Raw genomic sequence first — 122,626 nt, 5'->3', positions numbered from 1 at the left:
GCAGAATAGCGACACAGATGTAGAGAACAAACATATGGACGCCAAGGGGGGAAAGTTGGGGGGTGGGGGTGGGATGAACTGGGAGATTGGGGTTGACATATATACACTAATACGTATAAAATAGATAACTAGTAAGAACCTGCTGTATAAAAAAAAAAAACAAACGAACAAAAGGTATGTGTATAGGAACTTACCTGGTGGCGCAGTGGTTAAGAATCCGCCTGCCAACCAGGCCGCAGCACAGCCGGGGCTGCTGCTCGCAGTAATCACTATTGATTGAAAGCTTTATTTAGCCTTCATCTGCACCCTCCTAGTGGATAAGGTTTTGCCACATTTTACTAGTGAGGTTGAGAGATGTATCATTTGTTTGTTGTTCTGTCCCCTCCCCCAGTATTAAACTGTGAAATTTGTGATTTGTTTAAACTCTGGGTGAATCATAGCTTAGTTTGCATGTCCAGCTAATTTGTTTCTATACATTTGTTTGATTCTCTTTCTCCTTCTCTCAGGGCTTTTACAAATATATATATATATGGATCTTCTGAAAAGTTTTTGAGGTGCACGTTTCTCTCTTTTGTTTTTCTCTTTGATTTATGGACACGATGCTGAGATTCAATCACTACATGAAACTCCCGGCTGTGAAAACAAAAGAAAAAACCCAAAGGGCTGTTTTTTCCACCAGCCCTGGGGAAGCTATGTGACGGTCGGATGCCAGTTTCAGAAAGTTTCACCATTCTTTCCACCCTATGTTCCTCTCTTTCCTCCAGAAGGAAGTTGATCCTAGTGATTTCAGCCCATGCATTAAACAGGAAACAATAATAAATGTGTAGAATTCATATTTTTCTAAAGGGAACTTAAAAACTGCTGCTACTTTATGTACAAAACTGGTTTATACCACATGAACACAGAATCACAAGTTCGGTTTTGGTACTTTTCGTTCTGCTTTGTGTTCAGCTGTATAGTACTTCCAAGTTCAAAATGAGAAGAAAAGCTGTTCTGTATCAAACCATCTAAGCAATAAATGTTATATTCTAAAGATGGAAGAAAAAAAAAATCCGCCTGCCAATGCAGGGGACGCAGGTTCGAGCCCTGGTCTGGGAAGATTCCACATGCCGCAGAGCAGCTAAGCCCACGTGCCACAACTACTGAGCCTGCACCCTAGAGCCCACGAACCACAACTACTGAGCCCATGTGCCACAGCTACTGAAGCCCGTGCGCCTAGAACCCATGCTCTGCAACAAGAGAAGCCACTGCAATGAGAAGCCCACGCACTGCAACGAAGAGTAGCCCCGCTCACCACAACTAGAAAAAGCCCATGTGCAGCAACGAAGACCCAATGCAGCCAAAAATAAAATAAAATAAATAAATTTTAAAAAATAAGTAGATTCATATGTAAGGTAAGCAATATAAGTATATGATAGTACAGGTGACACAGGATAAAGCAAAAATGATGGTACTTGGGAATTAGGGAAATGCTGATCCAATTCCACACCCCCTCACTTTACAGCTGAGGAGGCTTCTACACAAAGAGGCAAAACTAAATCACAGATTGGGCATTTTCCCTGACTCCCAGCACCAAACTCCCCGTGTGACCCTGGGTGGAAGGAGAGTCAAAGCAAGCACAGAAATAGCTCTTGCAAAGGCAGCCTGGGACAGGTTCTCCATGGAGTCTACTGAAGAGGGAGAGCCGCCTGTGATTGGGGAAGGGGTCTGCAAGGACTTCCAGGGGGAGGGTATCTGCCATAAACCAGGCAGTGAGAGCTACCTGGGGCAGAGGTGGGAGGGAGGGGGGTCCTGCTTGAAGGGACAGCAGAATAAAGGCAGAGAGCACAGTGCTGGCATGGATGAAGGCTCTGAATTGGGAGAGAAGTGGAGATAGGTACAGGAGAGCCCGGAATGCCTCAGGGAGGAGTTTGTTCCTCCTCTCATGGCCCCTGGGAGCCACTGAAGGTCTCAGAGCAGGAGCAGCCTTCTGGGAGGAATAACCAGTAGCTGTCACCAGGGGCTGGGAGAGGTCTGAGCTGGACGTGCAGATGTGAGAGCCCCCTCCAAAGAGGGGCCAAGGGGTTGACAGGCTGGCCTAGAGGGGAGAGTGTAGAGAGAGGAAGAAGGTAGCAAGGAGAAGCTATGGGGAACACCTGCCTTTAGGAAGTGGGAGGAGGAAGAACAGCCATCCGAGAGGCAAGAGAAGCAGGAATGTGGAGAGGAGCCCAAACCATGAGAGGCTAGGGTGGTGAAAGGAGCAGAGGGCCAGTGCCCAGGCGGCACCCAGGCCGGGAACAGTGGAGCTGGTGCTTGCAGGGTGCAGCGGGGTGTCACAGGGTTTCTCCAATGGGAGGATGTTAATTTGTTGGCCCCTAAAATAACAGTTGTCACTCCAGGCCACTGTTTGACTATCCCTAAGGACTTCTGCTTGGAGAGGCCCTGCCTCTCACTGGCTGTGCGACTTTGGGCAAATTACCTCTCCCTGAACCTCAGTTCCCACCTCTGTAAAATGGGGATAAGAGCACCGACTTCGTGGGCGTATTGTAAGGATTAATGGGGACAGTATTAACCTGTGCCTGGCAGAGAGCCAGGGTTCTCAAGACGGAATTTCTTGGTTGCACCGCCGCAGATGGTCGGTGTGCACGTGCTGTGTGCTGGCTCTGTGCTGGGCACTGGCAGTACAGTGCTGCATGCAGGCCGAGTCTGCCCTGGAGGAGCGCACAGTCTGGCCAGGCTTGAGCGCCTGAATCTCGGCACTCTGGGGAACCCCCAGCGTGGGCCCATTTTGCCAGCACTCCAGCCCCTGGAGTTTTTCCAAGAACTTGTATTGAAATAGTTATCCACAGCCACCTTGCTTTGACAAAACCCAAGATTCTGTGATGTTTCTGTGGGTGAGGGCATGGTCTCTGAGAGCCCGCTTCCCCCCTGGAACTCAGCCCTCACCCAGAGCGGCTGCCCCCAGAGATCGGGGGTGCCTCTCATTGGGGGAGTAAGAACTAAGAAAGTGAGGGAGTGGTCATCCTGCAGCATATTTGTACTTTACAGACAACGTTCCCATCAGGGCACCCCTCTCATGAGGTCACAGAGTCCAGAGACAGGACATGCATCCATCCTTTCAGCATGTCAGGAAAGCACCTTCTGCATCCCAGCACGGTGGGAGGCTTGGGAGCACATGTGGGAACAGACAGAGCCTATGCGGGCCAGCAGGGAAATAAACCTCTAACTCCGCATTTTAATGAGAGCCACGAAGGAAGAGTATTCATTCTCTTGAGTTCTGGGTGGTCAGAGAGGTCGTGTGTGTGTGTGTGTGTGTGTGTGTGTGTGTGTGTTGTGGTGGTGTGATGTTCACGTTGAGACCTAGAGGTTGAGAAGGAGGCTTCTCTGCAGGGCCTGCAGTGGAGTTCAGGCACAGGCAACAGCACAGGTGAAGGCCCCGATACGTGTAAGACCTTGACCTCTTCAAAGAACCAGTGTTTCTGGAACAGAGATGGAGTGGGGTGTGGACCACTGGGCAGAGTTGGATTCTAAGAGTTGAAGCCCCCAAAGGGCTTTAAGTGGTGCACTTTAAGAAATTGTCGTATATTTATTCAATATTTATTGTTTTCCTTTATTTCAGCAAAATCGCTACATTGTTATAAACAGCCTCATTGCATACTTTGTGTTCTGTTTTCAGTAATGCCAGATGACAAAACATTTCTTGAGTCATGTGGCTCTTAGTTTTAATTTGGAGACACTTGCTCTTCTGAGGCAGAGCAAAATTCTCAAAGCAACACTTAGATTCAGAAGTGAATCATGAATTTTATGCATCATGCTCAAACATTGCAATGGGGTCACATAAGATAAGAGTTCCTGTAGAAATATTACAAATATTTTAATTTCATCATATACTTGTTATCAGTTCTTTAAAACAGCTTTTTTGAGGTATGATTGACATACGATGACTTGCACATAACGAAGTGTACCATTTGATACAGTTTGATATATGTATATTACCTGTGAAACTATCACCTTAAGGTCGCAAACATCCATCACTCCTCACCCTCATGAGAGAGTGTACATTTAAAAGATGACCTGCCCACCTTGCCCTGGTCAGCTGCTGAGCTGGGCCCAGAAGCCTATTCTGCTGTCTCCTAATTTGGTTCTTTCCAGGAATAAACCCATCAGCACCCTTGGGGTGTGATGCTGGCTCTGCCACTCCCTAGCTGTGTGACCTTGGCCAAGGGTTACTTAACTTGGCTGCCTCAGTTTGTCATCTATGAAAGAGTACCTACCTCATAGGGCTGTGAGGCATATAGAAGATTATATATATGATTATACACACACACACATATATATAAATTACCCAGTAAAAAGCTCTTAGGATAGTACTCGCACAACATGCAATAAATGTTGGCTGTTGTTATTTGATGCAAAGAGCTCTGTAAATGCATTTGCCTAGAAGTATCACATGGGAAATACAAAAAGCCCAGTGGGATGGAAGGCTGAAATCTCTCTCCTTTCTCCAGGGAAACTGAGCTGAGACACTCACCTTAATGACGCCACTTTATAGGATGCCCTGTGTTATCTAGTTAATGCCATACTTATTTAATAGTTTCTTCAGATCTGTCCATGTCCTTGACTGGTCCTGTCTCATATTAAGTATGGTTCTTAGCAAATTACAGACTATCCCAGCCCAGGAGGGAGGAGTTGGCATCCCCCTTAGACACTCAGGCTGCCATCAATTCCTCTCTCTCTCCTTCCCCGTCACCTGAGGCTCTGGCTACTCCTCAGGAAAGTCTCCCAGATCTGCCCTCTGCCTTAAGACAAGCCCTCATCCTCCTTGCCTAGCCCCCTCTATCACTCTCCTCAATGCCAGCTACTTATGCAGCAGCCAGATGGTGAAATTTTCCAGAAGCCCAGTTCTGTTCCAGTCACAATCCAGCTCTAAAGCCTTTGATGGATCCCTGAACGGAATAATCAAATCCAAATTCTTTCCCTTGGCATTGAAGTTTCTCCATGGTCTGAACCCGGCTCACCCTTCTTGGCTCCAAGTCCCACTCAGGACCCTTATTTGCACTCTCAGCACAGCTCAGTGCTGTTCACCAGCTCAGGACTTAGGAGAACAAGCCTGGAATCTGTTCAGAAGCAGAGACACCGCAATTCTATTGTGATGACAAGAAGTACCATTTAAAGAAACACGGACATCTAAGTAGCTGGCTTTGAGTTCTCAGAACAGAAACCATCTTTGGAAAAAATGTTAGTAAGCACATTAGAGAGGAGTTTGAGATTCTCTGGGCAGAGCCTTAAAGATGATGGCAAATTGCCTGGCATGACACAGAGGAGGAATTTATGTCCTGGGGAAGGAATGTGGAGGCAAATGAGAAGAGAGGAGGGAGGGGAGCTGGCAAGATGAAGAGCATCTTGGATGAAGGGGGCTGTCAGCTCCTACTCTGTCTCCTCACCTCCATCCCACCCCATCTTTAGTCTGCTAACTCACAAACATTTGGTGGGGGGGTGTGAGTGAGTGTGCATGCACACGTGCATGTGTGTGAGGGGCTGTGTGTGTGAGTGTTTGTAGGGTAGAGAAGATCTAGAAGGAGGGGTTGAGCATATTTTACAGAGAAGGCCGCAGGACCCTCAGCCTCTGGGAAGGCATCGAAATTGTGGAAGAGCTCTGGAATGCTACCGGCTGTCGAGTTTGGGGGATTTGAAACTATTTTACCTACTTTAATGATCAGCTGGTTCCATTTATAATTATTACTATTGTCATTACAAAAAAAAAAAAAAAAAACCCTCTAAAAAGATACTCCCTCCTGGGAGAAGCACAGAAGAAAAGAACAGAATTTTGCTGCAAAAAAGAGATCCTTTAGAAATGCTGCTTGTCAGAAATATATCTTTCCTTTCTGGTTAGTGGACGAGTGGTTTGTGGAAGAGGGCCCTGGAAAACATCAGGCTCTGAGCAAAAAAACTGAAATGGCCAGTAACCATATTTTTAAAAGTTCAACCTCACTGCTCATCAAAGGACTGCAAATTAAAACAGCAGCGAGGCATACTGTTTGCCAGTGAGGACCAAGAGGGTCTAGGTCTTTACAGAAACCTCTGGTCGCTGTGCAGTGGGGAGAGAGAGCACCACGTCCCCCTGCTTCAGGCCTCCCAGAGACCAGGCGACAAGTGTCCCAAACTTGGGTCCAAGTCCCACTCCCAGCAGCCACAGAGAGCACATCCCCCTACACACCCAGAGGCAGGGGGCAGAATTCAGAAAATCCCAGTGTGAACCTGAGAGGGACCATTGTAACCCCAAAAGAGGCCAACCTTTATCATTTTTAGGTTTTCATAGTACTTTATTAAAGTATAAATTACACATAGTAAAATACACAGAACTCCAGTGGACCAATCAGTGACTTTACACATGTGTATACCCATGTGACCACCACCCAGATCAAGAGATGGAGAGTATTTCCATCACCCCAGAAAGTTTCCTCATTACAGTAGTCCCCCCTTATCCATGGTTTCGATTTCCATGGTTTCAGTTACCTGTGGTCAACCGAAGTCCAAAATATTAAATAGAAAATTCCAGAAATAACTCATAAATTTTAAATTGCGTGCCATTCTGAGTAGCATGATGAAATCTCGCGCCATCCTGCGTATCCCACCTGCTAGTCACTTAGTGGCCGTCTCCATTATCAGATCGACCGTCACGTTATCTCAGTGCTTGTGTTCAGGTAACCCTTATTTTATTCAATAATGGCCCCAAAGCGCAAGAGTAGTGATTGCTGGCAATTCAGATATGCCAAAGAGAAGCCGTAAGTGCCTCCTTTAAGTGACAAGGTGGAAGTTCTTGACTTAATGAGGAAAGAAAAATTGTATGCTGAGGTTGCTAAGATCTTTGGTAAGAACGAATCTTCTATCTGTGAAATTGTGAAGAAGGAAAAAGAAATTCGAGCAAGTTTTGCTGTCACACCTCAGACTGAAAGAGTTATGGCACAGTGCCTGATAAGTGCTTAGTGAAGGTGGAAAAGGCATGAAGTTTGTACAATAAGAAATTTTGAGAGACAGAGCCACACTCACATACTTTTATTACAGTATATTGGTATAATTGTTCTATTTATTATTTGTTATTGTTATTGATCTCTTACTGTGCCTAGTTTATAAATTAAAACATTACCATATGTATGTATGCATAAGAAAAAACATAGTATATATAGGGCTCAGTACTATCTGTGGTTTCAGGCATTCACTGGGGGTCTTGGAACCTATCCCCTGTGGATAAGAGGTGACCACTGGATCCTGAGCTGTCACCACAGAGTGAGTCTGCCTGCTGTTGAACTCCACATCCATGGGACCATATGGTGTGATATTTTTTGGTCTGGTTGTTTTTTTGCTCATTACTATCTTCTTTTGAGATTTATCCATGGCTGTATATGTATCAATAGTTCATTTGCATTGATGAGAAGAATTCTGTTGTATGGATAGACCACAGTTTGTTTATCCATTATCCTGATGATGGATTTCTTTTCCTTTTCGTTTTTTTTATTTTATTGGAGTATAATTGCTTTACAATGTTCTGTTAGTTCTGCTGTACAACGAAGTGAATCAGCTATATGTATACGTATATCCCTCCCAAGCTGAACTCCCTGTGCTATACAGCAGGTTCCCACTAGCTATCTATTTACACATGGCAGTTGTATATATGTCAATCCTGATCTCCCATTTCATCCCACCCTCCCCTTCCCCACCCAGTATCCACCTTCTGTTCTCTATGTCTGTGCTGTATTCCTGCCCTGCAAAAAGGTTCATGTGTCCATTTTTATAGATTCCACATGTATGCATTAATATACGATAGTTGTTTTTCTCTTTCTGACTGACTTCACTCAGTATGACAGACTCTAGGTCCATCCACATCTCTACAAATGACCCAGTTTTGTTCCTTTTATGGCTGAGTAATATTCCATTGTATATATGTACCACATCTTCTTTATCCATTTATCTGTCGATTGACATTTAGGTTGTTTCCATGTCCTGGCTATTGTAAATAGTGCTGCAATGAACATTGCGGTACATGTGACTTTTAAATTATGGATTTCTCAGAGTATATGCCCAGCAGTGGGATTGCTGGGTCATATGGTAGTTCTATTTTAGTTTTAAGGAACCTCCATACTGTCTCCATAGTGGCTGTATCAATTTACATTCCCACCAGCAGTGCAAGAGGGTTCCCTTTCTCCACACCCTCTCCAGCATTTACTGTTTGTAGATTTTTGATGATGGCCATTCTGACAGGGTGTGAAGGTGATACCTCATTGTAGTTTTGATTTGCATTTCTCTAATTAGCGATGTTGACATCTTTTCATGTGCCTCTTGGCCATATGTATGTTTTCTGGAGAAATGTCTATTTAGGTCTTCTGCCCATTTTTTGATTCGGTTGTTTTTTTGATATTGAGCTGCCTGAGCTTGTTTGTATACTTTGGAGATTAGTCCTATGCAGTTGCTCATTTGCAAATATTTCTCCCATCTGAGGGTTGTCTTTCATCTTGTTTATGGTTTCCTTTGCTGTGCAAAAGTTTTTTAAGTTTAATTAGGTCCCATTTGTTTATTTTTGTTTTATTTTCATTACTCTAGGAGGTGGGTCAAAAAGATCTTGCTGTGATTTATGTCAAAGGGAGTTTTTCCTATGTTTTCCTCTAAGAGTTTTATAGTGTTCGGTCTTACATTTAGGTCTTTAATCTGTTCTGAGTTTATTTTTGTGTATGGTGTTAGAGAGTGTTCTAATTTCATTCTTTTACATGTAGCTGTCCAGTTTTCCCAGCACCACTCATTGAATAGACTGTCTTTTCTCCATTGTATATTCTTGCCTCCTTTGTCATAGATTAGGTGACCATAGGTGTGTGGGTTTATCTCTGGGCTTTCTATCCTATACCATTGATCTGTATTTTTGTTTTGTGCCAGTACCATATTGTCTTGATTACTGTAGCTTTGTAGTATAGTCCTGAAGTTGGGGAGCCTGATTCCACCAGCTCATCTTTCTTTCTCAAGATTCTTTGGCTGTTGGGGTCTTTTGTGTTTCCATACAAATTGTAAAATTTTTAGTTCTAATTCTGTGAAAAATGCCATTGGTAATTTGATAGGGATTGCATTGAATCTGTAGATTGCTTTGGGGTAGTATAGTCATTTTCAAAATATTGATCCTTCCAATCCAAGAATGTGGTATATCTCTCCATCTATTTGTATCATCTTTAATTTCTTTCATCAGTGTCTTATAGTTTTCTGCATACAGGTCTTTTGTCTCCCTAGTAGGTTATTCCTAGGTATTTTATTCTTTTTGTTGCAATGGTAAATGGGAGTGTTTCCTTAATTTCTCTTTCCGATTTTTCATCATTAGTGTATAGGAAATGCAAGAGATTTCTGTGTATTAATTTTGTAACCTGCAACTTTACCAAATTCATTGATTAGCTCTAGTAGTTTTCTGGTGGCATCTTTAGGATTTTCTGTGTATAGTATCATGTCATCTGCAAACTGTGACAGTGTTACTTCTTCTTTTCCAATTTGTATTCCTTTTATTCTTTTTCTCTCTGATTGCCGTGGCTAGGACATCCAAAACTATGTTGAATAGTAGTGGTGAGAGTGGACATCCTTATCCTGTTCCTGATTTTAGAGGAAATGCTTTCAGTTTTTCACCATTGAGAATGATGTTTGCTCTGGGTTTATCATATATGGCCTTTATTATGTTGAGGTAGTTTTCCCTCTATGCCCACTTTCTGAGAGTTTTATTATAATGGGTGTTGAATTTTGTCAAAGTTTTTTGCTGCATCTATTGAGATGATCATATGGTTTTTGTTCTTTAACTTGTTAATATGGTGTATCACATTGATTGATTTGCATATACTGAAGAATCCCTATACCCTGGGATAAATCCCACTTGATCATGGTGTATGATCCTTTAATGTGTTGTTGGATTCTGTTAGCTAGTATTTTGTTGAGGATTTCTGTGTCTATGTTCATCAGTGATACTGTTCTGTAATTTTCTTTGCTTTTCTTTTTTTTTGTAATTTTCTTTTTTTTTGTGATATCTTTCTCTGGTTTCGGTATCAGGGTGATGGTGGCCTTGTTGAACGAGTTTGGGAGTTTTCCTGCCTCTGCTATATTTTGGAAGAGTTTGAGAAGGATGGGTGTTAGCATTTCTCTAAATATTTGATAGAATTTGCCTGTGAAGCCATCTGGTCCTGGACTTTTGTTTGTTGGATGATTTTTAATTACATTTAACATCATTACCGTGATTGGTCTGTTTATATTTTCTATTTCTCCCTGGTTCAGTCTTGGAAACTTATACCTTTCTAAGAATTTGTCCATTTCTTCCAGGTTGTCCATTTTATTGGCATGTAGTTGCTCGTAGTAGTCTCTTATGAGCCTTTGTATTTCTGTGGTGTCAGTTGTAATTTCTCCTTTTCCATTTCTAATTTTATTGATTTAAATCCTCTCCCTTTTTTTCTTGATGAGACTGGCTAAAGGTCTATCAATTTTTTTTAATCTTCTCAAAGAACCAACTTTTAGTTTTATTTATCTTTTCTATTGTTTTCTTTGTTTCTATTTCATTTATTTCTGCTCTGATCTTTATGATTTCTTTCCTTCTACTAACTTTGGGTTTTGTTTGTTCTTCTTTCTGTAGTTCCTTTAGGTGCAAGGTTAGATTGTTTATTTGAGATTTTACTTGTTTCTTGAGGTGAGATTGAATTGCTATAAACTTCCCTCTTAGAACTGCTTTTACTGCATCCCATAGGTTTTGGGTCATCATGTTTTCATTGTCATTTGTTTCTATGTATTTTTTAATTTCCTCTTTGATTTCTTCAGTGATCTCTTGGTTATTTAGTAGTGAATTGTTTAACCTCCATGTGTTTGTGCTTTTTACAGTTTTATTTTCCTGTAATTGAGTTTCAAGCTCACAGTGTTGTGGTCAGAAAAGATGCTTGATACGATTTCAATTTTCTTAAATTTAATTTATTTGTGACCCAAGGTGTGATCTATCCTGCAGAATGTTCTGTGTGCACTTGAGAAGAAAGTGTATTCTGCCGCTTTGGGTGGAATGTCTTATAAATATGAATTAAGTCTATCTAGTCTACTGTGTCATTTAAAGTTTGTGTTTCCTTATTTATATTGTCTGGATGATCTGTCCATTGGTGTAAGTGAGGTGTTAAGTCCCCCCTATTATTGTGTTACTGTTGATTTTCCCTTTTATGCTTGTTAGTATTTGCCTTATGTATAGAGGTGCTCCTATATTGGGTGCATAAATATTTATAATTGTTATATCTTCTTCTTGGATTGATCCTTAATCATTATGCAGTGTCCTTCCTTGTCTCTTGTAATTGTCTTTATTTGAAAGTCTATTCTATCTGATATGAATATTGCTACTCTCAACTTTATTTTGATTTCCATTTGCATGGAATACCTTCTTCCATCCCCTCACTTTCAGTCTGTATGTGTCCCTAGGTCTGAAGTGGGTATCTTGCAGGCAGCATATATACGGGTCTTGTTTTTGTATCCATTCAGCCAGTCTGTGTCTTTCGTTGGAGCATTTAATCCATCTACATTCAAGGTAACTATCGATATGTATATTCCTATTACCATTTTCTTAATTGTTTTTATAGGTCTTTTTCTTCTCTTGTGTTTCCTGCCTAAGAAGTTCCTTTAGCATTTGTTGTAAAGCTGGTTTGGTGGTGCTGAATTCTCTTAGCTTTTGCTTGTCTATAAAGCTTTTGATTTCTCCATCGAATCTGAATGAGATCCTTGCTGTGTAGAGTAATCTTGGTTGTAGGTTTTTCCCTTTCATCACTTTAAATATATCCTGCCTGCCACTCCCTTCGGGCCTTCAGAGTTTCTGCTGAAAATCAGCAGATAACCTTATGGGATTCCTCTGTATGTTATTTGTTGCTTTTCCCTTGATGCTTTTAATATTTTTTCTTTGAATTTAATTTTGTTGTTTGTGTGGTTAATATGTGCCTTGGCATGTTTCTCCTTGGGTTTGTCCTGTGTGGGACTCTGTGCTTTCTGGACTTAGGTGGCTATTTCCTTTCCCATGTTAGGGAAATTTTCAACTATAATCTCTTCAAGTATTTTTTCAGACCCTTTCTCTCTTCTTTCTGGGGCCCTTATAATTCAAATGTTTGTGTGTTTAATGTTGTCCCAGAGGTCTCTGAGACTGTCCTCATTTCTTTTCATTCTTTTTCTTTATTCTGCTCCTCAGCAGTTATTTCCACCATTCTATCTTCCAGCTTACTTATTCGTTCTTTGCTTCAGTTATTCTGCTGTTGATTCCTTCTAGTTTTATTTTTCATTTCAGTTATTGTGTTATTCATCACTGTTTGGTTTTTCTTTAGTTCTTCTAGGTCCTTGTTAAACATTTCTTGTATTTTCTCAATCTATTGCCTCCATTCTATTTCCAAGATTTTGGATCATCTTTACTATCATTACTCTGAATTCTTTTCAGGTAGGTTGCCTATTTCCTCTTCATTTATTTGATCTTATAGGTTTTTACCTTGTTCCTTCATCTGTAACATATTTTTTGTCGTCTCATTTTTTTTGATGGGTCGGGCTGTGTTCCTGTCTTGCTGGTTCTTTGGCTTGAGGTGTCCAGCACTGGAGTTTGCAGGCACTTGTGTGGAGCTGGGTCTTTGTGTCGAGATGAAGACCTCCAGGAGACCTTACACAGATTAATATTCTCTGTGACCTGAAGTTCTCTGTTAGTATAGTGGGTTGGACTTGGCACTTCCACCACAGGAGCTCAGGCCCAACCCCTGGCCTTAGAACAAAGACCCCACAAGCTGTGTGGCATGGTAAAAAAAAATAAACAAAATAAAAAGGCAACAAACAAAAAGGAGCAGAACAATAACAAAGAATAAAAAATAAAATAAAATTAGAAAAAATAAAAATGAAACAACAACAAAGCAAAACAGAACCACAATAGAAAAAAAAAAGACCCGGGGGTGGAGGGCAGAGTGTGGGGCTTAGGCTCAGGACCTGTGTGGCTGGAGGGGGCCCTGGAGGGTGAAGGTTCAGGCCTGGGACACCAGCAGGCTCGCTGGTGCCCAAGCGAGCAGGGGATGCTGGCCGCATTCCCCTCCAATCCCCTGATCCCCTGAAGGTCTCTCCCTGTCCCTGCTAATCCCCTCACCGTGAGTGGACCCCTCTGAGTGTGGGAACCCCTCTTCTCCCCCAGCTACTCCTCAGGGGCACCGGTCCCATCCCACCTCCACTTTTCCTCCCCCCCCCTTCCCCACCACTTCCTACCTGGCTGCGTGGGGATTCCTCCCATCCCCTTAGGTGTCCAAGGTTGCCCACCAGTGCCTGGTAGGTGCCCTAGTTGTGAGGAGTACAAACTCCACATCCTCCTACTCTGCCATCTTGACTCCACCTCCCCAATGATGGACTTTTACATTGTTTCCTATTTTAGTCTATCATGAATAAAGCTGCTGTACGAATCTTTATGTAAACATATGGCTTCATTTCTCATCAGTAAATACCCAGGTGTGGGCTTACTCAGTCATAGAATAGGTGTATGTTTAACTGCTAAACAATTTTCTCTAGTTACTCCCATTGTATACACCAGCAATGTTTATGAGTTCCAGTTGCCCTATATCTTTATCAGCTCTAGGTTTTGTCAGTGGTTTTTATTTTAATCCTTTCTGGTGAATGAGTAGTCCTACCTCATGGTTTTAATTTGCATTTTGCTGAGAACCAACAATGCTGAGCATCTTTTTATGTACTTACTGTTTCAAAACTTAATTGGGGTAGGTCAAGGACCCAGGAAAATCACGGAGTGAGATCCCCTGGAGGACAAAACACCTCCAAACTGGGGAGTGGGAGGTAAAATTTACATTTGTAGGCTTTTTCTTTCCTGCCCCTCTTGCTTTTATGGGCTCACCCCCAGCAGTTGAGGAGGAATTGGAGGCAATTCTTGGCAGCCCTGGTAGAGGCAGCAGTGGCCCAGCCTGCCTGGCTATGAGGTGGTCGCCAGGTGTATTTGCTTCCTGTTTCTTTGCTCCCTGAAGCATCTTGAAACCTCTCAGTCTCAAGGCGGGGGGCCCAGCATCCTGTCCAATTCCACAAGTCCTCCTACAGCCTTCCCATTAGGTGGGCCACATGACTGAATCCTGGCTAATGGAATGTAAAGGGGAAAGTATGGACAACCACTTCAGACCCACAGAATCCTCCTGCATGATCCTCCACTCTGTCTTCCTCTGTCCGCTGGCTGCGTATTGACTGCTGACCTTGGAAGCCATGTATGGAATGATGGAGCCAGCTTCAGCCTGGGGATCTGTACATCTGTGTGAAGCAGAGCTTCCCCCCCACATGCCCACAGCCCTCAGGAATAGCTGTTTGGGGCTTTATGTGAGCAAGAAGTAAATCTATGCTGTGTAAAGCTATTGTAATTTGAGGAGTTTTCCTAATACAGCAGCTAATTATACTTTATCTAATAGCGATCGCCAGAGCCAGTTTCTGTTGCCTGCCACCAAAAACTCTGACTGATAAAATATATCTGGTGATTATTATCTAAATCTGAAGGATATACACAGAAATCAGCTATCTCTGATGATGAAATTATGCGTGATTTTTATTTTCTTATTTTGCTTTCCTATGTGTTTCCATTTTTTTTGCATGAACATATATTGTGTGTGTGTTTATGTGTATGTGTATAATTAGAAAATAAGTCATAAAAAAATAAAACTCTTTCAGAGATTTGGATTCTCTGAGAGAGTTAGGGTTGGGGAGTTACTAGCCTCCACACAGGAGGCCAGGAAATTCAGAGAGCCCATTGGATTAGCAAAAGCAATGACCCTAGGCCCTCTAGAGTCTTCCCTGAGCTACACTGCCCCCACCCCAGCAGTTTCTCCACCTGTCCCTCGTGTGTCAAGATCCTTCCCATTCCCCAGGACCCTTCCTTGGAGTCCTGTTTGTCAACAGCCCCTCATAGAGGGGCCCAGAGTTGAGCACATTATGAAAGGTTGGACCTCCGAGCACGTGCTGTTAGCACATCCGCAAGGCACTGGGAAGGCCACACAAGGAGTGAAGACAGGCCCCAGAACACTAGCCTGTACCCCTCCCTCTACTCTGATCCCTCTCCAAGCCCCAGCTTCCCAAGGCCTCACGGGCAGGTGCCTGGGTAGGGGGGCCCCCATGACACAGTCTCTGTCCCACATGTAAAGGAGGGCTCTGCTCCCCAAGGGCTCCCCAGCCATCTCTACTTGCTTTGTTTAGTTTGGATCAGTAAAGTGTCAGAATGGTCAGATAGATGTCTTCTTTGCCCTGGTCCCAGCAGGACACCTACCTAACTTTGGGACTTCATGGAATATAGGGAAAGCAGCTACACCTACCAAGGGCTGGGCACTTATTTTTTTGGCTGCACCGCGAGGCAATGCAGGATCTTAGTTCCCCGACCAGAGATCAAACCCGTGCCCCCTGCAGTGGAAGTGTGGGGTCCTAACCACTGACCACCAGGGAAGTCCCTGGGCACTTTTTACTTAACCTTCACACCTGCCCAGCAGAGAGGGCACACTCACCCTCATTTTACCAGTGAGGAAACGGAGACTCAGAGGTTAAGTAGCTTGCCCAAGTTCACACACAACTAAGACAGGGACCCTGCCAGAACTGTAACCCAGACTGAATTATCCCAAAGCCCACCGTGTTCTTTCCAGGCCACCTCACACCTGCTTCTGTGGCCAAGGTCAGATAGCTGGGCCATTAGTAATGGAGCCAAATCTTCACATGACCACTTTAACAAGGAAACAGGAAAATAGCTCCAGATCTGACCAAGTCTTAGGTTCTTTTTTCTTTTTTTTAATAAGGAGTCAGGTTAGCCACAGTTTAAGCATTGTGCTGAGTTTCTGAAAAAATCATATAATTCACATACACACCCTTCTAATTTTTGCATGAGGAAACTGAGACCCAAAAAGGGGCCACAGGGTCACATGGCATCTTCGTCCAGGCAGGTAAAATCTAGAACCTGTGCCGTGTAACTTCCAACCAATGTCCTCCTCATCACACAGCCACCAAAATACACCAATCACTGTACTATGCTCATTGATAATTTTAAAAATAAACTTCTCATTGCAATATAATACTCCCAAAGAAAATACAAAAATCACAAGTGTACAGTCCGATGCATTATCACAAAGTGAACACTCCTGTTTTACCCCTGTCCAGAATTAGAACATTGCCAGCACTCCAGAAGCCCCCTGTGCTGCCTCCCAATCACTGTGAGCTCCCCCCCTCCCCCCCCAACCCCAGGGGAACCCCTGATCTGACTTCTAAAAGAGATCCATTTTTGCCTCTCTGTGAACATTTTATTAACGGAGTCACGTAATAGATATTCTTTTGTGTTCGGCTTCTTTTGCTCAATATTAAGTTGGTGAGAATTATCAGTGTTGCTGGGTTTAACAATAGTTCATTCATTCTCATTGCTGTGTAGTGTTCCAGTGTGTGACTAAAACCCACTTTAGCCATCCATTCTACTATTGATGGACATTTAGGTTGTTGCCAGGGGCCATTGTAGTGCTGCCATGAGCATTCTGGTGTATGTGTTTTGGTGCATGTATGTTCACACTTGTGTTGGGTACACCCCTAGGAGTGAAATCACTGATGAGCTGGGGGTGGCTGGCCCCTCTTGCCTTCCCCCAGCACACTTCCCCTACCATAGAGACTCCTACTTGGTGCTCTGAGAATTCCCCTGTGGGAACCTCCTACACACACCCCCCGCATTGCCCATGAGACTCTCTGGCTGCACTGTGGAGACAGGGTGGCGGGCAGCAGTGGGCACAAACTTGCTGTACCAAGTGGCCGCCCTGGCTGGCTCTGGCACATCTGCTGAGAAGTGCTTCTCCTTAGAGCTCTTCAGATGACTCCCTTCAAACAAAGGCCCTGCAACTGCCAGTTGGGAACTGGTTCAGCCTGCAATTTAGTGATAATCTGCTCATCTTGCACCAGCCTCTACCCTGATGCGGGGGCTAGAGCAACTTCAGATGAAACTGTAGCTCCACCCAGGGCAGGGCCAGCTCCTTTTGCCATTATCTCCCCATGGCTAAGCGCAGTGCCTCTAACGTGGGAGGTGCTCGGTTAATATTTGTGGGGTTGAGTCCAGCTTTCTAAAATGGCAATGGGACAATGTTGCTGAAAGCCCCAGTACCCCATGCAGTGCTCAGCCTACAGCTCTGTATTCATTTCCTGCTGCGGCTGTAACAAATTGTCACAAACTGAGTGGCTTAAAACAATACATGTTTATTCTTTTCCAGTGTTGGAGGTCAGAAATCCAAACCGGGTTTCACTGGGATAAATCACCATATGGGCAGGGCTGCATCCTCCTAGAGGCTCTAGGGAAAGGATCCATTTCTTCGTCTTTTCCAGTTTCTAGAAGCTGCCTGCATTCCTTGGCTCTTGGCCCCTCCCTCCATCTTCAAAGCCAGCGGCACAGCATCTTCAAATCTCTCTCTCTGATTTTTCGTCCATCGTCACATCTCCTCCTCTCACTCTGACCCTCCTGCCTCCCTCTTTGAGGACCCTTGTGATTACAGTGGGCTTACCTGCATAATCCAGGATAATCTTCCTATCTCAAAACCCTTCACTTAATCACATCTGCAAAGTGCCTTTTGACATGTAACGTATTTGTAGGTTTGGGGTGTTAGGACATGCACGTCTTCAGGGGCCATCTTGCTGCCAGCCACAAGCCCCAAACCCTTAACCTGGCAGTCAGGGCCTCAAACCTATGAACTTGCATTTCCTTCCGGTCCGTCCACACCCACACCCTCCTCTCCTGGCCCACGTGCTCCTCCTCGGTCACCCTACACGTCTGCCACTTTTCTGCCACCTTTGTTCCTAGAATGTTCACACCCCAAAACCCAGTACCTCTAATCTAGTCTCTCCTTCAAGGCACCACTGAAAAGTCAGCTTCACAGGAAGCCATTGCTGACCCCGGGATGAGTGTGGCCTCCTCTCCTGAGTTACACACACGAAGACACATCTGACAGGTGACACTGCATGGCCTCAAAGCCTGGCTCTGTCATTCGCTGCCTGTGTGACCTTAGGCAAGTTAACGTCTGTGTGTCTTAGTGTCCACATCTATCAAATAATAACTTTAAAAAGTTTTTAGAATAATAATGGTGGTTTTATAAGATTGTATGAGGATTAAATGAGACAACGTACATAAAATGTTTTTAGCACAGAGCCTGGTATGCAATAAAAGCTTGATTTTTAAAAATGGTCCTGTTTCCATTGTTACTGATGTGCAAGGCTCCCTTCCTAGCTGGGCTGTAACTCATAAGTAAATCCGTGTTACTCAACCCTGTGCCCCCAAGGGGTCCACCTGGCACAATCACAGATGCTTGTTGATCTGCATTGGAGGGATGGAGGGACGGACGCGTGGCCACATTTATTTGCAATCATCTAGCTGAACGAGTTACCAGACCCTTGGAGCCAGCAGGAAAAGCAGGTTCCCATGGCTCCAGGCCAAGCAGAAGTGGCAGTTAGCTGTCAGTGGTGGGGGGACGTCTCCATGGAACATACCAAAGTTGGAGAAGGTAGGGGTATCTGGAAGGCTTCCCAGGAAAGGTGAGTGTGCGAAGCCTGGAGTGAGGAGAGGCATGGGGACGGCCGGCCCCTCTACCTGGGCCCACCCCCACTCCTCTGCCTCTTTACATCACCTTCTTCAGCCTCCCAGGCCCTGCAGCGTGAATGTTCTTTCAAACGGTGGCAAAACCCAAGAGAAGTCAGTTATACCAGGGTTGGGGGCTCTTTCCCGCAGGGCTTCTTGCGGGTGGGTGGGTCAAGGTCTGTCTTGGTCCTGCCTTAGGAACACCTCCATAATGAATGGAGCTCCAGGAATTCCCTGGTGGTCCAGTGGTTAGGACTCTGTGCTCTTACTGCTGAGGGCGTGGGTTCAGTCCCTGGTCGGGGAACTAGGATCCTGCAAGCTGCACTGCACGGCCAAAAAAAAGAAAAACAACAGAACTCCTAAAGTCCTACCGGTCAAGAGTGGTCTATTGCGGTGATCAGGTCCCTATTTGGGAAAAGAAAAAAATCATTTTTTAGACACTTGGGCAACATTACAGAAAAGAGTTCCAGCTTATTCAGCTGTAACTGTGCCCTGCACTGTGAGTTCCACTGGGCTTCTGGAGAACAAGCAGGGAAGACCCCATTCCCCGGGTCACTGCACCCCCTCATCATCCTGTGGCTGCAAACGCTTCATCTGAGCTCCCACCCACAGCCTGGCCGGCCCTTGGTGCTGGAGACCGAGCCCTGGGTCAGAGGTCAGACTATCTGGGTACTGGCCCCACGTCCGTGATGGCTAGCTGTGGGACCTCGGCATGTCCCACCCCTCAGAGTGTCCCTACCTGTAGGATGGGGGTTATGATAATGCCTCCCGGCAGGGCTGTCATGAGGCACACATGAACCTTGGATCTGGATGCCTGGCACGGCTCTGGGCACTTGTGGCACCAGTGTAACCTCCCTCCCGCCCTTGTTTTGGAAGGCCAGGCTCCCAGCACCATTACGAAGCCACCACTCACACCTGAGTATGAACATCTCTGGGCACAACTCACGCCCTCTGGACATCGAGGAGCAGGGTCTGGGAGAGAAAAAGGTCAGCTTGAACCTGAGAGGGCCCCAGCCTGACTCAGCTAAAGATGCTCCCTCTTTACCCCCCACTACCTGGCCTTGGAGGTTTGTCATTAAGCTGGACACTGGGTCTGAGCGGAGAGCAGATTCTCCACGCTTGGGTGTTCAGCCCCCATGGGGAGCAGCGCCGACCTGCCCCAGCCTGCCTGGGCCTGGCCCCGGCTGCTGGGCCACTCGCCAGGACACTGAAGCCTTGACTGATTGTCTCTGCTCCCCATTCCTGGCCATCCCCCGGGGAGGTCACAGATGCAACCAGCCCAGGCAGATGCTGGAGAGGTCCCCAGAGTCAGAAGAGACCCCACCCCCCACTCCCTGATGTTGGGGTCTGTACCAAAGGAAGGTATTCCCAGGCCAGCCCCTAGGCTCAGAGAGGGGGACTTGTGTGCCCCTCCCCCCAGGGCACCCATCTGTCCCTGTCCAATGCCATAGGCCCCCTCCCTCACATCAACCAGCTTATTTCCTCTCTCTGGGCCTCAGTTACCTCATCTGTAAAATGGAGGCAGAGGGCTGAAGGATGTGGGCTCCAGGCCTTTCAGGTCTAAGATTCACAGACCTCACCTGAGGGAGCGCTCACTGGGTTTTTGAATAATTAAAGTTTTGGAGCACCCTTGGCCCCTGCCCAGGTGAGGGCCCTCAGAGACAGGTGTGTATGTCAATGTCACTTTCGGGTGAGGAAATGGAGGCTCTGAGACGTGAAGGCCGCGTCCAGAGTCATGAAGGCTGAAACCAGGTCGTGCTAGCTCTCAGTCCAGTGCCCCTTCCCCACCCCAGCCCACTCCCCCAACTTCAGGGGCAGCCAGCCCGGGGGGGTGCAACCCGGGCAGCAACGAGCACCCTCAGCCCTGAGGTTCTGTCGCTGATGAGAGCCCTGGAGGCCCAAACCTCTATTCTTCTCACGGTGACCTGCCTCTGTCCCAATTTAGAGAGCTTTGCCAGGCTTCAGGGTAACAAAAATAATAAACACTGGCTCTTATTGAAAGCTTCTACTCTGCTCTAAGTGCTTTCTGTGTATTAACTCACTATAACCCTATGAGTTAGTAAATTATTATGACTCCATTTTACAGATGAGAACATTGAAGCACAGAGAGGTTAAGCAATGTGCCCAAGGTCACACAGCTTGTAAGCAACTATCTCATCCCAGGTTACCAAGAGCTTATGCTCTAAGGCTTTGCTGGGAGTGCATCCTAGGGCACAAAAGTGAGGGGGTGGGGAGGAAGGAAGGCAGAAAAGGGAGGAAAGCAAGTACAAGGTAGTGTGAGCATTTCTGAGCTGGCCAGCATCCCACAGGAAAACATAGCTCTTTGCTACATCATGGAGGACATCTGGACAGGCCCTGTGCTCTGCACTTTGGACCATTTCATTGAGGGGAGGAAGGGAAGGAACTTACTGCATCCCCTGTCCTGTGTGTCCACAAGAGGGAGCCCATGCAGAGTGAGGAGTGCGGTAAGCAGGAAGGAGAGAGGACCAGAGAGGTGAGAACCGCCCAGGCGGCAGACCAGATCCAGGTCCCAGCCCGCCACCCTCACCCTCCCATATTTAGTTGTTCACCTCGTCTTGGATTGTATGAGTCATTTTTGTTGTCCTTTTTGCCTAAGCTGGTCTCAGTTAGGGTTTCTGCCCCTTGCAACCAAGAGTCCCTGTTTTACAGATGAGGAAACTGAGTCTTAGAGAGGTAAGATGACCTGGCCGGGGTCACACAGCTAATCCAAGAGCCAGTGTGCTCAACGTCGGCCTGTCCCATGCAGATCCTGAGCATGCAGGTCACACGGCCCTCTATCCAGGCCTCTCCAGGTGAGGGAAGATCCCCGTGAGGGAAGAAGGTGTCTCCTCTGCAGACATGGGGCAGGCATCTGGGTTTGCTCCCTTCCTTCTCCTCTGCCCGAACTTGCTCCACCAAACGACTTGGTCCTAGGTGGCACCGTTGCCCCCTTTCAGTCCTCCCCCACTTGTTAGAATCCTCTATGCACCCACATTCCTCTACCCCTGCTCTCAGGAAAGTTCTACCCTGGTGGCCTGAGTCTCAGAATCTGAGTCCCTGGAGAGGAGGTTGAGCCTCAGAAATCCCTGGCTTCTGTCTACAGCGGGAGGAAACTCAGCTCTGATCCTGGGACCGGAACTCCCCCCATTCATCATAGAAAGGGACCTGAGAGGACACGGCTGCAGCGCAGGGCCACGGCACCCTCAGGTGCACGGGGGTCTTGCAGCTGGGCCTTGGGACCCAATGTCCAGGGCACACTGTGGTGGCTGACGCAGGCATCCTGTGGGGGATGGAGAAAGGCTTTTCTGTGGGTAGTGGTGGTGATGGCAGGATCCATGGTTCTTGGGAAAGGAGAAGGTGGGAGGCGGTGTGGCCAGCAGGGGTCAGCGGAGGCCCGAAGTTCTCCTGCTCTTCTGAGGGCTGGGCCCATGAAGCCTCAAGCCAGAGCCCCGGGACGCAGCATTTCGAAATTAAAAAAAATTACATCCTAGTAATACATACACATGGTAACAAAAAAGTAGCCCAGAGGAGCTGATACTGAAAATATACAGCAATGCTCCCCCTGCCCAAGCCCCAGAGGCACAGGGTGTGGGCAGGGCAGGGGTGTTTGCTTTATTTATATTGAAGTTGATCTACCATATCGTGTTAGTACTATATGATATCACTCATATGTGGAGTCGAAAAAATAATACAAATGAATGTATACACAAGATAGAAACAGACTCACAAACATAGAAAACAAAGTTGTGGTTACCGAAGGGGAGAGGGGCGGGTGGAGAAGAACAAATTAGGGGCATGGGATTAACAGATACAAACCACCTGGTTTTTTTTAACTGTTTCTATTCTTTTTTTAGCTTTTTTAAAAATTGAATTATAGTTGATTTACGATGTTGTGTTAGTTTCAGGCATACAGCGTAATGATTCAGTTATACATATATGTATTCTTTTTCAGATTCTTTGTTTTTTTTTTTTAATAAATTTATTTATTTATTTTTGGCTGTGTTGGGTCTTCGTTTCTGTGCGAGGGCTTTCTCTAGTTGTGGCAAGTGGGGGCCACTCCTCATCGCGGTGCGCGGGCCTCTCACTATCGCAGCCTCTCTTGTTGCGGAGCACAGGCTCCAGACACGCAGGCTCAGTAGTTGTGGCTCGCGGGCCCAGTTGCTCCGCGGCATGTGGGATCTTCCCAGACCAGAGCTCGAACCCGTGTCCCCTGCATTGGCAGGCAGATTCTCAACCACTGCGCCACCAGGGAAGCCCCAGATTCTTTTTAATACAAGATATTAAATATAGTTCCCTGTGCTATACAGTAAATCCTTGTTGTTTATCTATAACCATTTCTGTGTTTATCTATAACCTGTCTCTTGAGAGGGTTCCACAGGTTTAAAGCATGTGCTTATCTCTCTAGATCTTGATTTATCACCACAAATGACACCACTTAGCTCCCCTCCCCACCTTCTTCCAATGCTTGAACATTTACTCCAGTTTTTGGTTCTACTATTTGTTTCTGTACCTTTAAACAGCATCTTATCCCTCTACTTCTTGTTCCATCCACTTTTCACAGTGTCTCAAAGCCCTCAGTGTAAGATGAGGGTCTGAGGGACCCCTACTCCTGTTTACCCTGTGTCTTCTGTCAGCTGGCACTTAACTCTGGCGTTGTTCAGATGAACAACATTTACATTCTTTAATGAAACAAACTTGAAACTTCCCAGCTTTTTCTATAGCAGATTCCAAAAATGTCCTATGATCAAATATTATAGGTGGTACATGGACAAGCATTTTACAAAATAGTTTTATAATTATTTTAATATGCGTTGGGAAATATATGTGTATGCATGTATATAATGAGTCCTTCAATGTGTGATTTCACAAATCTAATTGCTTAGGATGAAGCTAGAGTCAACTCCTAAAAGTTAAAACTGAGTCAAGGTGAAGAAAAATATTAAATGATGTCCAATACCCGAGGCATGCAGATATGGAAAAAATCATGAAGGGAGCTAAGAGATTGATTGGAAAACTGGTTTTGATTCTCAAAGTCGACAACCAGCAAGCACAGCAATTGCTTTGCTATGAGAGTACTCATCCTCCACTGCTGAGCCCGGCAGCAAGCTGAGATGATGTTTCCTTCCGTAGGCCGGTGCCCCAGAGCCTGGGCTACACAAGAAGCAACGTGCCGGCATTGAGGACATTGTACGGTCAGGCCATTCAAGATGGCTGTTCTGTTGCTCTCTGTACATCCCCTTCTAGACCAGTCCCTGCTTCATTCAGATGACTATCCAATCCTCTTAATTATAGGGGTTAATTAGTCCCTGGTAACTGATGAGCCCACCTGAGTCAAATCTCCCCTATAAATGGTAGCCTGTTTCTCCCCTGAGTAGTGAAGATGGTTGCCATGTCCTGCTTGCCAGGTGCCATGTCTTGCCAGGTGCCATGTCTTGCCAGCTGCCATGCACGGAGGGGTGTCGCCCCAGGACCCTTTGTTTCAGACATGTAAGATCCTTTGTTCAATAGATCATCGTTGTCTCTGTTGCTATCTTTGGGCTCTTTCTTCGGTCTCAAGGCTGGGCAACTACCAGGCTTGCAGGCCTGCAGGGTGCAGCCCAACCCACATGTAGACTCTGTCTTCTTCCAATTAATTGTTTACAGTCGTTCCACTTTCATCGTTGTACCATGATTTATTTTTGCAAGTTGTTTATCTTGGTATTCCTAATCATCCTTTTTTTTTTCCCTCATTAACCAAATAGTATATCTTCAGGTTGAATCATCGTCTCAGTCATCCCACCTGTTGCATGGAGGGCCCCTTTTTGCCTGGAGACACCCAGGAACTGTTGATTATGCTGCAGTGATTGGGGTCCACAGCTGTTCCACATCTACACTCACAGGTCAGAATTCCTTCATTTGATCAGTATTTATTGAGAACCTACTCTCTTCCAGGCACTGTTGTGTTTTTTTTTTTTTTTAATGCAAAGGGTTACATTTTGTTTTCCAAAATGACCCCATAGGCCTTCTTTTTAGGAACTCACTTTTGAGCAGTTGTATTATTTTTTTATTGGAGTGTAGTTGATTTACAATGTTGTGTTTCTGCTGTACAGCAAATCGAATCATTTATACATATATCCACTCTTTTTTAGATCCTATTCCCATATAAATCATTACAGAGTATTGAGTAGAGTTCCCTGTACTATACAATAGGTTCTTATTAGTTATCTATCTTATATACAATAATGCCAGGCACTGTTTTTGAGGAAGGAACTAAAGAAACAGAATCCCTGCCTTCCAGGAGCCTGCATCTTAATGGACAGATAGATGATAACACAGAGTATCCTGGAATTAGATGATGGTGAGAGCGTGGGGACAATAAACAGAAAGAGGGTGGGGAGTGCTGGGTGGGTGTGTGGTTTTAGCTGCAGTGGTTGGGGAAGGCCTTACTGAGAAGGTGATGTCTGAGTAAAGACGGAGGGAGTGAAGAGAGAGTCGGCGGATGTATGGGGACAGTGTGTCCCAGGCAGAGGGAACAGCCACACAGAGGCAGTGGGGCAGGAGGAAGAGCATGGAGGCCGATGTGGCTCGCTGGGGCCCAGGACCGGGAAGGCCAGTCATCCACATCTGATGGGGGCGGGGGCTCCCGCCTCAGCACATGCTGTCCTGAGTCCCTCCAGCCTCCTCCCTTCCCACGTCCTCACTCTCCCCCTCCCCACGTGCCCTTCACTGTCCCTTTCAACTCTCACTTCACCTCTCTCTCCTTTCCAAGCCCCATTTTATCTAATCTCAGGGGGAGGAAAAATTGACTCTGTGCGTGTGTTTGCATCATCACGTTCTAGGTCAGTTGTTTCTGGGAACCTTTGTTTCTGCCTTAGTGTGGACCAGCGGAGGGAACGTGGTCCCCACAGGGCAGAGAGAAGGAGGCAGAGAGGTACACAGAAAACCAGGTTATTACCAGAGATACAGCAGTGCCACAAGGAAGCCCCGACTGGCCCCTTCTCCCCAATCTTCTAGTTCATTCCATAGCCTACAACTCCAAGAAGCAGTGATTACTAGCCCCCCTCACTGTGACAAAGCTCAGACTCAGAGGGATGGGGCCCCTTGCCCAAGGTCACTCAGCTCACAAGCAGAGGAAGCAGGATTTGAACCCAGGTCTGTGTCAATCCAAAGCTTGGGGTTTCCCACTTCCTGTGGCTCCTCACTGTTAGATACAGAGCTCAAGGATCTACAAAGAGTTGGAGCCCTCTCCCAGGAAAATGCAAACAAGTGGACACACACACACACACACACACACAACGTTGCCTGTGACTTCAGGGGGTTCCCCGAGTCCGGGTAAGAACACCTATACCAGCCAGTCTGCGGCCTGTTAGGAACCGGGCCACGCAGCAGGGAGTGAGCGGCGGGCAAGCAAATGAGGCTTCATCTGCCGCTCCCCCAGCGCTTGCATTACTGCCTGAAACGCCCCCCCTGCCCCCATCCATGGAAATATCATCTTCCACGAAACCGGTCCCTGGCACCAAAAATGTTGGGGACCGCTGACCTATACCATCTGTGGCTGTCTCTCTGGAGGGCCCTGCGTGGCTGGGCCCTCCTTGCCGCAATGCACTATGTCCCCGAGCATCCTAGAGAGGCCTTTTCCCAGCCAGCAACCCCTCCCCACTCTACCCACAACAGCCGGAGCAAGAGGAGAGCCCTCCGTCTGGTGCAGAGAACATTTTGACCTCACACACACTGCAGGAACAGATCTTCCCAGTCAACAAACTCACGTGGGCAAAACTGCAACTTTATTTTTCTGTAACTCCATGAATTTTTAAAATCTCTCCCCCCTTCCTCCTATGGCAAAATAGTTTCTGTGAAATGGACACATTAATTATCATTTTCAAGTTTAAATTAAGTCCCGGCAGTTCCACTTCTAGGAATTTATCCTAGAGCTAGACCAACTCGAGTGCATATGGTGCAGGAATAAGGCTGTTTGTTTCAGCAAAAAACTGAAAACAACCTTGACGTTCGTTGTACAGGATGGTTTAAGTGCATCCTGGCCAGACCTTCCGTGGAATGCTGTACACCCTGAAAAGAGGACTAGGAAGCTCTCAGCACAACAATAAGAAAAGCTCTCCAGCCAACACTGTCAAGTATGAGAAACAGGTATAAAATTGTGTATACCGTGTTACCATTTGTATATATCCAGAATATTTCTAGAATGATGCAAAAGCAACTTTTAACAGTGCTGGCTCTGGGAGAAGAAATGGGTGAGGGAAGGAGAGAGAAGAGGGGGAGAAAAATTTACTTTTCACTGAAGTTCTCCGTACAGTTTTTAAGAAAAAAATTTTATTGAGGTGAAATTCACATAACATTACAATTTTAAAGTGCACAATTCAGTGGCATTTAGTACATCCACAGTGTTGTGCATCCACCAACTCTATCTACTTCCAAAACTTTCCATCACCCCAAAGAGGAAACCCTGTACCCTTTAAACAATCATACCCCTTCATACATTTTACATGTTCCTGCTATATCAGCAAGGGTCCCGACAAGAAAGAGATGGCCCGCTCAGAGGGGCAGTTAGAGAGGGGAGGGCAGGGTTAAGGGAGCCACAAAGGATGGCGAAGCAACAGCAGGGAACTGGACCACTCCTGTGGCCCCAAGCCGTCTGGGCGGGATGTCGGATAGGACCTTCAGCTGTCAGGACAAGGATGAAGCTGCTGCCCCAAGGGCAGCCATCAGGGAGGGAGTGAGAGGAATCAAGCTCCCAGCCTCTTGCTGTCTGTCCTCTGTTCTCCAGCTGCCATCTGTATTGGCCTATCTCAGCCAGAGGCCAGGGGCCCTGGTGATACCCACACAGGTGAGCTTTGGGGGACCAAGCCAGTGGAGAGGGAATCTGGGGGGCAAAGGCAGAATAACCAGCACATGGTTATAGACACTTTTCCAAATTAAGTTAGTTAAGTATTTTTAAAGCTCAGCTAAATCAGACTCAGTGGTTCCCTGTCCTTCCCCTCAGCACCATGTCCCAGGATCAACCCTATGTATGAGACGTACTTGTGGTCCTGGTCCTCAGGTGGGGTCAACCCTGCACTCAAGGACCACTGAATACCCATGCTCCCATCAGCCTCTGTTGCCAGCCTGCCAACCCTACCCTCTCCTCACATGGACCCTTGGTCCACTGCCTGCACTGAGGAGTGGGACTGCCCAGGCCCTCTTGGCCCTGATGCCTTGGAACCATCTCCTTCTCTGTGGCCTGCACTGCATACTGTAGGGCCTTGTTACTTTCTTGGGAAGCCTCAGGCCCCACTACCCTCTTCCCTTCTTATGGCTCAGGATCCCCTCTCCAAGCCACCCCCCAACCCCCCACCAGGTCCTGGCCTCCTTTTTGAGCTCTCTTCCTTTTCCAGCTCTCAGGATCCCTAAGAATCTGAGGGATGGGGTTGGGAGAGGGGAAACTTGCTCTGCCTCATTATACATCTTTCCAAACCTTTCCAGGCTTTCATCTTAACCAAAGCTTTTGAACTTAAAAGTTAAGAATTTGATGTCATTTTTTTCTCTGATTCCGTTTCCCCTTGGGTGGGGCCTCACCACTTATCACTCACAATGATGTCCCACTGGGCACATTCAATCAGCCCATGAGCACGGCTCTCCCCATCACCTTCTCATGTCCAGCTGGAGCTGGCAGCCACCGTGGCCAGACTCCAAGCCAACACCCTCATGATCCAAACAGTTAAATTAAGGCCCAGAGAGGGGCAGAGACCTGCCCAAGGTCATGGGGATAAGGGGTCAATGGAAGATTCGGGCGTCAAAGCCAGACTCCAGGCCTCCTGTCTAATGTGCCTTCAATGTATTGGGAGGCAACATCCTAGGGTCCATGCTCTGAATTTTCATGGATTCAGGCAAGCTCTTTCTCAGCCACCTGCCTCCACCAGTTAAGACCTGTGACCCAGCTGAACCTGCTGACCCCTTTTGGGGACATCTCGTAGAATCTCCACCAATGCCTCCTGTATTCAGGCTGTACTCAGTTGGATCATGTGCCCCCAAAAGTCATGCACACCCAGAGCCTTGGAGCGTGACCTTGTTTGAAAATAGGCTCTTTACAGATATAATTAGTTAAGATGATATCATACTGGATTAGGGTAGGCCCTAGTCCAATGACTGTTGTCCTTAAGAGAAAATAGGGACATAGACACAGAGGGCAGACAGCCATGTGGAGACAGAGGCAGAGATTGGAGGGACACATCTACCAGCCAAGGAACCTAAGGATTGCTGGGAACCACCAGAAGCTAGAAGAGGCAAAGAAGGATTCTTCCCTAGAGCCTTTAGAGAGAGCATGGCCCTAATGACCCCTTGATTTCAGACTTCTGGCCTCTAGAACTGTCAGAGAATACATTTCTGTTTTAAGCCACCCAGTTCATGGTACTTTGTTCCTGCAGGGAACTAATACACAGTCTAAGGGGGAGATTTCTGGTACTCAGAGAAAGCCCCCCACCACCCGCCCTGCCCTACGTGAATTTTCCACATCTGTTTACAGATGCCTGCAAACCCACCATCAATACTCTTCTTTCCTTTAGCTGATGGAACAGATCCACGCTTTTATTTTGGTGCCCCTGGGTGGTCACGTTCCTAGGTCCTCTGTCACATCTGCTTCAGTGCAAATGCTTCTGTCAACTATATCATAGTCCTCAGTGTTGGAAATGTCTTTCCTTCCCCTGGACTGGGGTTCCTTGAGGGAAGGAGCCACAGGTCCTCCTCGGATCTCCAGCCTCCAGTGCAGGGCCTGGGAGAGGTGGGTTGTGCAGGTGAAACCCCTCCCTGGGTCTGCGTCCAGCGGACGGTGAGGCAAGGTTGCAGGGTGTGGACAGTCGAGGTTAGCAGCCACTGCAGGATCTGAATCCAGATTGGTGCTGAGAACCCCTTGGGCTCCGACGTGGCCTTTTAAAGCCAGTGAGGAGGTTTTCTGGGGGCCCAGAAGCCCTGAGCCCATTGGCCAGACTTCCTGGGAGAACCAGAGTGGATTTGCATGAAAAAGAACACTGGCTTCATTGAAATTCTCCTCGTCTTGAGTGAAACAAAATCACAAAGAAAAGGGAAGTTTTAATCCTGAGCAACTTCACCGCTGAGGGGTGTTTTGAGCTTCTAAAAATAGAGAGGAAATGGGTCTCTTTGGGCCACTCCAGTCACCGCCTCCCCAGCCAACCCCCCCACCCAGTCAAGGCCAACCTCTCGTGCAGTGGGAGACGGCTCTCTCTCCGGCAGATGCCCACGGTGGGTGCCGTGCACTTCTGGAGCCGGACGCAGCTGTCCCCCCCAGGACCCCAGCATGCCAGACAGCAGAGTGGCCCCGCAGGAGAGCCGGCTGGATGCGAGCCTGGGAACCACCCAAGAACACTTGGGAACCAGGTAAGTCGGAGGTCGGTCTCTGTCCACGGAGCCTCTGGCCGAGCTCTGGACTTGACTCTGCTGTGTGAACCTGGGCAAGCTGCCTCACTCTCTGAGCCTCAGTCTCTTCATCTGGGAAATGAAGGGAAGGGTCTGGATGGTCTCTAAATGGAATAAGCCCTGGACTGGGACATGTGTCACTTGGAACTGTCTACTCCCCTGTGTAGCCAAGAGGGGCTCAACTGAGGAATGAGGGCATGAGTAGGGGGCAGCAGGTGGATGGAGGAAGTTTTCAGTCAATAGGAATATTCCCCTGTCTCCTCAAGGGGGCCTTTGGCATGTGGGGTCAATGACAGACAAGGACAGGGGAGAGCCAGAGGATCCGGCTCCAGCTTGCTGTGTGACCTTGGTGGGTCCCTGCCCCTCTCTGGGCTGCAGCTTCCCTGTCTGTACATGAATGCAGTGGTTGAATTTTCCCCAAAGCCCTCCTGCTGTATGCGTTCTGCTAATCTGCGATTCAGAGGAAGCGGGTTCCATTTGTCAGCCATTCACTAGTGCCCACTCTGGCCCAGGCCCTGTCCATCCAGGGAGTGGGAGCATCCTGAGAAGTTGGGACCCAGTCCTGGCCCGAGGAGCCCCCAACCAGGAGGCAGGGAGAAGGCAGACACATGGAACCCCAGGGTCCAGATGCCTGTGGTCTGTGCCCAGGAGGAACACAGGCCAAGAGGAGGAGGGAAGCTTCTAACGGGAGACTCTTGAGACAGGCCTTGGATGGTCAGGAGGGCACTAACAGTCGGAGAGGAAGGGCCATGCGGGAGGAGGGACCAGCGTTGCCATGGGAAGAATATGAGAAGGAAGCCGGGGAACTCGGAAGGGAGAGGCCTGGGTGGCTGGAGTGCGGAAGGAGAGAAGGACAAGGGAGAAATGCCAGGGGCTGAACCCTATGGGGAGAAGTTGCCAGGGTTTGAGCTACAGAGTGAATGGCCATTGTTCTCAATGAGGGGTTACGAGGAAGGAAAGATGGAGCAAATGGAATAAACGTGAAAGTGCCTCACAGGCAGAGGCCCCTCCCAGGGCTGGAGGCCTGGGCCCTGCCCTGGGTCTGCAGAGAACGGAGAACGGACTCCTGTCCTTCCAGAAGCAGGGGCTCCTTACCTGCAAGACCTCCAAGAGCATGAGGTCCAGTCCCCTCCCTGGACATAGGCCACACGCAGAGGGTCAGTGGGGCCCTCAAGGTGGGCTGGCTGGAATTCCCTCACCCTGGGGAATGGGCTCACAGAGGCCTGGACCTGCTTTGCAGACTCCATAAAAGGGAAGCAGCAGAGAGCCCCAGGCTGGGGCAGGGCCGGGAAGGGTAGGTAGGTGAGGAGCCCTGTGGGGGAAGAGAGGGCTGAAAACTCAGGGTCAGTCCCCCTGCTTTCTTGCTTAGCGACTTCGGGTAAGTTGTTGAGCTTCTCTGAGCCTTAGTATCACCGTCTGTACAAATGAAGACAAAAAGCCTGACCACTATTAACCCTGCAGAAAATCTGGACAGATTGTATCAGCTGGTGTGTATGAAATGCTGTCAAAGGCACAAGGGCCACCCCTCACAGGCATAGTGAACCTCCTAGCAATGCCTGGGAGTTCTCTTAGCAGGCTGCGGGTGCTCATGCCTTGGGTTCCCATCCAGCTCTGCTCCGGACCTACTCTGATTCTGGGCAAGTCACCCTCTCTGAGCCTCAGTTTCTCCAACTGCCAAATGGGGATGATAATGCCTGCTCTGTCAGCCTTGCAGAGCAGTCGTGAGGAGAGAACTCTGAACCCTTGTTTAACATTGTTCTCAAGTCAGAGGCCATTACAGCTGCTGTGTTGCCCCTCCAGGCCGGCCCCAGCAGCGAAGGGCTCTGTCTCAGGCTTGCCTATCTGTCCTGGCCTTGTGGCCACGGGCTGGCTGCTGCTCCTGGGGGACGGTGGGCCTACATTCCTCCAGTAGCCTGAGAGGGGCCTTATCTTACCCCTTTCCCCTTCCAGGGTTGCAGAGGGGAGGCCGGAGATCAGGGAGGTGGAGACTGGGCAGAGGAGGGTTTGCACACCAGGCTGACCCACATGAATTCCCTTTTGTGCCACACCGCTTGCAGGGTTTGAGGGAAGGAGCCGGGCCAGGGCCAAGAGAGGCTGGGTCTGCTGGGCTGGAGCCAAGACGGGTCAGGTGCTGATCTGGCAGCTTGTGCTCTGTGTCCTTTGAGGCTGCGGCTGTAGACCATGCCATCCATCAGGAGTACCCATTGGAGTAGCCCTGTTAAACTCTCAGTGCAGGAGGGACACCAGCCTCCCTGAGCCTGAAGAAGCCCAGGTTGGAGGAAGGGCTTCAGAAGAACCAGAGAAGGGGACAGTTCATCCTGGGTTTGAAGGGTCGTGGATGCCCTAGTGGCAGGCAGGGGCATCCTGTGGACTGAAGGTGTGGCTGTGGAAGAGTTACAGGTGGCCGTCAGACCAGTCCGGTTAACTCCTAGGCTAACTCCTAGGTCTGGATAGGCTGGTGTGGCCAGACTAGGGGCAGCCAGGCATGAGGGCTGCCCGAGCCAGAGGAGGAGGCAGAGAGGAGCCCTGGCAGGCGTGGAAGCAGCAGAAGCAGAAGGAGAGCCTAGTTTGGGGAGGTGACTCTGGCAGCAGTGAATACAGGCTGGAGTTGGGAGGCAGACGCCAGGAGAAGGGAGCCTGCAGGGTCAAGCCTGGCCCAGGGAAGGATGGTGAACTCTGAACTGGCCATATTCCCCCTGGGCTCCCAGCTGCCTCTCCCAGCCCTGCCTGCTCAAAGACTGGGTGCCGAGAGGAGTTCCCTCAGAGCCAGGACTGTGGGGCAGGCACAGGAGGCTGCCGCAAGCCCAGTGAAGAAGGCTGTTCTCACTGATAAAGCTTTCCAAGGATGATAGGGAGTGAGGTCCCCATCTCTGGGGTGTGCAAGCCTGGGAGGAACAAACCTAATGCAAATGCTATGGAAATGATACAGGCATCCTTAAGAATATGGAATATCCAGGGCCTTCTAGTTTTCCCAACTTCCTCCCCCTCACTTCCCCATAATATGAGAAATGGGTATCGTAGAGTTGCCTTTTCCCTCTTATTTTGGTATCTTTATTATCTATCTGTTTTCATAAGTATACATTCATCTATTCAAAATTATTTATTGTTGAATATGTCAGGTACTATGCTAAGAGAATATCATAGAAAACAAAACAAGCCCCTAACTTGAGGAATTAACATACTTGCAGCAGAAGACAGACATGAACAAATAATTATATAATTACCTTTTTTTTTTTTTTGTAAATTTATTTATTTTTGGCTGCTTTGATTCTTCATTGCTGCGTGCGGGCTTTCTCTAGTTGCATCGAGCGGGGGCTACTCTTCGTTGTGGTGCGCAGGCTTCTCATTGAGGTGGCTTCTCTTGTTGCAGAGCATGGGCTCTAGGCGTGCGGGCTTCAGTAGTTGTGGCACGCAGGCTCAGTAGTTGTGGCTTGCAGGCTCTAGAGCGCAGGCTCAGTAGTTGTGGCGCATGGGCTTAGTTGGTCTGTGGCATGTGGGATCTTCCCAGACCAGGGCTTGTACCCGTGTCCCCTGCATTGGCAGGCAGATTCTTAACCACTGCACCACCAGGGAAGTCCCAATAATTATACAATTACTTATTAAACTATAAGTGCAAAAGGTGCAATGAAAGAATTAAGGGGAAAAAGGAGGGAATGTGGTCATTGCCACTGAATTGCATACTTAAAAATTATTAAAATGGAAAATATTTAATTTCTTAAGGTCTGACTTGGAGGTTGGTGAAGTTTTCCTTGGGAAAAGTAACTTTTAAGCTGAGACCTGAAAGAGGAGTAGGAGTTGGTAGGGAAAGATCTTTCTAAGAAAAGGGCATAGCACGTGCAAAGGCCCTGAGGTGGGAAGGATCTTGTAGCATTTGAGAAACTAAAAGACCAGTCGGCACAGGACAAAGGACGTGGGAGTATATTATAAGTACCACAGGAAGGCAAGGTCAAGAGTCCCAGGATAAAGGGCAGGGCACATCCCAGAAGTCAGAATCCCTGGGGCAAAGTAACCCTGGGCATAGACCTCTTTTTTTTTTTTTTTAAACTATTATTTATTTATTTTATTTTATTTATTTGGCTGCATTGGGTCTTAGCTGCGGCATGCGGGATCTTCTCTGTGGCATGTGGGATCTTTTGTAGCGACTCTGTGTTGCGGTGTGTGGGCTTCTCTCTAGTTGTGGTGCTGAGCGTGCGAGCTCAGTAGTTGTGGTGCGCGTGCTCTCTAGCTGTGGTTGGCTGGCTCCGGAGTGCGTGGGCGGGCTTCTCTCTAGTTGTGGCACACGGGCTCCAGAGCATGTGGGCTCAGTAGTTGCGGCGCCTGGGCTTAGTTGCCCCGTGGCATGTGGGAACTTAGTTCCCCAACCAGGAATAGAACCCGTGTCCCCTGCATTGGAAGGTGGATTCTTAACCACTGGACCACCAGGGAAGTCCCGGTCCTAGACATCTGAGTACAGGTCTGGATGCTTTCAGGATGCAGGTGAGCCCAGGCCAGCACTGAGTTCCTGCAGGGGCTGTAGAGTCACTGGCTGGGGTCAGTAGAGCCCAAGCTGGCCTGGAATCAGAACGCTGGGCCGGAAGCTGACTCACTCTGTCCCTAGGCAAGTCCCTGAATGGTAGACTCTCAGGCCAGTGGGGTTTTTTTAGGTCACTGAGTCTAACGCACTCTGTCACAACATTCACATATTGTCAACCTACCCTGACTTGAATACCTCCAGGGATGAGGAACTCACTACTTATCTCTTTGTCCTGCAAAAGACCTGGGCAGTGGTAGTGGGAGAAAGCCCTATATCACCCTGGGTTCTATGAGTGCCCCCTGGGTCCTGGCTCTAGCCCTCCTCCCCAGGCAGCCCTGGCTCCTTGCAAAGGAGCCTGTGAGGAACATTTAAAGTCAGGGCTGGAAAGGTGCTTTGGAAACTGCAAAGGTTGCAACCATGTGAAGGACATCTAGGACCTAGCTTGGACTCTAGCCCCAAGCAGCTGTAAAATAAGAATTTACATCTGCAAAATATAATAGGTTGTGTGTAAGCAAAATTTTCATATAGTGAAATGTACAGATATGAGTATAATTTGATGACTTTTGACAAAAAGTATATACCCCTGTAATCAACAACTCAGTAGAAATATAGAACATTTTTATCAGCCCAGAATGTCCTCTCTGCTCCCTTCTAGTCAACTCTCACCCCCATTTGTACTTAAGCAAACCAGTTTTGAACAGCCACTGTTTTCTGGCCGTTCTTGAACATCGTATAAATGGAATCACACAGTATGTACTTTTCTGTGTCTGGCTCCTTTCACTCATCATGATGTTTTCACGATTCCTCCATGTTGTGAAGTGTTTCAGTAGTTCATTCTTTTGTACTGTTGAGTAGAATGCCACCGTGTGGCTAGACAACGATTTGTTTGTCCATTCTCCTGTTGAGGGCATTTGAGTTGTTTCCAGTTTGGGGATTTTATTAATAAAGCTGCTACAAACTTTCTTGTATAAGGTTTTTTGTGGACATATATATTCATTTCCTTGGAGAAGACCCTAGAAGTACAACTGTTGTATCAAAAGATAGGTATATGTTTAAAGAAGCCACCAGAAGTTTTCCAAAGTGGTCATGCCATCACCAAGAGCAGTTTCTGTTGCTCCAAATCTTTGTCAACACTAAATATTGTTAGTCTTTTTAATTTTAGCTATTCTGGCGGGCGAATAGTGGTATCTCATTGTGGTTTTAATTTCCCTGATAATGATGTTGAGCTTATTTTCATGTGCTTACTGGCCATTTCTATATCTTCTTTTGTGAAGTGTCTATCCAGATCTTTAGACCATTTTATAATTGTGTTCTTAATCCTTTTATTATTGATTTGCAGAGATTTCTCTGTATATTCTGGATATCAGTCCCTAACTAGATACTTGTATGGAAAATATTATCTCCCAGTTTGTGGCTTATCTTCATTTCCTTAATGGTGTCTTTTGATGAGCAAACATCATTTCATTTGATAAATCTAATTTATCTAAGTATTTCTTTTATGGTTAGTGCTTTTGTGTCCTCTCTAAGAAATCTTGGCCTGTACTAAGGTCATAAAGATACTTTTTTCTATGTGTTCTACTAGAAGCTTTAGCCTTTACACTTAGGCCTATGATCCATTTCAAATTAATATTTTCTTTTTTCCCACATTTTTATCCAGTTATTCAAGTGCCATTTATTGAAAATGATTTTTTTTTCAGTATTAAATTGCTGTGGCTCCTTTGTTTAAAAAAAAAAAAGTCAACTGTCCATATGTATGGGCCTATTTCTGGATTTCCTTCCATTGAACTATTTTTCTATACTTATGTCAACACACACTGTCTTCATTACTATATCTTTATATTAAGTCTTGAATCAGGTAGTGTTGGTCCTCCAACTTTGTTCTTTTTTTTTTTTCAAGATTGTTTTGGCTATCCTGGGTGCAATAGGCAGCCTCTAAGATGCTCCTCAATGCTTCTTACCTTCTGGATTCTTGTGTAATCCCTTACCCTTGAATGTGGGCCAACCTAGTAACTCATTTCTAAGAAGTAGAATATGGCAAAAGTGATGGAATTTCACTTCAGAGATTTGGTTACAAAAAGACCATGACTTCATTTTTACTGCTCTCCCTCATTTTCTTCCTTGCTTGTTCTGAGGGAGAGGCCCAGGTGGCAAGGGCCTGAGGGAACCCTCTGGTCAACAACCAGTAAGGATTTGAGACCCTCAGCCCAACAACCTGCAAGGAACTTAATTCTGCCAACAACCCCAGGAGTGAGCTTGGAAGCAGATCCTCTCCCAGTTGAACCTTCAGATGAGAACACAGCCCTGGCTGACAGTTTGATGACAACATCACAAGAGATTTTGAGCCAGAGGCACTCAGTTAAGCCACACCTAGATGTCTAACCCACAGAAACTGTAAGATAATAAATGTTTGTTTTTTAAGCCACTACGTTTTGGGATACTTGTTATGGAATAATAGGTTACTAACACAATAGTTCCTTTTTATTTCCATGCAAAATTTAGAATTATCTTGTCAGTCACAACAAAAAGACTGCTGGAATTCTGACTGAGAATGAACTGAATCTATACTTCAAGTTGGGGAGGATATCCTGATCAATGAACATGGTATGTATTTCCATTTACTTAGGTCTTTGATTTCTCTCAACTATGATTTGTAGTTTTCAGTTGTAGATGTCTTACACATGTTTTCCTATATTCCTAAGAATTGTATGGGTTTTGATACTATGTAAATTGTATTTTAAAGTTAATTTTCTAATCATTTGTTATTTATATAAAAATACAATTGATTTAAAAAAAAATTGACCTTGTATCCTGTGATATTACTAAATTAATTTATTAGTTCTAGTGTTTCTTTTTATAGATCCTCTAGGATTTTTTATATATATAATTTTGTTATCTATTTTAAAAGATAGTTTTACTTCTTTTACTTCCAATCATTTTGCCTTTTAATTTTTTTTTTTTTTTTTTTTGCCTTATGGCACAGGCTAGGACCTCCAACATAATGCTGAATAGAGGTAGTAAGAGTGGGCATCCTTGTCTTGTTTCTAATATATTTAGCATTTCCACTGATCTTCATTCCTTCTTGTAGATCCATGTTTTCATCTGGTGTAATTCCTATCAGCCTGAATAAATCCCTATAGCATTTCTTGTAGTGAAAGTGTCTTAGTTAATCTCTTGCTGCTTAACAAATCACTCAAAACTGTGGTGCCTCAAACCAACAACAATCATTTATTATCTCTCATGGTTTCTACGGGTCAGTAATTCAGGAGCAACTTAGTTAAGTGGTTCCGGCTCAGGGTCTCTCATGAGGTTACAGCCAAGGTGTCAGCCAGGGTAATACTCATCTGGAATTGGAAGACCCTCTTTCAAGCTCACTTATAAGGTCGTTGGTAGACCTCTGTTCCTCATTGGCTGTGTTAGTTTCCTGTTGCCACTTTAACAAATTACCACAAGCTTGGTGGTTTAAGACAGAAATTTATTCTTTCACAGTTCTGGAGGCCAGAAGTCTGAAATCAGTTTCACAGGGCTAAAATCAAGGTGTCAGCAGGGCTGTGCTCCCTCCAGAGGCTCTAGGAGAGAATCCGTTCTTGGCCTCTTCCATCTCCTGGAGGCTACCCACATCCACCCTTGGCTTGTGGTCGCACCACTCCAATCTCTGCCTCTGTGGTCACATTGCCTTCTCTTCTGTGTGTGTGTCAAATCTCCCTCTGCCTCCCTCATGTAAGGATACAAGTGAGTGCATTTAATGCCCACCTGGATAATCCAGGATAATGTCCCTGTCTCAAGATCCTTAATTTAATCACATCTGCAAAATCCTTTTTTAGGGGGCAGGGAGGGGAGGCATGTAAAGGCATGTAAGGTAATATTCAGTTTCCAGAGATTAGGAGATGAATATTTGTGGGGGTGGGTGGGGCATTTTTCAACTTACTACATTGGTGTTGCCCAGAGAATTTAGTTTTGCCAGTGGACCTCTCTATAGGCTGCTTAAGTGTCTTCTTGACATGACAGCTGGTGGCTGGGCCCAGGGCCGTCTCAAAGTCTTCTTTACTCATATGTCTGATGCCTGAGGTGGTAAGACTCAATAAGTTGGGATTGGGAACAGCTGGGGAGCCTCAGTATCTCTCTCTCTCTATTTTTATGTGGCTTCTTCACATGGTCTCCTTCATGGTGGCTTCAGGATATCCAGATTTCTGACATGGTGGGTCAGGGATCCAAAAAGCGTGTATCCTGAGAGAGTCAGCTGAAAACCGTATCACCTTTTATGATCTAGCCTTGGAAATTACATAGTGTCACTTCTACTACATTGTATTTGTTAGAAGCTGGTCATTAAGGCCATCCCATATTCAAGGAGAAGAGAATAAAACTCAGCCTATTGATGGGAAGAGTGTAAAGAATTTGCAGACACGATTTCAAACCATCACAGAAGTGCACTGGTGAAAAATCCTCCCATTTAAATGAAAGGTCATTATTTCACTTTGTTTTTAATTGAAATATAGTTGATTTACAATGTTGTGTTAGTTTCAGGTGTCCAGCAAAGTGATTCAGTCATATATATATATAAAAGAATATATATATAGATAGATAGATTATTTTAGATTCTTTTCCATTATAGGTTATTGTAAGATATTGAGTATAGTTTCATTTTGAAAGATGTGTTTTGAAAGATATTTGATGTTGTCTCACAGGTAACTGAGGATCTGTTCATTTTTTTTAATATAACAGATTTATTGAGATATAAATTACATGCCATAAAATTTACCCATTTAAAGTATAAAATCCAGTGGTTTTTAGTATATTCCCAGAGTTGTGCAAACATCACCACAGTCCATTTTATTTTATTATTATTTTTTGTGGCTGTGCTGTGCGGCACGTGGGATCTTAGTTCCCTGACCAGGGATGAACCCGTGTCCCTTGCAGTGGAAGCACGGAGTCTTAATCACTGGACCTCCAGGGAATTCCCCACAGTCCATTTTAAAATATTTTCATTACCCCAAAAGAAACCCTAGACCCATTAGCAGTCACTCTCCATTTCCCCTCAAGCCTCCAGCCCTAGGCAACCACTAATCTGCTTTTTGTCTCTATAGATTTGCTTATTCTAGACCTCTCACTTAAATGAACTGATATAATATATCGTCTATTGTGAATGGCTTCTTTCACTTAGCATGATATTTTCATGATTCATCCGTGTCATATCATGTATCAGTACTTCATTCCTTTTATGGCCAAATAATGTTCCAGTGTATGGACATGCCACATTTTGTTTACCCAGTCATCAGTTAATGGACATTTGAGTTTTCATTTTCTGGCTATTATGAATAATGCTCCAGTGAACATTTATGTACAAGTTTTTGTATGGACATATGTTTTAATTTCTTTTGGGTATAAAGCTAGAAGTGGAATTGTTTGGTCATATAATAACTCTATGTATAACCTTTTGAGGAACTAGCAGACTGTTTTCCAAAGCAGCTGCATTACCACCAGCAGTGTACAAGAGTTCCAATTTCTCCACATCCTCACCAACACTGTTAGTATCTGCATTTTATAAACAGCCATTCCAGTGGGTATGAAGTGTTATCTCATTCTGGTTTTGATTTGCACTTTCTGGTAGCTGATGATGTTGAACATCCTTTAATGTGCTTGTTGTCCATTTGTATATCTTCTTTGGGGAAATGTCTATTCAAATCCTTGCCCAGTCTTAATTGGGTAATTTTTCTTCTTTCTTTCCTTTCTTGTTGTTGTTGAATTGTTAGAGTTCTTTATATATTCTATACAATTCTCTTATCAGATAAATGATTTGCAAATATTTCCTTCCATTCTGTGGGTTATCTTTTCACCTTCTTGATGGTGTCCTCTGAAGCACAAAGAGGTTTAATCTTGATGTAGTCCAATTTACCTGCTTTTGTTTTGTTGCTTGTACTTTTGGTGTCATAGCTAAGAAGCCTTTACCTAACTGAAGTCCACCTCCGTGCTTTCACTACCCAGGGTGTGGGTTCCATACCTGGTCAGGCAACTAAGATCCCACAAGCCATGTGGCGTGGCCAGAGAAAACCCAAAAAACAAAAAAATAACAATTTAAGTCCACATAGATTTTCTTCTAATATTTTACAGTTTAAGCTCTTACATTTTGGTCTTTGATACATTTTGAATTAATTTTTTGTGTATGGTATGAGGAAAGGGTCCAGCTTTATTCTTTTGCATGTGGATATTGAGTTGTCCCAGCACCATTTGTTGATTTGTACCATTTGTTGAAAAGTATACTTTCTGCATTGAATTGTCATGGCACCCTTGTTGAAAATCAATTGACTATAAATGTGAAGGTGGATTTCTGAATTCTATATTCTATTCCATTCATCTATATGTCTATCCTATGCCAGTATCACTTTGTCCTGATTACTGTAGTGTAGGTTTATAGTATGTTTTGAAATCAAGAAGTGTGATCCTCCAACTTCGGTCTTTTTCAAGATTGTTTTGTCTATCCTGGGTCTTTTGAAGTGTCATAGTAATTTTAGACCAGTTAATTTCTGCCAAAATGCCAGCTAGGATTTTGATAGAGATTATGTTGACCTGTAGATCAATTTGGCTATCTTTTTTTTTTTAAGTTTTTTTTTAAATTTATGTATTTTATTTATTTATCCCTGGCTGTGTTGGGTCTTCGTTGCTGCGCGTGGGCCTTCTCCAGTTGCGGTGAGCAGGGGCTAGTCTTCATTGCAGTGCATGAGCCTCTCATTGCAGTGTCTTCTCTTGTTGCAAAGCACGGTCTCTAGGCACATGGGCTTCAGTAGTTGTGGCGTGTGGGCTCAGTAGTTGTGGTTCGCGGGCTCTAGAGCACAGGCTCAGTAGTTGTGGCGCATGGGTTTAGCTGCTCCGCGGCATGTGGGATCCTCCCGGACCAGAGCTCAAACCCGCATCCCCTGCATTGGCAGGCAGATTCCCAACGACTGCACCACCAGGGAATACCCAATTTGGCTATCTTAACAATATTATTATTGCCATTTTAACAGTATTAAGTCTCTTGATCTTGAGATGCCTTTGCATTTGCTTAGCTCTTTGTTAATTTCTTTTAACAATGTTTCATTCTGCTCAATTAAAAAATCTTTTTTCTCTCTAGTATTTGGATTAAATAATTTCTATTATTCTATCTTCATGTGTATGAACTTTTTTGGGGGAGGGGGTAGTTTCCAATCTGCTGTTAAGCTCATCTGGTGAATTTATCATTTCAGAGATTGTACTTTTCTTATACTATTTTTATGTTGCAATTCTGCATCTGTTCATCAGTTATCATTTTTTCTTTAAATTATCAAACGTGTTAGTATCTGTTTTAAAGTCTTTGTATATTTATTCTAACATCTGTGTCATACCTGAGTATGTTTCTATTGGCTGTTTTTTTCACCTTGATTTTGGCTCACATTTCCTGCTTTTTCAGATGTCTGATCATTTTTTGTTATATGTTGGATACTATGATGATATGTCAGGAGTATGCTGATTTGAAGAATTTAAAAATACATGTGCATTAAACTAGTGTCTCAGCCACAATGCTCTGCCTTTCTGAGTCAGTTGCTCCTAAGAAAACCCACGTTGCTGAAGTGTGTGGAGAGGGATAAGGAGCTTCAGAGAGCCTCACCCAATTTTAGGCAGAGCATACCGTGGTTCAGAACATGAAATCTGGAATCAGATTGCCTGGATTTGAATCCCAACTATTCCAATTACAAGCTGTATAACCTTCAGCAAGTTACTTCATCTCTTTGTCCTTCCATTTCCAATTAAATGGGGGATTCTAATTTAGTACCTACTTTATAAGATTGTTGAGATAAGTAAATGAGTTAACACGTGTAACGCAATTGGAACAGCACCTGGCACATACTAATTGCTCAGTAAATGTTAGTTCTCACTTTTAAAAACGTGAAACCATGTTCCCCTAAAAGACCAGGCTCCCACAGCTCTGTGCCTCCACCTCATGACCCCCTTGCCTGCCATGCTCACAGATACCTCTCCTGTATACAGGCCATGTACGTGCCTCTCTCCTTCACCCTCCTCTTTAGACTGTGGGCTCCTGTAGGTCAGGGACCAAGTCTGGGAGCCAACATTCATATGCTGCAGGGACACGACACCCCTGTTGGTAGAAGTCTAACTCCCAGCTTTGCCCCCAACCTGACACCATGAAGTTCCTCTGGCCAAGGAATGGGCAGTATTCTTCCTTCCTCTCATCTCCTTAGTAGAAACATGGAAAACCACCTATCATCAGAGCTGGGACTTAGAGACTATCCCTTCCACCCCTTCATTTTATAGCTGGAGTAACTGAAGTCCTAACAGGAGACGTGTGCCCAAAGTCAAACTCGTGGTACTTCAAATAAAAATGGCAAGTGATGGGAGATGGCAATTTTCTAGGAGTCTTTGCTTTGTGTTGGAATTATGTCAACTCCAAGCTTCATACTGCTCTCCCAATGATGATTCAAAACACCAATTGACAGTTATCTGTGTCTGTCATCAATACAACATAAGAAAATGGTTTGATGGTTTAAACCTTGCCTATATACAAAATTTTTCAAAATTTTGGAGGAAGGGTATAAAGAAGGGTCTAATGATGAAGGATTGGAAGCAGGAGTTTAGAGGATCATGGGATACCCACCTTTCTATACCTCCCGCCCTTTTGCCCCTGCCCCACCCACTCAAATCACCCAGTAGACCTGAGACTATTGAGGTATAGCCTGTTGGTTAAGAGCATAAACACTGAAGCCCACTTGCCCAAATTTGCATCCTACTCTGCTAACTGAAAGACCTTGAGCAAGTTACATAATCTCCTTGTACTTCAGTTTCCTTATCTGTAAAGTGGGGATAGTGATAGGAATTACCTTACAGGGCTGTTGTGAGGATTAAATGTGTTAATATATGCGTAAGGTGCACAGAACGTTGCCTGGCACACAGTTAGTGCTGCATACCTGTTAGCTATTAGCCATTACTATCATTATTCTTGCCTTGTTTTACCCCGGCTCCTCAGGCCTGGGAGCCTAGTAACACCCGACCTCGTAGCCTTGTCTCTGCCTGGTGAAGCAGAATTCCAGCTCAGGCCCCCAAATCACCAGTCATAGACAGAAAACTGGAAGGCCCTCTGTCTCTGACTTATCTGAGGAAACTTGAGTCCCAGAGAGGACCAGGGACTTGCCCAAGTTTACCCAACTAAGGTAGAACCTGGGCTAGAATCCAGATGTCCCAGTGCCCAGGGACCTGTCTTGGGCATGACCAGACTCCTTCCAGGCTTTGCAGGGGAGCTCAGTGTGACTGTGCAGACTGTGTAATTAGCTAGACAGGGTTAAACACTGAGCCACTGCCAAATGGGTTAGAAGTCAGCTGGCTGGCGGGACGGCCCCACCCCCATGGATGGTGGGAGCCAAGGTGAAGCTGGGACTAGCCTTTGGCCTCTCAGCAAACACTCTGCTGTTGGGCCCTTAGACTGTGGGCTCAGTCACAGTCAAGGGCCCCTGAGTGCCTGCCCCAAATATGTTCCTTCTGGTGGATCTGGGGGGATATGTCTTACACCACCCTTGCCCTGTCCTCACCCTTTCCAAGAGACCATGGATCCCCAAAAGATCTCTGCATTGGCCAAGGTCCCCCTGTGAGCTGGGGGACGAAGGCCAGGGACGGTCCACAGGCTGAGTCTATGACCAGGGCCCTGTATCCTTTTCTGTCTGCACCAGCCTCCCCTGCGGCACCATTGCCTGTGACGCTTGCCCTCTGCCTCTCATAAAATAAACCTTCACCCCTATCCAACTTTCTCCCTTTAATTTCACTGTACCCCCTACCCCAGCCTGGGTCTGGTGACCCCACAGTGACCTTGAATGCATCTTTGTTTATTGACCGTCAGTCCCATCATCTCTAAGCCTTCGAGGCAGGGACCAGGCTCACTGGGCTCACCTCTGCCCCCAGGCCCCCTGCAATGTCTGTAGAGGAGGCACTCAGTCAATAATCATAGTAGGAAGGAGGACCCTCAGGGAGCCGTCAGTCATGGGGCAGGAAGAGATCATTTCCAGCTCTGAGAATATGGGCTTAAGATTTTTATCTCATGGTAGACAATTATGTTTTAAAAAGTAACACCCAGACTCTAAATGTTAAATGCTCTGGGATGGACTCAGCCAGGGCAGCTCCAGGAAGAAACATGAGAACTGGGGGTCCCTCCCAGAGGGCTTCCGGAAGGAGGAAGGGTCTGAAGAACAGTTGGAAGTTTCTGCCAGGGGGAGGCAACCTTGTGGCTTTTGAGAGGGGATAGAAAGGGAAGATGACACATTTCCCAAGCCCTCCTGCCTAGAATAAGCCCATTTGCCCAGCCTCCTCATCAGTTTGGAAACTCTACATCCAGAGTGGTTGTCGAGCTGCCCGGGAGGGGCTGAGGGATCTGGGCATATGTTCCTGCTAGCCGAAGTGAGGACATTTCTCCCGCCATCCCCACCCACATCAACCCCCAGTGCCAACTCCAATCATCAACAACAATGCTCTGTCCTCACTAGGAAAGCGGGAGGAGGAGGAGAAGAGGGGCAGCCCGTATTCTCTTCAGGAAAGAGGAAGAGTCCACATTCCCTACTGGGGTTCACTGGGTTGGTTGTTAATATAGCATGGGCTTCCAAAGCCCCCTGGGTGCCCTGAAACTGCAAGAGAGCATCTGGAAGCATTGATGGCGGGGCAAGGGGAGGGCTTCTAGCAGGTTCTCAAAGGGCTCATGACTCATGGGAGGCTCAGGACCAACACCCCGGACCCAAATTGTCAGGGTGCCCTGAGGTGGCAGTGGGCAAGGATCACTGGGGAAAAAGGCCATTAAGAAACTGGAATTTGGGGCTTCCCTGGTGGCGCAGTGGTTAAGAATGCGCCTGTCAATACAGGGGACACAGGTTCGAGCCCTGGTCCAGAAAGATCCCACATGCCGCAGAGCAACTAAGCCTGTGCACCACAACTACTGAGCCTGCACTCTAGAGCCCGCGAGCCACAGCTACTGAGCCCGTGGGCTACAACTACTGGAGCCCGTGAACCGCAACGAAGAGTAGCTCCTGCTCCTGCAACTAGAGAAAGCCCATGTGCCCCAAGGAAGACCTAACGCAGCCAAAAATAAATAAATAAAATAAATAAATTTATAAAAAATAAAATAAAATAAACTGGAATTTGGGACTTCCCTGGTGGTCCAGTGGTTAAGACTCCACGTTTCCAATGCAAGGGGCACAGGTTCAATCCCTGGTTGCGGAACTAAGATCTCACATGCCACACAGCCCAGCCAAAAAACAAACAAAGAAACTGGAATTTGAAAGGGCAGAATTCTCTTGAAGTTGGTGTGCTGGTAGTGACATGCCAGCTTAGTGTAGCAATCTGGAAGTCATCTGCCACCTGACTGGGTGGAGGGCCTTGGAATAACTCCTGCCCCATCCTGCTGCTATGCCCTGACCCTTAGCCTTCAAATTAGGACTTAAGTTCCCCCTAACACCCAGTGGGACTGCCTCCATTTTTTTACTTCATCCAATCCCCACTCACCCCAAGGTAGTTGGCAGGTGAAAACTAAGGTGGGGAGGTAACTCTGGGGTGATGGGAGTGGGAGGCGAAACAGCACAGTGATTGGGAGGGAGGTTTCTAGAGAGCATGGCCCAGGTTTTAGAAGATGCAGGTTTACTGCCACAAACCTGAGAGTCTCTGGAATGATGGCAGGTGCAGTGGAGGGGGCGTTTGAGGACAGAGGGCAACGTGCAGAGATATTGTTACCATGGAAGAGGGGCTTGCCAGAGGCAATGTGAGATGGAGCTGTTGGCTGAATTTTATGATACAAATAACGATTAGATCTAGCTTATGTGGTGTCCTGGTTTCAGGGCCAGTTATGGAGACCTGGATTTCAAATGCCATCTCTGCCTCTTGCTGGGTGTGTGACACTGAACAAGTCTAAAACTCTCTGGGCCTCTGTCACCTCACCTGCAAAATGGGACTATTACTACATTCCACATTAGGTTGTTGGGAGAATGCAAAGAGCTAACGCACATAAAGCACTTGGCACAATACGTGCATTTAGTAAAGAAAAGTTAAAAAAAAAAAAAAAAGTCAAACCTCCTGCCCAGCCCCTGGGGCCCAGGGCTGGCTCCAGGTGGAGGGCCCAGTGGCAGGAACAGTGTCGTCGTGTGGCTCTACCAAGGATGACAGCCAGCACACCCACCTGCACTGGCATCTAGACCCCTCCCCTGCCTCCCGCCCTCTTTATGTAAGCCTCACAGGTGAGCAGCTAGGACCTGTGCCAGATGGGTCAGAGGTATCTGGGGCCACACCTCACCCGTAGCCCAAGGCAGGATGGGGCGGGTCCCCACTGACGCCCAGCCCCACTGCATCATCACCTGGAACCAGGGGACCCGGCAGCGCTGGCTCCCACACCCATGATGCTTTAGCTGAAGGAGCACAGGGGATGTTGAGCTCTGTGCCTGCCAGCCCCAAGGAGGAAGGTGAGCGCCCTGCAGCAGCCAGAGCCCATCGGCACGCAGTCCTCTCTAAGTCCTCAGTGGGGTTCTTCCGGCTGGGAGTCAGGAATCACAAGAGAGATTTCAGGGGGACTGATCTTTGAGGTGAGACAGGCAGGTCGTGCAGACTAAAGAGCAGTGGGGGGCGTGGGGTCCACTGTGCAGGGGAAAGGGGAAGCCAGTGGGAAGCAGCACTGCAGACTAGGTCACTGCTTTGAGAGCTCCAGCCTGTGCAGAGGGACCAGCCTGTGTGGCCAGGATGGTGGGATTTGGAGGAGGCACTGCTCCTCTCCCTACTTGGGGTTTTCAGGATTTGGGAAAGTATTTGGGCAACGCCCGCCATTGAAAACATCCTGTGGCGTATAGGAGTAGGGTTCTCCCTTTGCCCCCAGAGCAGAGAGAGGTGAGAACCAGAACAAGAAACGGGAGTGTGGGGCGGGGCGGTTGCCAATAGTGGGCAGGAGTCTTTGCAAAGCAGGAGGCCAGAGAATTTGATGTATTTGCTCATCCTGGTGACCGATTGGCCCTGGGGACTAGAGAGCCCGGAGCCCGAAGGCAGCCGCCTCCTGCAATGCTGTGTTGTTCCTGATGCGATCAGAGCATGTGGGCTTAGGAGGCGGTAAATTGCAGTCAGGTAACGAGGCCGGGAGCCAGGGAGTCATGTCCAGGAAGGAGGGCAGGTGCCCCCCTAGCCCAGCCAGGCCACGAGGTGACTTACGATGGTCTCTATTGACAGGGTGGTCTTTGTGGTGCTGGACCTCTCTGGGGCTGATGCGGCTCTCCAGGGAACGATGGGACAAGCTCTCTGAGGTTCTCGCTCTCTCCCCGGTGAGCTCGCAGGGTGTGGCCACCCCTCGGGGACCATGCCAGAGGCCACTCCTGATCAGGTCTGCCAGCTCACCCTGAGGACCAGCTAAGGAACAAGCGATCCCACCCTCTTCCCAACCTCCCGGCCCCCCACGCTGCCTCCCAGGGATAGTACCCAGGCTTGGCAGGGTGCCTGGACCCCCCAGACTTGGATTGGGAATTTTCACCCGACTTAGTCACCATCCTAATCTCACCAAAGAATTTCCTCCTACTTATTCCCCAAAAGATCCATGAGAGTTCACCAGTAAGGGTGAGAGCTGTGGATGTACTAAGCACTTTACATGTATCCTCTTATCCTCACAACAGCCATAGGATTTAGGCAGAAAACCTAGGCTCAGAGAGGTACAGTGACTTGTCCAAGGTCGTACGGCAAGTAAAGTGACTTGAACAGGCCGACTCTGGTAAATCTCAATGCTCTATTGTTTCAAGAAAGCATTTATTGAACACCTACTGCACACAGAGCAGAGGGTTGATTGGGAAGAAAGAGCCACAGAAATAAAGAGGAGATGGATCCCCATCCATGAGGGGTTCACATGGAAAACGAAGGCTCCCCTCGACTTACGTGTCACACACATAGTGACAACTTGGGAACAATTAGATCCAACCAACATTTACTGAGCTCCAACTGCATGCCAGAGAGAACTTAGGGACAGAGGTCAGGGTTGAATCAGACATGACCCCTACTCTCAAGGAGCTTCCCAAGCCACGTGTGGCCTTCAAAGCCCAAACCTGAGTGTTTGAGGGCTACAAGGGTGAGAGGTGTTGGGGATAATCCAGGAGGACTTCCTGGAGGAGCTGAAGGAAGCTTTTGGCAGGCTGTGTCTTTAAATGGTTCCCATCAGCTCTTCTGCCAAGATTGGAGGAGAAAGGAGAGTGCAGGCTCTCCCAGACTGCTCTGCCTGCCCCACACACCTCACAATATGTCTGCTCATACATGCCCTTCAAGTGTTTTCTTGCTCCCTGTGCTACTGGGCAGGTGCTGAAGAAGTTTTTGCTTCTGTGAAAGTGAGCAAGGCAAGATGCTCACAGTGTTTGTGTGTGTGTGTGTGTGTGTGTGTGTGTGGAGTGTGAGCTGGGGTTGAGAGCAATTCCTGTCCTCACCAGGGATACTTTTTGGATCTTCTTCTTCCTCGTAGGAATGAGAAAAGCAGAGGCAAGTCAGCCTCCTTGGGCCGTTCTCCCACCATTACTGTCATTCTGCTGCTTAGGAACTTCCGCCTCTGGGACTGAGCCAAGGTCTGGAGCGCTGTATTCCAGGAGGAGTCTAAGATTCCAGAATGACAGGGATACTGTGTTAATCACCTTTGACAGGCTCACCGTGTTGACTATAATAGTCGTACCTCACTTACTGGGATCATTTACCAGCCACTTGTACCTTCTGGAAGAGCAGCAAGAATTAGAAGGGGCCCAAAATGCTTTTGAGGAGTCAAAACTGAAGGGATTGCTCCCCAAATCTCTTTTCTTTGAGGAAAACATTACAAATTCTACTTTGGAAGCCATCTCCTCTGAGTTAACTGACAATTCTAACAAGCTTGGATATTTTATTTCCTAGTCTGCTACCAAAAAACCCTGTAAAGTAGGAGAGAGGTGAGCTGCTAGAGGCCAGCACAGTGACAGTGGCAAGAAGTGACCACTAGTAATGCAGGTGAGGATTAAAAACTAAAGACGACCACGGCCAACAAAGACGTGTGAGGCAGTAGCCACCTTGGGAAGGGGCAGATGGCCCTTGATGTGATGCAGTTTCGCTCATTTTTGTGTTACAAGTCAGACCTGTAGAGTTTGTTACTAGTACGATCTTGAGTGAAGTGAGCAGGAAAAAGTTATAAGGAGGTCCAGCAAATTCTGTTTCAGATGATGGACAAGGATACCCTCCCCCTAAGGGGACTAAATCTTGAAGGTTCAAACCAAGAGGAAGAGCATACTTTACTCATTTGGATAATTAGGTGGATTTTTTTTTTAATTAATTTATTTTATTTTTGGCTGCATTGGGTCTTTGTTGCTGCGCAGGCTTTCTCTAGTTGTGGCGAGCAGGGGCTACTCTTTCTTGCGGTGTGCGTGCTTCTCATTGCAGTGGCTTCTCTTGTTGCAGAGCATGGGCTCTAGGCATGCGCGCTTCAGTAGTCGTGGCACGTGGGCTCAGTAGTTGTGGCTCGCGGCTCTAGAGCGCAGGCTCAGTAGTTGTGGCGCACGGGCTTAGTTGCTCCGCAGCATGTGGGATCTTCCTGGATCAGGGCTCGAACCCGTGTCCCCTGCATTGGCAGGCAGATTCTTAACCACTGCGCCACCAAGGAAACCCGTTTAGCTATTTTAAAACCAGAACCAGTTTACGCAAATTTTATTAGGTGGCAGAAATGCTGCCTGTACCTTTTGATGGTGAGGATTTAAAAACAGGCTTGTTTGTGAGGAAGCAGTTAAGACGGTGGGAGATTACAGCCAGTGATGCCTCGGCTAATTTGGGGGTGGCTGCCCACAGCTGGTGTTTTCAAAAGCTGATTGGCTTTAAGCACTGGGTTTACCCTGTGGGCAGCCCTATCTTTTGAGGACAGGGGCCGAGATAGAGCATGGATGTTACACCAAGTTCACAGTCCTCCCCCGGACTCTCAGTGTGGGACCCTCAGCCTAGTTATGTGCGTGTCCCCCCATTTGCCCTGTAATTGTCTGAGCCCAGAGCTCAGGAGCCATTTGATAACATTATAGTCTTCTTTGTCCCAAGGTGGAGGCAGCTTTTACTCCACAATCCAAGAGAGTAATGGCAGTAACCGATGATCCAAAGTCAGCAGGACAAGTCCCACGGTGTTCAGAACCCTCTGTTTCCCTCTGCCTGGCACAGCAGGCCTCACCCCAGAAGCATGCTTTGTCATCTTTTCAGTCCTTCCAGCAGCCTCCCTGGAGCAGGTCACCATAGCAACAGAAGGGCTGCTTCAGCCCCGTGGCCCAGCCTTGTTCACAAAGTTCCCAAGAAGGGGACCAGCTTGGCACCCCACTCATCCCCCTCCTCCTCACTGCCCTCCCTTCATAACCTCATGATGTCTTTTGCTTTAAAACCTATCTCAGGTTCTTAAACAGACTGCCACCAGGTGGGCCTGAATGTGTTTGCAAACTTAATTTGAACCTGCGGTACCAGCAAGGAGTAAGGACGAATGTGAGAAGCAGGTAACTGAGCAAGCTGCCTGGGGACTAGGTAGGGATGGGACTAGCCCCACCCCGACAGACAGGTGGGATTCCCTGGAGCCAGTGTCCTGCCTTCAGGGATGCCAAGACCAGCTGCACAGGTTGCACACTGCACAACTCCAGTAGGCTCTGTTTACATACCCGATGACTGTGAAAGGTGTCCCAGGAGTTGAGTAATCCTGCTTGACCCTGAGGTGTATACTGAACCCCATCTGCTCATCCACCCAGGAGATTGAGGTCTGGCCAGTTGAACCCTGAGGAGGAATCATGTCAAGGAGCAGTGAGGCTGAGTTGATAATGGAGGCCCAGTAACCCCGTGGGCTGTGTTGACCAGAAGAGGAGATTCATTGTCCAGAGCCGCCAAGCCTGGGAGGCAAGGGGGATCGGGGCCAGGAGTGAAGACAGATGGCAAGAGCCCCAGATTTCCCTGGTCCCATGCCTGTTCTGTCCATCAGGGAATGGACATAGGGCACACTCACAGACACCGTTGCGGGGGAGAGGGCCTCACTTGGGGGCTTGCTTAGGACTCGTGAGAGCTGTAGGAGTGTCCTCAGCTCCACTCTGAGTTTCTAAGCATGGCTATTCCCAAAGCCTGAGGGCTGGTGGGTGTGGAGAGAAAGGGGGTGGGGGCACCTCCCAACCCTCAAAGTTTTCATGCCACTGGAGTAGTGCTCAGAATCCTCCAGTGCCAGACCCCAAGCCTTTCTCTGTCCAGATGGGGACGCTTGAGCCCAGAGAGAGGCATGCATTTGCCCAGAGTCTCACAGCAAATCAGAGCAGAGCAGGACTTGATTTTTCTTTCTACTGAGTCCTTAGAACCTGAAGGGAGAGGGTGGCGTGGGGGTGAGGTTAGCTCCTGCAACTACTAAGGTCTTGTCCCCTGACTACCCCGGGAGGCAGAGATGCCAGCGTCACCCCTGGGGCTGCTGAGACGTGTTCTGGGCCAGCATCGGGAGCCCAGGCCAGTCTGCCATCTTCTAACAATTGTTTTCCCCCTCCCCTGCCAGCTCCCTGACTGACGGGCACACACTCTCCAAAGAGCCCCTAAGCCATGCTCTCAAGCTCTCGTCCCCAGCGAAGGTGAAAGATGCCCAGTTGAATTCTCCAGGTGAGCCAGGTGGGAGGCTGCTGGGCAGAGTAGGGTGGTCCAGGGCAGGGATGGAGCTGTGCTGGATGTGCTGGAGGGGGTTGATGGGACACTAACAAAGCAAGCCAGGGGACCCACACAGGACAGAACTTTGGGGGACGGGGCAGGCGGAAATCCTGCTGATCTCCATGCCCCAGGGACCCCACCACACCCCTTCCCTCTTTGCCGCCATCAGGGCCAAGCTTGATGGAAGGAAGTGGGAGGAAGTTTTTTTCTTCAAGAAGTTTGGGAAGGAGAGAGGTCAGAGGTAGAAAGACAGCTGGGGCCTCATCCAGGGCAAGACGTCGATACCTGGGATCTCGGCTCGGGGTTGCTGAAGGATGGGAGGAGGCCCAGATAAGCAAGGCCTTGGAGAGTCCAAGCTGGTTGACTGGGCCCAGGGGCAGGCTGGCCGGCCCGAGCTGGCAGAGTTGTTTTTGGAAGCTTGGGAGGCCACATGCTCTTTTAAGGACGTTCACTTCCAGATAATTGCACCTTGTGAGAGGCAGAGTTATCATTTACCCTGGCAAGTCATCAAAATGATAATAACACAGCTTTTGTTCATTTTTATTGGCTGTACAACAATATTGTAGCAACAAGAGACGTTTAAAAAAAAAACGCAAGCAATCGGTGCCTGGCACAGAGGGTCACTGCCTCCCGGGTTCAGTGCCGTCCTTGGGATGGTACATTGTTGCCGTCTTCTCGCTGGTCTGTGTCTCCTCTCAGGTGCTGGTTTCCCCAGTTGTGATTTGCCCAGCTTCAGGCTCCTCAGAGAAGCCAGCTGGTGATCCGGAGGCCAGTCTCGCTCCCTTGGGCGTTTGGGTGGGAGCTGGTCGGGGGAGATGACAAGCTGACTGTTGAACTGCTTGTGTATTTTGTAGAATGTTCTTCGATGTGGGTACATCTGGGGTCTTCCTCGTGGCTAGACAGGGATTGTGGATTTAGGGGAGTGGGTGGTAGCATTCGAAGTGGGACTAGCTGGGGAGGCCAGTTCCAAGGGTCCCCAAATGGGGCAATACAGAGGCCAGAACCAGGGGCAGGAGGAAGGGGGAGAGGACTGGGGCCTTTGTTCCGAAGACTCTTCCCTCAGAGTTTCTTCTGACTTGGCTTTCACGGTCAGAGGACAGGCCTGATGTGAGGGCAGGAACAGAGTCGGGACCTCTCTGCTCTGTCACAAGCACTGTCGTGGGCTGGAGGGCAGAAAGCTGGGCCAAGGTCACCATGCCCATGGTCTGTGAGGAAGCTGAGACGTAAAAGGTGTAACAAGGGGAGACACCAGACCAGGGCTTCGGATACCCTGCTCCCCAGGCTGCCTGGTCCCTTGGAGACCAAACGCCAATCCCCTCACCGTGGCGGGGCTCACTGCTGCCATCAGACAAGCTGCCCCCTCTCCCAGGCTGGGTGTCTTGGGGTGGCCTTGGCAGGGATCTGGCCTGAGGTGTGCACTTTCCTGGAGTGGACTCTGCCTCTCTGCTCTTCCTTAGAGATGAAGAGGGACCTGGACCAAGGAAAGGATTGACCGATTTCTGAGGGGAAGGGTTTGAAAGGCACCGAGAGAGCCCAGGAGAGGGGCCAGCTGGGCCCAGGCAACTGCCACACTCTCTTCCCGAGAGCCAGGGCAGCTCACTGACTTGCTGTGTTGCTGCGTCACCTCTGGCAGGTCCCATCAGTTTGCTCAGGCTTTCTTTCCTTGGACTGGATAATTCCTTCTCTGCAGCGCTCAAAGAGCAGCTGTCAGCACCCGGGGACTTCACACAGCAAAGCCCTGGAGCTCAGAAGTCCTGACTGTGAGTGATGGCATTGGTGTTTTGCAACTCAAGGGGCAGGAAGGGAGCCAATGTGAGGCAAGTTCAGTGTCCCGTGGAGCATTCCGTGTCGGGAGTGTTTCCAAGGAGGAACAAGTAATCCGAGCCCCTTGGGCCTCAGTTGCTTAATCTTAATTAGCATCTGGCAGCCCTGCAGCAGTGGGGCACAGAGAATAGAAAGGTTTCAAACAAGCGGGTAGGGAATCCCAGAGAGGGACCCATCAGAGAGGACTAGCAGCCAGGGGCCAGGCAAGGGCCGAGGGTGGGGAGGGGGGCACCAACTTTAAAGGAGGGGTGGGGAAGGAGTAGGCAACTGTAGGGGAGGCAGCGGGGCCATTCTGGTTTATCAGGACTTCAGGAACCTGGTAAGGACAGCCAGGCTGGGGGCGAACCTGGACTCTCCATCCTCTGCGCAGGGCTAGGCTGCTGGGGATACTGAGATGGACAGTATCCTGGCCTCAGAGAACTCCTAGTCTGAGGGCAGACAGGCTCTGGGTGAAGGGCACACGGAGGCTGAGGCAGGAAGGCCTGCTCCCTGGGAACTGGGTGATCAGGGTGCTTCCTGGATGAGGAGGACCTCTAGCTGGCCTCAGTCGTTCAAGCTCCCTCTGGGCCTAGGCCTGAGCTGAGTGGTCTGCCCTTGGGAGTTTAGCATCTAGGGCTGGTGATAAGAAGAAGGGGACAATCTGGGAGGGGCTGAGGAGGCTTCTCAGCACCACTGCCCAAGGGACCCCAGGCACTGCCCAGGGCAGTGCCAAGCAGACCTCATTGGCTCCCACAAGCCTGCCCTGTGGGTCACACTCCTCCCAACCCCAACTCGTGTAGCCTCCAGGGTTTTGAAGGGTGGAGGGGGAGGCTCTGGAACGCAGCTGCAGTGAGATCCAGATTCACCATGGCTTGAGTGCCCACTGTGTGCTGCCCTGGCCCTGGGGCTTATTTCCACGATTCCCCAGCAGCTCCAAGAGTCCCGGCTCCACACTCTGTATGAGAGAGGATATTGGAGCAGCCACATGTGGGGAGGGGCCTCGAAGCTGCCATTTCCATAAAATTGAGAAAAGGCAACTATCTGTACCAAAGACTGTTTGCGGAGGGGGGCTTCGGCGGATTACAAGAGGAGTTAAATCGTTCTTCCCCACACATCTGCCCCCTTAATAAGAGCAACTTTTACTGAACATTTACCGTATGCTAGGCTCTGTGCTCAGGGATTAACTTTCATCTGTCATCTTCTCTTCATGGCAGCAGTGGGGTAGGCACTTTTATCATTCTCATGTGGTAGGGCAAACCGAGCTCAGAGAGGTTCAGTGAGTTCCTCAGAATGACACAGCTAGTAAGATGTGGAAGTCTTAACTGGCACACTCCCTCTTTGGGACCGTTTAGGTGTGGTCCCCTCCCCTCCTGCATGCCCTGGCCAGCCCCTGCCTCCTAACTGCCAAGCTGCAGTCCCTCTGGAGAGCTCTTGGAGGCTTGCCTGCAGGAATCAGAGTTCACCTGGGTCTCCTTGAGTTCCCAAGAAGCTGGAGGGTCCTCAAGCTCTGGTCCCCAGGCTGGGCTCTGAGCTGCCCAGATGGCTGTTCTCCCGGGGACAGCTCCACTGAGTTGGGCCACAGAGCAGCTGGGATCTGACCTCCACACAAAGGCAGCCTTGTGCTGGGCCTAGACATACATTTTTTTCTAGCCCTTTCTGGGTGAAACATGAACCCCAGCTGGATCAAGGCAACGTCAAGACCACAGGGAAGAGGAGGGGATCCAAGAGAAGCAGCTGCCAGAGATGGGGCTGGTGGAGGTGTTGACCAGGCCTGTTCCCTACACTCACTCTCCCTAGGAAACTCTCACACCCACTGGGGAGTTTTGAGCTGGAGGTCAGGAGGCTGGGAGCTCAGCCCAGCTTGATCACCAGGCCTCCCTCTGTCCCACGCTCCTACCCTTCCCAAATGTTTCAAGGGCATGCGTGGTGTTTCGGCTGGAAGGAGACAGGTACTACCCTTGTCCTCAGGGAGCTCAGAGCCTGCAGCTGGGGGGCAAGGAGGGGCCCTTGGGACAGTATGAGGCAGAGGATCCGCTGTCATTTCAGCTTCTGGTGGGAGTGGGGGTAGGGAAGGTAGGAAGGACTTCCCAGAGGTCAGAGGAAATGGGAACAGGTGGTAATCTCAGCCCCACCAGCTGAAAAAAGCAGAGCCTCTGGGGATCCTTGTAAAAACTCTTCCCTAATCAGAACGTCCAGTTCTGTCAAGCCACAGGTGTGCCAAGGGCTGGACAAACTGTTCTGGCCCAGGCAGGCCTTCACCCTAATCTCTCATCATGTCCTGAAGCCACCGTGGCCTCCTCCCCTCATATATCCCCAGAGTGCCTGGCATGGGGCTAAGCAGGTTCCAAAGACCCTTAGCAAAGGGGCCCTGTATGAAGAGGGACCCTCCTGGTGCTTGTCCCAGACAGGCCTTTGCAGCAGGGGCTGCAGGATGCCGTGCCCTGAAGAAAGAGCTCTGTCCCGGCCCTAGAACCACATTTACCCAGGATCAGTGTCTCCCTCCTTCTGCTTAATCAGCTTCATTCCGAGGCCGTTCCCACAGGCTGCAGAAAACACCCCGGGCTTCTCCTCTCTGCTCTAGTGTTTCTCCCTTTCCCAGCTAATTGAGAGTGACTTCCTCTGCTGTTCAGGCGCCTTTATTCCAGAGCCCCAGAGAACACAGCTCCCTGCCTGCCTCACCACCCCCAGCATAATGGGCGATTGTAAGACACAGGCCGGGGTCAGGCCAAGACGAGGTGGGGCAACATGAGAGAGAGTGGGAGAGGAGAGAGAGGCAGGACAAAGTGCAAGCGGGGCCTTGGGAAAGCCCACCCCCAGCACTCAGCGGACGTTCTCTGGGTGTGTGCTTGGGGCTGTTGGCTGCAGGCTGCCTGCTAGCTGGGTTCTCTGTAGATCTACCCATAGATCTAACCATTGGATGCCTTTCGGAATCAGGTCTGGTTTGGATCTTGGGTGCCTTGCTGGGTGATAGGGACCTTGATTGGCTCCTGGGCATGTTTGGGCTGTTATTGCAGCAGTGAGATGGCTGGGCATGGGATAGACCTATGCACCTGTTGAGTTTCAAGGTGAGGGGATGGGGACAAATTTAAGGGTCTGGCAACCCATCCTGATTTCTTACATTTTCTGCTATCCTCCAAGGAATCACCTGCAGGTACGCAGGCTGGGAGGTACCACGGCAGCCCTGGAACCACTCGTGATGCCTCCCTCCTGCTCAGTTCTGAGCAGCCTACTTTGTGGCAGAGGGTCAGGGGACTCAGGTACCACTCTCCTCTTCCGCCAACACCATCCCCAAAGGAATAGACGATGGACCCCCGAGCCTAAACCTCATTCACTGACCAGCCCCCTAGCCACTGGATGCAAGGCATCTGACAGTCAGAGGTCTTGTCCCGGTCAGTCCCAGCTCTGTCCCTAACTTGCTGTGACCTTGGCCATTCCTTCCCCCTCTGAGACTCAGTTTCTTCTCCCTCTGATGGTATTATGTGTAGGAATGCCCTGTGTCCACTTCTCAAGGATGCCCTACCCCCCACCACTCCCCCACCACTGAGGTCTCAGTCTTTGTCCCTGATGGGCATCACATGTTTAGTTTTATTTATTCTTTTGGCAAACATTTATTGCAAGTCCAATGCTTGCATCAGAAGTTCAGAGTCTAGTCAGAAAGGACGGAGAGAGATTTCTTGAGCACCCACCATGTGCTAAGCTTTTTAACAATATTACTTTGATGCAGATCTTTTTAGTTTTGTCTATGCATTTTTATATGCACTTTTGTTTGTTCCCTTTTTTTCTATTGAGGGTATACTCTGGACATCTCCTTGTGTCATTAAATATTTTTTAAGTACTATTTTGATGACTGCCTATGAATCCATGATATGGCTGTACTCTAATGAATTTGTCATGTCCCCCTATTGGACACTGGGTTTTTTCCAATGATTTTGTTAATAGAAACAGAGCTGCTAAGATATCCATCTCCCTGTTCTCGCTCTATGTGTCTCTGATTGTTTCCCATGGGTACTTTCTAGAAGTGTGATTGCTGCGTCAGAAGTTACTACTTTTTTAAGCCCTTTGATATTTATTGCTAAATTGCTCCCAGGAAAGTCATACCAATTCACACTTCCAAATGCCACAGCACCCTTGCCAACAGTGGGTGTTGTCTGTCTGTCTAATGACATCTTTGCTACTTCATGTTCTTTGATTTTAGGAGAAACCCAGGTAGGTAGGTAGGTAGGAAGGTAGGTAGGTAGGTAGGTAGGTAGGTGAGTTCAGATGGCTTTAGTTGATGGAGGTTATCATGAGGACAGGCAGGGAAGAAACGAAGCTTAGAAAGTGTTCAGTGGGGATGGGAAGAAATAGGCCTCCCTGGTTCCCCACTCTGGTGACAACCACTGTTGCTCAAACCCAGCCCCTCTCTGCCCCGCTGCCGCTGCCTGCTCCTCTCTGCTCCCCACACTGTGCTAGGACTCCTACCACCCCCTGATCTCGGTGGATCTGTCATGATCTCCGCAAGTCACAGGCCAACTCTGCAAGAGAGAGGCTCTGAGTGGATCAGTCGCCGCCCACAAGGAGCGCTCCTTCGGGGCAAGGCCCAGCACGGTGACCTCATGGCCCCTGTGCAGGGCATGGAGTTCTGGTCTCATTGCTGTGGCCAGGAGAGCAGGGCCAATATCCAGTGCTTTGCGGGCAAAGGACCCCTTCTGACTGCTCTGCCCACCTTGCTGATAGCTAAGACCTGGTCTTCTACCTCGCTGTCCAGAGATTTCTCTTCCGACAGAGATGAGATTGGGAGAGAGAATGGTGTGAGCAAAGGCCCAGAGGTGGGGATACATGGACATGAGAAGCGGGAGAGGACGAGGCACTGCGGGCAGGGGGGCTCATCTATCTTCGCTTCCATCAGTTCCTAAGCCTGAGGCCACTGAGCTGTGGTGGACTCAGGTCAGGAGGACACTGAGTGGGGCTGGGTCTTGCCAGGCCCTACCTGGAGTCTCTCAAGCGTGCAGGACGGAGGTTCAGCCTGCCGTGGCCCACTTGGGCAGGCATCTGCTCTGGGGGCCCGCCTCTCTCTGTACTTGGGCAGCAATGTGTCCTGCACCACCCTCACGCCATCCTGGGGGGAAGGGAGGAGGGGAGAGAGGGAAAGGCCCAGGTCCCCTGGACACACAGTCATTCAGTCCAGCCTCTGGGACTGGGATGGGACAGAGGCTGACTTGTGCTTCCGCTAAGGCCCCCTGCCCTCTTCTCGGGTCCAGGCATCTGTGCTCAGGACCCAGGGAGGAATCAGACCTGCCTTTGAGAGCCTCCAGCCTGGTGGGAGAGGCAGACCCAACCAGGACTCGGCCCGCAGTGAGGCTCAGGCACTAAAGTCCCCAGTGAGGGCGTGGCACTTGGGGCTTGAAACGTGGGAGAGGTGGATGTGATGAGGGAAGGGTGTTTTAGGCAGAGTCACAGCATGGGCAAAGGCCCGGGGGTGGGTGGGAATGAAGGGAACCGGGAGCAGCTCAGGTTGGCTGTGCTGAGGTGGGCAGAGGCTGGCGAGCCCCTGTGGGGAGGGCCTTCCTTAGAGGCCACAGGGAGGGCATCACCCTGTGGTCAAGGGGAGATGTGGGAGGCTTTCCAGCAGGTCAGATCTGGGTTCAGAAAGGTCACTCTGGGAGCCTCTGGAATGTAGGAAGAGGCAGTGACCGGAGGTCCTGGCTGCCCAAGGTCACCGAGCCCCAGCCCCAGCGCAGGACTTGGGCAGGAGGCATGACGGTCCTTTCCCAGGGGAGATGTGGGTTCTGGGGTCGGCCTAGAACCCCACCGTGACCCCAGCATGGCCAACTGGAACTGTGTGGGTTTGGGAGTCAGACTGTGGGTTGGGATCCCAGCTCTGCCAGCGGTGACTTAGCCTCTGTGAGTCTCAGTGGAGGGTTGTTAAACACGAGATCATAGAACAAGATGGCACGCAGCCCTCCTGGCACAAGTAGGGTGCTCAGTAAATGGGAGCTGTGCCCATTCTAATTCCTTCAAGGGAAGGAGAATGATTGGGCCTCTGGGAGGCCAAGGGCAGGGGCAGGCCCCTTCCCACCAAAGTCTTCCCTTCTGGCTAGTCTGGGGTTCAGACAGCTGAGCCTGTGCAGTAAATGTAGAGAGAAAGCTACACTGCCTGATCACCCTTCCCGAAGGACGTGGGTCCACCAGGGGCTGGGCCTCTCATCCCTGTCACAAAGCAGCTGGGCTAAGAGGAGACTGATCTCACAGACCAACTGCCTTTCCTTCCCTTGTCCATTCCTTCTTTCCTCCTTCTGAGAAGGATGTGAGATGACTTAACCCCAAAGCGTAGGCACCATGAGATAAAAAACTAACACAGGGGAAAGGCAGAACCGTGTAGTTAGTGGGAGAGAAGAAATCAGATGAAGGAACTCTGTCCAAAACGTCCATCAAAATTTTAAGTGCTTTTTTCTTCAGATGCAGTAAACCTACTTCTAGAAATCTATCCTTTGGAAAGCCTAAGGGCTAAAAGCTGGAAATCGTCTGAGTGTCTTTCAATGGGGAAGTGGTTGTGATATGTACATTATGATATGAAATTATGATATGGCCAACGGAGCCATATCAACACAGCCACACACACACACACACAATGAGAGAGATACATTAATGTCACGGAAGTTAAAAATGGATGATTTGGCTAATCGCTGTTTGAATGTAGGAGCCAACATTTAAAAATCAGATGATTACACATAAACACCCAGATTTCCGGTAGCCCTCGGTTTCCTTTCCTCCTGGGCACCAAATCCTAGAGTCAAGGAGCAGCCACTCCTGTAGATGAAGCGTGTGCTCCCCCCACCCCACAGTCCCCACCACTCCATATTGCCTCCCTGACACTGAGGCTGGGGTCGGGGCAGTGATCACTGCCCTTGTATTGCAGCTTTCCTTAGTAAAACGTTGCACTATTCTCTGTCTTTATCAAAAAACAGAGAAACAAAAGGTGGACTACGAGGGCCACGTGTCTCAAGGAAGATGAGAGGGAGCCTGTTTCTTTGTGAAAATGAAGAATGTGCCCCTGTGTTTCACATGCAGATTCTGGGGCTCTTCATTCATTTATTGTTTACTCTTATTTATTATGATGCTGGTACATTACCTACCTATCCCCTATGGCCAGTTTGGGTTTACTACCCTTGATTAATACAATAGTAACATGATTCTTTTTTTTTTTTTTCCCTTTGGATAAAAAAACAACAGCAACAAAATTAAAACGAATTCCTTGTACGTATATCTGTATAAGCGTGACATACACCAAATGTGAAGAGTGGTTACCTAGACAGGTAGCATTAAGAAAGCCCTATCCCATTTTATATCATGTACTTCTAAATTGTTTCCTATTTGTTAGAACAAATATGTATTGTTTTGTGATTTTTTTAAAAAGGTTATAACTTAAAAGATGATGAGTTAAAGTTAAAACTTTTGGCTGAGGGAAGCTTTCACAGCAGATCGGAAGCCTTAGCTATGATGATCTTGGCACGCCTGGGGGAACAGGTAAATGCAGTGGAGCATGAGCATCTAGCAGGGCCCACCGGAGAAATTTGCCTTTTCTGGTCTAAGCACCAAGAGGAATCTGTACCAGGGAAGGGAAGAGAACTACCAGCTACTGGGAGGTGACTCTGCCAGGCTCTGGGCACGCAGGCCGGGCTACCTCACAGAATTCTTGTCCCAATTTGGGTGAGGAGGTCGTGTGTCAGCATTCCATTCTTCCTCCCCTTTTTTTCTTTTTTGGCTGTGCCCCGCAACTTGTGGGATCTTAATTCCCCGAACAGGGACCGAACCCAGGCCCTCAGCAGTGAAAGTGTGGAGTCCTAACCACTGCACCACCAGGGAATTCCCCTTCCTCCCATTTCTAAAAGCAGTTTTATTGAAATGTACTTTATATGCCATCGAATTTGCCCATTTTAAGTGTAATGATTTTTCACTTTTTCTATGATTTTTAGCAAATTTTCTGTTGTACAAACTTTACAGCAATCCAATTTTAGAACTTTTCCATCACCCCAAAAAGATCCTTGGTGTCCGTTTGTAGTCACTCCCCATCCCCACCCCAAGCCTCAGGCAACCACTAATCTGCTTTCTATCATTTCTGCCTTTTCTGGACATTCCATGTAAATGGAATCAGACAATACATGGTCCTTTGCTTTTGGCTTCTTTCACCGAACATGTTTTTGAGTTTCATCCATGGTGTTGCCTGTATCAGTACTTTGTTCCTTTTTAGTGCCAAATAGTATTCCGTTGTGTGGAGAGGGCACATTTAGTTTTCACTTACCAGTTGATGGACATTTGGTTGTTCCCACTTTTTGACTACTATAAATAATGCTGCTATGAACATTCATGTACAAGTCTTTGTGGGGATGTGTGTTTTCGTTTCTCTTGGGTAGATACCTAAGAGTGGAATTGCTGGGTTGTATAGTAGATTTATGTTCAATTTTTTAAGAAACTGCCGAACTGGCTTCCAATATGGCTGCACCATTTTACATTCCCGCCACCTGTATGAGGGCTACAGTCTCTCCATAACCTCGCCAACCCCTTGCCCTTGACGATGATTAAAATGGAGCTAGGAGGAGAAAGCCTTGCCAGGGTCACACAGCAGGGAGTGGCAGAACGGAATTGGAACCCAGGCTGACCTGACTCCACAGCCTGTGTCTTTGCCCTGGTCTGCTCACGTGGATGGACTTTCACCTTTGTGCAGGGGCTGGAGACCCTAAAGGGGTTGATCACTGGGATCTGCCAGGCTGGGGTCCCAGGATATGGGAAAGGGGCTTGGAGATGTCTGAGGAGGAATTGGAGGGCGGTCCTCAGCGGCCCTGGCTCACACCTCCACCTGGGGATGTGGGTCTCAGTCTGGGGAGGTGGTGGACGCCAGCCAGCATGGTTCTGACTTCTGTCAGTACACGAGGCCTGGCACTGGGTGACCTTCTCTCTGCCCCAGCCCACCTTCCCAGGCTGCCATTCCCCTGCCTCAGACATTCCCTTCTTCTGCTTGGGCCAGAATATGTCCCCTTGTCCCCCATCCTTGGCCTCCATGGGAGGAAGGATGGGCTCTCCTGTCCCAGCCCCAGGACCTTTACCTCTTCCTGCCAACTTCCGGGTCCACAAGAAACCTTAGAGTGTTGAACAGGAGGGACAAGGTCATCAGTCCATCTGCTGCCTTGGGGAAGGGCTGGTCACAGGACCCCTGTTGGTCCCGCCTCGAGATGGACATCCAAGGAGGTGGGACCTCTCCATCTCAGCATGGGTCTGGCTAGCAGGTGGCAGGGTAGCCCCTGTGGTCCTAGTCAGCCCTCACTCCCCCACCCTTGGGTCACCTTTTTAGGATGACCACCATGGCCCCAAAAAGTGGCCTCATGGACAAAAGGATCTAGACGACCCATCCAAGCCTCCTTTGCAAATGATCTGGAGAACTTGGAAAAAGGAGGAACAAAAGCGTGCATTTATTGAGCCCCAACTATATGCCAAGGCTTTTTCATTTTTTTGACCCTCATATCATCCATGAGAACTAAACCCTCACCTTTCCCCTGAGAAAACAGACTCAGAGGTTCAACAGCTCACCTCACATCTCGCATGCTAAATGTTAAAGCTCTGTTCCTACCTACCGCACACAGTAAAAAAGGCTAGGTTGTGCCCGGGACACTGTCCCAAGTGTGAGCATTGGCATCAGGCATACCTTTCCCACTGTGTGACCTTGGGGAAATGACTGTACCTCTCTGAGCTGCAGCTGCCCCATCTGTAAAATGGGGCTACCAGACCCATGTTGTGCAGACTAGATGAGATCCCCACGTGAGGGATTCACATGGGGCCTGGCACTAGGCAAGAGTGAGCAGAGATGGTTAGATTATTTCCTGGCACTGGGAAATTTTCCAGGCTAGTGATCAGAGCCTGATGGTTTTCAGTCTCCTCTAGCCCCTTGGAAGCGTTGCTATTTTTGATGCTTTGACCTTCTGTCAATTGGGTCTGTCCCCAACCCATTCTCAGGAGGCAGAGGAAGGGTAGAAACCCCAAAGGATCTGACAGTCCCACTCTTCTGGGGCAGCCACAATCCCACTGCAGACTGCTCACCCTCAGGGGGCAAATCCCAGCTGGCATGAAAGCAGGAAAATGTCTAGGGTCCCCAAGGCCTCCTCCTCCCCTCCAGCTATTCTCTCTCCTCTTCCTTGCTGCATCCCTAAAGGTTTGCCCATCCTTCAAGGCTGTCAGACCTCCCCCTCCAGGCAGCCTCTTGGTGTGTCTGCCAGCCCCCTTGGCCCAGTGCCCAAGGCATTGTTGGGACCAGAGGCCTGGGAGCTCTGCTTAAGGTAGGACCAAGGGTCCCCTGGGGACAACCCTGGGCTGGCACGATCCAAGCTGTGGTCTCCCGGACCCTGCAGAGGAGGCGCTGTGGACAACTCGGGCCGATGGGCGCGTCCACCTGCGCATAGACCCCAGCTGCCCACAGACTCCCTACACTGTGCATCGGATGTTCTACGAGGCTCTGGACAAGTACGGGGACCTCAGCGCTCTGGGCTTCAAGCGACAGGGCATGTGGGAGCACATCTCCTACAACCAATACTACCTGCTGGCCCGCAAAGCCGCCAAGGGCTTCCTAAAGGTGAGGGAGCCCCTCAAGGCACAGCCTCTCCCCTCCCCAGCCCTGCCTTCCAGCTCTGGCCCTCACAGGCCTCCTTCCGACGCCCCACTGGGCAAGCCCTTAGAAAGGATAACAGTAAAAACCAGCCCATTTATTGAGCTAATTGTCCGCTCTGACCTGGTGCTGAGGGTTTACGTTCACTGGGCCCTTGCCATGTGCCAGGACGTGACACGAGCTTCTCGTTTTTTGTCCCATTCAAGGGGCCTGGGAAGCCTGGTGCACTGGGCTGAGGGATGGGCTCCCCGGGAAGGCCCTGGGAGGGGCAGCAAGGGCTGTTGAGTGACTGGTCCCCCAGGGCACTCTCTAATGTGGGAGCCTGGGAGGGTGGTCCCTGAGGTGGGCGGCAGGGTCCCCTGCAGTTTGGAAAGGGGGCTTGGTGAGAATGAGAGGCTGACCCGGCCTGTCTGCCTTTGGCCTGGAGCTCGGCCTGGAGCGGGCCCACAGCGTGGCCATCCTCGGCTTCAACTCCCCGGAGTGGTTCTTCTCGGCAGTGGGCACAGTATTCGCAGGGTGAGTGGCTGAGGGAGGGGCAGGGTCTCCAGTGGGTTGGAGGTGGGCAGAGAGCGGAGAGAGGGTCGTTATCTCTTTCTAGGGACCCCCAACCCCGTCCCCAACATCCCATCTCTTCCCTGGGGCCCTCTCCAGCACCACCTTTGTCCCCGCTCTGCCTGGGGCGACTGTGCTGAGCCGCCTGTCTGGGCCACGGGAGCTCTCTGGGCCTGGGGGCTGTGGGTGTGTCAGGCAGGGGGCTGGGCCAAGGGGGTGGCCCGCTGCACCTGCCCAGACACGCATCCTCCTGGGTCTCCTGCAGTGGCATCGTCACTGGCATCTACACAACCAGCTCCCCTGAAGCCTGCCAGTACATCGCCCATGACTGCCGTGCCAACATCATCGTGGTCGACACGCAGAAGCAGCTGGAAAAGATCCTGAAGGTTTGGGGGAAAGGGACCAGGGCCACGGGGGTCAGGCTGGGCGTCCTCACAGACCACCAGCTTACAAAGGGCTTTTCCACCCTCCCTGCCAGAATCCTCCATCATTCTCAACAGCAACCCGCCCCACCACACGCACACAGAGCAAAGCAGGGCAATGGCCGCCGACCCATTTGCCAGGTCTGAAAATTGAGGCCAAGAATGTCCAAGGGACATACCCCACATCCCCCAGCCAGCCTGCTGTTCCCCATGGCTTTCCCTTCAGGGAAGGGTTGTGTGCCCTGAGGGTGGCTCATGGCTCTGACACGTGAGCACCCAAGTCTGAGTCTCGATGGGGAGTGGGGGTGTGGGCTGCCACAGGGTGGGGCTTGGGCTAAGCCACGGCAAGTGCCGCAGGGTCTTCTGAAGACAGCAGGGCACCGGAGTAGCTCAACAGTGCCTCTTGGGGCAGCTGGGTCTTTTCTGGAGCATGGATGCCTCCTGATTCATTTAACGTCCCTTCCTGATTGGCTCTGTCCCCATGGGCACCACGCTGGCATGCAGTGGCCTGAGGGCACCTCTGTGCCCCAGCTACACCCAGTAGCCTGCAAGATCCTCCAAGGCTCCCTGCATCTCAAAGGAGGCTTCCGGGTTGACTTGTTGGCTTGGCCCTAGTTCTGGAGATATCACCTGGACCTCAGCTCCCCACCTGTACCTGAGGGCGGGAGAAGTGGTCTCCAACCTCCTAGGACCGTGGGATCTGGATCGCAGGACGGGCCTTCCCTCAGCTTGAGTGGAGAAGTCCTTTTCTGTCTCCACTCCTTTTGAACCCCGTTGTCAGGGTTCCCTCATTCTGAGGGCCTCCATCCTGTCTGACTTGGATAAATGCTTGAGATTGGGGGAGGAGATGTGGGTGCGGATAAGGTGGCCCAAAGTGAACGGCTCTGAGAGACTGAGGTGAACCCGAGCTGTCCTCAGCACCCCCGTTGCTTGTCCTCTCCCTCCCCAAGCACTCGGGCCCTTCACGTCATAGAAAGGGGACAAATATTTAGAGAACAGTGCGCCGCAGGGGTGTCCCAGGCCCCCTAGGACTCAGTGGGGCCCTGATTTCCTCAGGTTTGGAGGCTTCATAGATGCCAGAGGCCTCTGACCCAGGTGCCCCCAGGCCAGCTTTGCTTGAAGCCCCACTGGTTTGAGATTCCTTGAGAGCCTCAGCTACCAAGTAGCAATGGTGTTAGCGCTCGTCCTCAGCCTCACCCGAGGGAGTCACACACTTGTCAGCGTGGGCGCTCGTGTCAGAACCCTAGGGTGGGGAGGGCAGTGGAGCTTTAAAAAGCACCCCAATAGTTTTGCCCCATCCCTCAGGGAGACAGCCCCCCTGCATAGATGGTTGATCTGATCCCAATGCCCTCCCCCTGCCCCATTTTGCCACTGAAGAAACCGAGGCCCAGACCTACTGAATCAGAAATGTCCACCCTAGGTAATTACTTCAAATTCGTATTATGAAACTTTCCAGACAAACAAAAACAGAGAGAAGAGTGTAGTGAATCCTCATAGAGTGATTATCCAGATTTAATCATCATCACTGTTTTTTGGTCACACTCATTTCATCAATTTACCTATTTTGCTGAGGTATTTGAAGGCAAATCTCTGACATCACAGCATTTCACCCCCCGAATATTTCAATACCTCTAAAATATATGACACTTTTCTTAATCACAGTAACTTTATCACCTTTATTTACACAAGTCAAAGAATTCTTTCATATCATCTAATACCAACATTGTCTTTTTACAGTTGGTTCGTTTGAATCAAGATCTAAACCAGGCCCATGTGTTGCATTTGGTGGTGTCTCTTAAGAGTCTTTTAATTCAAAACAAAGGCCCCACCTTTTGTTTCCCATACCATACACCAGTGTGGTCCAGGACCCACAGCATCCCCCGGGAACTTAGTTTCAGAACACCCCCAGACCTACTGATTCCAAAACTCAGGGTATGGGGCCCACGCCTCCTGGTGATTCTGACACAGGCTCAAGTGTGAGAACCTCTGTCATTGACATGCTGCAGAAACTAGGTTAGCCGTCCTGAGCTGTCGTTCAGCTTGTCCCTCTAACCTCTGCACTTCCTGTTAGATGGCAAGCGTTGATGCATTTCAGATTAGACAGTGATCGGCAGGAACAGCCCATAGGTGGCGCTGTGTACTTCCCATTGCACAACCTCGAGAGGCACGTGATGTCAGGTGGTACCTCGTGGTGAACTCTGAGCTTCATCCCTGGATTCCTGTGGTGGCCACCTGCTCATCCACTGTGACATTCCCCATCAGCCTTTCTCCACTGATGATCTTTGCCTGAATTAATTATTTCATGAGCCATGGGAAAATGTTTGTTTTCTAATTGATCAGCTGGGATTCTTCTCCAAGGGAAGAACTTTCTCTCATCACCTGGGACTCTTTGCTACCTGAAGCACCCCATTTGTACAGAGCAGGTGTGGTAGACAGAATAATGGTCTATGTTGGTGACTGTTCCACGCATATTTGAAAGAATGTGCATTCTGCAGTTGTTGGGTAGAATGTTCTAGAAATGTTAATAATGTCAACTTGATTGATAGTGTTCTAATGGTGTTTAAGTCAGCTATATCCCTGTTGATTTTCTGTCTACTTGTTCTAACAAATACTGAGAAAGGGAATGTTGAAATCTCCAGTTATTGTTGTGGATTATCTATTTATCCTTTCGGTTCTGTTTTTGCTTCGTGTATTTTGAAGCTCTGTTATGTATACACATATTTAGGTTGTTATGTCCTCTGGATGAATTAATCCCCTTATCATTAAGAAATGTCCCTCTTTATCTCTGGCAACTGTTCTTCCAAAGTTACTTTGTCTTAAATTAATATAGCCACTCCAGATTTCTTATGATCAGTGTTTGCATGGTATATATGTTTGCATTGTTTCACTTTTAACCTACCTGTGTTCTTATTTTTAAAGCAAGACTCTTATAGATAGCGTATAGTTGGGTCATGCCTTTTAATCCAGTCTGACAAAATTGTCTATAAAACTACCAGTTGGCTGTTTCCCATTTGTCCCACCCATTCTTTGATCCTTTTCTCCCCTTTCATGACTTCTTTTGGATGGAGTTTTCTGTTTTTATTTTGGTTTGTTTTTGAGTATTCCATTCTATCCATTGGTTTACTAGCTCTCCCTCTAGTGTTTGCTCTAGGGCTTACAATATGCAACTTTAACTCATCACAGTCTACTTTCAAATAATATTATAATATAATATTGTACTACTTTACATATAATGTAGGAATCTTACAGCAGTGTACTTCCTTCTCTCTCCCATACTTTGTGCTATTGTCATTTATACTTAACCTCTATGTGAGTTATAACCCCTGCAATGCAGTATTTTAAACCATCAAGTATAATTCAAAGAAATTTTAAAGGAAGGAAAAAATGTCTTTTTATTTACCCACGTATTTGCCATTTCTGGCACTCTTCATCCCTTTATGTCGACCCCAAGTTTTCATCAGGTTCATCTTCCTTCCTCCTTAAGAATTTTCTTTCTTTTTTTTAATTTTATTTTTTTAATTGGGTATAGTTGTTTTACAATGTTATGTTAGTTTCTACTGTACAGCAAAGTGGAGTTCCCTGTGCTATACAGCATGTTCTTATTAGTTATCTATTTTATACACATTAGCATATATATGTCAATCTTCAACATTTCTTGCAATACAAGTCTGAAGGCAATGCATTCTGTCAGCTTCTCTTTGTCTGAAAACTTGTTCATTTTTGCTTTCATTTTCTGAAAGATATTTTCATTTAGTTTATAGTTCTAGGTTGACAGGGTTTCTTTTTTTTTCTTTCAACACTTTAAAGACTTCATCCCAATGTTTTCTACTTTGCATAGCTTCTGATAAGAAGTCTATAATTTCTTATCTTTGTTCCTTTCCGCATGGTGTATCTTGTTTTTCTGGCCGCTTTTAAGATTTTTTCCTTTGTCACTGGTTTTCAACAGTTGGATTATGTTGTGTCTTGGTGTGGTTTTTCTTTGTGATTATCCTGCTTGGGGTTCACTGGGAGTCTTGAATTGATGGATTTATAGTTTTAATCAAATTTGGAAATTTCTCAGACTTTTTTCAATTAAAAAAAAATATTTCCTGGGACTCCAATTACACACATGTTAGGCTTCTTAGTTTTCTCCTGCAGGTTAATTTTTTCCATTTTTTTTTTCTCTCTTTAAATTTCATTTTGAGACTTGAGTTTAATTAAGCCTTTCAGAGCAGGTTTAGATAGCCTTTCCCCTAAGGCTAATTTAGCCCCAAACCTAAGACCTGACCCTTCTGGGGTCTCTATTTCCAGAGGTCCCTCCACTCTGGCTGATGGAGACACAAACTGTTCTGGCCCCGTACATGCTCTTGTTTGTCTTCTAGCCCCAGTCATTGATCTTCCTCCAGCATTTATTCTTCATCTAGTTGCATGGAGTTTCACCTATGCCTGTGCAGGTTGATAATCCGCCAAAGAATCAAGAGGACCCCTAAAGAAATTTCTAGAACTCTTTCTCTGCATAGTTCTCTCCTGTCTGGTATTCTGTCCCACAAATTCTAGGCACTCCGGCTTTCCTGAACTCTGACCTCTGACACCTCAGCTCAGTGAGATAACTGAGTTCTGATTTCCCTCTACCCTTTCCTCTCTTCTCTCTTCTGCAGTCACACAGTCCCCTGTTGCACTCAGCCAGGCCCCAGGTTGTCTGGTTTTCCTTCAATAGAAGTCATTCCTTGCCCCCTGCTTATCCCACCTTTGCTGCTCCAAAGTTCTCATGATGGGGAACCATGCATGAAGGGTGGCAAGTGTCCTGCTGAGTGAAAGGTCAGAGCTGGGGACCACCAACCTTTGCCACAAGGTGCCTGCCAGGCTAACACCTGGAGATGGGGCTCTTCTCAAGAGGTGACTTTTTTTTTTTTTCAGACCATAGCAATGCTTTAATAAATTACCACAAATTTGGTGGCTTAAAACCACAGAAGTTTATTCTTTCACAGTTCTGGAGGCCAGAGTCTAAAATCAGTTTCACTGGGTTGAAATCAAGGTGTCAGTAGGGCCTCACTCCCTCTGGGAGAATCTATTCCCTGCCACTTCCAGGTTCTAGTGGCTGCTAGAATTCTGTGGTTGTAGCTGCATCACCCCAATCTCTGCCTCTGTGGTCTCATTGCCTTCTCTTCTTCTGTCTGTGTGTTTAATCTCCTTCTATATCCCTCTTATAAGGATATACAGGATTGCATTTAGACTTTGCCTGGATAATGCAGAATAACCTCCTGTAGTGTAAGGCCTAGAATTTCATGTGCTCCCTCAATATCTTTGAGACTCACAGGGCCTCAAAGTCCTAACTACTTTCTCTCATCCAGCAGGAAAGAATTCCAACTGGTTAGTCCCCCTATCAGCTGGATCAGCTGAAGGAGGTGACTTTTTTAAATGAAACCCCATTTATTTTTCCTGTCGATACAGATCTGGAAAAACCTGCCACATCTGAAGGCAGTAGTGATATTTCAAGAGCCTCCTCCGACAAAGATGGCCAACGTGTACACGGTATGGGTAGAGGGCTCGTGTGGGGCAGGTGGGGTCTGTGTGAGCCTGCCCAGCTCACCTGGGCTGCCTGCACTCTCCCACCTGGCCGCAGATGGAGGAGTTCTTGGATCTGGGAAATGAGGTGACTGAGGAGGCCCTGGACACCATCATCAATGCCCAGCAGCCTAACCAGTGCTGCGTGTTGGTCTACACGTCAGGCACCACTGGGAACCCCAAGGGCGTGATGCTGAGTCAAGACAATGTAGGACAGATGCCCAGATGGGTGGGGGTGGGCTATGGGTGGATCTGGGCAATGGCCCTGCCCTAACAACTCCCAGGGAGTTTCCTTCAGCCCCTCAGCTCAGGAAGCTGGGAGAAGTAGGACAACCCTTAAGTCTGTGGTCCAGACTGAGCCCAGCAAAATGGTGGGGGATGGGAGGGGGAGGCCTGTCCCAGGGTGTTTCCTGCAGAGACGCCCAGGAGGGTGAACAACCTCTAGGGTGTTCAAAGAACACTCCAAAGAAATAGCCCAAGCCCACAGGGTGGCCACGGATGTGAACACTTCCAGGGCTGGCTTTGTAGACACTGCCAGGACCCATCTGCCTGTCCGCCAGATCACATGGACAGCACATTATGGCAGCCAGGCCGGTGACATCCAACCCGCAGAAGTCCAACAGGAGGTGGTGGTCAGCTACCTGCCCCTCAGCCACATTGCTGCCCAGATCTATGACCTGTGGACAGGCATCCAGTGGGGGGCCCAGGTCTGCTTCGCTGAGACTGATGCCCTGAAGGTCAGTCTGCCTCTCTGCCTAAGTGGGTGTCCAGGTGTGTGTGCAAGGGCCTGCCCAAGTGTGTGCTTGTGTCTGTGGGCCCTGTGTGTGCATTCATGAGCATGCCGGTTCCCCGTGTGTTTATCAGTCAGAATTCTTTCAACTGCAATTAGCACAGCCTGACTCAGATGACCAAACAAGAAGGGAAACTGATGATATTACATAAAGGAAAGTTGAGTCAGAGTGGTTTGTGGGTCCACAGCGCCATCAAGGACGGGCCACCCTCAGAGTAAGATCACAGGACGGTCACAGATGGCCACGGCCCTGCCCTGCATCCCAGCCTCAAAAACTACACCTGTGCTTGGGATCCTTCTTTTAACCATGAGGAGAACGTCCCCAGAGCCCCCTAGCGGACTCCCCTACATTGGCCCAAATGTTGTCCCATGTCCATTCATCAACCAGTCACTGCTTAAGGGAATGGGATTACCATGTTTGAGTTAGACTAATAAAAAGTCACTGCCCCCAGGACTGGGAAGGGACTGAGGTACTTCTGAAGCATCTGGCCACCCTGGTACCTGAGCAACATCAAGGTTCTTTCAGCAAAGTAGAGCAGTGAGTAGATGGCTGTTGAGTCGTAGCCGACAGTATGTGACATGAGTTGCATGCGGTGTGTGCGTACACCTGTGCGAGCTACTGTATACAGGATGCCTGCGTGTGTGCACGCTGACTCTGGTGACAGGGCCCTCCTGGCTCCCGGCTGGCTCTGAACCACAGCCCTGTCTCTCGCTGGCTGCGAACAGGGGAGCCTGGTGAACACGCTGAGGGAAGTGGAGCCCACGTCCCACATGGGGGTGCCGCGGGTGTGGGAGAAGATCATGGAGCGGATCCAGGAGGTGGCGGCTCAGTCTGGCTTCATCCGGCGCAAGATGCTGCTGTGGGCCATGTCGGTGACCTTGGAGCAGAACCTCACCTGCCCGAGCAGGTAGAGAGGGCCAGGGGGCAGGAGGCCTGGGGAGGCAGCAGGGCTGGGTCATAACCCCAGGACACAACCTAGGATCTGATAGGCCAGGTTTGTCCAGGCCCCATTGGCCAGGCTTGTCCAGACCCCTGCACAGAGGCCCCATCCGTGGCTGGGCTTGAGCCCCTGTTCTCTTGCCAGATCCCACAGGAGACCATCACCCCATCTTTGGGTCTGACTGCAAGGACTGACTTGCTCCCTCTGGGGTGGCATTTACCTCCCTGGGAGCAGCTCCTGGCAGTCTCCTGAGGGGTCTCCTGACTTCAGTAGGTGGCTACAGAGAAGGAGCCACAGTGATGGGGGTTTTCCAGCCTTCCCATAATCCAAAGTGACCATTCATCTCTCGCCCACAGCCTTTCGATTGCTTTAAAATTCCCAACCAGTGCTGTGGGAGGATCAATGGCATTAATCTGGCCTGTTCCAATTTAGAAATATTTTCCATTACTAGTGTGTCTGTGAAACGGTATCATGTCTCATGAGACATGTACATGTGTCTGTGCACTTAGGACTTCATTTGCACAGACATGAAAAGGGAATATGCATGAATGACCCATTCAAGAGCTTCAGATGGGATCAGACACATGTTTGTGTCTCTGCATATATACTTCAAGTCTCTGCAAGTGTGTATTACTGTGTGTGCGAACTTGCATGCATCTGTGTTGTCTGTGCACGCATACACAGCTGAATCTGGTTTTCTAACTTCCCGGCTCAAGACGTGTTTGCACATAACTACATGTACACACCTAGGCGTGCATGCATGTTCACAGGCAGGGCCAATATTAAAAATATTTAGCAGTGGATTCAGCATCACCACTAACCAATCAGAATAGATCATTGGAACGGCCATTCTGGGTCCCCACTGAACACCCACCCTTTTAACGCAAGTGTGTATGCATGTGTGTGTGTGTGTGTGTGTGTGTGTGTGTGTGTGTGTTGTCTTCTGTGAGCCATTCTCCCTCTCCCACCAGTGATCTGAAGCCCTTCACAACCCGACTGGCAGATTACCTGGTGCTAGCCAAGGTCCGCCAGGCACTGGGCTTTGCCAAGTGTCAGAAAAACTTCTATGGAGGAGCCCCCATGACCGTGGAGACACAGCACTTCTTCCTGGGCCTCAACATCCGCTTGTATGCGGGCTACGGCCTCAGTGAGACCTCGGGCCCTCACTTCATGTCCAGCCCCTACAACTACCGGCTCTACAGGTGTGACCCAGGTTTCAGCACATATGCCGGCCCGCACGTCCTGGCTGACACCCTTCAGTGCCCCCCTGCTGATTAGGTCCCTGAGCCCAGGCCACTGGACTATGGGTCCCTGAGTGCCAACCACTCTATCTTGGGCCAAGTCCCTTGGCCAGGCCCGAGTCTCGTGGGGATGGTCTCTGCGACAGTGTCACTTGGGTCTGTGGTTGCAAACAGCCTTGCAGCCCAGGGGCTCCCTGAGCAGGCCTCTGATGGAGGAATTTCCCTTCGGCCCCTCCCTCCAGTAGGGTGGGGTGTGTTAGAGGGTGTCCCAGCATTGCTGATAGCCCTGGTTCCATCTGGGATGGGAGCTGGGGGGACTGGGCCGGATCTCTGGTGTGGGGTAGGGGGCAATCAGCTCTAGGGAGTGAGTTGAAGGATTCTCTGTTGTGCATAAATACCTCCCCTCCCTGCTTGCCCATCACAGTGCTTAAAGTTGTCCCATTACGATTTCCCCCACTGATTCATTCATTCACCTAAAAACCTTTAACTGGCCCTACCTCTCAGCTCTGAGGACCCTATTAAATTACAAAAATCCTGGGAAAAGACATTCTAGCCATCGGAGAAGACTAGATGGATCAGACTAGGGGCTGATCCAGGGCTTGGAGGAAACTGCTCCCTCTGACCGTGCCTCCTGGCCCCTCCATCCCCCCAGCTCCGGCAAGGTGGTGCCAGGCTGCCGGGTGAAGCTGGTGAATGAGGATGCAGAGGGTATCGGAGAGATCTGCCTGTGGGGCCGCACGATCTTCATGGGCTACCTGAACATGGAGGACAAGACGTGTGAGGCCATTGATGCCGACGGCTGGCTGCACACGGGCGACTCAGGCCACCTGGACGCCGACGGCTTCCTCTACATCACTGGGCGTCTCAAAGGTGAGCGCCTCTGGCTGGTTTCGAGGCTGTGCTGGGACGTCGGAGGAATTATACTGCCACCACAATTTATACCCCCCACAAGTGTTGAGCCCTTATTAAGTGCCACGCACCTTGAATAACATCATTTTACTTACTATTGTCTCCCATGGGAAAGATGCTATCATTACCTCGACTTATTAATGAGGACAACCAGAGAGGTTAAGTAACTTGCCCAAGGTCACCCAGCTAGTAAATGACAGAGCTGGGATTCAAACTCCCTAGATAAACAAGGCAAGTCTTTTCAGAAAATTTGAGGACATAAATATGTATTTTTATATGCAAACATGGATATGAGGCAGAGTAGAACACAAATTGGACATAAAATTTAAAATAGAGCATGAGATTTCAAAGAAATTTCCCATGAACAACTTGGCTCTCCCAGGGAAGTACGTTGGGGACACCTCCATGGAAGAGGTGCTTTGCTTACTTTGCCCAAGTGGATACAATGCCCTCAGCATCCCTGTGGGAATCCCATGCCCCAGTTTCCCAGGGGAAACTGAAGCTCGGTGAGTGGGTAAACACCTTTCTGGAAATCACGCAGGCAGATGTGTGATCGAGCCTGGGTCCTGCTTAGAGGATCGGCTCTCCAGGGAGAGTCTGGGTGCACTTGGCCTGAGCACCTGGACTAAAGCCTGTGCCGGGGGCCTGGCCTTGCCTCCCCAGAATTAATCATCACGGCTGGTGGGGAGAATGTGCCCCCTGTGCCCATTGAGGAGGCCGTGAAGACAGAGCTACCCATCATCAGCAATGCCGTGCTGATCGGGGACCAGAGGAAGTTCCTGTCCATGCTGCTCACCTTGAAGGTGTGTCGGGGCGGGGAGGGGTCTGGCTCTGGAGGAGCAGCCAGTGGGTGCTCTGTGGGTCTGGCCCCAGCAGAAGCCATGTTCAGCCAGGACATGTCTGGATCTCATGACTGTATTCTGGAATAACTAGTCAGTGCTGCCTGCACTAAGGGGGCAGCCGTAGCGCATGGAAATCCCTTCTGCCCCTGGTAATACAGGTAATAGTATGCTGCCCTGATGATCTTCTATGTGTTCCAGTACAGTCCAGTTTACACAGTGCTGCTGCCCTCAGTCCCCTCAGCAGATAACCAATCTGGTATCTGATACCAGGGTAGTAGACGGGGCCAGAATTATGGTCCCTGTTTTAAAAGATGATCTCACTGGCTGAGGTCATCTCAGTCTCAGGCCTCCCTTCCTTCCACCCCACCACGGGGCTCAACGCCGTCCAAGTAGCATCCCACTCATTCTAGAACCGTCTCTTTGAAACAGAGCTCACAGTGATCCACATCCTTGACAATCAGCAGTGCGACCTCCTCCAAGACCAGGGCACACATCTTGTGGAGTGAGGCTTGGTTTTGATCTATCTCTGGCTTTTCAGTGCACTCTGGACCCTGATACCTCTGACCCAACTGATAATCTGACGGAGCAAGCTGTGGAGTTCTGCCAGAGGGTGGGTAGCAAAGCCACCACAGTATCGGAGGTCGTGGGGAAGAAGGATGAGGCCGTGTATCAGGCCATTGAAGAGGGGATCCAGAGAGTCAACATGAATGCAGCTGCCCGACCCTACCACATCCAGAAGTGGGCCGTTCTTGAGAGGGACTTCTCCATTTTGGGTGGAGAGTTGGGTAGGTGTTTTCTTAACACTATTGCAGGGGCTGTGCAGGAGGGCAGAGGCCATGGCAGAGCCTGGGAGGTGCCCACTAGGAAGCAGCCATGGCAAACAGAAGGTCCCTGATGGCACTTTGGATGACACCCACCTCCTTCCTGTGGGAGGACATTGATTGCTCAGTGCCTGGGCTTGTGCTTAGGTAGGGCCTGTTCAGTGTATAAGATATGTGCTGGAATTCGTTAATTTGAACCTATAACGTTTAACTTTGTTTTGACTAAGGAACAATTTTCCCCTGAAATCACAATGGAACCACCAGGCAGACACAAAGTTCCTGTTAGTGTTTATTTGGGCTGGAGTCATCTGGCTCTAGGGAGTGAGACCACCATAATCTTTTGTAAAGTCAGCTCATGCAATAGGTAAAGGGTGGAAGCCCTCCTGGACCATGGTCCACAGAACCAGAAAAGGCCTCTGGTGTGGCCTCAGTTGGATGGATGAAGTCGCTCTTGGCTGTAGCATCTTGGGGTGTTCATGGCATGGCGGGGTGGGTATGCAAATGGCTCCTTCAATGAGATTCCCTCCAACCCATCAAGGCTGAACCCAGATGCAACTATCCACAGTAATGCTGAGCTGCTGTCAGAGACCCTGAGCTTATCTGGTTGTCTGGTGCCAGCAAACTGAATGCAAGGTCAACCAGATAGTTGTCCTCTCTAAGCAGTTTATACAAATGGCTTTGATTTTGAAGTCTCCAGTTACACAGCCAAGTATGAGTTAGCACAAAATGGAGTTGAAGCTACACAAATCAGAGCCCTTTTAACCTTGCATTAGAGGAGAGAACCAAGGCCAAGAAAAGTGATATGAGGAAGACCTCTCATAAAGACCATGCCAGAGGCCCTCCCTGGCCAGGGCTTTCCCCTACCCTATCACAAGCAATCAAAGCATTACATCCAACATCATATGAACTTTCACTGAAATGCAGAGATGATTTGCCTATCAGTTACTGTCATGTAAATTACCCCTACTTCCTCTGTATTCTACCGGCCACTTAGACCAACCCTGGTACAGTGTGGGAAGGAGCCACACAGGGGTGTGACCACCAGGAGCAGGGATCACCATGGGCCATCTTGGAGGATGGCTACTTGGTCTGGCTTAATTCCAGAGTTCTGGGACGCACTGAGTCTAGATGTTTACCACACACCTTCTCAGACATCTCAGAGCCCAGGCCTCACTCATTTCTTCCAATTTCTCTTTTAGGTCCCACAATGAAGCTGAAACGGCTCACAGTCCTAGAGAAGTACAAAGATATCATCGATTGCTTTTACCAAGAGCAAAAAAAGTAATCAGGGGTCGTCCTTCCCGGGTTTCTCCTGAAGATGGCAGGCTGAGTATTTTCCTGACCCCCCCGGGTCCTCTTCAGTCTGGGCACATGGACTTCTGGCAAGTCTGTTAGGTTCTCTGGGTCAGGTACGGTCCTGGCATCTACATTTGCCAGGTCTTATGCCGAGAAGCTTCATGTGTGGATAGTTTTAAATGTATTGCTTTTTATTTGGGTGACAAGTGAGATCAACTCTCTTTCCAGAACTAAAGGGCTGACAGGTTTTTGGCCTTAGTTCCAGGTAGATTTAACAGGCTGCTAGCTCACTTAACAGGAGGCTGGGTGTTGGGGGAGGGAGGAGGGGGAAGATGGCTCGGCTAACCAGTGTGCCACAGGGAAAGCGCTCAGTTGTAACTCACCTAACAAACACCCGACTTACTCTGGAATCTTGTTGGACATTGCCGACCCCATCATCCCATTACCAGGCACTCCACCATACACACACCCACTGACTTTGATGCGTAATAAAACTGCTGCTGCCTATTTGATTGTATTTAATGTGTAATTTGAAATTAAACTTTTTAACAGAACTGTCAACAAGTACCTGATTTTTTTGTCAATAGAGCAGTAGATCAGTCCAGAGTAGTGGTTATTTAACTCACAGGACACTGTGCAATAGGTATACCAATGACCTCTAGTGCCCTGGAATAAGCAAAGGTGTGGGAGGAGGTCAAGTGGAGCATTCTAGTGAAAGCAGTCAATTGGGTGCTAGTCTGTCACCACCATGCCACCCTGCCCATTCTGTTTTTTGTTTGTTTGTTTTGGCTGAGCCATACAGCTTGTGGAATCTTAGTTCCCCAACCAGAGATCGAACCCGTGTCCCCTCACCCTGCCCACTCTGAATACTTGAAGCAGCCATTCTTAGTAGCAAACTGAGCCAAAATGACCTAAGGCATCTAAATGGGAAATCGGTAGAGAAAGCATACACCTCAATTCGTTTGGGAATTCTTTATTAGTGTAAACCCAAGGATCACTGATAATTAGCACAATTCAATAAAACAGAAGCAGCAGTTTAAACAAAGTAAAATACATATAAGGTTGTAAGTCTGGTTACCAGCCTAAAAAAGGACCCAGACAAGGGTATTTGTTGTTGTTAAGAAATCCCCTTGTGACCAGGGTACACAATGCAAAGCCACAGGTTTGCAATGTTACACAAGGGCCAAGAAGGACATGAGTTGCCTCTGGTGTGGGACCAAAGGGTTCATGAAAATAGTGACTTAGTGTCTGAAGATTAAAGAAAAATCATGCTAAGGATGGGGAATGGAGGAGGGATGGGGACGTGCCTGAAGGTCAAAAACTAAGGCAAGCCCCAGGGTGGCACGATTTTGTGACTCATCTCAGGCTGAGTCTGCAACTCATCTTTTATTGGTGGTGCTGAGGCACAGGGAGGTAATTTGGTGTTTTGGGGAAGGGGTAGCCACTGAAATATAAAGTTAATAGCCAGCACCCCAGGGTCCTCAACTGCAGTCAAATTTTATATGGTCAGGCCTTTTAGCAGTATCAGTGGGAGTGTGGTCCACTTCCAGAGACAGACATGCTGGGGAAGAGTGATCGCACACAATGGTCGGCTCCCATGTCTGACTCAGGGTCTGCACGGGGGATCAAGGGCTGCGTTACACACGATGCTTGATGTATGTCTAATGAAAAGGAAGGACCACTCCTTCATTAAAAGCTCTCGCCAGGAATAGTCAATCATCTCAAGATAAAAACAATTGAACACACAATGCATTTGTGTCTTTGTACCCGATATATTACCCATATCTTATTAACAAAAACTACATCTCTCATTATATATTTCTCGGATCTGAAGTCTTTATTCATACTCAGTAATTCATGTAAAGCACAAATCAGTCTTTACTTTCCATATCACTAAGAAATATACCATATTCACTGTTTTTGATGTAAACTTTCCCAGGAAATTTCTCTTGTGCCCGTTTAGTTTTATAAGAATATTATCTTGTGCTAATACATCAACATTCTATTTTATTTCCATTATATTTTTCATAAACCTAGGAAATCATTGTTTTTCTTGAAAAAGTTGTATGTTTTCTCGTATTAATTCTGTGTCATGATATTTACAGTTAAAGAAAAACTGTTGTAACTGAAGCGTAAAATGGTTAACAATGGCAAATGATATGGTCTACTTAGAGTTTTCAAAAAAATGTGTACCAGATAGACATTTAATAAATAAAACAAGCACTTGGATAAAGTCCTTTGAAAGCAGGCCCAGGGACATCACCTGCATCCTCTGCACAGATTTTGTTAAGAAAAGGCCAGGTCTAAAAATGTACTCTGTCAAGAAACAAGCAACAAATGCATAAATGCATACATAATGGGAGGTATTCTAATACAGGCTGACATGGAGTCCGTTAGGAGTGACTGAGGCAAAACCATTTGTAGAAGCCTTAATCTAAATCTTTTACTCGGCGACAGATTTCTTCCGTGAAGTCTGAGCATTTTGCATTGCCTCCCAAATCTTTTGTTAAGCTCTGAGAAAAGGAAAAAGCAAAGATAAAAAATGTATCCACACATTAAACCAAAGCAAGGATGTTTTTATTTAAAGCTCTCGGTGAGATACCAGCTGAGTGAGTTACCTGACTACTCTTTCATTTAGTTCCTCATTTCAAAGTGAGACCCGCTCCACCACCATCCACCTACCCCAGGAGGACTTGGAAAAGCTAATTCGATAGTGTACACAGAAACACTCTGGAAGAACAAGATGCTCTCACTACAAAGGGAAGCAGGGAGGCTTTCCAAAAATTTTCCCTTTGTCCATACAACAGACCCTAAGGAAGCATTTGATTACGGACACTTAAATGACAGCAAATCTAAACAAGAGGTTGCATAAATTCCTTGGGGATTTTTAAATTTTTTTTTTTTCTTTAAAGACACATTTTGACCTATTTTTTGGAGGCTAAGAAACAAATACTAAGGAAATATTTAAATCACTTAACTCTTAAATTCCCTTCTTTAAGAAATCCTCCCATAGTCTCTGTTTTCTACCAGCTTATGCTCTCTTTACTCCCAAACGGAACTCAGTATATTTAATTCTCTTGTCCCATCGCATCCTAAACAATTTAAAGGGCCTACTGTGTAATTTAGGCATCTCTCTGCTGGGCTCTATGAATAGCTTCTCAAATACAGCGTCAGAATAAAAAATATATATAATCACATGCCCTTCAATATGACTATATCAGTCATATTGTTAAAAACAAGCTTGGGTTTCTTATATTTTGGCCATAAGAATTTCAAATTATAGAATTTTTTAAAAAGAAGAAGCAAACCTTGAAGACATTATGCTAAGTGAAATAAGCCGGTCACAATGTTACGGATAGTATATGATTCCACTTACATGAGGCACCTAGAGTAGTCAAATTCATAGAGACAGAAAGTAGATGGTGGTTGCCAGGGGCTGGGGGAATGGCAGAAAATAGGTAAATTATTGTTTAATTGGGACGGTTTGAGTTTAGGAAAATGAAGAAGTCTGGAGATGGATGGTGGTGAAGGTCGCACAACAATATGAAAAGTTTTAATATTTAATACCAATAGACTGTGTGCCTCAAAAATTATTAAAATGGTTGATTTTATACTATGTATATCTTATCTTTTTTTAAAATGCTAGTTTTTTAAAAAAAGGAAGAGACCTCAGACTAGGGATTAGCCTTTCAGGCCCAGCCTTGTAAAGCCATGACCTCCTCTGTTCTCCTCCCACTTTCAGAATAATTGGTCACAACCCTCCTATGAGTCACAACTGCTTATGGAAACAGTGAAGCTTGTTGGGTAAGAGCCAGACTGGGTGTGAACCCCAACTTTGCCAGTTAGGAGCTGTGAGACCTTGGACAAACTTACTTAATCTCTCTGTGCCTCGGTTTCCTCATCTATAAAATGGGCTTAATTACAGTATCTATGTCACATAGGAGTAGAGATTTGCTGAGATATATGTAATGAATATAAAATCACGAAAGTATTCAATTAATATCAGCCATTATTACTTCTATAAAACTTCTACATTACTTTTATATCACAGATGCACATAGTATAATATATAGCTCCACTGTATTATAGACACATCTGCATCTTTACTACTGCTAGATTCCAAGCTCCTTGAGGCCTGAGACCATACCTTATTCCTCATTTTATTATATTCTCCATACCTTATCATGTATGCAATAGATGTTTGCTGGGAAGAGGAAAAAGCTGCCAAGAAAAATTAATGGACTTGGCCAAGATCCCACAGGTAACAACAGGGTAACTGGGCCTGCACTGCTCTGACGCCCACACCACTGCTCTTTCCATTGCACCCTGGTGCCCCTACCACAGTGCTCCTCGGCCCTTCCCTGATGAAATACGTTAATCCTCTCTTCAGAAAATGCACACACGTGTGCAGACCCCCCGAGTTCACTCAGGGAGCCCACATTAAGAATGCCTGTTTGACATCCAATCCTTTGGCCCTCTTGAGAAGAACCATCATCGGTCCTTCACACACATAAAACCCAAGGAGGAAATGCATTTTACCCAGCAGAAGTGTGGCAAGATTACCAATACCTTCCCATCCTTAATTGTAGCAAAGCATGCCGTCTCAATCTTTGCAGCGTGGTCGAAAAGCCCCATGTGGCGCAGCATCATCACGGCACTGAGCAGGAGGGCCGTGGGGTTGGCCATGTCCTTGCCCGCGATGTCTGGGGCCGTCCCGTGAACCTGCCCAGGTAGTGGGGGAAAGGGTGCAGTCAGGAGGGAGACAGGAGCAAACAGCCCTCTTCCAGGGAAGCTGGGCTCTTAATCAGCTTTCCTCACCGATGAAAAATAGCTACCAAATAGCTGCTCAGACACATGTCTTAGAAATAAAACCTCAGAAAAACAAAGAGCTAAAGTAATTCTTTTTTAAGTGCAAAAATATGGACTAACAATCTTATCCAGTCCAACTTTCAGTAAAATATTTTAACTGAGGAAGGATACATAATAAATAATAAGGATAAAAAAGAAATAAGAGGAAAACGAATGAATAAACTAAGCTTCATTTTCTTCCAACAATTGGAAAAACTCAAGAGTTAAAATATATTTATGCAGATAAGCCCTCCTGGGTTCTCATGTCATTCTGACTTGAATTCTGCTTCAGGTGTCACCAGGGTCCTTACCGACTCGAAGATTGCAACTCCATTGGCTCCAATGTTGCCACTTGGTGTCACACCAAGACCTCCAATCAGTCCTGCACACAGGTCACTGGGGGCAGAAAAGCATTTCAAAGGATATTTTGAAAAATAAAACGTCTCACCTAGCACCCAGACTTTCATCTTTAAATACCATTCTCCACTAAAAGGAACCTGGGCTCCTTAGAGAAATGGCTAATTCCAGGACTACAGTTAGGAAAATATAGGATGAGCCTGAAGCACCTTATTGTGCCAGAAAGCAAATGATGGGCTGTGTCAAAAGGACACAGAGACAGTTCAAAGGGACTCCCACTGGCCAAGTCTGCACAACATATGCATCAACATAAAAGATGATAGTGATGGATATAACCACTAAATAAAATAGAAACCAGGAGTCCAAATTGATATAGGTAAATAAGTAAACAAATAAATAAAAGAGAAGGAAAAGCTTATCCTTACAGTAGAATGCCAACTAATACACGTAGAAGGAATGATGGACTTACAAAAGCACCATTTAACCACCATCACGTGTACGTGTGTAGAGACAAAGAGAGAAAAAAGAAGAAGGAGGAGGAGGATGAAGGGAGGGGAAAGGAGAGAAGAAGAGAGAGAGAGAGAGAGAGAGAGAGAGAGGGAGTAATAAAGTAAGTCTGGTAAAATGTTAACATTTGGTGAATGTGGGTGCTGAGTACACAGGAATTCTTTGTACCATTCTTGCAACTTTTCTGTAAGTCTGAAATTATGCCAAAAGTTACAAAAAATTTATAAAAATGAACACGCACCTACCTAGCTACACATGATAAAACACTGAAATCAATCAATCAACCAACCAATAAAATATCTGTAAAATGGGAAGAGGGAACTAATGGTCAGGGAGCAAGAGCCCAGAGCTGATTTGGCAAATGAATGAATAACCCATCCAGCATATCACCATTGATATCACCACCTGAATTGTCAGAATTCAACTCGTGGCTTGTAACAAATGCTGTATTTTATAGTATTTGATTAAAATTTGTAAGCCACAATTTATTTTATGACATTTATAAATAAACTGTAGGCTAAAAGGTATAGCCAGACTTACCTAAGGATGTCTCCATACAAATTTGGCATAACAAGGACATCAAACTGGGACGGATCCTGGACCATCTACAAAAAATGCATTTGTGCGTTTAGCAATCAAAAACTGTGCACCATACGGACACACTATACACCACAAAAAGTAGCAGGTAAGTGTGAATATATACTTACATTCAAACATACTGTGTCAAGGTACATCTCATTAAATTTAATATCTTTATAGTTTTCTGCAACTTCCCTGCATTTTTGCAGAAAAAGCCCATCTGACATTCGCCTGTATTTAATCAAATAAAAATTGCTGAAAGCAAAGACTTGCAGAGAGAAAAAGATCAAATCAGAGAAGTAAAGTAAGTTCAAGAAACTTAAGTTCCAGATATCTGATTTCAATTACAGTAAAATTATTCTTTTTGGCAATCAGTAAAATGCAAATTTAAATGTTTTAGGATACTTCTGGAAGCACAAAAGGGTAAAAAATGTAATATAGTTTGATCATAAGAGACTATATTTTTATAGTGTTATCCAGCAAGAATTATGAAATATCTATTAATAAGAAAACATTAAAATTGCCTTAAAAGGTTAACTTATTCAATTATTTAAATGGTTTTACTATTTTACATGCTCAACACTTTTCTTAGGTTAGGAAACCTGCTTCCTAATACACTGAGTTAGCCTTTAATACACTAGGGCTGAGAAGAATTCAAACTGCTAGAATAATACATCAGATAGTATTAGCACTATGAGCAATATTTTAAGCCCCTGAGCAGGTGGCCATCTCAGAAACATTCCTGCTATTCCCTCCTAACACAGAAATGACTGCCCTTTTACAGACGTGGCCTTAGCTAACTGCCCACCGCACCTGGGGATCCAGACTCTCCGGCTTCCTTCCCCGATGGTTCTCAGGCCCTCCTTAAACTTCCGGGACCTGAATTCTTGCTCCCTCCAAACCTGCTCCAGTCATCCACTCAATGAAGCACATTAAATAGGATATTCTGACACAAGAGAAATGCCTGACCCTCTGACTGGCTACAAGGCCATTTTCCAGAGCTATCAGGAGTCAATGAGCAAGCTGGAGAGAGGAAAGGAAAGCCCTGTCACTGCTCCTCGCCCACAAAGCCGGAGGGAGCGCCGCCCACAGGGACTCACATGATGTTGGCTTTGTGCACGGCCGTGACGTTGCTCCGGAGATTGTTCCGCGCATACTCAAAGGCAAACTCTGCGATGCGCTTGCTCGCCCCCTCAGTAATGAGCTTGATACTCTGCACAACTCCATCCACAATCTGAAACAGAAGAAGTCCTGCCTCGCTGAAAGGGTATGGCAACAACCCAGTCCTGGACTGCCAGCAGTGTGCAGACAACACCATCCGTGGCAGGCTTGCATGGCACCAGCTGCCAAGGCAAGCATCATGCATACAGTATGTCAGTGAGGTTAATCATGTTCACTCCAGTCCTAGGAGCCAGGTATTATAAGCCTCACCGCACAGATGAGGAAAACCAAGGTGCAGAGATAGTTACGTATGAAGTTGAGGATTCAAAATTCACACAGAGGACAAGTTCCCAAGCCCACACCCTGAAGCACCACACCCCCTCGCCCAGGCATCCACTTGAGTACTGTCAGCCAGAGACCCAGGACAAGACAAACACCCACAACTCCTCACAGAATGCGAGAGAACTGTCTTTGGGAAATATTTTCAACTGGGAATTTGAACAAAGGTCCCAAGTGCACAGAAAGCCACCCAACTAAGAATGAAAAAGTATCCAAATGAACATACCACATGCTCAATTCCACTGTATTCTCCTTCCGTGTTCTCTCGAATGGTGACAATATTTACATCACTGTAAGGGGTTTTATAGCCTTCGATTGAGACACATGGTCGGACATTTGCATAAAGGTCAAATGTTTTACGCAGCAATAAATTCATGGATGGGTGACCCGCGGCTATTGGGGTTTTTAAAGGGCCTGTAATAAAGAATACCCAGATGACAAGAGGATACAGTCTGGTCTTTTCTTTTCCTTTATAAACACAAGTACCTAGTGTTGACACTTGTCCCTCAGCATGGGGGTTTGGGGGGAGGGATTGATCCAGGACCCAGCAGATACCAAAATCCATGGATGTTCAAGCCCCTTATTATAAAATGACATAGTATTTGCATATAGCCTACACACATCCTCCTGTAAACTAAATAATCTCTAGACTACTTATGATACCTAATATAATGTAAGCACTATGTAAATAGTTGCCGGTGAAAAAATTCAAGTTTTGCTTTTTGGAACTTTGTGGATTTTTTTTTTTTTTTTGCTGGTAACACCAGTTTTATTCGTTGGGGTGGCAACTATAGCCTGGCTGGGGGCAGGGCCAGTCCTCACAGGTTGTTGAGCTCCAGCAGGCTCTGGTCGAGGGTCTGGTGCATTTCCACGTTCTCCTCCTTGGCACTGGCCAAGGTCTCTTCCAGGTCGTCAATGGTTTTCTCCAACTTTGCCACCGACCTTTTGGCAGACTCTGATCGGGTCTCAGCCTCCTTTAGCTTCTCCTCCAGCAGTTTGATCTCCTCTTCATATCTATCTTCTTTGGTGGAATACTCCTCCTCTGAGGCCATCAGGGACTTGAGGGCCTGGACCGTGGTCCCAAGATCCTCCTCCCGGCTCTCAGCCACCTCAGCTGTCTCTTCTCAGGGCTCCAGCTCTCCTTCCAGGATCACTAGCTTCCTGGCCACCTCCTCATGCTTGCGGTCTGAATCCTCAGCGATGTGCTTGGCCTCCTTCAGCTGCATCTCCATCTTTTCCTCATCCTTCATAGCTCAGTTTTCCATGACCTTCATCCCTCTCTCACTCTCATCAGCTGCCTTGTCAGCCTCCTCCAGCTTTTGCAGGGCTGTAGCCAGGTGCCCCTGCACCTGGTCCACCTCCTCCTCTACCAGCTGAGTGCAGCGGTTCAGGGAGGCCACATCTGCCCTGGCATTGGTGGCTCTCTTAGCCTGCTCGTTTCTCCTGGGCATCCTTCACTGATTGAGAATACTCTTCCACCTCGCCCTCCGTCCCTCTCAGCTTCTTCTGGAGGGCCTGCCGCTCCTCCTCCAGCCGCCTGCTGCGGTCCTCAGCTTGCTTCTTGGCCTCGGCCTGCTCAGCGCAGTCAACGGCATTCTCCTTGTCCAGCTTTAGCATCTGCAACTCCTCGATGGCATCCATGGTTGCGGTGGGAGACCAGCTGGCCGGGGGGCAGTGCAGACCGGGCTAACCGGGCTGGCTGCGCGGACCGGTCGCACCGGTGGCGGGCGAGAGGACCAACCGGGACTGGGATGTCCCAGCCCAGAATTTGTTTTTTTAATCTTTTCCATACATGATTGTGAATCCACGGATGCACATGTGGATACGGAGAGCCAACTGTATTTGAAATACCAATTTTTATTTTTTCCAGTATTCCATCAGAGATGTATTTAGGATCCTTTCTTTGGACATGAAGTAGCTTTGTGACACATCTAACATGCACGCTTCATGAATCAAGGGACACTTTTACAACAGAGCAAGCGTCATTTAAAAGGGCAGAGAGGTGCTCTGTTTCTGAGTCTGATGTTCTCTTCATCGTAAATGAGTCCATCCATGGCTGGTCACTCTCAGGCAACATTCAGCGCCTACTCCCTGTGTCACCTACAGACCCACCTGGGCTACCTTGTAAAATATGTTCTGCCTCTAACTTTACCCTCTCCCTCAGATTCAGATGAAGGAAGAAATTTCCTCAATGAAGCTTTCTGGAATATCAACTGCATTGAGCATCTACTGACTGAGGACCAAGCACAGTATCAGGTCCTTGACATTAGCTAATCCTATGACACCACCTCCCTATGAGGTATCAACTCTATTGCTGTCATTTTTTTTTTTTTTTTTTGGCTGCACTGTGCCGGTCTTCGGGATCTTAGTTCCCTGATCAGGGATCGAGTCCGGGCCCTAGGCAGTGAAAGCACTGAGTCCTAACCACCGGACTGCCAGGGAATTCCCTATTGCTGTCATTTAAAGGTAAAGGGGAAAAAAAAGAGTAAGAAATTTGCCCAAGCCTCCCAGCCAGTAAGCAGCAGGGATGACATTCATAGTGGATCTGTCTGGATTTAAAGCCTATGCTGAATTCCAATCTGTCACATGCTAATATTTTGAATCATGACCTTAAGCATGTATGAATTAAAATAAAAATGTAAAAATTATACAAAAGATAAATCTAGGTAAAGATAAATGTAACACCTGTAGCAGAAATCAATAATAAGCATCATATTCACTTCAGTGCTACCTTTCAAGCCCATCTTGTTCTTATCCATGGACTCTTTGGCTTCTGGAGGGATCATCCACTTTCCTCCCGGTCCTTGAATGGCGGTGACATTCCGCTCCTCCCACTGAATAGGTGCCTAGATGCCACACCACAGAGCACAATGAACTGGAAAGACCTACATGTGACTGACATTCACACTACAGTTATAAACAAACTTCCTCACTTTGGATGCAACTGGTGAAAACACATACAATAAAGGCCCGGAAAGTTCCTGGCATGCAAGAAGAGATGTCATTCTCTAGCATGTCCAGATGGATTCTCCACATTACCCTTGTCCAGTCATCACTCCTAGCTGCCACCTGCCTACTTCTTTTTTTCACAATCACTGTTAATGTGGCTATAATTATAATATCATAAGGAGCAGAGAAATATGATTCACAGAAATATCACATAGTACTGATACATGGATGAATCCTGAAAATATTATGCTAAGAAAAGAGCCAATCACAAAAACCATGTAATTTTTTTTTTAAGTTTTGAATTTTATTTTATTTATTTTTTATACAGCAGGTTCTTATTAGTTATCTATTTTATACATATTAGTATATATATGTCAATCCCAATCTCCCAATCCATCACACAAAAACCATGTAATTTTAAGACTCTTTTTATATGAAATGTCCAGAACAGGCAAATCTACAGAGAGAGAAAGTAGATTAGTGGTCACCTAGGGCTGGTGATGGGAGGGTAGGGTGGGAGAGAGAAGGGTGATGGGGAGTGACTGCTGATGAGTATGGGGTTTCTTTCTGGGTGATGAAAATGTTCTAAAATTAGACTATGGTGATGGTTGCACAACTCCATGAATGAACTGTACACTTTACATGATGAATTGAACAATATATGAATTAAATCTCAATAAAGCTGTTAAGAAAAAAAAAGACATATTATATAACCTATGAAAGAAGTTTTAAGGAATAAACCAGCGTTATCCTTTCTTTTCACCCACACCCTTCAATGTGTACACACACATCTGACAGCCAACTGGGCACGCACTAGGAATAGGAACACAGAGCAAGACTTGTGCTCCTTGTTCACAAGGAGCTTACAGCTGAGAGCGATCATATTTCAGTTCCCTTGGGGAATGCTATTGTATAAGCATCATTTCCTCTGTAGGAGTTTTAATTAAAAACTCATATAGAAAAACAATGAATGTTTAGTATAAATAAATTGAATTCCTTGACTTATAGCTGTTGGTATCATAACAACCCTGATTTAATCTTACACATTATTTCACCTAGCAGCTATAAATAGCAAGAATAAAGCATCAGGTCAAACAAAGTCCAAGTTTCCTAAATTCTGTAGATTTTTAAGTATCTACCTGCATTGAAGGCTAGGCTGTTGGATAATAATACCTCATACTTGATACTTCCACACCAGGGAAAAAAAAAAAAAAAAAAAGAATCTTTCAAAATGCCCTATATAGTTTTTTGAAATATCAATTCTATTCTCTTTTTTTGGCAGGAAGGAAAAATGAGATAGACAGGTGACTTGGCGGGGCTTAAAGACTTTAAACACAGGCAGTGTTCAAAAGTCCACAAAAATGACAGTACTACTTGGATTACTTTATATATAACTGATGCCAATACAGTAGCTTAAACTATTGACAATGACGGCAGCAAACAACACTCTTTCACTCAGAATCTGTGAAATTTAACAGACCTCACCAACTTCATACAAACGTGAACAATTCATCCTAAGAGTTCACGGTCTCCAACTGGCTAAGAAAACTTTTCTACAAATTATTATCAAAAGTATTTTTTAAGCTCACTTACTTTGGCAGCATCAAAAATCTTCATAACTGTGGCTGAAATTTCTGGGCCAATTCCATCTCCTGGAATTAAAGTTACCGTCTTAACCTGAATATAAGAAATCATCAAAGAAGACAGTCAGAATTGATTTTTGAAGGTTTAAAAAGGAACATCATTGACAAAGAAATCCAGTTTACGGGTTTTCTTAACTCATAAGAAATGCCTTTAAGAAAACAGACCTACCTTCCAACGGCTTATCAAAGTGGAGCCAAGAATCAAGAGACTCCACAACTCTACTCCCTAGCTGAGCCCAGAGGTTTTAAAAAGAACTTAAGTGATGCTCTCCAGATAAAACAAAAATAAACTACCAGGTAAACTTCCCAATTGCTGTTTCGTTTCAGACAAACTACAAAGAGACCAATTAATTCAAGTCTGTAAAACCAAGGAGAGCAAAACATTTCAACAATGTTCTCTCACTAAAATTTAGAGGGTTTCCCAGGAAGGCAAGCACTTTCCTCTCCACCAGGAGCCTAGAAAGTTCGGTTTCTCATGCAACTTGTTCAGTCTTACAAAACACTCTCAGACACTTCCAGAGTACCGCTGAGGTCTGTTTTGGCACTCAGAAAATCAGACTTCACATCAAGACAGGGTCTCCACTTTCCTGATTTCCTTTATAAAATTGGCTCCTAATGACAAAAGTAATCCAAATAAGCTCAGCAGAGTTTATTTGGAACCAACAAGAATAGGGTATGTGATCATACCTGCAGTGTCTGAATTACACTTAGAATGACAAGTGTATTTATAATGTAACATCAACGATTTAGTTCAAAGGCTTCAAACAAAATACAGCCAGCATTTCAAACACAGAAAAAAATGTGTAAAGGGAAATGATGAGAGGATTTAAATGAGGATTACCATTTGGAAACTATATATGTCATTATTTGGGTATTTCCCCTACCTAGAAGTTTGGTTCAGACAACGGTCCCTGGCCTTTTTCAGTGCCAGTTGCCTGTGCTCCTTTTTTAAAAAATCACTGATTTACATTTCCCTGGTCTTCTACCTTCCAGTGATGCTCCCAAAGCAGGTGGACTAATTATTTCTGAATTTTTCTGTACAACTGAAGAAATCTTTTTTAAAAATTAGTTTCTCTTATTTCTTTCAAATATAACCCCCTCCCCACCAGGTCAATATATATTTTTTAATGGACAGCCTGAAAATTAAATAATAGCAGAGAGCAATGATCATCTCATTAGCTTTCAGAATGCGTTTGAAATGCTAGCTTAACTATCCTTAAAGCGCAAGCCTCATCCTGCATCTTTTGCAGCAAAAGCAGAGCCAAAAGAACCCCTTTGGTTTCTTCTTCCTGTTCTCCCAACATGTAATAACAAACGTCATCAGGCCACCAGAAAAAACTACTTTACTTCCACAGTTCAGAAAGTAAATGAAAAAAGATATACTATGGTCTTATAAATCCCTCACAGGGTAAGATGTTATACGGGAGTATAGGAATTATGAAATCCAAATCAGATTCTGTAAGAAGGAGGTAAAATAAAAACATACAGGAAGTCACTGACCCACAGTCTTAGAATGCTCTAAAAATGTGGTATCAGCTTTTAAAGCACAGAACTCTAACGCTGGGAATTCTAAAAGCAGCAGATTTAATGAGAAATAGATGATCCGCTAACACAAGAGTCTATGAAGACTACGTAAGCAAAGTATTGATACATATAAGCCTACAGGGCTTATAGATGTTTGAGGCATTCCTAATTGGCGATCAATCTACTGTTTTCAGGGAAGCTCACAAAATAAAAATGCAAAGCAGGTTTTGAAGCTTCTCAACAATTTTGTCTCAACTTGTACTACTTTGGAAAAAAACTGTCTTATCCAAATGAGATTGTGAAATAAAGTAACAGGCTCAAGGGTAGTAGCTATCTTTAGATAGTATCTGTTTTTTTATATTCTATTTTATAACTATTTTTAACAAGCCTCCTTCAAGATATTAATGTGATAGGCTTACAGCACCAGCTATAATACAATTTTTTTTTTAATGTGCAAGTGACCTAATAGATGTATGCATGTTCACCAATTATTTAAATGTACAGTATAAGTATGGCCAATTTTCCTAATTTTAAATAAGTGAAGATTAAATGCTATATAATGTGTCTAAGCATCTTTCTTGAGAAACTTCTAAAAGGAAAAAATTAAAGACGTAATTATACTCACACCACCAGCAAAACCTCTGGTCACCTGTTTTTGGTTGTGGAATGCCCCCAGCAGCCGAGAGACCTACATTTAATATCAACAAAGAAATGTTACATACAGAATTAAACCACATATAGTTAAAAGGTAGAGATGGAACCATCTCTGACAGCTGATAATGCTGCAACTTTGCAGATATATTCAGGAATTTCCGAGGATTATTTTTCTCACGTATTAGCTCAATGTAGCAAGCTCTTTCGGATTTGAAAACTGAAATATTCAGTTTACCTTTGCTTTGAGAATGTAAGTACGATTTATGTACTTTTAAAGTCAATTTTATGAAAAGTTGTCAAAAGATGTTGAAGCTAGGATGAAACTCTACTTTTTTAGCTCAAACACTGGATTTTTCTCAGATGATCTGGACGGTTTAATGTCAACATTCTTGACCACTGGGTCAGTTTGGGGGTAACACACACTCTAAGAAAACTATCACTAATTTTAAGAGCCAGCAGGGTCCTTATTAATCCCAGAGCCCAACTCACTCATTATACAGTGGAGACAGTGGGTCCAAAGAGTAGGGATTTGCCTAAGGTCACAGAGTGACCACAAAGAGACCACAATCTGGGTCTCCCGACTCTTAGTTCAGGGCTTCTCCAATTATACATTATGCCTATTCTTCTCCCATGAATATTAAGAAATTACACTTTATAATAAAAGTCTAACAAAGTTTATTTAATACTATTTTGACACCTGTGTCATAAAGAATGAAGATTTTAAATAAATTATCTACTTCTTCTGATAATATAAGTGACATGGTCATTATTGTTAATCGCTGGGACAGGGGAAAGATACAAAAAAAGAAAAGAAATGTGACCTACTAATCCCACTACCCCAAGATGTTACCACCGGTACATTTTTTTTTCCACTTAACACTATGACACACCAGAAATATAAATTTTGAAAGGTTATTTTGAACTTTAATAATTCAGTCCTTGAAAACTGGTACAAAGTCATATTACATTATAATAATATAATCAAAGAAATTGGGTACATAAACCAAAGGTATTAAAATTCATTAAAAGTTTTAGTGACTTCCCTGGTGGTGCAGTGGATAAGAATCCACCTGCCAATGCAGGGGACACCGGTTCGATACCTGGTCCGGAAAGATCCCACATGCTGCGGAGCAACTAAGCCCATGCACCACAACTACTGAGCCTGCGCTCTAGAGCCTGCGTGCCACAACTACTGAAGCCCGCACCCCTAGAGCCCGTGCTCCGCAACAAGAGAAGCCCACCGTAATGAGAAGCCCGCGCACCACAACTAAGAGTAGCCCCCGCTCACCGCAACTAGAGAAAGCCCGCACGCAGCAATGAAGACCCAACACCACCAAAAATAAATAAAATTATTTAATAAATAAATAATAATTCATTAAAAGTTTTAAATGTTAACTTTTTTTCATGCTAGATACATGAGCAAAGATACATTTGCTATATCCTTAGTCTTCATTTTGGGGGACAGTTCTTGTAAGTCCTGAACCTTCACTGTAATGTCAGCATCCACTAAAGAGACACCAACCAACAGCCAAGGAGCTGTGAATGAATTGTATCCTCTAACCTGGCATCTACAGTCATCTCTCTGGACCGACAATAAAAGACAGGGTGAGACCCAAAAGAATACGCTATGCCAAAACCACTGGCCAAAAACTTAATCCTAAGACATGATTCATCCACCAGCAAATGGGCTATTGGAAGGGAGACCATTTAAAGGCTACGTTATAAAATTTGCATGAGTCCTTCTCCCCACACCCCAGAAAGAGAGAAAAAACATTCACTCAAAACAGGCCCATGTCAGGACTTCCCTGGTGGTCCAGTGAGTAAGACTCCATGCTCCCAATGCAGGGGGCCTGGGTTCGATCCCTGGTCGGGAACTAGATCCCGCATGCTGCAACTAAGAGTCTGCATGCCACAACTAAGAAGTCCGCGTGCCCCAACGAAGATCCCGCATGCTGCAATTAAGACCTGGTGCAGCCAAAATAAATTAATTAATTAAAAAAAACAAACAGGCCCATGTCGAGGTTGGGACTGACATATATACACTACTATATATAAAATAGATAACTATTAAGAACCTGCTGTATAGCACAGGGAACCCTACTCAATACTCTGTAATGGCCTACATGGGAAAAGAATCTAAAAAAAAAAAGGGGGGGCTATATGTATATGTATAAGTGATTCACTTTGCTGTACACCTGAAACTAACACAACACTGTAAATCAACTACATTCCAATAAAAATTAAAAAAAAAAAACAGCCCATGTCTTTGTGATAAAAGACCCAGCCAAAATAACTGATTTAAAATGTAAATCCATGAGGCAAAGATTTTCATGTTTTGTTCACTGTTCTATCTCCAGTACCGAGAACAGTGCCTAGCTCACAGTAGGTGCTCAGAATACTTTTGGAAAAACTGAGGCCAGCCTCAAGCATCTCTCTATCTGATGAGTTCCCACTCCAGCAAATAGCTTTAATACTTGCAATGATTTTCTCTAACAACCAGTCTTCTTCATCTTTGTCATCTCTTCTTCGTGATCTTAGAATAAGGTAGTATTGCATCTAAATCATTAGAATGACCCGGAACTTTTAAGACAAGATTTATTAAAGCACAGGCTGACTTCTACTTTATAGTATACTTGTACATATGTTACATCATTTTATTTTAATAAAACCTGGAGAGACTGTATTAGTAGCCCTTTTCAGATAAGGAGACTAAGGCCAGGCTCACAGAACATGGACTGAACTTCTGACTTCCTGGGCCATCTTCATCCATAGCACCTCATTTCCTTTTTTACCTTCATCCTCCAACTTAAAAACATATAAATACAGTGTAGAATGTATGGCAGGTACTCACTCAATAAAAGCTTCCTGATGGGGGAAGTGCCTCGTTATAATTATAGTATTTTAGAGCCAGAAAGGTCTTTAGAAACTCACTATTTTTTCTAAATAAAGCTTTTTTAGAAAAAAATAAATTTAAGCTGCAGATCTCTTTTTTTGAAATAAAACCTTAAATGGAACGCTAATAGAGGACTTGTTCTGATTGAAACTCACATCCAGCTCAGCTGTCTCATAATTCTGGGACATCAGCTTCCGAGGCACTGTCTACCCCAGTCCCTAAAGGGAGAAACTGGTCCACAGAGGTCAAATGACTGCCAAAGGTCACACAGGGAGTCCATTCCATGTCAGAGGAGAACCTCATCTTCTGACACTTTCTGAATTCCTACTATGTGGCTTTTTTCTTGTAGACCACGCTAAAGGCAAAACAAATTTACTAGCTGTTTTGTTTAGTCCCTCATTCTGAAGCTTAATGTACCTACCAAAGATGATTGGATGTTAAGTGTAAGCTCAGTGATTAAAGGATTGACTTCTGTTTAGACAATGACACAGAACTTGCTTTACCTTCAGGAGCCAATGTGAAATAAATTACCATTATACACAAATCCAGGTCTGAAGAGGGTAACAAAGCAGAACCCAGTTACTAAATAAAACCTAGCTACTGATGCCCAATTGTCTGCTTGAAGACTGTAAGATAAGTATATTGACAGCTAGGAAAGCTTCAGGTTTTTGTGTTCCCTCTGCATGTATTAGGTGCTCTCACATTATTTTTTTCAATCCTCAAACAACTCTGTGAAGCAAGTATAGATATTTTACAGATGGCTTATCAAGGCTCAGAGATGTTAAGTAATTTGCTCAGGGTCACGCAGCCAACCAATGGTACTGCCAATATTTAAACCTAAGACTCCTAAACTCCAGTGTAGACTGCTTTTCACTAAGTAACAGTGCATGTGGACCTCGCTTTAAACTTAAAACAAAGGAGAAATACAGTATCAAATTTTATAGAAAAAAATTAAATTGCTTATGGTAGGTTTCTAGGGGATCATTCTTTAAGAGCAACAGGAGAACTGAGGGCCCATTTTTCCCTCTGCCTATAATTCGTTGTGTGACCTTGGCCACAGAGTAGGCAGAATGGGACTTGGAACTGGGAATCCCGAGACATCTGGGTTCCTCTTCCAGTTCTGACACGGACTTTCTGTGTTATCTTGAGCAATTACGTTTTCAGGCACAGTTAGTTCCACTGAGGAACCAAAGAATTGCAGAAATGGTCAGAAACCCTATCCAGCTGCGGCAGGCATCCGAGCTGTCAAGGTGAGAACGCAGGATTCTCACCAATAAAAGGTGAAAGAAAGGCGATGCTGGTCTCCCTCTCCCAGTCTCCCAGTGTTCAGATAGCAATTCCAAGGTGCAAGGTACCCTGTGTCCTTTGAAGGGGAAATAGCTACACGATCAGACTGGGAAGAGCTCTAAGGGAGAAAAAGTCTGGCAGGAAAATGACTTCGGGATTCCCTCACCTGGGAGGTTACCCGGCCCGGGCCGGAGCAGACACCGGGGGGAGGCCTGGGCCGTGCTGGAGGGGACTCTCCGCGCGATCAGCAGGCTGCAGGGCCGCAGCCCCGGAAGCCGCCGGGATGGCGGAGCCGGGGCGGCGGCTCCGGTGACCTTCCCGGGCTCCGCGCGCGGCCTGGGCTCCGGCCGGCGCAGATGCCGGCGGTGGAACCGGGATGCTGCCCGGAGCAGGACCTGCGCCCCCCGCCTTGACCCTGATGCCATCCCCGCCCCAGGCGCTACCTTCGGAGAGCGGGGCTGCCTACACACCGCACGCGGGCCACGGAACGAGGCGCACAGGCGGCCAGGACAGGCTCCCTAACTGTCCCCAGCCGGCCGCGCGCCGCCGCCTCCCCGTCGGGGGCCGCGCGCCTGCCCCCGCCCAGCACGCGGCCCGCCCGCCAGTCACACGCCGGTCTGCCAGGCACTCACCTTGGATATCCACGCGGGCCCAGCCATCGTGTCCACTTCTCTCAACACAGCGACAGCGGCGGCAATACTGCGCAGCCGCGCAGCCCGCGCCGGGAGCCCGCCCCTGGAAGCCCCGCCCCCTGGAAGCCCCGCCCCACGGACCCGCCTACTGGATTCTCCGAGCACGCTCTCGGTCCCAGTCCTGGACACCCCGGCTCCGCTGGCCAATCGCCGGGCTAGTCTCGCGGCGTCTTGCGGAGCAGCGACCCGGAAGCTGCAGTCCGGAATCTCCGGTAAGACTCCTTCCTCTCCTCATTCATTCATAGGTTCACTGTTCAGATGGGATGTTTGTCCCGCGCCTGCTAGATACCAGTCACTCTTCTAGATTTGGGGGATTTAGCTTCTCTTAAGGAGTTTACAGCCTCAGGGAGGGAGATAGATCATTTACTCGTTCCACAAATATTTATTTTTATTTTTTAACAGCTTTATTGAGGTGTAATTTATATATACCTTAAAATTCACTCACTGTAATTTCGCGATGATTTTCATTAAATGTAAACAGTTGCACAGCCATCACCACAATCCAGTTTTCGAATCTATGGAAATATTCCTTGTGCCCATTTGCAGTCATTCCCAGCTCCAATCCCAGGTCCCAGCAACTACTGATCTGCTTTCTGTCTTTAAAGCTCTACAAATATTTCTGAGTGCCAACTAGATACCAGACACTGTTCTAAGTGCTGGGTTTTACAATCCAGTAGAAAAGACAGGCACCAATCAAGTATCACACAAATATGTAAGTTAAAACTGTGATAAGTGTCAGGAAGGGAAAGTGCAAGGAGCAATGAGAAGGTAAAATCAGGGGACCTGATTCAAATCTAACAGAGAGGCCAGAGAAGGCCTTTCTGAGGAAATAACACCCATAATCCTCTTCCTCCTCATCCTCTCCTCAGCAACCAGAGTCCTGAAGCTCTACTGATCACGGGTCCCCTAGTTGGGTGCTGGGGTGATTTAGACTAAGTCTCCCCCCACCCCACCCTGGAAAAGGTTGTTTCCAGAGAAGAGCTACCCATCTACCCAGAAAGGTGGTGAATTAGGTGCAGAAGTGATGCCAGTGACTTTCATGAGATAATAAAGTACAGCTAAGTCTGTGGCCTCATCAGGATACAGGGATCTCATCAATCTCTTCTCCTTGGCCTTTCCTCTCATCAGGCCCTGGCAGTCCCACCCAGGGGTGTTCTCCCCAGTCCCCCTCCACTCCATCCCTACTGCCACGCCTGCCCTCCTGCAGGACTGACCATCTGATGCCCAGACAACCCAGTCCTTTCTCCACACCGTCCTCTCCTTCACTCACAGCTCCGACCAGGGCCCATCCGGGCCCTAAAACCTCCTGGCTCTCTCTTGCATTCATCTCTCACCACTGTCTTTTTCAGCCATATTTCCTGTCACTCCTTCCAGCCCCAAAGTCCTGGAGTGCCAGCCAAGTAGGGCTCCTGGCCAGCCCCCAAATGCGTCCCATATTTTACCCACCCTATGCTCATGCCATTCCCTCTGCCAGAATGCCCTTTTGCACCATTTCCACCTGTTGAAATTCCAGCCACTTGTCAAGACTCAGCTCAGGGCTTCCCTGGTGGCGCAGTGGTTGAGAATCTGCCTGCCAATGCAGGGGACACGGGTTCGAACCCTGGTCTGGGAGGATCCCACATGCCGCGGAGCAACTAGGCCCGTGAGCCACAACTACTGAGCCTGCGCGTCTGGAGCCTGTGCTCCGCAACAAGAGAGGCCGCGATAGTGAGAGGTCCGCGCACCGCGATGAAGAGTGGCCCCTGCTTGCCACAACTAGAGAAAGCCCTAGCACAGAAACGAAGACCCAACACAGCCATAAATAAATAAATAAATAAATAAAAAAAAAAAAAAAAGACTCAGCTCAGATGTTGGTTCCTTTGGGAAGCCCCCCAGACTCACCCACGTGTTCCTTCCCCCTACTCAGAGCCCCCTAGCACTTGGTTCCCACCTCTCCCAGGAACCTTATCACATTCTACCCTGCTGTGTACCACTGAGATCCTCCTCAAGCCCAGAGACCATCTCTTATGTCTTTGTGTCTGGAATATAGACTCTGAGAGTACTTGCTGCTCAGTGATTACAAAACAAATGCGAAATGACTTTCTCCAAGGTCCATTTAATTCACAACAGCTCCATGGGGAAACTGAGGTACAGCTAATAAGTGATGATGCCGACATTGTACTAGGATGCCTCCTAATTACTATGGCAGTTCTCCTAACTGCTAAGCTTCCCCTGGGGAGGGGGGTCATTCAACTCAACAAAGCCTTCCTAAGTGGAGTCCCTCTCAGGTGCACTGTGAGGGCAAGGAAATGAATAAGCCCCAGCCCTGCCCTCGGAGTCTAGTGAGGGAGAAACACAGAAGAAATTCAGCCAATGACAGGTGCTCTAACAGTTTGGGGGTGGGGGTGGGGGCTGGGCAGGAGAGGGGTGTTGATTAGGGAAGATTCCACTATGGAGATGGCATTTGAATCAGTGCTTGAAGAAGTCAAAGAGGTCAGCAGCCTAAGATGGGGCGATGAGGAGGGACCGAGGCCAGCAAAGACTTTGAGGCAGAAAAGTGTCAAATTCTCAGAAGCTCGGGTTCTCAGGACTGAAAGGACCTCAGAGGTTTCCCAGTCTAACTCGCATAACAAGGTGCTTCCTGACTCTGGAGCAGCTGGAGGGACGCCGGGAAGACAGAAGCTACCTCCCCCTCAGCTGGCACCCGTTCCCTGAGTCCGGAACTGCCAGCCGCTACTCCTCATACATGTTCCAGAGTTCCTGCAACATGCAGGTCACTCTCCTGTGGACAAGCCACTTTGTCCTGTCCCTTGCACTTTGTAGTGCCAGAGATCCCATCAGCGAGGTATGTTTGAACTAGACAGTGGGAAAACTTTGCCACTCAGGAGAAGGATCTAGAAGGTGTGCCCTTATTTGTGACTACAGCACTACGTAATCCAGGTGTGCTTCACTCTAAGAAATTTTTTTGTAATCAACATGGCAATTTTTAAATCAATCAGTCAGCAAAATAGGAATATAATTATTCACATACCAAAGGCTTTTAAAAAATTTTTACAAAAGGAACACAAATTTATTTCCACAGAATTTCCCTAGTTTATTTTCCTAACTATTAAGACTTCAGTAAATAAACGGGCAAAGGACCTGAATAATCAGTTCACAGTCAAAGAAACACAAATAAACTTTTTAAATGTCCAACCTTAACCGTAATCAAGTACATGCAAAAATATTTTAAATTTGAAGCTTTTACCCTGTCGGGAACCAGCTGCAAGCTGACACAGTTCTTGCAGCTTAAAGCATGGCAAAGTCCTGCTTAATTCTTGACAGGACCCGAAAGAGTTATTGGAGAAGATATGAGTCTTGGCCCATGAGGTTGCTTGCAGTTTCTCTAACTATAGTTTGTCCTTGGCATGTTTCGGTAATCACAGTCTGTTCTCACGCATGTTTATATTCTGGTTCGCAGAATGTTTTGTACTATAACTTCAACACTAAGGAAATACTGTCTGATGATTCTGTCTTGTGATTTTAACAAAAACATGTATTGCCTACTGCAATCTGTAGAAAGAGTTTTGATGGGAAATAAAGTGTGTGTGTGCTTGTACACCACCCTCCTGACCCCATCTCTTCTTAATCCCCTCACCTGCTCTCAGGACTTGTTCCTCAGTCTAACAGCGACTGACATTACCCCTTTTATTAGAAAGTGTAAATAAAATGCTAATGTCCTCTACTATCTAATTTATGGTGAAACTGCCACACTCTAAGTTTTGGCTGGCCTTATAAACTGCCACAGTCTTTGTGGAAAACAGTTTAGCAATGTGTCTCAAGAGCTATTAAGTGTTTTTACTCTTTCACTTAGTAAATCCATTCCTGAGAATCAATCCCTTGAGAAATCTCCTAAGAAATCCACAAAGACAAAGCCATCAGCACAAAGGTATTCATTATAGGATTATCTATAATTTTTAAAATTAAAACAGAAACAGTCTAGATAATTACAAGGAAATGGTTATGTAATTTAGGGTAAATGAATTGAATGGAACACCACACAGCCCTCAAAAGTGATCATTATGAACACTCTTTAGCGTCTTGGTGTTTATGGTTTAGTGTTCAGGAAAAAAATATCAAATTTAAAATGTTTGTTCTGCTATAACTTCTTGCTATACGTGAGCAGAGACTAGCAGGGAAATTACTTCCTCCCACAGTCTTCCCTCGCTCGATAAAATCCAGCTGCAATCTCCCAGTTGCTCAGACCACAGGACTTGAAGGTGAGCTCTATTTTCCAGATAGATCCAGAATTGGACACTTCTTCCCACCTCCACTGCTCCCATCCTGGTCCAAGCCAAAGTCATCTCTTGCCTGAATCAATGCAGTAGCCTCCAAACCCATCTCCCTGCTTCCACCCTTGCCTTTTTACAGTCCATCTCCTGCCTTAGGGATTCTGTTAAAACATAAGACAAATACATCCTCCACTGCTCAAAATAGCCAGTGTTATCTCGTCTCCCTCCAAGTAAAAGCCGACACTCTGACAGTGGCCCATAAGGCCCTGCACAGTCTGGTCTTACTACTGATGCCAACAACTCAGCCTCTGTTCACTGGTGCCAAATCGAATCTCAGAGACAGAGTTTTGGGTGAAGTAGAAAAGAATATCTTTATTGCTTTGCCAGGCAAAGGGCAACACAGCAGGCTCCTGCCCTTGAAAACTGTGTGTCCCAACCTGGGAAGATTTGGTGAGGAGTTTTATAGCAATGGTTCAAGAGTGGGGTTGCTGATAAGATTAGGGTGTGTGCAGGGCCTGCATTCCTTTAATCTGGTCTCAGGTAATTTTTTTTTTTTTTTTTTTTGGTCATGCAGCATGCGGGATCTTAGTTCCCCAACCAGGGATCAAACTCACGCCCCCTGCAGTGGAAGCCTGGAGTCTTAATCACTGGACCACCAGAGAAGTCCCTCAGGTAATCTTTTGATGAGTTTCTCTGGTTCCTTTACTCTGGACTCAGGTGGTCTTCTCTGGTATGAAGAATGCTGACATCTTCCATTTGTTGTGTTTTAGTTCTATAAAGAGCTTAAAGATATTGTTATGTGTATCCCTTGAGGCAGAACCAGGATGCTGCCCCAAGGCTGCACTATTGTTTCTTGGCTCCTCCTCCCTTGTCTCTGCGTCCCCTTCCTTCCCTGATTAGCAACTGTTTGAATCTGCCCTTTGCAACTCAGGGAAAGTCATGGAGGCTGGAGTCTGTTCCCTACAAACAAGCAACGGCGGACACAGAAAGTCTTCCGTGCCCAGGAGCCCCACAGGGTCCTGCTCAGTTTCACTACCCCCTCTCTTTTCTCATCTCCCACCACTTTCCCCTTCATCACTCCCTTTTAGATACATGTACCTCCCTGCTGTTCTTTGATCAGACCACACTTTGTCCCACCTCAGGGCCTTTGCACTTGCTGTTCCCAGTGCCTGGAATGCTCTTCCCTATGGCTTGCTCCCTTGGCTACTTCTCATCCCCCTACCACCCCAGACCCTGGCAACCACCAATCTACTTTATGTCTCTATGTCTTTGCCTACACTGGGCATTTCATATAAATGGAATCATACAATTTGTGCTCTCTTGTGATTGGCTTCTTTCACTTAGAAATTAAATAATGTTTTCAAGATTTATCCTTGTGTATTGGAAAAACTTTGGTTCTTTTCCTCCTGTGTCTTTCCTAACTCTTACACTACTGCCACAGTCACAACACTTCTGACACTTCCAGTCGCCAAATGTGTGTGTGGGGCTGTTCCCCACCAAGCAATTCTTTGTGACACCAGCTGGGTGTCCTACAATTTAACTCAATTCTGACACTATATACCTTGAGACAGTGTCAGATCCCACAAGTTAAGGGCTCAGTCCTACAAGATTGCTCTCACCCCACTTCAGATGACAGTTGCAAGTCCAGGTTGTCACCTGTGCTTCTGACCCATGGGCTTTAAATCTGAAAATCCTATGACCTTCTCCTCAGTTTTGATTAATTTGCTGGAGTGGCTTCACAGAACTCTGGAATGTATTTACATGCATTTACTAGTTTATTAAAGGATATGATAAAGGATACAGATGAACAGCCAGATGAAGAGACACATAGGGTAAGGTCTGGGAGGGTCCCGAGCACAGGAGCTTCTGTCCCCGTGGATTTGGGGTGCATCATCCTCCCAGTACACAGATGTGTTCACCAACCTGGAAACTCTGTGAACCCCACACTTCAGGATTTGTATGGAGGCGTCATCACATAGGCATGATGGATCATTTATTCCATTTCCAGCCCTCCTCTCTTCCCAAGAGAATGGGGAGCAGGGCTGAAAATTCCAAGCTCTAATCATGGTGCCAAAATACAAAATTCAGCTGAGGAAATTTGAAAATCTAATTGACTCTATTCAACGATTCATGAATCAGGCAGCATCCCATCTAGGAAATCCCATCTAGGAAATAGAAAGTACAGGTGCGTGTCTCCTCTTGTGGAGAGGAGGAGACACGCACCTGTACTGTGAGCCTCTCAGCCCCTGCTGATCTGTCCATCCCACACAGAGCCACTCGCAATGTTTACTGACCAAACAGGTGAACTGACTGACACTCTGACTGTACTTCCCACTCTTCAGTGGCATTTGGAGAGCAATCCTGCACAGCCACTGCCCCTCGAAGTTCCAGGGCTCACCAAGCTTCTACACTGAAAACTGAACTCATCACTCTCCCCACTAAACTGCCCTCCCTCCTCTGTTCCCCATCTCAGCCAAGGGGTCACCCTCAACCCCTTCATCATTCAGAAAAGATTCTCTGTGCAGCTACTGTATTCCAGGCCTGTGCTAGGCACAAGGGAGGAAGTGGTGACACAGGGGAGGTGAAGTCCCTGCCCTCTAAGGCTTTAGCGTGGTTCTCAACACTGTCAGCTAGGATCCCCCCACGCCCTTTAATAAATATTTTGAATATCCTCCGCTTTAAATTCATGGATAATATAACCTACTTATACATGTAATGAAAAGACAAAATCAATATAATATAACGAATATAAAAGGGAAATAAAAGGAGCATTAGAATAAAATGTGTTTTAATCTGTAAATGCTTAGGCCTAATACACCAGAGATGTAATAAAGCAGTCACGTGCTTGCACCTACTTAGGACAAAGAAATCTGGATTTAAAGGAGGTAAGACGATATTCAGGCAATACTTTATTTTTGGCATTTGAAAGTAAGAGCTTAAAAAGTAGAGTTTTACAAAACAACTAATACTAAACTTTCATTGGGTTATTTGTATGGAAATATGTTAATATAAATGTTTCAGACATTACATGAAATTTCTAAAAATCTTATATTTGTATTTGTATGGAAATATGTATGGAAATATGTTAATATAAATGTTTCAGACATTACATGAAATTTCTAAAAATCTTACATGTTCTGGTATAATGTTATAAGTAATAATCCTAGTTATTACTTTAAAATGTATATCTCAGAAATAACTAATTTTCTTGTCAACTGCATTATTATGAACTTTCATCAAAAAAAAAAGTAGAGTTTTATATACCATGAAACACGGCGACCGCAACATCAACAAATGCAGATGGATCCAGGCGTGTCGTATGGGGACTCATCCCATGGTCAAGCAAAATCCTCAAACAATTAGATTTGCCAGCAGGTATCTGGGTGAATTTCTTCTTTCTCTATCATGAGTCATGTTGCCATCACAGGTGTGATTTTCCAAAACGGTGATAAGTCCTTGCTAAAGCTCTGAGCAAAGTGAAACTTGGTCTTCCCTTGATTTACACAGTAGTTGCGTTCCTGGAAAAGTCAGCATATGTTAAAACCATGCCAAAAAAAAAAATTGAGTTTATTTGTAAAATTACTAGTTTCCAAGCTCGCTTAATTACAGGGTGTGTTACCTACAGGAGCATCTGGTTGGACTTCTTAAAGTCCTGTGGGACAAGAAACATTCTCCGCTGGGCAGGACTGTCGCTACATTGCAGGACAGCCGGCATTCCCAGCCCCCTGTCCACCACATGGAAATAGCACCCTCCTGTCACTGCATCCACTGAAATATCCCATACAGTTCAAAGCATTCCTTGGGAAGCATTATCCCTTGCATGAAGAACATTGGTCTAGAGGGTCAATATTCAGACAGTTGATCCCAACCCAGTGTAACATGTGCGGCAATACAGATTCCAGGGTCTGTGGGTGCTCCAAACCTGGGGTATCTCAGGAACTGGGGGTTCAAAGTGGACAGATTGCTATAAGCAGACAAGACCTAAGGGAGGCCAATTTTGCAGACAGAAAGAAGGGAAGGCAAAGGGGTGCCAGGCAGAAGGGATAGCATAAGCCAAGGCCTGGAGATGAATGACAATCCATGAGGCATGTGGGAAATGCAAGGTTTAGAGTCCAAAGGGCCAGGTGGTGGGAGGCTGGAGGAAGAGGCAGGGTCCAGACCCTCCCACGCCTATCACAGGAAGCAGCATGGACTCTGTCCTGGGAGGTAATGGGGAGCCATCTCACATACGATGCATTTACTCGTAAGTGTATTATTTTTTTAAGGGACTCTGCTCAAAAGATTTGTCCTCCTGAGGCCTGTTTTGGGAGTAGTATCTTACTTCTCCAGAAGTAAAGCCTGGAAATGCAAACCAGGGATGTTGATCAAATCAAATTGACCTGATCTATTCCTATTTGCTTACACTGTGGGGCCTGGCTTTGCTCGATCTGCCCGAGTCTATAGGTTAAGTTCAGAGAAGCTACATAAACAGTGACGCCTTCCCTGAAAGCAGATCGTGACTCCCAGCACAGCCCTCCCCCTAGAGAAATCCAACCTGTGGGCTGCGTGGTTAATGGCATGGGCTCTTGAAAGCCAATTCCCACAGTCCCCACAGTGGACAGAGGAGCTGAAAGGAACGATCCCCAGGAAAACCTGGTCCCCAGTCTCACCCCACAGAGGGTTCTGAAGATTTTATGATTAATATGACACCTTATAACATCTTAAAAAATGCTTGAGCAAGCAGAAGCTAACATATTGGCAAAACACCTGTTGAATCCCCCATTCTTCTGGATTAATCAAACAGATGCAGGGAAATGAACTAAATCAGAATCCTCCCTACACAGACTTCCAAACAATCCTCCAAACACAGAAATGAATATTCAATAATTCAGGGCCTGCCTTTGAGGAATGCACACACAGCTGGGGAGCTATACAGATAGTTCTAGGAGACAGTTTGTGTTAGGATGCTGGGGCTTGGCGGGGGGTGAGGTGTTCCCAGACAGATTCCTTTGTTCTTTTTGTGTAAATCATGATCCCAGGGCCTCTTTACGGTCACAAAAACCCCCAGCTCACCAGGGCTCTCCAAGAGGTCTTCCAGAACCATCTTTCTGTGTGATTTAGCCCTCCTCCCAGTGATGGTGAAAGCCACCTGACTTCAAAAAGTATGGAATCTAAGGCATTTGAGCACAATTTTTACCCCACAGGCAACACCCTCGCCTCCCTCTCTGATGCTGAAAGCTTGGAAGGGACCATAAAGTTTATTTCACAGCTGAAGAAATTGATGCTCGGAGAGGGACAATGACTTGCCCAAGGTCACAGTGAGCAAGCAGGGATTGGAAGCCCAAGCCCAGGCTTACCACTTACATGCAAGACCTCACGTAAATATGTTTATGAAAGTCCTCCTCCCCAGGGCAGTGACTAATCAAACCGTCTCCAAGAGGGAGTTGTTCATACACTCACAAAATGAATGTTCTAGGCCCACGTTCAGTGCTGAAGCCACTGACCATGTGTGGCTATTAAGCACTTGAAATGTGGCAAGTTCACACTGAGAAGGCTGTTAAGTGTGAAATGCACACCTGATTCCAAAGGCTTAGACTGAACAAAAGAATGTAAAATATCTCCTTAGTAATTTGTTATATTGATTACTTGTTGAAATGACAATGTTTTAGATATGTCTGGTTAAATAAAAATATTATTAAAATGAACTTCATCTGTTTCCTCCTTCTTTTTTCACTTTTTTTGGCTACTAGAAAGTTTAACATTACATACATACATGGATAGCACTCTATTTCCATTGGACAGAGCTTCTACAGGCATTGAGGATATAGCAGAGCACAGAACAGACACAAATCATGCCCTCCTGGAGTTTATCCCCTGAGGGAGGAGAGAGACAACAAATAAACAAATAAGTGAAATAAGTGCTATAGAAAAATAAAGCAGGGAAGCAGGGGGGGGGTAGAGAAGGGAGGAGGGGTTGACATCTAAAATAGGATGATCAAGAAAGGCTTTATTTACATTAGCCTTCAGGAAAATGCAAATCAAAACCAGGAGATACCACTTCATCACCCCCCTCTAGGATGTCTGTAATCACAAAGACAGGTAATAACAAGTGTTGGAGAAGATGTGGGAAATTGGAACCCCGATAACACTGCTGGTGGGAATGTAAAATGGTGCAGCCACTTTGGAAAACAGTCTGGCATTTTCTCAAAAGGTTAAACAGAGTTACCATACGACCCAGCAATTCCCTCCTAGGTATCTACCCAAGAGAAATGAAAACATATGTCCACACAAAAACTTGTACATGCATGTTCATAGGAGCATTATTCCTAATAGCCAAAAAGTGAAACAACCCAAATGTCCATTAATTGATGAGTGGATAAATAAATTGTAGTATCGCCGTACAATGGAATATTATTCGACCCTAAAAAGGAATGAGGTACTGAACCATGCTACAACATGGATGAATCTTGAAAACATTAAGCTTAGTGAAAGAATTCAGTCATAATAGAGCATATATTGTCTGATTCCATTTAATGGAATTCTAATTCCTTGAAATGTCCAGAATAAGCAAATACATGGAGACAGAAAGTAGTTTGGTGGGAGGGTTGAGCAAACTGGGGAGAAATGGGGAGTGCCTGCTAATAGGTCTGGGGTTTCTTCTTGGAGTGATGAAAAATGTTCTGTAACTGATCACGGTGAAGGTTGCACAACTCTGTAAATATGCTAAAACCCACCGAATTGTATACTGAATTGTAATGGGTGAATTGCATGGCATATGAATTATATTAATAAAACTGTTCTTAAAAAAAGAAAACAAAGACTTCACTGAGAAGTGATATTTGAGCAGACATTTGAGTGAATTAATTGGCTATTTGGGGGAAGGACATTCCAGGCAGAGGAAACAGCAAGTGCAAAGGCCCTGAGGAAAGAGCAGGCTTTTTCAAGGAACAGGCTAGAGCAGAATGAGAGGGAGAGCAGAAGGCGTTGAGTCAGAGGGATGGGGCAGCAGATCATGTAGGGTCTTCCAAGCCATGGGAAGGACTTTGGCTTCTCTGCTGAATGAGATAAGTCACTGGTGGCTTTAGAGCAAAGAGGGATCAGTGTGGCTGCTGTGTTGAGAATAGCCTTCGGGGGTCACGTGCAGAAACAGTGAGAAAGCTGTAATATTGTCTGAACATTTCAGTTGAACTAACATGATGTATATGTGTGTGTTATTGGTTTGAACCCCCTAGAACAGGAAGGGATTGGCAAATTGCAACCCGGGGGTCAAATCTGGCCCACCATCTATTTTTGGACAGCCTGTGAACTGAAGAATTGCTTTTACATTTTTTTAAAATCAGAAGAATAATACTTTGTGAGACATGAAAATCATATGAAATTCAAATTTCAGTGTCCATAAGTAAAGTTTTACTGGAACACTTCCAGGCCCATTTGTGTGTATGGATGCTTTCACAGCAGAGGTGAGTAGATGCAACAGGAACAAGAGACTGCGTGGCCCTCAAAGCCTAAAATACTTCCCATTTGGCTCTCAACAGAATAAGTTTGCTGAACCATAGAACAATTCCCAAACATTTTGGTCTCAGGACTATTTTTCATCTTAAAAGCTGAGGATCCCAGATTTTGTTAATAGAGGTTATTAATATTCACCATTTAGAAATTAAAAGTGCATGTGACCCTGTGAAAGTATTTTTAAAATATGTATTAAATAATTAAAAAATAATAATAAATCCACTACGTATGTTAGCTTGGTTTACAGTTTTATGAAAAATGATATATATTTTTAAAATAAATTTATTTATTTATTTATTATTTATTTTTGGCTGCATTGGGTCTTTGTTGCTGCACACGGGCTTTCTCTAGTTGCGGTGAGCGGGGGATACTCTCCGTTGCGGTGCACGGGTTTCTCATTGCGGTGGCTTCTTTTGTTGCGGAGCACGGGCTCTAGACACACGGGCTTCAGTAGTTGAAGTATGCGGACTCAGTAGTTGTGGCTCACGGGCTCGAGAGCACAGGCTCAGTAGTTGTGGCACATGGGCTTAGTTGCTCCAGGGCATGTGGGATCTTCCCGGACCAGGGATCGAACCCGTGTCCCCTGCATTGGCAGGTGGATTCTTAACCACTGCGCCACCAGGGAAGTCCTGAAAAATGATATTTTTGAAAACAAAAAATATTTAGTGAGAAGAGTGGCATTGTTTTACAGTTAGCTCTCCTCTGCGGAACCGGTGGATATGGAGGGCCGACTATGGGACTCAGATTTTGGTATGAAGGCAGGTCCTGGAAGCAATCTTCCGCAGATCCTGAGAAACCACCGTACATGTTTGTAAATATCTTTAAAGTCTGGCTTGGACTTCCCTGGTGGTACAGTGGTTAAGAATCCGCCTGCCAATGCAGGGGACATGGGTTTGAGCCCTGCTCCGGGAAGACCCCACGTGCCGCAGAGCAACTAAGCCTATGCGCCACAACTACTGAGCCTGTGCTCTAGAGCCCGTGAGCCACAACTACTGAGCCCATGTGCCACAACTACTGAAGCCCATGCGCCTAAAGCCCGTGCTCCTCAACAAGAGAAGCCGCCTCAATGAGAAGCCTGTGCACTGCAACAAAGAGTAGCCCCCGCTCCCTGCAACTGGAGAGAGCCCGTGCGCAGCAACAAAGACCCCAATGCAGCCAAAAAATAAATTAATTAATTAAAAGAAAAGAAAAGTTACTTATAAGTATAAAAAATAAAGTCTGGCTTAATAGAAGACAGCTGCATTCTCATATCTGATTCTTCCTTCAACCTGTGGCAATACTACACATGTAACTTCTGGAAAACTCCCCTCTATGCTTGGGAGAAAATGAGAGTGAAAAACGCAAATAATGTCCTAGTATTATTATGAAAATAATAATAGTGCTGACCTCACAGACCCTCTGAAAAGGTCCCAGGGACCACACTTTGAGAGCTGCTCCCGTGGAGGCAGCAGGGACTTTACCCAGAAGCCACACTCCAGAGGCACTTCCGCAAGTGCTTCAATTGTCTTAATGCCATTTCAGCAGAGGGTCTGTTCATTAGCAAACTGATGACCAAAATAATTGTCCATCAGTCAAACAGGCAGTGTTCCAGATGTGCAATGTGCTGTCCATGTGCCTCTGCTCTTGCACCACACGGCATAAGAATCTAGTGAGCTCCAATGGGCTCTAGGTCTTAGGAATCCGTCTGGTCTGGGGTTCAAGCCGCTGAGTGAGGATGCCATCGCCTGACCTTGAATTGAAGCTTGTTCCTCAAATATTGTTGCTTCTGCCTTGGACTTAATCTTTTCAAGAAGGAAGCTTTTTGGAACACCCAGGACATATATCTGGGCCTTCACTGAGCTCACAGAGGAGGTTATATAACTCGAGGACCTGCTTGCTAATCAGTGATGGTCCGTGGCACAGAATTCAGGCTAAAACTGGCTTGCGTTACCTCAGCGCCCCCTGCTAGTAGCAAGGTACGCTCATCTACCACTCATTACTGGAGATTACTGAGATCTACAGCAACACTGAACCCAGTTGCGATGAACTGGCTTAGTCGTGTCATGATGTAATCTACCACAGTAATCCAGGAGAGAGGTGAGAGGGACTTGGACCACAAGATAGTGATAGAGTGCTACAGAGTGGTTGGATTCTAGACATAACAGACTGTGCTAATGAACCAAGTGTGGAGTGTGAGGAAAAGAGAGGAATCGGGGTTGCCTCCAAGGATTTTAAAGGCACTTGAAAGGATGGATGGGGCAGCCTGCAGGAGAAACAGGTTTGTGGGGGAGACTGACCCCTCCCCCCTCAACAGGACAGTCACCATCAGGTTGGGGTCTCATTCTAGGCCATCCGGGAACTTCCCACATCCAGAGTAGCTTCTGGGGAAGGGTCTAGAACAGGTCAAAAGAGGTGGTTCCTGAAGGGAGAAGGTGGGTTCATTCTGTTTGCTCTGTATGAAAGGGCTTGGTCAGAAATTCCCTGGTGGTCCAGTGGTTAGGACTCTGTGCTTCCACTGCAGGGGGGAACAGGTTCGATCCCTGGTCCAGGAACTAAGATCCCGCATGCCATGCAATGTGGCCACAAAAAAAAAAAAAGGAAAGGGCTTGGTCACTCAGTCCTCCAGGAGGAAAATCTATTCCAAGTCAGAACATTCAGGGAGCTACTTGAATCAATGTGTAAACAGGTCCAGAAAATGTATTCTTTTAAAGAATGTTGATTCAATATTTACTAAGACCTTGTCCTAGAGCCTGGGGATAAAACCAAATAAAACATGGTGCCAGCCCTCCTGAATCTTAGTATTCGAAAGGAAATAATTTCCCTCCTTCAAAAAAGATAGCCCCAGGCTATGTATTCATTCATCCACCAAATATTCATGAAGAATTTACTATATGTAAAGTGCTGGAGATACAGGAAAGTTACAAGACAAGCTGTTCAGTGCTAGAATATAGGCCAGATTTAAAAAGGGGTTGTGAGGCGTCTTGTGTGTATGAGATGAGGTTGACCAAGGAACAGCTCACAGAATATAAACAGCAGCTATGTCAGGGGAGCGGCCAAGATAAGTGCTCTCTAAGCAAAGATAAGACTTCAGGAGGAATGAGGTTTAAATTGCCCCTAATATAGAGAAGACTCAGATGAGCCAAGATAGCTAGCAGGTCCTACTAGGAGGTGGTGTGAAGGTGATATAAAGTTAGAGGTAGGTTAGCAAAAGATTTGAGTGTAGGACAAGAGAATGACTCACTGGGCACATGGGGCTGCTAGAGGGAAGATTTACTGTAGATGTTCCCACCCAGGCCTTGGGCCCAAAGCACCTTATCTCTGCCATCAAGATCCACTTAGATTCTAAGTCCTAGACTAACAACTTGCAGATCAATGACATTTCAACACAAAGAATAGCTAGTCAATGAGGAAGCACCTTGAAAAGAAGGAAAGAAATCAATGTTTTATTATATTTACTGACCCTTTAACTCCTATCAAGTTTACTCCTTGGGCATTTTGTAGTATTTATCCCTCCTATTTTTCTTCCAAATTTTGCAAGGTGCCAGGAATCCCCAAACTACCCCTTGTTGCTACCTTCTGATGTTACATCATTTACAAAGACTGCAACTGCCTAGGAGTTGGCCCCCTTTAAACAGCAGTAACCATATGTTCCCCTGCCCCTAGACAGTGTGATCAAGACAGCCAGGACCCAGATTTAAATCACCAGCTGCATGCCCTTGGGCAAGTCACCTTTTCTGAGATTATTTCTTCATCTGTGAAATGGGATAATAACGCCAAACTCTACAGACTTAAGGGGTGTTCATGGAATAATCATATTCAGTAAATGTAAAGCATCCAACACAATCCTGGGCGCAGAGTAGGTAATCAATGCTTCTTTCTTCTCCCTCTGTCCACTCTCCCCTCAACAAACACACACACTGTCTTTTTCACACCCAACAGCTGGAAGCAGCAGAAGCACGATTTGGAATCAGAGGAGGTGAGAGTCACGCTTTGCCCCTTCCCAGCTGGGTGGCATTGGGCAGGTCACTTTGCCTCTCTGAGCTGGGGGTTTCTCATCTGTAACTTGTAAATTGTATGCCATGCCCCTCCTCACAGCATTGTTGTAATAGCTCAAGAGAGAGAGGGCCTCACTTAGGGCAATGGCAATAGCGATCACAAAGGATTTGTTAAGGGAACACTCTAGCCAGGTTGGTTGCTTCTATTTATCACCTGTGAGAGGAGGGACTCCCAGAACTGAAAATACAGTCCTCTTTGTAGAAGTTCTGGCTTTTCTGCCAGGAGTACCTGGCATGCAAATGAGTAGCATGTTAGCAACTGTAAAGGAATGTAACAGAGCAGGATATGAGCACACAGAATTCTGGCCAATTCATGGGCAATGGGGAATCTAAGATGTTTGTTAATAGTGATTGTGTGGTTTGGAGAAGGTTTCAGTTTCCCCAACTCTAATAGTGGGAGAAAGACGAATTGCAGATGGAAAGAATCTTATAAAGGCCTGTCTCTGCTCTAAAATTCCACATTCTCTGAATCTGCCTTCTTTCCCACAGCTGTCTGCTATAAATGTCCAATATAAAAGAAGGATAGTGAGGCGGTCTCTGAAGGCTGGTCAGCAATCCCCTGGGCTTCTGAATTGTTTCCTGCCCGTCTGATAGCAATTGATTATGCCTCTGATGACTCTTGCAACATCATCAGGGAGGCTTGTCTGTTTAGCTGATGGCTGCTATTCTCACCAGAGGGTGGCAGGCAAAATAATGTCGGAAAACCCCAACCAGGAACCTCAGGTATAAAAGGGAGATGTAAAAACGCCAGGCATCATCTGCCAAACTTGGACCCCTGCTCCTCTTGGACCCCCCAACCTTCAGCCGAAGCAACGATTCTCAAAGCGTGGTCCTGGGGCCAGCAGCATCAGCAGCACCTGGGAACCTGTAGGCCCCCCACATTCTTGGCCACCCAGACTTAAACCGGAAACTCCGGGGGTGGAGCCTACCAAGTGATTCTGATGCACTGCTCTCAGTGGTTAAAGAAACAAACCACCTATTTTAAAGCATAAAGTCTTGGTCTCCTCATCCAGGTGTGAGCTGAGCCAGTGCTGGAGTCCAGCTCAGGTTCTGCTACCTCCCAGCTGTGGAACCCTGGGCAAGTTACTAAACCACTCTCAGCCTCAGTTTCTTCACCTGTAAAATGGAGATAATACCTACAGAATCAGCGGTCCTGGGGTGAGAAATAACAAATGTGTGAGCTGGACCCTTAAAAGGTAGTTAGCGATGGCTCCATTTGCTGCAATGGATGGCATCTGTTTAAAAGCCCCGCGAAACGTCCTGGCATTTGTCACAGTAAGTCTCTGGACACAGTAAGTCTTTTAAATCCTCTCAAGTCTCACGTATCCAAGGGCTCAAAGAAAGGCAAGCAAGTCCCGTCCTCCTCCCTGAGGGACCCAGAGGGTCTGAGATACTCTGACCAGGCCGTGGTCAAAGACCAGATCAGCCTCCTCGGGCCTGGCCCGGGAGGGGCCTTAGAGGTCATCTCGATTGACCCCCTGCTGTTCCGCGGAGGAACGGGGCCCAAGGGCGCGCGGTGAGACGCTGGCGGAGCTGGGCCCCAGCCTGGATCCCCGCACTCACAGTTCAGGGCTCTCCCCCTGCTCCTCACTGACGCCCCGCGCCCCAGCTCAAGGGGATCCAAGATCACCCAGTCGCCCCCACTGCACCCCTTGAATGAATCTGCCCAGGCCCCGCACCCTCAGCCCCGCGCCATCTGGGCTCCCGGCGGCCGGAAGTTCCTGGGTCCGCCCAGCCGACGCGGGCGCGGGCGCCAGACGGGCCAGGCAGCGCCTCCCGCGACCAGGCCGCCCCCTGGCGGGCCCGGGGCGCTCGGCAGCTGGGAGCCGGGTGCCCGCCCTCTCCCCGCCGCGGGGCGGAGTCGCCGCGCTTGGGGTCCGCTCCCCTCCTCCCAGGCTCCCGCCCCGCCCCCGCCGGGTGGGCTGCGGGGCGCGGCGCCTTGAGGCCGGGCGGCGGGTCCGGCGGCCGTCGGAAGCTGCCCGCCGAGGGGCTGACGAGGGCCGCGGGCGCGGGGCTCCGGCGGCCGCTGATGGGAGGCGGTCCCCGGGAGAGCAAGCGACGGCGCCGCAGCCACCATGGGGAACAAGCAGACCATCTTCACCGAAGAGCAGCTGGACAACTACCAGGTGAGCCCGTCGCCCGGCCCCCGAAGCGTCGCCCCTCGGCTCCTCCCTTCTTTTTCCCGTCTCTTGCCGAGGCCTCCCGACAGCCGGTTCACCGGGTTCAAACCTTGCTTCTGCCTTCAGCTCGACGCTTGACCTTGGGCCGGTGACTTCTCCGAGCCTCAGTTTACCTACCCGAGGAATGAGAGCGCTTTCCACTTAAAAGATTCTCGCAGGCGTCCCTCGCTCCAGCTTCCCCCCTCCTCTCTCTCTCATTCAGACTTCTTGCTCTTGGCCCCAGGCTGGACCCGAACCCTTCCCCGACTACTCCTCCCATCGCCCACCTTGGCGCAGAGATGGAGTCCTTAAACGTAGGCTGGAGGGAGGACCCTCCCACCCCCCCACCCCCCTACCCCCCTACCCCCCTACCCCCCTACCCCCCTAAAACCCGGGAAGCAGCCCAGGAGAGTGAGTCTTTGTAAAGTAGAAATTAGCTGGGTAGGGAGTGAAGTGCATCAGCACCCAAATGCCATTCTAGGTTGGGGTCTCTCCGTATGGCCCCAGTATGGAAATAATTGGAGCAAGAAGGCAAGCCAGGTACCAGTCTTACGTGGTCATCTCTCCAAACTCCCTCAGGCCCCCAGCAGCCACCCCCTTAGACCCTCCTGAGTCCCTCCACCTCCAGAGCCAGGGAGCTGTCCAGATCAGATCCCAATGCCCTCCCACTCATGTACAAACTTTTCTGTGGTTGCAGGATGGAGCCCAGCCTCCTGGCTTGCCCAGAGCCCTGGCCAGCCTGCCCAGGCCCCTTCCCTGCCCTGCGCACTGCAGCTGCCCCGGAACTATCCGCATTCCCTTGACACGCCGGGCTCTTTCCTCCCTCTCTTTGCCCGTGCTCGGGGATGCCGCTCCCCGGTCTCCAAATGATTTCACTTACCCTCCCAGGCCCAACTCTGATGCTTCTTTCCTGACTGTGCCAGGCAGAGGGGGCTGGACTGTGTTGTGGCCTGTGTGGAGTGTGCTTGGGGGAGATGAACACCAGCAGGGTCTCCACAGCTGCCTGTTGCCTTCGTGAATATTTATTTTGGAATCGAGCTTGAAGTGTGGGTCCTCTGGTGTGGGCACAAGTAAAATAAAGGCCCTTTTCCTCCTGGAAGTGCTGGTTGTCAATAACACTGCTTTCTCAGGGCCTCACGTGGAGGCGCCTTCTGTGTACGCAGCGCTCTAATGGAGGCTCTCTATGCATCAACGCATTTGATCATCACAGGGAGGTGGATTATTTAGCCCCATTTTACAGTAGTGTAAGCAAAGGCTGAGGAGCCATTCGGTACCCTGCACAGTGAAGGTTCACACAAGAATTTGAATTGTGAATCCAAGGCTCACTCCTTTTGTTGGGGCTGGGGGCTGTGTGTGCTCTATGTCCTTAAGGCCCTCACTGTCTGCAGACACAGCCTCTCGCCTCCAGTGAGAGGCAGGTGGTGAGTGTGCTCTAGGGGAGGGCACTAGGGGGCAGTGGGAGACCTGGAGGAAAGGGGGGGCTTTGCTTCGACTGGTAGGTTCAGAAATAATGCAGCGCTTGCAGACCCTTGAAAGATCAGTAGGATTTTGCCCATCAGGGCCCCGAAGGAGGCATTCCAGGCAGAGGGGACAGCTTGGGTAAAGACTTGGAGCTGGGCCCAGGCAAGCAGGTAGACCATGCTCAAAAGAGTAGCCTCGTGGGCATGGGGACCTGGGTTCCCACTCAGTCTGGCCTGGCATTGAGTTACCGTTCGGAGTCAGGCCCAGTGCTGGGTTCTGATCCTTTGCCAGAGGCTGGGCCTGGTGGGAGAAACGAGAGCTGTGAAACCTGAGAGCCCCACGTCTCCCTCCCTGAGACTGTCCAGCTGGCCAGGCCAGCGAAGGCCAGCTGGGGGTGACCCCGGGTAACAGCCACCCCTCCCCCAACTGATCTCCAGGGTTTCCTGCCCTCTTCCTCAGTCCCCAGGTGCCAGTGATTCCCAAAGTTCAGATTTCTTCCCAGACCACTTCTCTGCCTTCCAGGTCCAGCCCCTAGACCCCTCAAACAACCAAGAGCTCACCGCCTTCCCCAGGAGCCTCCACTGCTGTTTGCTCTACTATGGCCTATGTTTTCAGTCGAGAATGAGTCCTGTAACTCTCATCCTCTTTGGGGGCTCACCTGGGGATCCCATCCTCGATCTCCATAGCCAGGGCCCTGGGTGAGGCCTCTCAGTGTCGTGTAACTGAAAATGTAACTGCTGCCTCCCCACCCCACCCTGTTCTGCACCCTCCAGCCACCTGCGTGCTGCTACCGCAATCTCTCAGTTTCTCACTCCATCCGCTTCTCACTCCTTCCCATTTTCTTTCAACAGACACAATGTGCATCACCAATGTAAAACAATTTTTTCTTTAAAAAGAATCTGTGGACCAAGAGTTGCATCGGATGTGTATTAACTAATCCCCCACTGTGGTGGGAGACCCTAGGGAGTTGTCCATATATAGGTCATGAATGCCTGGAGCAGAAGTACAGGGTCAGAGATGTGAAGGATCTTTCTAAAACATGGGTGTGACCCTCTCCTCTCCCTGGAATTCCACAGTGTCTTGGGATAATAGCCTGAGCGGGGTGCAGAGCAGACCTCACCCTGGCCTGATCTGGGCTCAGCCAGCCTCCAGCCTCATTTTTAGTCCCTCCCCTGGCACCCTAAGTTTCAGGCACACTGAAGGGCTTCTAGCCAAGCATGGCCTCACCTCTGGCCTTGTTCTCCTGGCGCCCTCCCCTCACTTCTTCATCAGCGCCATCTGGCCTATCTTTCTGTCCATGCCAGGCCTCACCTCTTTTGGACAGGCTCCCTGCTGCCCTCCCCCTATCCTTCTTGTGGCCACAGAATGGTTTATACCCAGTCATCACTGTCTGTTTCCCCTCCATCCCACTTCCTGTGTGTCCCCTGCTCAGGCACAGAAGAGGCAGTGGAGAATGTTGTCTGAATGAATGAATACTTGTTAAAAGACGGCTCTAAGGAGTGGAAAGAACTCCAGGGATTCTGAAGTCCTGGGTTCCAGTCATGGCTGGGCCATAGATGCTGTAGGCCTTAGTAAGCCATTGTCCTCTTCTGGGTCTCAGTGTCCCCACCTCTGAAATGGGAATGATTACTAGCCCTGCTGTGCTCATGTCACAGGGCTCTTGCAGGGGTCAGCTGAGCTGTGTGATGGTCAGCTGGGCGGTGCTGAGGCTTGAGCTGGCAGAGCTGGATGGAGAGTCCACTCCAGCTGGGACTGGCTGTGGCTCGGCTCAGGACCACTGGCACAGGCAGACCAGGCATGTGGGAGATGGGAGGCAGGGAGGCTACCTGGATAAAGTACCCTTGAGTTGAGCTTTGGAGCATGGAAAGGATTTGGACAAGCTGGACAAGGTGGGGAAGGCACTCCAGGTGGGAGAACAGGATGAATATAAGCTTAGAGGAGGAACTGTAGCCTTAACTGGCATAACATCTGAGCTTCTACTATAAAAGCCCAGCCTGCCCTGTCTTCTGCTGCCAGAGTCCTGAGGGCCCATCTCTCCTGGGCTAGGCCCCCTCCCTCCCTCCCACCCCTCATGACCCTAACTTGAGCTGGGACTCTTCCCTGAAGACCTATCCCTGTGAACTCTCAGGGGCCAAGCAGTGACCAGACATTTGTTCTCAGTGGAGTGTAGGAAAGAGTTCCTGCAGACCTATGGCTGTAGCTCCCTGGGCAGCTGAGTAGATGGAGGGGGGCAGGGTTTTTGTTTGGTGTCTTCAGGGTGGGAACAGACACAGAGCTGCGGGCTCTGAAGGGATGCCTTTGGGACATGGGGTACTGGGTGGAGCTGTTGCACAAAACGGGGTAAGCTGTGGCCTAAAGGCTTCCTGCATCTTATCTCATTTGCTCCTCTCACTGCCCCTTTCCAAGACGCAGTATCCCCATCTTACAGATGCGGAAACTGAGGTTCCAACAGGAGACTGAACTTGCCTAAGGGTCCAAAGCAAGATGAGAATTTGAATCTGACTACTAAACCTTTTCCTCTGCCATGCTGCCAGGCTACTCATAGCCCTGAGAAGCTTTTAAGGCACCTGCCATGTTCCTCCCCTATGAGCTGCCTCCCTGGGATGAGTTCCAGGGAAGTAAGTCAGCAGAAGAAAAAGCAAAACATCAGTCGACGAACAGGTTCATGGCAGCTTTATTGGTAATGTTGAAAACCTAGAAATGGCTGTGGCTAAATGTTCAGAAAGATGAGAAAGTTTAGGTTAAGCAGGGCCAATGCCTTCAGTGAGATATTCCCCAGCCAGTGAAATGATAATGTTAACTGCTGTGGAAGGTTTATATGGAAAAGTCTGGCCATTCATTCCACCAGTCTCTATTGAGCATGCACCATGTACCAGATATGGGAATACACAGTGGAAGCAGGACGTGGAGTGGTTGGTGTATGACGGTGCTGGGTGGACCGTGGCTCTGTTTCCACTCAGTGGGCAGTGGTCAAGAAGCACATAGGGGGCTTCCCTGGTGGCGCAGTGGTTAGGAATCCGCCTGCCAATGCAGGGGGCACGGGCTCAAGCCCTGGCCCGGGAAGATCCCACATGCTGTGGAGCAACGAAGCCCGTGCACCACAACTACTGAGCCTGCGCTCTAGAGCTCGTGTGCCACAACTACTGAGTCCACGTGCCACAACTACTGAAGCCCACGCACCTAGAGCCCATGCTTCGCAACAAGAGAAGCCACTGCAGTGAGAAGCCCGCGCACCACAACAAAGAGTAGCCCCCACTTGCCGCAACCAGAGAAAGCCCGTGCGCAGCAACGAAGACCCAATGCAGCCAAAAATAAAAATTAATTAATTAATTAATTTTTAAAAAAAGAAGTACATAGGCCTGAGTTCCAGCCCAGCCCAGGTCTGCGTGTGCAATTTAGGGCAAGCTGTTCAACTTCGTTGAACCTCGGTTTTCCCATCTATAAAATGGGAAGGTAATGCCTACCCCCCCCACCCCCGCCCATAGGCTAGTGATGAGGATTAAACAAAATTGGATATTCAGAGCCCCCACGGGCCAGCCCATGGTAATTATGGACTGGTTGTGGTGTGGTTCTCAGGCTGGGCTGCACGTTGCAATCACCTGATGGCTCTGAAAACTGCTGATGCCTGGATCCACCCTCAGGGATTCTGATGTAATTGATCTGGGGTCCATTGGTGGTGATGGGAGGGGACACAGGGAGTTTAAACAGCTCCCCAGGTGATTCTGCTCTAGAGCAGAGGCCCTCACACTTTAGCAAGCATCAGCATCTCTAGAAGGACTTTTAAAAATGCAGATTGCTGGGCCTCATCCCCAGAGTTTCTGATTGTAGTTCTGGAGAGAAGCCTGAGAATCTAAAGTTCCACTAAGTCCCCAGGTGATGGCGATGCTGCTGGTCCAGGAACCACACCTTGAGGACCATTGATGTGGACAGATGTAAGTAGTTGTGGTAAGGGACCGGAGTCGTGTGAGAAGCTTTCACATTTATTGCCGATAAAACCCTCAGGTCAGGACCCAGATACTTCCTTTCCAACCCAGGGGATAGGAGAGAGGAGAGAAGAGAGGGGAGGGGGAAGAGGATAGGCCAGGGGGAAAGAGAGCAGAAGCCAGGACCTCTCCCCATCCCCAGTTACGCCGACACCCCCACCACGCTGGTTGGAAGCGCTCTGGCCCTTCTCGCTGGTAGCTTCAGGACGTAGAACCAGCTGTGGGGCCGAGGGAGGTCTGTGCCTGGAAGGCCCAGCTGGGCGGCCTTTGCTGCCTGCTCCAGGATTCTGGGGTCTGCTGAGAAATCAGCCCACACGGGCTTCAACCCGTCTGAGTCTTAGGCCTGCGGGGCACGGAGTTCTTTGCCCATTCCGGGTGGGGAGGGGGCACTGCTTCCCCGGCCTGAGCCTCTCCTGGCCCCTACAGGGGAGCTATCACCGAAAGCAAAGCCTAGCCCCCCAGGAGAAGCCCCTATGTTTCCGAGAAGGGCCAGACTATGGGGGTCCTTAGTCTAACTCCCACCGAGCAGCAGGTGGCTCAGGACAGACTTGTGGGGCTAACTGGGGCCTGGAAATTGCCACCAACTCTCCCCTCTTCGGCTCTCCTTCAGGTGCCCACTGGAAACCCTAGATATGCATCCTGTGGGCCTGCTTTCTTGGGTCCTCCTCAATGTGCAGTGCAATTGCCCTGGGGCCCAGGGCTCCAGGTCTCATCCACGGGCTGTCTGCAAGCCTGTACCGTGGCCATTAGTCCCTCGTCGGAGCCAGCTCTGGTCAGCATACCGCCCCAGGAGGCCCCACCAGCTCTGGGCTCTGGGCTCCCTCATGCTTCAACGACAGGCCAAGGTGGAGGAGCCAAACAGCAGGAGAGGAGCACGAAAGCCCTTCATGGTTGGGCATTTTACGAAGTGCTGGGTCCTTTTCACCCCCACACTTCCCACAAGGCCTGGCATAGTAGCCTCATCACCAGGCAGGCGGAGCTGTGGACAGAAGCGTGACTGTAGGAGGTGGGTTATCCAGACAAAGGCAGGATCCCCAAGATGAGTTTATAATCTGGGTGAACTCAGGATCCGAGTGCTGCCCCAGCCCTGAGTCATGCCTACCTGGGGGTCCCCAGCAGCCTGCACCCTGGCCTCTGTCCAGATGCTGCCAGTTCCCCCCTGCCCGCCTTCCTCCTCCCCCTCTCCTCCTCGGCCCCTGCTTTTCCCACTCCCCAGCCTCTTCACTGCCTTCTCTAACCTCATCTCTTCCTGTGGCTTCAGATACCAGTTAGATGCTGGTGCTTCCCCAGTCTGTGTGCCTGGAACTCTCAGCCTCTGACCACGGGGCTGCTGCCTGCGACCACTCAGGACACACACCACCCACGACGAGGCACCATTCTTAGGGGCTGCAGCATGGACCGTGCCCCCTGCCGCTGGGCAATGCGGTGACCCTGTCAGTCCTCACTCCTGTTTTGTCTCCCGAGTTGTCTCCCAGCCACTTCCCCCAGGTGTCCCACAGGGTATCTCCTGGCCCCTCAAATCAATGGCATCCACCTCTGAACTCTCCATCTGCCTCCCAAATGCCCTCCCCTACGCCTGCCTCCCAGCCCCCCACGCCATGCACTCGCTTCCCTGGCTCAGGTCAAAAGCTTCGGAAGGCAGCTTCTGGACCCACTAGACTGCTCCCCGCAATGGGCTGGGGCAGGGAGGGCTGGTAGTGACTCTGCTGCCCCCAGTCCAGGGCTGGCTGTTCCCGTGTGGCTCTGAGGGAGGAAGGACAACCAACTAAATGTGCGTTTTCCTTCCACAGGACTGCACCTTCTTCAATAAGAAGGACATCCTCAAGTAAGTGTGGCTCTTGTTCACCCCTCTGGAGCTGGG

At 47.5% G+C, this 122,626-nt stretch overlaps 3 protein-coding genes and 1 pseudogene across 7 annotated transcripts in view; 2 read left to right on the top strand and 2 right to left on the bottom strand.

Moving 5' to 3' along the window:
- The first annotated feature begins 29,760 nt into the window (after positions 1 to 29,760).
- On the top strand, positions 29,761 to 78,511 carry ACSBG1 (acyl-CoA synthetase bubblegum family member 1). 2 transcript variants are annotated; one of them, XM_036842411.1, is made up of 15 exons: positions 29,761 to 29,953; positions 50,894 to 50,992; positions 52,018 to 52,118; positions 64,346 to 64,566; positions 65,027 to 65,115; positions 65,417 to 65,537; positions 71,004 to 71,084; positions 71,176 to 71,325; positions 71,678 to 71,854; positions 72,634 to 72,815; positions 73,820 to 74,050; positions 74,742 to 74,959; positions 75,662 to 75,801; positions 76,379 to 76,625; positions 77,861 to 78,511. In XM_036842411.1, the coding sequence occupies exons 1-15, from the start codon at positions 29,874 to 29,876 to the stop codon at positions 77,944 to 77,946; spliced, it is 2,223 nt and encodes a 740-aa protein (XP_036698306.1). In that variant the 5' UTR covers positions 29,761 to 29,873; the 3' UTR covers positions 77,947 to 78,511. The 2 variants fall into 2 exon arrangements, with proteins under 2 accessions (XP_036698306.1, XP_036698307.1); XM_036842412.1 differs by lacking the exon at positions 50,894 to 50,992.
- A 403-nt stretch (positions 78,512 to 78,914) lies between these two features.
- IDH3A (isocitrate dehydrogenase (NAD(+)) 3 catalytic subunit alpha) lies at positions 78,915 to 97,423 on the bottom strand. The gene is made up of 11 exons (XM_036842413.1): positions 97,331 to 97,423; positions 92,490 to 92,552; positions 90,291 to 90,374; positions 88,480 to 88,594; positions 85,975 to 86,162; positions 85,349 to 85,482; positions 84,377 to 84,479; positions 84,210 to 84,274; positions 83,117 to 83,201; positions 82,527 to 82,679; positions 78,915 to 80,470 (listed from the first exon to the last, which is right to left on the bottom strand). Exons 1-11 carry the CDS (start codon positions 97,355 to 97,357, stop codon positions 80,387 to 80,389), a joined length of 1,101 nt encoding a protein of 366 aa, XP_036698308.1. The 5' UTR covers positions 97,358 to 97,423; the 3' UTR covers positions 78,915 to 80,386.
- On the bottom strand, positions 86,486 to 88,180 carry LOC118890092 (annotated as a pseudogene).
- A 17,570-nt stretch (positions 97,424 to 114,993) lies between the features above and the next one.
- The window catches only part of CIB2 (calcium and integrin binding family member 2), a 21,182-nt gene continuing 13,549 nt past the window's right edge, over positions 114,994 to 122,626 (top strand). For 2 of the 4 annotated variants that reach the window (XM_036839991.1, XM_036839974.1), the window contains exon 1: positions 122,556 to 122,590. Coding sequence is in view for 2 of the 4 variants with exons in the window: in XM_036839982.1 (XP_036695877.1) it covers positions 115,238 to 115,288; positions 122,556 to 122,590 (86 nt within the window). In the remaining 2 variants the exon portion in view is untranslated. Of the gene's footprint in view, positions 115,289 to 122,555; positions 122,591 to 122,626 lie in introns of those variants that run through there. The other 2 variants (XM_036839982.1, XM_036839965.1) reach the window with 2 other exon arrangements.

Source organism: Balaenoptera musculus, chromosome 2, assembly GCF_009873245.2.
Source record: "Balaenoptera musculus isolate JJ_BM4_2016_0621 chromosome 2, mBalMus1.pri.v3, whole genome shotgun sequence".
NCBI lineage: Eukaryota > Metazoa > Chordata > Mammalia > Artiodactyla > Balaenopteridae > Balaenoptera > Balaenoptera musculus.
The sequence above is the reverse complement of the archived record's forward strand: the minus strand, read 5'-3'. Positions and strand labels throughout refer to the sequence as shown.

What these genes read in the sequence shown, in the direction of transcription:
- IDH3A (XM_036842413.1), bottom strand. Translation starts at nt 97,357, where the DNA reads ATGGCTGGGCCCGCGTGGATATCCAAG. An exon ending in AGATTTTTGATGCTGCCAAA is followed by an intron (nt 88,595 to 90,290) that starts GTAAGTGAGCTT and finishes TGTGGCATCTAG; the next exon opens with GCACCTATTCAGTGGGAGGA. An exon ending in GTGCACAAAGCCAACATCAT is followed by an intron (nt 84,480 to 85,348) that starts GTGAGTCCCTGT and finishes GATTAAATACAG; the next exon opens with GCGAATGTCAGATGGGCTTT.
- ACSBG1 (XM_036842411.1), top strand. Translation starts at nt 29,874, where the DNA reads ATGCCAGACAGCAGAGTGGCCCCGCAGGAGAGCCGGCTGGATGCGAGC. An exon ending in AGATGGCCAACGTGTACACG is followed by an intron (nt 71,085 to 71,175) that starts GTATGGGTAGAG and finishes ACCTGGCCGCAG; the next exon opens with ATGGAGGAGTTCTTGGATCT. An exon ending in CATCACTGGGCGTCTCAAAG is followed by an intron (nt 74,960 to 75,661) that starts GTGAGCGCCTCT and finishes TTGCCTCCCCAG; the next exon opens with AATTAATCATCACGGCTGGT.